Below are 114,361 nucleotides of genomic sequence, written 5' to 3'. Positions count from 1 at the left end.
GGACACCCTGATCCTGATTGTAATGATCAGACAGGGTAGAACCCACACGAACTTGAAATTGCCTGTCCGTTAAAAACTGTGAGATAAAAAGAGGCAAACGGCCTCTCAATCCAAAATCGTGTAAATCTCTTAAAATACCATGTTTCCATGTGGTGTCATATGCTTTTTCTAAATCGAAAAAGATCGACACTGCATGTTGTTTTTTAATAATGGCATTTTTAATAAAGGATTCTAAACGCACTAAATGATCGATAGTACTTCTGTTTTTACGGAAACCACATTGAATGTCTGTTATAAGGTTATTAGTTTCCAAGTACCACACAAGTCGATTATTTATCATGCGCTCCATGGTCTTGCAAACGCAGCTAGTTAATGAGATTGGTCGATAATTTGAAGGATCAGTATGATCACGTCCAGGTTTAGGGATGGGTACAATAATAGCATCGTGCCATGAAGAAGGAAATTGTCCAGAAGTCCAAATATCATCAAAAATGTTTAAAAGGGTTTCTAAGCATGAATCCGGTAAGTGTTTCAGGAGCTGATAATGTATGTTATCAGCACCTGTAGCCGTATCATGAGCTTGATCAAGAGCAGTATGAAGCTCATGAATAGAAAATAGTTCATTGTAATCTTCCCCATTATCTGAAATGAAATTAATAGTTTTCTTTTCCTGTTGTTTTTTATAATTTTGGAATTGAGGTAAATAATTCGATGAGGAAGAGTGTTTGGCCAAAGTCTCTCCAAGTTTATTTGCAATATCAGATTGACTAGTTAATAATTCGTCTCCATCTTTAAGATGCTTAATGCTACATTTAGAACCCTTACCTTTTATTTTCTGGATCATATTCCATACTTTTGATATCGGCGTTCGTGAATTTATTTTTGAGACATAAGTTCGCCAGGATTGACGTTTACTTTGCTTGAAGGTACGCCGTGCCTTAGCATTTAAAATTTTGAATTTATTCAAATTATGGACCATAGGATGGCGACGGAAATAATTCTCAGCTTTCTTCCGTGCCTTCCTAGCCTGTTTGCACTCATTGGTGAACCATGGTTTTCGTATGTGTGGAATTGCAGAGGATTTGGGGATACACTCATCAGCAATATTAATTAGTTCATCAGAGAAATCTTTTATAGGATCAGTACATTCTATAAAGAGTTCGGGTTTAAATCTGCTACAACACAGAGCTTGGTACAAAGGCCAGTTAGCTTTTAAAGTTCCATCTCGAATATGGTGTAATATCAGATGGGTTTACAGGTTTTAGTATAGTCGGGAAATGGTCACTTCCACATAGGTCATCATGGACTGACCATTCAAATTCATTTAGTAATTCTGAATTGGTGATGGATAAGTCGAGAGTAGAATAGGTTCCTGTACCAGGGTGTAAATACGTGTTGGAACCATCATTATAAATACATAAATCATTGTCTGAACAAAACTCCTCCAGTAGTTTACCTTTAGCGTTTGTATTTATGCTACCCCAGAGTGGGTTGTGGCCATTTAAGTCCCCCATAATAATACAGGGTTTAGGGAGTTGGTCATACAGAGTTTGAAGATCAGTCTTCTGAATGACTGAAGACGGTGAGATATACAAAGAGCATAATGTAAATGCAACGTGTAAAGTGAGTCGCACTGCAACTGCTTGAAGATTAGAAGTAAGTGTAATAGGGCTATGGATAACATTCTGTTTGACTAGGATTGAAGAACCTCCAGTGGCCCTGTCACCTGGAGGTGAGAAATAATGATAAGCATTGAAATGACGTAGGTCAAAAAGATCCGTCTGCTTTAAATAAGTCTCCTGCAGACAAAATGCTGACGGCATACAATCCTGGACTAATAACTGTAACTCATTGTAATTATGCCGTAGTCCTCTGCAATTCCACTGTACGATGGTGTTGGAATTAACTATCTTTTCGGGGGATTTACTGGGGATCTACCCCGCACTGTTTTGGAGGGCGACAAGCTTCGTGCCCTAGATTGGACGTTTTTTCGGACACGTCCATATCCTCAAGTGATCCGTATTTGTTGTAAAGTTTGATTTTATTTTGAGACCCCTTTGGAGCTCTGCCACTTTGTTTCTTGTTAGCATCAGGCTTAGGCTTACCTTTACTTTGAACAATTTGTTGATTGTCAGATGACGATTGAGTGAGTGAATGGCGTGATTGAGAGGAAGATTTATGATCTGAAGAAGATTTTGACGTACCAGGAAGTGATTCCTCAGTCTGAGACGATATCTCAGGTACAAATTCTGTGGAGAGTCCCCTTTGACCCAAGTCAAGGTTGTTTGGCAGCTAGTGGATGATTTTGTTATTTTAGAGCTAGACTGAGATGGTGATTTGGTTACTGCAGCATAACTCTCTGGAAGGTCGGATCTCTTTACCAGTTTTTGCCTCAGAAAAAGTGATATTTTGGGTAAATTTGATTTTGTTAATTGCCATTTGCTCTTTCCAAATGGGACACTCTTTAGAAAAGCTGAATGGTCGCCCGAGCAGTTGGTGCATTTTTAAAAGTACTGTTACAATCTTCTGTTTGTGTGTCTTTCACCACAGTGAGCACACACAACAGACAATGTACAAGTATTTACACCGTGTCCATATTTCTGGCATTTAAAACACCTGAGTGGGTTAGGGATGTAGATGTCAACGGAATGTTACAGTAACCTGCCTTCAGCGATTTGGGGAGCATTTGGGGATGAAAAGGAAAACAGATAGGTATTCGTTCTGAAAGTTTCATTGTTTTTCGGGTTGTAAAGCGCTTAACGTAAAGAACACCTTGATCTTTCATTTCTGATACTATGTCAAGTTCTGACATATCATCAAACAATCTGTCCCGGTCTCTGACGATTCCTTTACTTGTGTTCAAAGTTTTGTGAGCAGAGACCGAGACCTGAATGCCAACGAACAATTCTGTATTCATCAAGTTGGTTGATTGTGGTTTTCGCGCATTCAACTAGCAGCGCACCTGAACGGAGACGTTTAATGTTCTTTACATCCCCAGCAATACCTTGAATACCCTTAGATACTGCAAAAGGGTTCAACTTTAATGGACTTTTGTCTAGAGTCTCGATTACAAGGAAACGTGGCCAATACTCAATCGATTTAGGCAGTCTGTGGTCATCATCAACAGGGTCATTGTCAAGAGGACGTTTGGTTTTTTGTTGGTGTTTCGTAAGCCATGGTTATTGTATTAGATTTCATCATCCGAGCTCCCCACCCACCACGGAGTATCACAAGGACGATGCTAAAACAAGCGGATCTCCGACTTGCAGCACCAAGGATACCCGGATGACATACTCCAGCAGAAAATTAAAAAGATTAATGAATCCACCAGATTGGCCCATGAGCCACCGCCTTCTGGGCATACGACTCTAGGCAAAACATACATGAAATTGTGCAGTTGAAATTCAAAATTCAAAGTTCAAAAATTGCCAAGACTTAAAAATATCATATAATAATTCTCAAATTTTGTGAAAAATTTAATAGTTGTAGCACAGTGCTTGGCGTGACCAGCCGATTGATTGAACCGGGCCAGTTCAACCACCCGTCTAGGTGAAGTAAGGGGCGAAGTGGTGTGTTGGGCAAAGGAACACTGTTCCTGGAACCAATGCCCTCAACCACCAGCCTCCCGTCCTTCACCGACACAGGGGCGCAACCCACGGCAAACGGGTTGGTGGACCTAATATCCCCCCGGGTCCACAACGGGGGGTTGAAGGGCGCTTGGCGTGACCCAGCACCCACCACGAGGAGGTGGCCCTTCATGGGTGCCATAAAGCACGTGGAGGACGGTTTGGTGTACAGGAAGGAAATACAAACATTTATTTCATACACTTTGGCAGTATATGGGGTTTAACCAGAGCTTATATAAATATAATTTGCATATTCACTGGGTTATGTCAAGATATGTTTGCTCGTCAAACTGAAATTCCTGTATCCTATTTACATTCGTCGACAAGCACAACTGTATGAACTGTAATATTTAATTCTTATGAACCTGACGAACGTAAGCACGGACGTATATAGTGAGTTCCTCAGGTGCATTAGCATTACATATTGACATAAATTAAATGTATTGATATGTGGCAATGCTGAGGGCCCACTGTATGGTTAATAATTAATTACTCTCGTCACTGAAGTCTAACCAGATCACCGTACTTTCAATAAATCATTTTATTAAATAGGGGTGCTGGGGTAGCCTAGTGGTTAAAGCGTTCGGTCTCCATGCCGAATATCCAGGTTCGATTCCGCACATGGGCACAATGTTTGAAGCCCATTTCTGGTGTTCCCGCCTTGGTATTGCTGTAATATTGCTAAAAGCGGAGTAGACGTACCATATTCACTCACTCACTAAATAGGATATCTTTTACAGAAAATGAAATGGACACAGGCTTTTTTCATTCTGAGTCTGCCAGTAGCCGGTGTCTGCAGTAACGATGGTGTATACAGTGACACCACTGTGACGATCCACCCTCAATGGCTGGCACAGGGAGGAAGCGCTCGCTACGACTTTAATAGGTGGAACAAGCACAATAACTTGGATCAAACACGTCTCATTCCAAAATGTCGGAAGCTCCGGACTGACAGTGGACGCTGGGGCGACAGAGATTACAATGGTGATCTCTTCCTGGACGTGAGAACTTATGTTTGCTTATTTGTTTCCAGTATGCTGACATATCCCAGTTACATGACAGCGATGTATCAATAGTCCGGTGTAGACCATGTCATGTGATTGACATCATTTGCAATGATCTACGCGCTTGGGATATGATGACATGCATTACCCATGTCATCGGTCTTGACCATCCGATAGGGGTACACGCTTCTTCTGACAAGCATGTGTTGCTGTTGATGATATATTCAATGATCACCTGAGAGCTATTCAATTATACCTGCAAGGGATCACGACTGACTGACTGACTGAGTTTAAAAATACTAGATATTCCAGCAGTATCTTTACCTGCATTTGTGCCCAAGGGATGACGAGCCAACAAGGAATCACGAGTATTTTTCAAAGACATACCTGAACTTATCAAATTGAAAATGTAATAATATAGTATATCATTACTGAGTGAGTGAGTGAGTTTAGTTTTACGCCGCAGTCAGCAATATTCCAGCGGTGGTCTGTAAATAATCGAGTCTGAACCAGACAATCCAGTGATTAACAGCATGAGCATCGATCTGCGCAATGAAAAGAAATATTTAAAATGAGGAGATATGGTTTCGAACTATTCTCAGTAAAGTTTCAAACTTAAGTTATCGCACACAATTTCGGCAATATAAACAGAGTAAATGTTTGCGCTGAGGTGCAGTGTCGAATGTTTACAACATTGCATAAAGTTGGATACAAGTCCTTTAGGCTAAACAGCATATTACCTACAGTGCCATTAAGATCAAGAAAGGCACTCTTTCATGTCATGCTGTGTTGTCCTTTTAGGCTGGGAGTCGGTTATAAGCGGTAATAAACATGTTTACAATATTGCATGATGTTGATGTCGTATCAATTAATCTTATAAACATATCCATTGGAGTGGCCTGAAGATCCCAACCGTAGTGGCTACCCTGACCCCAACTATCTGAAGAACGTTACCAAGCAAGAAGAACTGTTCTCCAAGTACGTAGAGAACATCAACACTGGCTATGAGAACGGCATGATCATGATGGCAGAAGGTAAGAACGTTCGATATGATTGCTGAGTAGCCATGGAGGATAAGACCAAAACAAACATAATATCAATCACATCCATTGGTTTCCAAAAGTGCATCTTGAGGACATAGTCGGTTTATTGTCAGTGGTCAAGCAGACGCCAAACAGTGAACTAACGTTAAACAAACTGAAAAGCAAACAGTGTGCTTTTCTAACAAAGACATCAGAGTGACCTAAACCGTAATATTGCATCTCTTTCAACATACCACATTCTATTGCTCTATTTATATTACATCACTATTTCTTACACAATGTATGCTCTGTTATAGCATTATTCCTATCATATTGAAATTTAAACATTTCAAAGATTTTCAAAGCATTTCCTTTCCACTCATTTCTTACCAACAAATTAATTGGTGTATCTTTTACTCTTACCCTACTGACAGCTCTCTTCTTCCCGAGTTGGATAGACATGTCTGAACATGATGGTCATTTCCCAAACAATGTCGATGCTGCTGCAGAGTTCATGATGTTGATGGTGCAAGGAGTTTATGACTACACCAAAGGACGGATACCACCCTATTTTGAGCCCATCAATGAACCGAATTTTAAATGGCATATACTGAATTTCACAACAATTAATCTCTTTCACCAAATGAGTTGCGGAGAAACTCCATACCAAATTTAACATCAAGGTGGCTGGTCCTACACTTTCCAGTGAAATTAAGAACGCAGATTTAAATGACTTTTCGTTTTGGAAAGAAGTGGCTAATTTCATGGACATCAACTTAGGCTTCATAGATGTATTTTCATTTCATGCATACAATGACATCGTTGTTTCTGGAAGATCTTACAATTTTACTGGAGCAAATGAAGCCCGTCTGATAGCATTTATAGACCTGGTTGAAAACTACGCCACTCAGAAGACCGGAAAGAGTATTCCCCTTGTTATCAGTGAATATGGTCGCGGTGCAGCTATAGGACGTGACAAATATGCTCCATCACCTATAATGGAATTTTCAACAATCTACCAGGCTAATGGCCACAGATTTACCCAATTAAGTCTCAGGGAATACATTGACATAGCAGTGGCGTGGATTCTAGCCAATGAAGAGTGGCCAGGACGGTATAGTATCAACTATTCACTTTTCACTCTTGATGGGAAACCCACAAATATTGACAACATTTACGAGTTTTGGTACAAATTCGCGTCAGGCTTCTCCTTTATCAGAACTACCAGCCAATATGACGGAGAGGAACGAACAGTGTCTCCATTAGCAATGTCAAGTACATCGACGAACGAAACCGTCATTCTCTTGCACAGCTATTCTCGGAGGTCACAAGCAGTCAAGCTAGTCTTCCAAGAAGACTGGATCAAACCAACAACTGGCCAAGCTACTTGTACCACCATCAAGGACGACTGGTTCCCAGTCATCACCATCAACGAAACCATCGACATCCAGAAGACACAAGGAATTGTTGAACTTCCTCCTGAAGCATCATGTCACATTACATTCAACACCTCTTCAAACAAACTGCCGTCGGTCACTCTCAACGAAACCACATATTACGGAGCGGATACACTGATACCAATCAAGGGCAATGTTGTCTCGACAGTGATATCTCTACCAAATGGCCAGTATGACAGTGCAAGGCTGAGAGTTTCAACCAGTTGGCTGAACAATGAAACAAACAGTGTATCATATCTTACCTTTAACCTCCACCGCCTTGACTCTTTCTTTAAACTGTATGATTCTGACAAGTATGCCAGCGACACCTATTGGAATGTATGGGAGTTTGTAGTCCCGTCATCTGTGTTTGTCCCGGGTGCTAACCAGTTACAGGTTCATTTCTCTAACAACATAACAACAGGGTATGTTTCTTCTGTTGTCCTTGTTATAGCCAAGCTGGTACAAGCTGACTTCTGAGGTCATGGTAATGATACTAATTCTGACAAATGCCTCAAATTTCATCATTAAAGAAATTCCATCAATGTATTTTATGTAATAACTCGTATACGTTCAGGTCACTAGACCAAATTATGTTTCAACAACAGAAAAGGATGTGTTGAATATAAATAATACCACAACCGGCATGGAATTGCCCTTCTCACAGCAAAACCTGTCCTGTCTGATTTGAAGTGAGTGTAGTGCTAATTCTTCTCATTCCTCAGTTGTAATTGACATAATTAAACGAACAGGACAACCACTTTTTCAGTAACAAGCCTCCAACCCAAAATACATACACATAAATTGATGGATAACTAGAGCACATGCAATGTATTTCATTGTATTTCATTAAGATTGGTGTTTCTTATCAACATAGTATAAAAATAGACACATCCTTGATGATATAAATATTTTTACTCTGTAAGATAGGTATAAATAATTCATAGACATGTCACAGATCAGATATAAAATACATGCCATTCAGCTTCAACAACAAAAATACCATTTGATTTACAAAACAGGCAATGCCTTTCACTACATGCAACATTAATATGACTTTCAACTGCTAGTTTAAAATAACAACACCGAAATCGGGTACATAAATTCGTCGTCGTATTCCGTCTTAACACTGCAAATATAACATTCTAAAAGGTTGACAACCAATGGAATGAAACCAACAAACAACGCTATAAAATCTAATATCCGAAAAATAAGTTTGTTGAATTTATTTTGAATTATAAAATGGACATAGACAAGAGAATATAAATAACAAATTGTAAAAAAGGTGTTTATTAAGAGTGAGTGACTTTCGTTTTACGTCTCTATATTGCAGCGGTCTGTAGATAATTGAGTCTGGACCAGACAATCTAGTGATCAACAGCATGAGCATTGATCTACGCAATTCTGATAAGAAACGAATCCTAGAGCAATCGGACACACATTCTCCAAGCGGTACCAGATCCTTAGGCAGCTTCTCGAACTCTATTTGCTGTGCTTTCGCCAGTTCGTAGAAGACGGCAAAATAGTAGATATGATCTCCATATACCCACCACACTAATTTCGACCTGCTGCAGGCAAACTCCGAATCGTTCTCGCCGACTGCCTGGAAACAAAGGACAGACACAACCGATGTACCGACTGCCTTGCTGCTATACCGAAAGTACCTACCATGTTCGAACAAGACAAGTCTACTTGCAAGTGTAGCGCCATAGACCACTGCGTTGGCAGCAAGAAATGCGTTCTCTGAAAAAAACAAAGATACACTATATACACCCGAAGCGACTCCCACTAGAGGTTCCAGAAGGTACCAAATGATCAATGGTACTACGATTTTTCCTGAAACCACATTGAATATTTGTTATCAGGTTATTGGTTTCAAGATACCATGTTAACCTATTGTTTACCATTCGTTCCATGGTTTTACAGACACAACTCGTTAGGGAGATTGGTCTATAATTTGACGGATCAGTATGATCCCGACCAGGTTTTGGAATAGGGACTACAATAGCATTACGCCACGAAGTTGGGAAATTCCCTGAAGTCCATATTGTTTCAAAAAGAGTTAGAAGTGTTTCCAAACATGATTCTGGTAAATGCTTCAAGAGCTGATAGTGTATATTATCAGCTCCTGTTGCTGTGTCATGAGCTTGCTCAAGGGCAGTGTGGAGCTCATGTAATGAAAAAAATTCATTATAATCGTCGCCATTGTCTGAGTTAAAATATATTCTCTTCTTCTCCTGTTGTTTCTGGTATTGTTGAAATTTGACGAAGAAGAATGTTTGGCGAGTGTTTCACCAAGCTTATTGGTAATGTCAGACTTACCCGTTAATATATTGTCACCATCCTCCAGATGGCGAACAGTATATTTGGAACCTTTGCCCGTAATTCTTTGGATCATGTTCCATTCCTTCGAAATTGGTGTACGGGAATTTATCTTGGAAACATATTTCCTTTACGACTGACGCTTATTCTGCTTAAATGCGCGTCGAGCCTTGGCATTTAAAATTTTAACTTTATCTAAATTATGGACTGTCTGCTTTCTTCCTACTTTTTCTGGCCAGTTTACAGTCATTATTAAACCATGGTTTACGAATATGTGGAATTGCAGAGGAAAACAACTATAGGATCTTCGCTGTTCGCAAAAACATCATGTTTGTAGTGATCATTACATAGTGTTTTATATAATGACCAATCAGCCCTGGCAAAGTTCCTTCTGGATAAAGGTAGATCATCTCCAGGGCTTATTGTTTTGAGAATGGTGGGGAAGTGATCACTCCCACATAGGTCATCATGGACCATCCATTCAAATTCATTATATAAAATGGAGTCAACAAGTGATAGATCCAGGGAAGAATATGTTCCCATAGCTGGATGTAAATAAGTGGCGGAATCGTCATTGCAGATACATAAATTATTGTCAGAAATGAATTCCTCGATGATTTTACCTTTATTATTAGTATGGACACTTCCCCAAAGCGGGTTGTGTCCGTTCAGATCGCCCATGATAATGCATGGCTTTGGAAGCTGATCGTACAGATTCTGAAGATCTGATTTTCGAAGATTAGATGACGGAGGTATATACAAACTGCACAGAGTCAATGCAATGTGCAGAGTAAGATGAACAGCTATAGTTTGAAGATTCGTCGCAAGTGGGACAGGGCTATGTATGACACCCTGCCGCACCAAAATGGAAGCACCTCCCGTTGCTTTATCTCCTGGAGGAGAGAAGGAGTGGTAATCACTGTATCGTCTTTGATTAAAAATATCGGTATCTTTGAGATATGTCTCTTGAAAACATATTGCTGACGGTTGGAAATCTTGTAATAATAACTGTATCTCGTTGAAGTTATTTTTGAGTCCTCTGCAATTCCATTGCATTATAGTGGACAATTGAATCATTGTGCCTCAATAGGGGATCTTTCTCGGGAATGCGAGGAGGAGTAGCTCCTCCGCCTGTCCTGAGAGGACAGCGTGACCTCCATGTCCAGAGGTCCAAATTGGTTCTCTAAAGGAACCTGCAAAGGTTAAGGGACAATAGGAGGTTCGTCTTTGTTGATTTTCTTTCCTTTCTTTTATCTATGTCTGGTTGTGAAGCTGACGTTTCTGGTGTTGTTTCGGTCAGAATGTCTGTTTGGGATCCAGACGTAGAGTGTGTAAGTACCGGAGAAGATTCACGAGCTGAAGCTGAAGCTGTAAGGGTAGGTTGGGTTGATTTTATCCAAGTCAAGTCAGTTTGACATGAAATGGAAGACGTTGCAACTGGGCGACTGACCGCAGCAGCATAGCTGACATTTGACGGAGGTGAAGTTTCAGTTGTTAACAGTCTTTTGGCCTCAAGGTATGAAATATGTTTTTCACATTTTAGTTTCATAATTTTAGATTCTCGTTGAAAAACAGGGCAGGATCTTGATGAAGCAGGATGTGCACCATCACAGTTAGCACACTTGTAATTTTTGTCACAGTCAGAGCCGTCATGGTGATCACCACAACGGTGACATACAACGGTGTTATGGCATGATTGTGACCCGTGTCCAAATTGCTGACATTTGTAACACCGGAGTGGATTGAGGATATACACATCCACTCCGATGTTAAAAATCAAGTGATGAATGCTTTGCTCAGATATAATTGAAATATAGTTAAAAATAAATTCAATAGATTATCCTGAAATTAGAATCCAATAGCTGTGTTCAAGTACGGTGGAGATTTTGAAACAATGCTAACAATGAATAAAGCCTAACTACTACAGAAATTGTTTTATCATGTTTATCGCTAATCTTCACCATGTTCACTGGTGTGCCGATATCAGACGATAACATCAGTGGCATTCTACAGATGGTGACGCCTTGGGCTGCACCCTTTGTAAAGCCAAAAGTGTACTGTAAGTTTTGATGATTACTACAGTGAGAGGCCACTAATGTTTCGCGTGAAAGGTTTTTTACAGCATGTGTCCCCATTGAAGCAACACATTCTTTTTCCCTGAATCGATTCAAAACCCCTGCTCGTAATTTCGGTTTGCATGCATGTTAACTAAATTTGACAAAGAGAATAACAACAACAACGTTTCCTTCAAACTGTAAAAGATACGAAATACGTGGTACTTACCATAATTAGTTACAGTAACGAAATCGCTCTGTCAGAAGTGGACATGGCACACATTTCTGAGAGTGAGACCAGCAAGAGCTGACGGCTACCTCGTCATGCTTTTGTTTCATTCGTCGCTACTTCGAATGATGGTCAACCTCCATTTCAGCAAGTTTTGAACTCTCGGACACGTCGAACCTCTATTGCAGCATCCCGAGGCACGGCAGCACGTCTCAGGCATCGTAATATTGCTGCGCATTTGGAATCGACCGTGCAACAAACATTAAACGTCATTATGCCGGAAGTACACTCAGGACCGTAGTGATTGGCGCCATCTATTGGCGAAGCAGTAAAGGGCGATAACTGAGGAATGTTCCCCATTGCACATGCAAGAAAAATTCTTGTATCTTCCAGCAGCTAACTGGGAAAGCAGACCCACCACCCTGACGAGGAAACATTCGCGATGCCCCATTGCCAAACTACGGCGGACTGGATGAGGGGGAGGGGAGGGGGGACATCCACTGGGTTTTCTCCCCATTACCTATACTACTTTACGTTACATTATAAATGTAACCACCGGATAAATGACATTATCGATGGTAAGTGAAATGCAACTCATTAGACTGCAATGTTTTGATATCATAACATTTTTTGCCATTATCAAACCAACCACCCCAATGCCATATATAATATAACATTCATTGAACATTTCTACGAGAAACAAAGATACTGATGGAAACAAATAAGAGGACACATGAAAGTACGAGCGTTCCTTTGATTATTCCCGGATGTTTACCCATAGTGCAATACGAAGCATGCAAAGAAATCTGGAAAAGGATATAAGAACACTTGTGCTGTCATCTGTTCCCTTATTAGTTTCCATCAGTATATGTCTTTAACATGTAAGTACGAGCGTTGTACCCCGAAATGAACGTTGTTGTGGAATTTCCTTTGACAGAATGGTTCAATGTAACACATTGGCCATGTTCAAATTTAATTCATTTTAATTCGGTTGGTAATGCAATCTAGAAAATCCAAAGAGTCACGGACACCTTTGTAATGCAAGTAGAAGCATTATTCCAATTAACAGTTTTGTAATATCTAGCGGTTTGGCTTTAAGGCACAAGGATGTTTTATAGCTTCAAGCAGTGAAACAATACTACGTGATCACTAAATTATTTTTTAAACTTATTGTAAAATAGATCCCTTTTATTAGATCCGGTCGTCATGTCGTGCTCTGTCATGTTGGTATATCAGGGTCACGACTCTTGTACTGTACAGCCATGGTTATCCCATGGGAAAATATTCTCTAGATATTACATAGATATTTTACAATTATCAGTTTAGTCTTCCACGTGACAAGTGTATATCAAGAGCCTTTAAATAACGTCTTTGCTCGTAACAGCTGAACCCGTGAAGATCCGAGTTACAATTGATCTTCCGTAACCTATGCTTGCCGTAAGAGGCGACTAAGGGGATCGGGTTGTCAGGCTCGCTGACTTGGTTGACACGAGTCATCGTGTCCCAATCGCGTAGATCGATGCTTTTTCTGTTGATCACTAGATTGTCTGGTTCAGACTAGATTATTTGCAGACCGCCGCCCTATATAGCTGGAATATTGCTGAGTGCGGCGTAAAACACATCTCAGTCACACACACACTCACTCACTCACTCATAACATCTGAGTGACAGGGTAACATGCACTTATTTCAAGGCTACATTATCTCCACACCTACATTCCAGCGAATGGTCTTATCATGTACTAATACGTATGGAACGTTATGGATAATTCCCATGAATTCTGACCTAAAACCTGTGTGCTTGTGATGACACATCACATTCCCTTCACGATGAAATGGACACAGGTCTTTCTCACAGTGTGTCTGACAACGTGTGTAAACACTGACACAACTGTGACGATCTACCCTCAGTGGTTGGCACAGGGAGGTAATGTCCGCTATGAAAGTGACAGGTGGGACAAGCACAATGGTCTGGAGAAGGAATCCTTGATACCAAACTGTCGGAGCTTTCGGACTGACAGCGGGCGCTGGATTCACGAAGATTATTTTGAACGGCTCTTCCAGGATGTAAGATTTTTAAATACATGTATTTCTAATTCGATTCTTAAATATGTTCTCCAAACACTTTACGTATTAAATACCAAAGAAGAGTCAGGTTAGAATTGGTCTTTTGCAACCCATGCTGGTCGTAAGAGGCCACTAACGGGATCGGGTGGTCAGGTTCGCTGACTTGGTTGACACATGGCATCGTATCAATATTGTGTAGATCGATGCTCATGCTGTTGATCACTGGATCGTCTGGTCCAGACTCGATTATTTACAGGCCGCCGCCATATAGCTGGGAACATTATATCACATGTCAAAAGAAACTGTTGCTCTTTTGAAGTCCGTTTTGACGTATTGGAAACAGACATAGATCATCATCATTGTGGTAGTGATATTGCTCTGATGCATGGAGGCGATGAAACTGAATTTTGAGACCTGAGGCTGAAATGGTGAAGCCTACAAGTATACTTGTCCGTGACTAGGAGACTAGGAAATACTATTGACTGCACAATTACTGAATAAACCTTTTCATTTCTTATATAACGTGATCACAGTACAAAATCCGTTGGTGATCATGCATACTTTGGTGACATTTTTATGAAATTTTGTGTTCAATCTTCACTACAAAATGATCCCAAAATATTCAGCTAACCTTTCTTGTATCATACTGAGATCTATTTCCAAACGGTTTCATCATAAACATTACAAAATATTAATTTTCTTTTTGTAATTTTATACAAAACGCTTCGACTAACTGAACAGCATTTAGACGTATACGGTGAATGTATGTGATGATATGCATTGATGAATATTTACGAAACAGACCATGTATAATAACAATCTTCTAGTCAATCAAACATATTGATTGTAGTGGCCAGAGGACCCAAACCGTAGCGGCTACCCAGACCCCAGCCACCTGAAGAACGTTACCAAGCAACAGGAACTGTTCTCCCTGTACGTTGCTAACATCGACAGTGGTTACAAGAACGAAATGATCATGAACGCAAGAGGTGAGAATATTTAGAAACAAACGCTAGTCTATAGTGAGTGAGTTGAGTTTTACGCCGCTTTTAGTAATATTCCAGCATTGTCATAGCTAGGACACCAGAAATGGGTTTACACTTTATATCCATGTGGGGAATCGAACCCGGGTCTTGGGCGTGATGATCGAACGCTTTACGTACTAGGCTACCACACCGTCTCTGTCTGTTTCATAATCAAAACATTCGTACTTCTTTATCTTTATACAACAATAATAATGGCAGCAAAGGCCAAATGAAATGTTAGCAACAAAGTCGAAAATCCGATGTACTGCAAAGAAGCGGTGATAATCAACAGACAGGCAAGCCTGATTCAATACTTCCATTATATTCTCCGCTCAACATATTGAAGCTATATGGTTGCTCCACTATACATTGTTCTACAGGCACCCGTGAAGAGCCACCCCCTCGTGGTGGGTGCTGGGTAACGCTAAGCGCTCTTCAACCCCCTGTTGTGGACCCGGGGTATATTGGGTCTCCCAACCCGTTTGCCGTGGGTTGCGCCCCTGTGTCGGTGGAGGAAGGGAGTCTGGTGGTTGAGGGCACTGGTTCCAGGAACAGCGTTCCTTTGCCCAACACACCACTTTGCCCCTTACTTCACCTAGACGGGTGGTAGAACTGGCCCGGTTCTATCAATCGGCTGGTCACGCCATGCCCAGTGCATAATTATTTTTTTTGCACATTTCTCTTATTGGGTATTGGTAATTTTGATTTCCTGTGTACAAATTCTTGATTTATTAAATTGCCTAGATTTCTATGCCAGAAGGCGGTGGCTCATGGGCCAATCTGGTGGAAGAATTAACCTTTTAAGTTTTCTGCTTGAGTATATCATCCGAGTAAACTTGGTGCTGCAAGTCGGAAACCCACTTGCTTTTAGCATTGTCCTTGTGATACTCCGTGGTGTGTGGGGAGCTTGGATGATGAAACTTATACCCTAACTATGGAATACAAAACCCCCTAAACGAAACAAACCTCCACTTGACAACGATGATGATGACGAACGTCCTTCCAACTCAATCAAATATTGGCCTACGATTTCTGGTTATCGAGACTGTAGACAAGGCTCCACTGAAGCTGAACCCTTTTGCAATTTCCAAGGGTGTCCATATTATTGCAGGTGAGGTTAACAACATTAAAGGATTGCGTTCAGGCTCTCTGCTGGTTGAATGCAGTAGAAAACAGCAAGCAACTAACCTGATGTCAACAGAATTATTTGTTGGAATTCCAGTTTCTATCACTGCCCACAGAACTCTGAACACTAGTAAAGGCATAATCAGAGACAGAGATCGACTGTTGGCTGATATGTTAGTACTAGATATTGTTTCTGAGATGAAGGATCAGGGAGTGACAAATATTAAAAGATTCACAGACGGCAGAAACAACGAAACAATCAAAACAAATACTTATCTGTCATCTCCAAATCCTCCGAAGTCTGTCAAAGCAGGTTACTGCAATATTTCAGTTGACATCTACATTCCAAATCCTTTGAGATGTTTTAGATGTCACAAATATGGGCACGGAGTTAATACTTGTACAAAGTTCATTACATGTGCCCACTGTAGTGAGACTACTCATGTCACAGAAGACTGTACCAGTGACCTTAAAAAGTGTACAAATTGTTCAGGCAATCATTCTTCTTTCTCCAAAGACTGTCCAATCTGGAAGAAACAAATGGCAATCAATAAAATCAAATTCACCCAAAACATCAGTTTTGCTGATGCCAAAAGACTTGTGGCATCTGCAGCACCAACTGAATCATATGCATCAGTCGTCAGAGCTCATTCTAAAAACATATCAAAAGTAACCACCTCGTCGATACACTGCCAAACAGACTTGACGTGGGTTAAACAAATAATGCTAAGTTTGTTACACCTGAACAGTCTGCTCAGACCTCGACATCTTCTATCAACACTCACTCACTAAAGGTCCATCACAGCCCTGTAGTCAGATTTCATCTGTATCCGGAGAACAATTTTTGTCTCAGTCAACTCAAAATTCTCAATCAAAAACAAGCTCGAAGAATAATGTTCAAAGTAAAACCGACTCAAATCTTCAAAAAGGAGTGGCAGACCCCCGAAGGGTTCAGATAATCCAGTCAAATTGTACAATAAATACGGATCGCTTGAGGACATGGAAGTGTCAGAAAACTTCCATCCCAGGGCATATAGCTTGTCGCCCTCGAAAATGTGAGGGGTAGATCCCCTATTAACCCACCGAAAAGATAGTATTTTCTAAAAACATCGTGCAGTGGAACTGTAGAGGACTACAGACTAATTTCCATGAAATACATCTATTAGTCCAGGTTATAACACCATCAGTATTTTGTCTGCAGGAAACATACCTGAAACAGACAGACAATTTTACCTTACGTCAGTTCAAAGCCTATCATTGTTTTCTCCTCTGGGTGATCGAGCCACTGGAGGATCTTCTATCCTTGTGCGACAGGATATTATTCACAGCCCTGTTACACTCAAAACTAATCTTCAAGCTGTACCAATACGGCTTACTCTGGGTGTTGCTTCTACTTTATGTTCTCTATATATCCCGCCTTCATCAGCACTTCAGCAGGCTGATCTTCAGTCTCTCTGTGATCAACTACCGAAGCCCTGTACTATCATGGGCGACTTCAATGGCAACAACCCACTCTGGGGAGGTTCACACACTAACGCCAAAGGTAAAATACTTGAAGATTTTATCTCTAATAATGACCTGTGTATATTTAATGACGACTCAAGCACTTATCTGCATCCAGCGAGCAGCACATACTAATCTATTCAATGAATTTGAATGGGAAGTTCACAATGACCTTTGTGGAGGTGACCACTTCATAACTATTCTTTCAGAAATAACTCCATCTGATACTACATCGTATACAAGATGGAATTTTTAGAAGGCTAACTGGTCCTTATTATCAAACTATGTGTAAATCGAAACTACGACCTGAATGTTTCAGCGATATAACTGATCCCATTCAGACCTTTTCTGACGTTTTGAATGAAATAGCTGATGCGTGTATACCAAAGTCCTCTATGTCTCCACATGTACGGAAACCGTGGTTAATACAGATTGTAGGCAAGCCAGAAAAGCGAGGAAAAAGGCATAAAATTATTTCCGCCATTACCCCAACTGTCCATAACTTAAATAAATATAAAATACTCAATGCAAAGTCGAGTCGTATCTTCGAACAAAACAAACGGCAACCTTGGAGAAAATATGTCTCCAAAATTAATTCACGCACGCCAATGTCCAAGGTATGGAACATGGTTCAAAGAGTTAAAGGCAAAGGTCCAAACTCTGCTGTTCTGCTGTTAATTACTGACAAATCTAAAATTGCAAATAAAATTGGCGAAACTCTTGCCAAAAATTCATCATCGGCAAATTATTTCCCTGAGTTGCAGAGATATCAGAAACAACTGGAAAAGACAAAACTTAATTTCGAATCAAATAACGGTGAAGATTATAACGAAGTGTTTTCATTACATGAGCTACATACTGCTCTTGAGCATGCTCATGACATTGCAGCGGGTGATGATGATATACATTACCAGTTACTGAAACACTTACCTGAACCATGTCTGATGACACTTTTAGATATATTTGACAAATTATGGACGTCAGGAGAATTTCCTCCTACGTGGCGTAATGCCATTGTAGTCCCCATACCAAAACCTGGCCGGGATCATACAGATCCGTCGAATTACAGACCGATATCTCTAACTGTGTCTATAAAACCATGGAACGTGTGATGAATAATTGATTAACTTGGTATCTTGAAACCAATAACCTTATAACAAATATTCAATGTGGTTTCAGGAAAAATCGTAGTACCATTCATCATTTGGTACGTTTAGAATCCTTTGTTAAAAATGCTATAGTAAATAAACAACATGCAGTATCAATTTTCTTTGATCTTTAGAAAGCTTATGATACGACATGGAAGCATCAACAGTTTAACAAAAATTATAGCTTTTTCAAATTGTAATTATGCCAATTTTTTTAGCTTCTGGTCCTCCTTCCATACATTATTTGCCAAGAATTAAACTTTTATCAACAGATTTGTGTAACATGTAAACACTTTATATACATGCTTAGTTTGACCATTTTACATATTTGGGAATAGCATGATATGGGACAATATGATCAAGGAAACACTGTACTTGTGGACTATGAGGCTACCTGTACTGTACTACTGAGGTAAAATCTGTAAACATGTAACACTCATATACATGCTTAGTTTGACCATTTTACATATTTGGGAATAGCATGATATGGGACAATATGATCAAGGAAACACTGTACTTGTGTGCTATGAGGCTACCTGTACTGTACCGTACTGTACTACTGAGGTAAAATCTGTTAACATGTAACACTTCATATACATGCTTAGTTTGACCATTTTACATATTTATGTACTATGAGGCTACCTGTACTGTACTGTACTGTACTACTGAGATAAAGTCTGGAAACATGTAATACTTCACGTACATGCTTAGTTTGTCCATTTTGCATATTTGTGAACAGCATGATGTTAGAGTGAGTGACAAAGGAAACACTGAACTTGTGTACAACGAAACTGTTTGTACTGTACTGTGTACTACCGAGGTAAAATCTGTAAACATGTAACACTTCATATACATGCTTATTTTTGGACCGTTTTGTAGATATTTGTGAACAGCATGTTATTTGACAATGAGATCAAAGAAACACTGTACTTGCATACTAAGAAGCTACCTGTATTGTACTACTGAGGTAAAGTCTGTAAACATAATTCTGGGAATAAAAACATGAAAGAAAAAATATTGAACGGCTATTGCAGTTGTGTTTAAATAAAATAAATAGATGGTGTCTTGAAAACGGCTTTAAATTTTCCAAGTCTAAAACTAATTGTCTACACTTTTGTAGAAAAAATAAGCCGCATAAAGACCCGGAACTATCTCTAAGTGGCACTCCAGTCAAAGTTCTTGGGTCTAATTTTCGACTCTCATTTAACTTTTTTGCCGCATATTAAATCCCTTAAAGCTAAAAGCCTGAAGGCCCTTGATTTGTTGAAAGTTGTTTCCAGCTCAAAGTGGGGAGGGGATCAAGCTACCCTCCTCCACCTATATCGATCATTGGTCCGCTCGAAATTTGATCATGGCTCCATCGTATATGGTGGAGCCTGCAAAAGCAACCTAAAACTACTTGATTCTGTCCACCACCAAGGCCTAAGACTTTGTCTTGTGTCTTTTACAACCTCTCCTATTGATAGTCTCTATGTCGAGGCTGATGAGCCATCCCTTAACCAACGTCGTATCAAATTATTGTAGCAGCGTCAGGATGTAGTTATTGTTCTAACAAGAACCACAAAGCCACTGGGGTGTGAGGCGGATGGACTTTTATTACAACGAATGTAATAAACAAAAGCTTTAGCCTGAAACATGTTTAAATAACAATATAAGTTTACAATCAATAATTGACAGGAATCACATTACTACATAACAAGTCAATTAACTTATCCAAATACTTAATTAAACACACACGTACATGTATATACATAACTAATCATAACTACTCTTGCCAACACGTTACCGTGACAACTCCACAGATATATCAATGAATAATATCATGGTAATACACATGATTTGTTGATGCACATGAATGATACACATGTATTAATTATATTACATGGCTTTGATACTGTAAACATTTACACATATGATAGATGTTACATAATATACAATGATAAATATAATTGAAATAACAATGATAACATTTACGTTATCTGCAGGATGAATAAATACCATGTGGAAGGGATGGGTGACCGTGTTCGGCAGTTTGACTCCTGAGAGTTTCTAGGAATTGATTCCTGCCCCACAATGAAGCACATGTGACACATGTGGTCTCACCTTAGGCAAGTGAGTTTGTTCAAAATTGTCTCTGTTCACCCAGCAGGAAAATGGGTACCCGGTGGAAAACAGTCATATGACTATAACCTTCTAGCGCCTAACAGGCAGCTTAGGTTATCCGGGGTAATAATGACCTTGATTGTTAGCGCTATGAGCATACCTAGTGTGAAGTTTGGCGCTATATAAATGGACACATTATTATTACTATTACAACAAATGATTAAAAGAGTAACTACGGTAAAAGCTACATACAACCACATCTAACCACACATACGCACATACATCCACACACGCACTCCATGTTAGCTATAATAATGCAAATAGTAATAATGCTTTAATGTGATAGGAATATGGAAAATAAGATTATTGCTAAATATTATACTTGATGAAATATAATTAATGATTATAGGTAATGTTATAACTATATAATATAACACTTACACAACTCACTGTTCTGTGAGTCAAAACGTAACATTAACCTAACTCACCGTACTGTGAGCTAAACTTAAACTATAAAAACAGTATGATAACTCACTCTACACCGATAATGACACACAACTTTAAAAGATTCACATGTTTATTATGTTTACAACTATAACCAATATAAAGTTGAATCTGCCACATTATCTTTACAGTATATAACAAAACTCTATTCCAACGAGTCTAATCCTGCATTTAACTGTGTCTTCAATCCTCTTTATGAGGATTTAAACATTAAGTGTATTTATAAATCACCTTCTCTTGTTCCGCCTCTTGGGCTAAGAATTAAACTATTCATTTCTGCTGCCGGCATTGAGCTGGAAAATATATGTCCTCCCCGTCTTCTTTCTTCTCCTCCTTGGCAACTGGTGAGGCCTGAAGTTGACCTCTGACCAAGTTTAAGAAATCTGAAACTAATGAATAACAATATAAACAAGAATATAATCAATTAAAAAATAAATACAATACATACAAATCCTTATTTACAGATGAGTCCAAGGATGGTGGCATGGTGGAATGTGTCACTCTCATTTGATCCCGAATAATATCTTTTCGACTACCAAATAACAGCTCTATTTTCACAGCAGAAGCTAACGCCATATTATCAGCTCTTAAATATATTAATAAACACCGTAAATATAAACAATACATAATATTTTCCGATTCTCTTTCGTGTACTCACGCTATTAAAACTATTTCTTGTAAACATCCACTTTTATTAGAAATTATTGAATTGTGTAATGAGCTTGCTACTGGCCAATGCGACATCGTCTTTTGTTGGTTACCCAGCCACGTTGGCATTTCTGGGAATACAATGGCTGATCTTGCTGCCAAGGCAGCACTCAATAAATCTGTGACACCACTTCTTATTCCATACTCTGATTACAAAGCTAGCATTAGAACCTACATCCGTGATCTGATGCAAAAGAAGTGAGACACCCAAGTAGGTATTAACAAATTACATGAAAGAAAACCCTATATCGGTTACACCTACTTGGGTTGTCAGTCCAGATTTGAAGAGGTCATCATACGACGATGTCGTATTGGCCAAACTAGATATTCTCATGCATACCCATTGAAAAGGTGAGGATCCTCCGTTTTGCATCCTTTGTGATGAGAGAACCACGGTCAAGCATGTCCTGCTTGACTGTGTTGAATTCTCCATCATAAGGGATAAATATTTCAATATCAAAACAGTAAAGGACATATTAAATAAAGTCAATTATCACTTAATCATTGATTTTGTAAAAGAGACAGATTTGTTAAATGAATTTTGAAATATGTTTCGTAGAGAAAGTTTTATAATTGGTAGTTCAGATTATCAACTTAGATTGTTTGTGGCTGTATCCTCAAAAGGGGTTGAAGTAGCGTAAAATTATTGTCCTCCTGAGAGGGTACGTAATTTCCAAAAACTTTCAAAGTCAATTTTGATCAACCAGACTTTTTAATCGTAGTATGTTTGTTATTTTAAATTTCGGCTAAATCTTCCTGCAATCGCCAGGGGCTGAAGGGATGATGTAAATCCAACTGAGGTCCATGCAGGTAGCAAAGGTACTGTAAGTCCCCATGGACCCTAGTATGGTGATCTACCTTCAGTTATTGGCGATCTCTACCCCGTGTTTTATATTGTACTGTCTTCTTCAAGATTTACATTCTAGTTTTATATTCATATCTGTGATACTCTAGTATTTTTACTGTCCATCGTCGACAGGTTTAACTCTTCACAATGTTTTCATTTTTATATTGTATACATTGTTTTCGTCACGATATGGCTGAAATATTGCCGATGTGACGTTAAATATTAACTCACTCACTCACTGTTCTACATCCTAGTTGACATGCTTATGCTGTGACATGTTAGAAAAGAAGGGGAGGGAAGACGTGCAGATGAAATGAGCAAATATGAGGGTGTTTCTTTCGACAATACAGAGTAGGAAAAAGTCAAAAGATCATCACCTTGGGCTTTTCTCACACGCCAGCCTTACATGCCTTGATAATACCGAAATACTGTTGAAACAGAACCACAACCTGATACAGCATGTCCAAAACTGAACAACATTGGTTTACATTGTTTCATTAGGCGGGGACATGAATACATGGGCATCACCCATTGTGTATCGGACCCGATCCTTCAGTTTGATGAGCAAACATGCTATGCATTATCTGTCAAATTTTTTACCTCCTTATGCCATTAATTTTGATAAGGTGAGACGAGTCGGCTGATGATGTCTTTCGCAGCTCTTTCGCTTGGCAATCGGTAGAAGATAAGAACCAAAGGTCGAGCCGTATTGACCGGTGATTAAGCAGTTCCATAATGCCAAACTAAGATACTAAGCTCGACGTCTTGTTTCTACTCTAGAAACTTAAGTTTGTGTGTTCTTTTTGTTACTTCTTTGGTTGGCATTTACAACTTCTTTAATATTAATACTTGCTTGATAATGGTGTTAGTAGCTACACCGAAACGCCGCTCATGCTAATATTAAAGACTGACTGACTGAGTTGGTTTTACGCCGCTTTTAGCAATATTCCAGCAACATCAAGACGGGGGACACCAGAAATGGGCTTCACACATTGTACCCATGTGGGGAATCGAACCCGGGTCTTCGGCGTGACGAGCCAAAGCTTTAAGCATTAGGCTACCCCACCGCCACGTTAATATTAAAGAAGTTGTATATTACCCATAGAACTCTCCTCGTTGTTCTCTTTGTAGAGCAAGCATAGATGTGTTTCAATAGTTTCGGTGTCGTTTACATTTTAGCTCACAACTGGCCAAATTGGATAAATCAGTCTGAGCATGATGGTCAGTTCCCGAACAACATCGACGCAGCTGCGGAGTTTATATTATTGATGGTGCAAGGAGTGTATGACTACGCACATGGTCACATCCCGGCATATTTCGAGGTCGTCAATGAACCGGATGTTAAAGAGGAGATCTTTGATTTCAGCACGACTGTCGCCTTCTTCCACAAAGCCGTTGCTGAGAAACTCCATGCCAGGTTTAACATTAAAGTGGCTGGTCCAACAATTACAGGCTATAACACAGTGGTGGACAGGAATGACTTTTCTTTCTGGACAAAACTGGTGGACTTCTTTGACATAACTTTAGACCATTTAGACGTGTTTTCCTTTCATTCATACAACGCAGTAAATGTAACGGGACGATCCCACCAATTTAATGGGATAAATGAAGCACGTCTGGTAGCATTTGTTGACCTCATTGAAAATTATATCCATCAAAAGACAGGAAGGATTATGCCTCTTATTATCAGCGAATATGGTCGCGGGGGAGTGATGGGAATCAGTTCGACCGCTCCCTCTGGGATAGTTGAGTTTGCAACAATATACCAGTCTAATGCCCACAGATTCACCCAACTAGGTCTCAGAGAATACATTGATAGGACGGTGGTGTGGTTGGCAGCCAATGGACAATATCCAGGACATGAAAGCCTCAACTGGTCTTATTTCACCCTACAAGGAAACGCAACACCTATTACTGATGTCCTCAAATTTTGGTACAATTTCACATCAGAGTATTCCTTCATCAGAACAACCAGTCAGGTAGACGTTCATGAACGAACTGTGTCACCACTGGCAATGTCAAGTTCCTCGCGTAATGAAACCGTTGTTCTCTTACTCAGCTATTCTCAGCAGCCTCAGACCATCAGGTTAGTTTTCCAAAACGACTGGATCAAACCGACTACGGGAGAAGCGACTTGCATCACCATCAAGGACAACTGGAATCCTGTTATGACCTTCAACGAACCCATAGACATTGGTACAAGTGGTGGAGTTATTGTCTTACCGCCTGAAGCAACCTGTCGCTATACATTCAAGACCCCAGCGCACCAGTTACCTAAAGTCACACTCAATGAAACTACGTACTACGGGAGTGATGTCATTATACCCCTTAAGGACGGCACCGCTCAGACAACCATACCCATCCCTAATGATAAATTCGACAGCGCGAGATTACGAGTTTCAGTCAGTCTTCCCATGAATGAAACAAACAGTCTGGCATCTGTTACGTTCAACAACCAACATCTTGATGTCTTTACAAGCTGTTTGACTCCGACAAAACTAGCAGTAAAATCTTCAACTACATGGATGTTTGGGAGTTTGATGTTCCGTCAACCTTGTTGAAATCCACTTCTAACGTGGTCCGGGTTAACTTCTCTAACAAGGAGTCGAAAGGTCGTGTAACTTCGGCCACCCTTGTCACAGGCAAGCTTGTCCCTTCTGACATTCTGTGATAACGAGTATATACTGACTAATTATTTGTCTGAAACATTATTAAACATGATGAACGGTTTCGTATATTTTTGTTGTGTGACTATAGTACATAGTGGCAGGTATGCACAAGCTGGAAAACTGTGTAAAGATATATTATAACCTCTTGCTTGACGACGACTACGAAATATTCACAGCCAAGCTGGTTCAAGCTGACTTCTGAAGTCATAGTAATGATACTAATTCTGACAAATGCCTCAAATATAAATCATTACAGAAATTCCATCAATGCGTTTTATGTCATTACTGTTATACTTTCAGGTCATTAGACCAAATTAGGTCCCAACAACAGCGAGTATTGTATTGAATATAAATAATACCTTAACCGGCATGTAATTGCCCTTCTCACAGCAGAAAACCTGTCCTGTCTTTTTGAAGTGAGGGTAGTGCTAATTCTGACTTCTCATTCCTCAGTTGTAATTGACATAATTAAACGAACAGGACCGAATCTTAAATCCGTAACCGGTCTCCAGCTCAAAATACATATACATAAATTGATGGATAACTAGTACATAGGCAATGTATTTCATTAAGATTGGTATTTCTTATCAACATAGTATAAAAGTAGACAAACATCCTTGATGATATTAACATTTTTACTCTGTAAGATATAAAAGAAAATATTTTTATATGTACTTATTTCTAACATGAGAGTATGGAGAAGAGGCGGTGGTGGTTGGAGTTGGGGTTTTTCTGTTTTCCTTTTTGTGTGTGTTGTTTTGGGTTTCAATGTTTTCTTTAAGCTTTCATTTGTTTTGTTTTTTGTCTATGTTTCATTTGTCTAATGTTATTTAGAGCTATCGCATATTAAGGACAACATTGAGGACATAGTTTCACAAACTGAACATCGTCCAAGGCTTCATCGTCGTATTCCGTTTGAAAACTGCAAATTTAACATTCTAAAATCAAGTTTGACAACCAATGGAATAAAAATAACAAAAAACGATATAATAGACTATCCGGAAAAAGTTTGTTGGATTTATTTGGAATTATAAACTTGACATAGACAAGAGACAAATAGGCTTCTTGCGATAGCTTGGTTCCCGGCATTGTGGTTTGTTCTATATCCATACACCTGCACATCTCTAATTGGGGTGCACTTCCACCGGAGGCATATGTGTGTGTGTGGCTACTTTTGTGTTGGACTAGTTTTGTATTCCTGGACTTCATTTGTGCGTGTATACTACTTTTGTACTTTTGTGGAGGTTTTAGTGGGTTGTGGGAGCTGAATTGGGGCAAAATGAAAATGACTGGATGAGATGAGATGAGGGGAGGGGGGACATGAAAGTACAAGCGGTCTTTTCTTTATTCCCAGACCCCATATATTTACCCAAAATCAACACTGTTGTGCAATTGCAAAATTTAATTCATTTTAACTCGGTGTACACAAATGAGATTAGTAAATGTAAGGTTGGTAATAAAATCTAGATGACCCAAACAAAAACGCTCACCTTTGTAATGCAAGTAGAAACATTGATCAAATTAACATTAGTTTGGTACTATTTACCAGTTTGGTTTTAAGGCAAAGGGGTGTTTTATAGCTTCAAGCAGTGAAACAATACTACGTGATCACTAAATTATTTTTTAAACTTATTGTAAAATAGATCCCTTTTATTAAATCCGTCGTCATGTCGTGCTCTGTCATGTTGGTATATCAGGGTCACGACTCTAGTGCTGTACAGCCATGGTTATCCGATGGCAAAATATCCCTAGATATTACATAGATATTTTACAATTATCAGTTTAGTCTTCCACGTGACAAGTGTATATCAAGAGCCTTTAAATTACGTCTTTCCTCATAACAGCTGAACCCGTGAAGATCCGAGTTAGAATTGATCTTCCGTAACCTATGCTTGTCGTAAGAGGCGACCGACAGCATTGGGTTGTCAGGCTCGCTCACTTGGTTGACACGTGTCATCGTGTCCCAATCGCAGAGATCGATGCTCATGCTGTTGATCTCTTGATTGTCTGGTTCAGACTCGATTATTTGCAGACCGCCGCCATATAGCTGGAATATTGCTGAGTGCGGCGTAAAACTCATCTCAGTCACACACTCACTCACTCACTCATAACATCTGAGTGACAGGGTGACATGCACTTATTTCAAGGCTACATTATCTCCACACCTACATTCCAGCGAATGGTCTTATCATGTATTAACACGTATGGAACGTTATGGATAATTCCCATGAATTCTGACCTAAAACCTGTGTGCTTGTGATGGCACATCACATTCCCTTCACGATGAAATGGACACAGGTCTTTCTCACAGTGTGTCTGACAACGTGTGTCAACACTGACACAACTGTGACGATCTACCCTCAGTGGTTGGCACAGGGAGGTAATGTCCGCTATGAAAGTGACAGGTGGGACAAGCACAATGGTCTGGAGAAGGAATTCTTGATACCAAACTGTCGGAGCTTTCGGACTGACAGTGGGCGCTGGATTCACGAAGATTATTTTGAACGGCTCTTCCAGGATGTAAGATTTTTGCTTATATAACGTGATCACAGTAGAAAAACCCGTTGGTTATCATACATACTTTGGGGACATTTTTTTTGTTCAGTCTTCACTACAAATGATCCCAAAAATATTCAACTAACCTTTTTGATCACACTGAGATATATTTTCAAACATTGCAAAAGATTAATTTTCTTTTCGTAATTTTGCACAAAACGTAACTGTATTTAGACGTACAGTGAATGTGTGTGCCAATGGGGCTGAAATGGTGAAACCTACAAGTATACTTGTCCATGACTAGGAGACTAGGAAATACAATTGACTGCACAATTACTGAATTAACCTTTTCATTTCTTATATAACGTCATCACAGTACAAAATCCGTTGATGATCATGCATACTTTGGTGACATTTTTATGAAATTTTGTGTTCAATCTTGACTACAAAATGATCCCCAAAATATTCAGCTAACCTTTTTTAATCATACTGAGATCTATTTCCAAACGGTTTCATCATAAACATTGCAAAATATTAATTTTCTTTTTGTAATTTTATACAAAACGCTTCGACTAACTGAACAGCATTTAGACGTATACGGTGAATGTATGTGATGATATGCATTGATGAATATTCACGAAACAGACCAAATATAATAACAATCTTCTAGTCAATCAAACATATTGATTGTAGTGGCCAGAGGACGCACACCGTAGCGGCTACCCAGACCCCAACTACCTGAAGAACGTTACCAAGCAACAGGAACTATTCTCCACCTACCTTGCTAACATCGACAGTGGTTACAAGAACGAAATGATCATGATGGCGAGAGGTGAGAATATTTAGAAACAAACGCTAGTCTATAGTGGGTGAGTTGAGTTTTACGCCGCTTTTAGTAATATTCCTGCATTATCATAGCTGGGACACCAGAAATGGGTTTACACTTTATACCCATGTGGGGAATCAAACCCGGGTCTTGGGCGTGACCAGCCAATGCTTTAAGTACTAGGCTACCACACCGTCTCTGTCTGTTTCATAATCAAAACATTCGTACTTCTTTATCTTTATACCACAATAATAATGGCAGCAAAGGCCAAAAGAAAGTTAGCAACAAAGTCGAAAATCCGATATACTGCAAAGAACCGGTGATAATCAACAGACAGGCAAGCCTGATTCAATAATTCCATTTTATTCTGCACTCAATATATTGAAGCTATATGGTTGCTCCACTATGCGTTGTTCTACAGGCACCCGTGAACAGCCACCTCCTCGTGGTGGGTGCTGGGTAACGCTAAGCGCTCTTCAACCCCCAGTTGTGGACCCGGGGGTATATTTGGTCTCCCAGCCCGTTTGCCGTGGGTTGCGCCCCTGTGTCGGTGGAGGACGGGAGTCTGGTGGTTGAGGGCACTGGTTCCAGGAACAGCGTTCCTTTGCCCAACACGCCACTTCGCCCCTTACTTCACCTAGACGGGTGGTAGAACTGGCCCGGTTCTATCAATCGGCTGGTCACGCCATGCCCAGTGCATAAAAAATATTTTTGCACATTTCTCTTATTGGGTATCGGTAATTTTGATTTCCTGTGTACAAATTCCTTAATTTATTAAATTGCCTAGAGTCCTATGCCAGAAGGCGGTGGCTCATTGGCCAATCTGGTGGAAGAATTAACCTTTTAAGTTTTCTGCTGGAGTATATCATCCGAGTATCCTTGGTGCTGCAAGTCGGAAACCCACTTGCTTTTAGCATTGTCCTTGTGATACTCCGTGGTGTGTGGGGAGCTCGGTTGATGAAACTTATACACTAACTATGGAATACAAAACCCCCCTAAAACGAAACAAACGTCATCTTGACAACGATGATGATGACGAACGTCCTTCCAACTCAATCGAATATTGGCCACGATTTCTGCTTATCGAGACTGTAGACAAGGCTCCACAGAAACTGAACCCTTTTGCAATTTCCAAGGGTGTCAATAGCATTGCAGGTGAGGTTAACAACATTAAAGGATTGCGTTCAGGCTCTCTGCTGGTTGAATGCAGTAGAAAACAGCAAGCAACTAACCTGATGTCAACAGAATTATTTGTTGGAATTCCAGTTTCTATCACTGCCCACAGAACTCTGAACACTAGTAAAGGCATAATCAGAGACAGAGATCGACTGTTGGCTGATATGTCAGAACTAGATATTGTTTCTGAGATGAAGGATCAGGGAGTGACATATGTTAAAAGATTCACAACCCGCAGAAACAACGAAACAATCCAAACAAATACTTATCTGTTCTCATTCTCATCTCCAAATCCTCCGAAATCTGTCAAAGCAGGGCACCCGTGAAGAGCCACCTCCTCGTGTTGGGTGCTGGGTAACGCTAAGCGCTCTTCGACCCCCCGTTGTGGACCCGGGGTATATTTGGCGTGGGTTGCGCCCCTGTGTCGGTGGAGGAAGGTAGTCTGGTGGTTGAGGTCACTGGTTCCAGGAACAGTGTTCCTTTGCCCAACACACCACTTCGGCCCTAACTTCACCTAGACGGGTGGTTGAACTGGCCCGGTTCAATCAATCGGCTGGTCACGCCAAGCCCTGTGCATGGCGAATATATTTGCACATTTAAATTATAAATTGGTCTTGGATATTTTGATCAATTGTATATAATTTTGTGAACTCTGAATTTCAAATCCACAATTTCATGACTGTTTTTGCCTAGAGTCTTATGCCCAGAAGGCGGTGGCTCAATCTGGTGGAATAGTTACTTTTTGATTATTCTACTTGAGTATATCATCCGGGTATCCTTGGTGCTGCAAGTCGGAGATCCGCTTGTTTTTAGCATTGTCCTTGTGATACTCCGTGGTGTGTGGGGAGTTCGGATGACGAACCTTGAAAACTTAACCATGGCTTAGGAAACCCCCTTGAAAAAAAACAAACGTCCACTGGACACTGATCCAGTTGATAATGATCAACGACTGTCCACGTCTATTGAATACTGGCCACGATTCCTTGTAATTGAAACTGTTGACAAGACACCATTAAAGTTGAACCCTTTTGCCATATCTAAGGGTATTCAAGGCATTGCCGGTGAAGTTAAAAATATTAAACGTTTACGTTTCGGTGCTCTGCTGGTTGAGTGTGGAAAACGGCAACAAGACGCCAACCTTATGAGTACAGAATCGTTTGTTGGCGTTCCAGCCACAGTCACAGCTCATAAAACTTTAAACACAAGCAAAGGAATCATCAGACACCGATTGTTTGCAGATATGTCAGAACTTGACCTTGTCTCTGAGATGAAAGATCAAGGCGTACTCTATGTAAAACGTTTCACAACCCGGAAAAATGATGCTGTTTTAAAAACCAATACCTACTTGTTTTCATTTTCTTCACCAAATGCTCCAAAATCTCTTAAAGCTGGTTATTGTAACATCAATGTAGAAACGTACATTCCGAACCCTCTAAGGTGTTTTAAATGCCAAAAGTTCGGTCATGGCGTCAATACTTGCACATTGTCTGTTGTATGTGCTCACTGTGGTGAAAAGACACATACAACGATTCTAACGAGTCTAATCCTGCATTTCGCTGTGTCTTTAATCCTCTTTATGAGGATTTGTACAACAAAAAATCTTCTCTTGTTCCGCCTCTTGGGCTCAAAATTAAGCCATTTATTGCTGCTGCCGGCATTGAGCTGGACAATATAGCTCCTAACCGTCTTCTTTCTTCTCCTCCTTGGCAGTTAGTTCTACCAGAAGTTGACTTAACACTTACAACATTTAAAAAATCGGAAACAAATCAATTACAATATAAACAAGAATATAATCAATTTAAAAGTAAATATAATACATATAAATCATTATTTACAGATGGGTCCAAGGATGGTGGCGCAGTGGCTTGTGCCACTGTCATTGGGTCCAAAACAGTATCTTCCAGATTACCCAATGACAGTTCAATTTTCACAGCAGAAGCTAACGCCATATTAACAGCTCTTAAATATATTAATAAACACCCTAAATATAAACAATACATAATATTTTCCGATTCTCTTTCGTGTCTTCAGGCAATTAAAAATATTTCTTGTAAACATCCACTTTTATTAGAAATTATTGAATTGTATAATGAGCTTGCTACTGGCCAATGCGACATCCTCTTTTGTTGGTTACCCAGCCACGTTGGCATTTCTGGGAATACACTGGCTGATTTTGCTGTTAAGGCAGCACTCAACAAATCTGTGACACCACTTCTTATTTCTTACTCTGATTACAAAGCTAGCATTAGAACCTACATCCGTGATCTGTTGCAAAAGAAGTGGGACACACAAGTAGGTATTAACAAATTACATGAAAGAAAACCCTATATCGCTTACACTTATTTGGGTCCAGATTTGAAGAGATTATCATACGACGATGTCGTATTGGCCACACAAGATATGCTCATGCATACCTATTGAAAAGTGAGATCCTCCGTTTTGTATCCCTTGTGATGAGAGAGCCACGGTCAAGCATGTCCTGCTTGACTGTGTTGAATGTTCCATCATAAGGGATAAATATTTCAATATCAAAACAGTAAAGGACCTTTTTAATAAAGTCAATTATCATTTAAGCATAATTTTTTAAAAGAGATAGATTTGTTAAATGAATTTTGATATATGTTTTGTAAATAGAGAAAGTTTTATAATTGGTCGTTCAGATTATCAAGTTAGATTGTTTGTGGCTGTATCCTCAAAATAAAGGGGGTTGAAGTAGCGTAAAATTATTGTCGTAGTAATCGTAGTATGTTTGTTATTTTAAATTTCTGCTAAATCTTCCTGCAATCGCCAGGGTCTGAAGAGGTGGTGTAAATCCAACTAAGGTCCATGCAGGTAGCAAAGGTACTGTAAGTCCCCATGGACCCTAGTATGGTGATCTACCTTCAGTTGTTGGCGATCTCTACCCCGTGTTTTATATTGTACTGTCTTCTTCAATTAAAATGTTTTAGATTTACATTCTAGTTTTATATTCATATTTGTGATACTCTAGTATTTTTACTGTCCATCGTCGACAGGTTTAACTCTTCACAATGTTTTCATTTTTATATTGTATACATTGTTTTCGTCACGATATGGCTGAAGTATTGCCGATGTGACGTAAAATATTAACTCACTCACTCACTCACTCATTGTTCTACATCTTAGTTGACATTCTTACGCTGTGACATGTTATAAAAGAAAGAGAGAAGACGTGCAGATGAAATGATCAAATATGAGGTTGTTTCTTTCGACAATACATAGTAGGAAATAGCGAAAAGATCATCACCTTGGGCTTTTCTCACACGCCAGACTTACATGCCTTGATGAGCCAACATGCTATGCATTATCTGTCACATTTTTTGCCTCCTTATGCCATTAACTTTGATAAGGTGAGACGAGTCGGCTGATGACGTCTTTCGCAGCCCTTTCGCTTGGCAATCGGTAGAAGATAAGAACAAAAAGTCAAGCCGTATTGACCGGTAATTAAGCAGTTCCATAATGCCAAACTAAGGTACTCAGCTCGACGTCTTGTTTCTTCTCTAAAAAATTAAGTTTGTGTGTTCTTTTTGTAACTTCTTTGGTTGGCATTTAGAAGTTGGTGTGATGACCAACGAGGAGAGTTCTATGGATATACAGCTTCTTTAATATTAATACTTGCTTGATAATGGTGTTAGTAGCTACACCGAAACGTCGCTCATGTTAATATTAAAGACCGATTGACTGAGTTTTGTTTTACGCCGCTTTTAGCAATATTCCAGCAACATCACGGCGGGGGACACCAGAAATGGGCTTCACACATTGTACCCATGTGGGGATTCGAACCCGGGTCTTCGGCGTGACGAGCCAAAGCTTTAACCACTAGGCTACCCCACCGCCCCGTTAATATTAAAGAAGTTGCATATTACCCATAGAACTCTCCTCGTTTGTTCTCTTTGTAGAACAACCATAGGTGTGTTTCAATAGTTTCATTGTCGTTCTATTTTACATTTTAGCTCACAACTAGCCAAATTGGATAAATCAGTCTGAGCATGAGGGTCAGTTCCCGAACAACATCGACGCAGCTGCGGAGTTTATATTATTGATGGTGCAAGGAGTGTATGACTACGCACGAGGTCATATCCTGCCATATTTCGAGGTCGTCAATGAACCGGATGTGAAAGAGCAGATATTTGATTTCAGCACGACTGTCGCCTTCTTCCACAAAGCCGTTGCTGAGAAACTCCATGCCAGGTTTAACGTTAAAGTGGCTGGTCCAACAATTACAGGCTATAACACAGTGGTGGACAGGAATGACTTTTCTTTCTGGACAAAACTGGTGGACTTCATGGAAATCACTTTAGACCATTTAGACGTGTTTTCCTTTCATTCATACAACAGACTAAATGTCTCGGGAAGATCCCACCAATTTAATGGGATAAATGAAGCACGTCTGGTAGCTTTTGTTGACCTCATTGAAAACTATATCCATGGAAAGACAGGAAGGATAATGCCCCTTGTTATCAGCGAATATGGTCGCGGGGGAGTGATGGGAATCAGTTCGACCGCTCCCTCTGGGATAGTTGAGTTTGCAACAATATACCAGTCTAATGCCCACAGATTCACCCAACTAGGTCTCAGAGAATACATTGATAGGACGGTGGTATTTTTGTTATCCAGTGGACAATATCCAGGACATAATAGTCTCAACTGGTCTCTATTCACCCTCCAAGGAAACGCAACACCTATTGCCGATGTCTTCAAATTTTGGTACAATTTCACATCAGAGTATTCCTTCATCAGAACCACCAGCCAGGTAGACGTTCAGGAACGAACTGTGTCACCATTGGTAATGTCAAGTTCCTCGCGTAATGAAACCGTTATTCTCTTACTCAGCTATTCTCAGCAGCCTCAGACCATCAGGTTAGTTTTCCAAAACGACTGGATCAAACCGACTACGGGAGAAGCGACTTGCATCACCATCAAGGACAACTGGAATCCAGTCATGAACTTCAACGAACCCATAGACATCGGTAAAAGTGGTGGAGTTATTGTCTTACCGCCTGAAGCAACCTGTCGCTATACATTTGAGACCCCAGCGGACCAATTACCTAAAGTCACACTCAATGAAACTACGTACTACGGGAGTGATATCATTATACCCCTTAAGGACGGCACCGCTGAGACAACCATACCCATCCCTAATGATGAATTCGACAGCGCGAGATTACGAGTTTCAGTCAGTCTTCCCATGAATGAAACAAACAGTCTGGCATCTGTTACGTTCAACAACCAACATCTTGATGTCTTTTACAAGCTGTTTGACTCTGACAAAACTAGCAGTAAAATCTTCAACTACATGGATGTTTGGGAGTTTGATGTTCCGTCAACCTTGTTGAAATCCACTTCTAACGTGGTCCGCGTTAACTTCTCTAACAAGGAGTCGAAAGGTCGTGTAACTTCGGCCACCCTTGTCACAGGCAAGCTTGTCCCTTCTGACATTCTCCGATAACGAGTACATACTGACTAATTATTTGGCTGAAACATTATTAAACATGATGAACGGTTTCGTATATTTTTGTTGTGTTACTATAGTACATAGTGGCAGGTATGCACAAGCTGGAAAACTGTGTAAAGATATATTATAACCTCTTGCTTGACGACGACTACTAAATATTCACAGAACCAATTTACAACCACAACCAGATACAGCATGTCCTAAAAGGAACAAACACTGTTTACACTGTTCTATTAGGCGGGGGACATACAGACTCAAGGGGGTGTTTCGGACGAAGTAACTCATGTTCATTTAGTAAAGATTTGAATTGTGGGGTGGGGTGGGGAGAAGAGGCGGTGGTGGTTGGAGTTGGGTTTTTTCTGTTTTCCTTTTTGTGTGTGTTGTTTTGGATTTCAATGTTTTCTTTAAGCTTTCGTTTGTTTTGTTTTTTGTCTATGTTTTATTTGTCTAATGTTATTTAGAGCTATCGCATATTAGGGACAACATTGAGGACATAGTTTCACAAACTGAACATCGTCCAAGGCGTCATCGTCTGAACACTGCAAATTTAACATTCTAAAATCAAGTTTGACAACCAATGGAATAAATCATACAAAAAACGATATAATAGACTATCCGGAAAAAGTTGGTTGGATTTATTTGGAATTATAAACTTGACATAGACAAGAGAAAATAGGCTTTTCGCGATAGCTTGGTTCCTGGCATTGTGGTGTTGGTTTGTTCTATATCCATACACCTGCACATCTGTAATTGGGGAGCACTTCCACCGGTGGCATATGTGTGTGTGTGGCTACTTTTGTGTTGGACTACTTTTTGTATTCCTGGACTACATTTGTGCGTGTATACTACTTTTGTGGAGGTTTTAGTGGGCTGTGGGAGCTGAATTAGGGCAAAATGAAAATGACTGGATGAGATGAGAGGGGTGGGGGTGGTGGTGGGGGGAGGAAGGGTGATATGAAAGTACAAGCGGTCCTTTCTTTATTCCCAGATCCCATATATTTACCCAAAATCAACACTGTTGTGCAATTTCAAATTTAATTCATTTTAACTCGGTGTACACAAATGAGATTAGTAAATGTAAGGTTGGTAATAAAATCTAGATGACCTAAACAAAAACGATCACCTTTGCAATGCAAGTAGAAACATTGATCAAGTTAACATGAGTTTGGTACTATTTACCAGTTTGGTTTTTGGGCACAGGGGTGTTTTATAGCTTCAAGCAGTGAAACAATACTACGTGATGACTAAATTATGTTTTAAACTTATTGTAAAATAGATCCCTTTTATTAAATCCGTCGTCATGTCGTGCTCTGTCATGTTGGTATATAAGGGTCACGACTCTACTGCTGTACAGCCATGGTTATCCCATGGGAAAATATCCCTAGATATTACATAGATATTTTACAATTATCAGTTTAGCCTTTCACGCGACAAGTGTATATCAAGAGCCTTTAAATTACGTCTTTCCTCGTAACAGCTGAACCCGTGAAGATCCGAGTTAGAATTGATCTTCCGTAACCTATGCTTGTCGTAAGAGGCGACTAACGGCATTGGGTTGTCAGGCTCGCTGACTTGGTTCACACGTGTCATCGTGTCCCAATCGCAGAGATCGATGCTCATGCTGTTGATCACTGGATTGTCTGGTCCAGACTCGATTATTTGCAGACCGTCGCCATATAGTTGGAATATTGCTGAGTGCGGCGTAAAACTCATCTCAGTCACACACTCACTCATAACATCTGAGTGACAGGGTGACATGCACTTATTTCAAGGCTACATTATCTCCACACCTACATTCCAGCGAATGGTCTTATCATGTCTTATCACGTATGGAACGTTATGGATAATTCCCATGAATTCTGACTTAAAACCTGTGTGCTTGTGATGGCACATCACATTCCCTTCATGATGAAATGGACACAGGTCTTTCTCACAGTGTGTCTGACAACGTGTGTAAACACTGACACAACTGTGACGATCTACCCTCAGTGGTTGGCACAGGGAGGTAATGTCCGCTATGAAAGTGACAGGTGGGACAAGCACAATGGTCTGGAACAGGAATCCTTGATACCAAACTGTCGGAACTTCCGGACTGACAGCGGGCGCTGGATTCACGAAGATTATTTTGAACGGCTCTTCCAGGATGTAAGATTTTTAAATATTTCTAATTCGATTCTTAAATATGTTCTCTAAATACTTTACGTATTAAATAGCAAAGAATTAGGTTAGAATTGGTCTTTTGCAACCAATGCTGGTCGTAAGAGGCCACTAACGGGATCGGGTGGTCAGGTTCGCTGACTTGGTTGACACATGGCATCGTATCAATATTGTGTAGATCGATGCTCATGCTGTTGATCACTGGATCGTCTGGTCCAGAATCGATTATTTACAGACCGCCGCCATATAGCTGGGAACATTACATCACATGTCAAAAGAAACTGTTGCTCGTTTGAAGTCCGTTTTGACATATTGGAAACAGACATAGATAAACATCATTGTGGTAGTGATATTGCTCTGATGCATGGAGGCGATGAAACTGAATTTTGAGACCTGAGGCTGAAATGGTGAAGCCTACAAGTATACTTGTCCGTGACTAGGAGACTAGGAAATACTATTGACTGCACAATTACTGAATTAACCTTGTCATTTCTTATATAACGTGATCACAGTACAAAATTCGTTGGTGATCATGCATACTTTGGTGACATTTTTATGAAATTTTGTGTTCAATCTTCACTACAAAATGATCCCCAAAATATTCAGCTAACCTTTTTTTATCATACTGAGATCTATTTCCAAACGGTTTCATCATAAACATTACAAAATATTAATTTTCTTGTTGTATTTTTATACATAACGCTTCGACTAACTTAACAGCATTTAGACGTATATATACGGTGAATGTATGTGATGATATGCACTGATGAATATTCACGAAACAGACCATGTATAATAACAATCTTCTAGTCAATCAAGCATATTGATTGTAGTGGCCAGAGGACCCAAACCGTAGCGGCTACCCAGACCCCAGCCACCTGAAGAACGTTACCAAGCAGCAGGAACTGTTCTCCCTGTACGTTGCTAACATCGACAGTGGTTACAAGAACGAAATGATCATGAATGCGAGAGGTGAGAATATTTAGAAACAAACGCTAGTCTATAGTGAGTGAGTTGAGTTATACTCCGCTTTTAGAAATATTCCAGCATTATCATAGCGGGGACACCAGAAAAGGGGTTTACACTTCATACCCATGTGGGGAATCGAACCCGGGTCTTGGGCGTGATGAGCGAGCGCTTTAAGTACTAGGCTACCACACCGTCTGTCTGTTTCATAATCAAAACATTCGTACTTCTTTATCTTTATACCACAATAACAATGGCAGCAAAGGCCAAAAGAAATGTTAGCAACAGAGTCGAAAATCCGATATACTGCAAAGAAGTGGTGATAATCAACAGACAGGCAAGCCTGATTCAATACTTCCATTACATTCTGCGCTCAACAAATTGAAGCTATATGGTTGCTCCACTATGCATTTTTCTACAGGCACCCGTGAAGAGCCACCTCCTCGTGGTGGGTGCTGGGTAACGCTAAGCGCTCTTCAACCCCCCGTTGTGGACCCGGGGGTATATTGGGTCTCCAACCCGTTTGCCGTGGGTTGCGCCCCTGTGTCGGTGGAGGACGGGAGTCTGGTGGTTGAGGGCACTGGCTCCAGGAACAGCGTTCCTTTGCCCAACACACCACTTCGCCCCTTACTTCACCTAGACGGGTGGTAGAACTGGCCCGGTTCTATCAATCGGCTGGTCACGCCATGTCCAGTGCATAAAAAATATTTTCTTATTGGGTATTGGTAATTTTGATTTCCTGTGTACAAATTCTTGATTTATTAAATTGCCTAGAGTCCTATGCCAGAAGGCCCGTGGCTCATGGGCCAATCTGGTGGAAGAATAAATCTTTTAAGTTTTCTGCTGGAGTATATCATCCGAGTATCCTTGGTGCTGCAAGTCGGAAACCCACTTGCTTTTAGCATTGTCCTTGTGATACTCTGTGGTGGGTGCGGAGCACGGATGATGAAACTTATACACTAACTATGGAATACAAAACCCCCTAGAACGAAACAAACGTCAACTTGACAACGATGATGATGACGAACGTCCTTCCAACTCAATCGAATATTGGCCACGATTTCTGGTTATCGAGACTGTAGACAAGGCTCCACAGAAACTGAACCCTTTTGCAATTTCCAAGGGTGTACATAGCATTGCAGGTGAGGTTAAAAACATTAAACGCTTGCGTTCAGGCTCTCTGCTGGTTGAATGCAGTAGAAAACAGCAAGCAACTAACCTGATGTCAACAGAATTATTTGTTGGAATTCCAGTTTCTATCACTACCCACAGAACTCTGAACACTAGTAAAGGCAAAATCAGAGACAGAGATCGACTGTTGGCTGATATGTCAGAACTAGATATTGTTTCTGAGATGAAGGATAAGGGAGTGACATATGTTAAAAGATTCACAACCCGCAGAAACAACGAAACAATCCAAACAAATACTTATCTGTTCTCATTCTCATCTCCAAATCCTCCGAAGTCTGTCAAAGCACATTACTGCAATATTTCAGTTGACATTCCAAATCCTTTGAGATGTTTTAGATGTCAAAAATATGGGCATGGACTTAATACTTGTACAAAGCCCATAACATGTGCCCACTGTAGTGAGACTACTCATGTCACAGTAGACTGTACCAGTGACCTTAAAAAGTGTACAAATTGTTCAGGAAATCATTCTTCTTTCTCCAAAGACTGTCCAATCTGGAAGAAACAAATGGCAATCAATAAAATCAAATTCACCCAGAACATCAGCTTGGCTGATGCCCCAAAACTTGTGGAATCTGCAGCACCAACTGAATCATATGCATACGTCATCAGAACACATTCTGAAAACATGTCAAAATAACCACCTCGTCGATACATTGCCAAACAGACTTGACGTGGGTTAAACAAATAATGCTCAGTTTGTTACACCTGAATAGTCTACTCAGACCTCGACATCTTCTATCAACACTCACTCACTAAAGGTCCATCACAGCCCTGTAGTCAGATTTCATCTGTATCCGGAGAACAATCTTTGTCTCAGTCAACTCAAAATTCTCAATCAAAAACAAGCTCGAAGAATAATGTTCAAAGTAAAACCGACTCAAGAACAGAATCTTCAAAAAATAGTGGCAGACCCCCGAAGGGTTCAGATAATCCAGTCAATTGTACAATAAATATGGATCGCTTGAGGACATGGAAGTGTCAGAAAACTTCCATCCCAGGGCACATAGCTTGTCGCCCTCGAAAAAGGTGAGGGGTAGATCCCCTATTAACCCACCGAAAAGATAGTTTTTTCTAAAAACATCGTGCAGTGCAACTGTAGAGGACTAAGGACTAATTTCCATGAAATACAGCTATTAGCCCAGGATATAACACCATCAGTATTTTGTCTGCAGGAAACATACTTGAAACGGACAGACAATTTTAGCTTACGTCAGTTGTTTTTCTCCTCTGGGTGATCGAGCCACTGGAGGATCTTCTATCCTTGTGTGACAGGATATTATTCACAGCCCTGTTACACTCAAAACTAATCTTCAAGCTGTAGCAATACGGCTTACTCTGGGTGTTGCTTTTCCGCCTTCGTCAGCACTTCAGCAGGCTGATCTTCAGTCTCTCTATGATCAACTACCCAAGCCCTGTGTTATCATGGGTGACCTCAATGGCCACAACCCACTCTCGGGAGGTTCACACACTAACGTCAAAGGTAAAATACTTGAAGATTTTATCTCTAATAATGACCTGTGTATATTTAATGACAACTCAAGCACTTATCTGCATCCAGCAAGCGGCACATACTCTTCATTAGATATGTCTATTCAGACATTCTAATCTATTCAATAAATTTGAATGGGAAGTTCACAATGACCTTTGTGGAGGAGACCACTTCCAAACTGTTCTTTCAGAAATAACTCCATCTGATACTACATCGTATACAAGATGGAATTTTTAGAAGGCTAACTGGTCCTTATTTCAAACTATGTGTAAATCGAAACTACGACCTGAATGTTTCAGCGATATAACTGATCCCATTCAGACCTTTTCTGACGTTTAGAATGAAATAGCTGATGAGTGTATACCAAAGTCCTCTACGACTCCACATGTACGGAAACCGTGGTTAATACAGATTGTAGGCAAGCCAAGAAAAAGCGAGGAAAAAGGCAGAAAATTATTTCCGCCATCACCCAACTGTCCATAACTTAAAATACTCAATGCAAAGTCGCGTCTTACCTTTAAACAAAACAAACGGCAATCTTGGAGAAAATATGTCTCCAAAATTAATTCACGCACGCCAATGTCCAAGGTATGGAACATGGTTCAAAGAATTAAAGGCAAAGGTTCAAAATCTGCTGTTCACCATCTTAAAGATGGTGATAATTTAATTACTGACAAATCTAAAATTGCAAATAAAATTGGCGAAACTCTTGACAAAACTTCATCATGGCCAAATTATGTCCCTGAGTTTCAGAGATATCAGAAATAACTGGAAAAGACAAAAGTTAATTTCGAATCAAATAACGGTGAAAATTATAACGAAGTATTTGCATTACATGAGCTACATACTCCTCTTGAGCAAACTCATGGCATTGCAGCGGGTGATGATAATATACATTATCAGTTACTGAACCATGTCTGATGACACTTTTAGATATATTTGACCAATTATGGACGTCTGGAGAATTTCCTCCTTCGTGGCGTAATGCCATTGTAGTCCCAATACCAAAACCTGGCCGGGATCATACAGATTCGTCGAATTACAGACCGATATATCTAACTAGCTGTGTCTGTAAAACCATGGAACGTATGGTGAATAATAGATTAACTTGGTATCTTGAACCAATAACCTTATAACAAATATTCAATGTGGTTTCAGGAAAAATCATAGTACCATTGATCATTTGGTACGTTTAGAATCCGTTGTTAAGAATGCTATAGTAAATAAACAACATGCAGTATCAATTTTCTTTGATCTTGAGAAAGCTTATGATACGACCTGGAAGCATGGCATTTTGAAGGATTTACATGATTTTGGTTTGAGAGGCCGTTTGCCTCTTTTTATATCACAGTTTTTTAAAGACAGGCAATTTCAAGTTCGAGTGGGTTCAACCCTGTCTGATCATTATAATGAGGATCAGGGTGTCCCTCAAGGCAGTATTTTGTCGGTCACTTTATTTAGCATCAAGATCAACAGTTTATCCAAGGTTTTAAACGATTCAATCGTTGGATCAATTTTTGTGGATGATTTTAATATTTCTTGTCGTGGTAAAAATATGCATAATATTGAACGGCAATTGCAGTTGTGTTTAAATAAAATAAATAGATGGTGTCTTGAAAACGGCTTTAAATTTTCTAAGTCTGAAACTAATTGTCTACACTTTTGTAGAAAATATAAAGCCGCATAAAGACCCGGAACTATCTTTAAATGGCACTCCAATCAAAGTTGTCAAGGAGGCCAAGTTCTTGGGTCTAATTTTCGACCCAAAAAACTACTTGATTCTGTCCCACACCAAGCCCTAAGACTTTGTCTTGGGTCTTTTAGAACCTCTCCTATCGATAGTCTCTATGTCGAAGCAGATGAGCCATCCCTTAACCAACGTCGTATCAAATTATCTTTACAGTATATAACAAAACTCTATTCTAACGAGTCTAACCCTGCATTTAACTGTGTTTTCAATCCTCTTTATGAGGATTTATACATCAAAAAGCCTTCTCTTGTTCCGCCTCTTGGGCTAAGAATAAAACCATTCATTTCTGCTGCCGGCATTGAGCTGGAAATATATCTCCTTCCCGTTTTCTTTCTTCTCCTCCTTGGCAACTATTGAGGCCTGAAGTTGACCTAACTCTGACAAAGTTTAAGAAATCTGAAACTAATGAATTACAATATAAACAAGAATATAATCAATTAAAACATAAATATAATACATACAAATCCTTATTTACAGATGGGTCCAAGGATGGTGGCACGGTCGCATGTGCCACTGTCATTGGATCCCGAACAATATCTTCTAGACTACCAAATAACAGCTCTATTTTCACAGCAGAAGCTAACGCAATATTAACAGCTCTTAAATATATTAATAAACATCGTAAATATAAACAATAAATAATCTTTCTCTTTCTCTTTCGTGTCTTCAGGCTATTAAAAATATTTCTGGTAAACATCCACTTTTATTAGAAATTATTGAATTGTATAATGAGCTTGCTACTGGCCAATGCGACATCGTCTTTTGTTGGTTACCCAGCCACGTTGGCATTTCTGGGAATACAATGGCTGATCTTGCTGCCAAGGCAGCACTCAATAAATCTGTGACACCACTTCTTATTCCATACTCTGATTACAAAGCTAGCATTAGAACCTACATCTGTGATCTGATGCAAGAGAAGTGGAACACCCAAGTAGGTATTAACAAATTACATGAAATAAAACCCTATATCGGTTACACTTATTTGGGTTGTCAGTCCAGATTTGAAGAGGTCATTATACGACGATGTCGTATTGGCCACACCAGATATACTCATGCATACCTATTCAAAGGTGAGGATCCTCCGTTTTGTATCCCTTATGATGAGAGAACCACGGTCAAGCATGTCCCATCATAAATATTTCAATATCAAAACAGTAAAGGACCTTTTTAATAAAGTCAATTATCATTTAATCATTGATTTTTTTTGAAGAGATAGATTTGTTAAATGAATTTTGATATATGTTTTGTAAATAGAGAAATTTTTATAATTGGTAGTTCAGATTATCAACTTAGATTGTTTGTGGCTGTATCTTCAAAAGGGGTTGAAGTAGCGTAAAATTATTGTCCTCCTGAGAGGGTACGTAAGTCCCAAAAACTTTCAAAGTCAATTTTGATCAACCATACTTTTTAATCGTAGTATGTTTGTTATTTAAATTTCGGCTAAATCTTCCTGCAATCACCAGGGGCTGAAGGGATGGTGTAAATCCAACTAAGGTCCATGCAGGTAGCAAAGGTACTGTAAGTCCCCATGGACCCTAGTATGGTGATCTACCTTCAGTTGTTGGCGATCTATAGCCCGTGTTTTATATTGTAATGTCTTCTTCAATTAAAATGTTTTAGATTTACATTCTAGTTTTATATTCATATCTGTGATACTGTAGGATTTTTACTGTCCATCGTCGACAGGTTTAACTCTTCACAATTTTTTCATTTTTATATTGTATACATTGTTTTCGTCACGATATGGCTGAAGTATTGCCGATGTGACATTAAATATTAACTCACTCACTCACCCACTCATTGTTCTACATCTTAGTTGACATTCTTACGCTGTAACATGTTATAAAAGAAGGGAAGAGAAGACGTGCAGATGAAATGAGCAAAGATGAGGTTGTTTCTTTCGACAATACATAGTAGGAAATAGCCAAAAGATCATCACCTTGGGCTTTTCTCACACGCCAGCCTTACATGCCTTGATAATACCGAAATACTGTTGAAACAGAACCACAACCTGATACAGCATGTCCAAAAATTAACAACATTGGTTTACATTGTTTCATTAGGCGGGGACATGAATACATGGGCATCACTCATTGAATCCAGGGGTGTATCGGACCCGATCCTTCAGTTTGATGAGCCAACATGCTATGCATTATCTGTCACATTTTCTACCTCCTTATGCAATTAACTTTGATAAGGTGAGACGAGTCGGCTGATGACGTCTTTCGCAGCTCTTTTGCTTGGCAATCGGTAGAAGATATGAACCAAAAGTCCAGCCGTATTGACCGGTGATTAAGCAGTTCCATAATGCCAAACTAAGATACTGAGCTCGACGTCTTGTTTCTTCTCTAAAAAATTAAGTTTGTGTGTTCTTTTTGTAACTTCTTTGGTTGGCATTTAGAAGTTGGTGTGATGACCAACGAGGAGAGTTCTATGGATATACAACTTGTTTAATATAAATACTTGCTTGATAAAGGCTACACCGAAACGTCGCTCATGTTAATATAAAAGACTGACTGACTGAGTTTGGCTTTACGCCGGTTTTAGCAATATTCCAGCAACATCACGGCTGGGGACACCAGAAATGGGCTTCACACATTGTACCCATGTGGGGATTCGAACCCGGGTCTTCGGCATGACGAGCCAACGCTTTAACCACTAGGCTACCCCACCGCCCCGTTAATATTAAAGAAGTTGTATATTATCCATAGAACTCTCCTCGTTGTTCCCTTTGTAGAGCAAGCATAGATGTGTTTCAATAGTTTCGGTGTCGTTTACATTTTAGCTCACAACTGGCCAAATTGGATAAATCAGTCTGAGCACGATGGTCAGTTCCCGAACAACATCGACGCAGCTGCGGAGTTTATATTATTGATGGTGCAAGGAGTGTATGACTACGCACAAGGTCACATCCCGTCATATTTCGAGGTCGTCAATGAACCGGATGGTAAAGAGCAGATCTTTGACTTCAGCACGACTGTCGCCTTCTTCCACAAAGCCGTTGCTGAGAAACTCCATGCCACGTTTAACATTAAAGTGGCTGGTCCAACAATTACAGGCTATAACACAGTGGTGGACAGGAATGACTTTTCTTTCTGGACAAAACTGGTGGACTTCTTGGAAATCACTTTAGACCATTTAGACGTGTTTTCCTTTCATTCATACAACAGACTAAATGTCTCGGGAAGATCCCACCAATTTATTGGAATAAATGAAGCACGTCTGGTAGCTTTTGTTGACCTCATTGAAAACTATATTCATGGAAAGACAGGAAGGATTATGCCCCTTGTTATCAGCGAATATGGTCGCGGGGGAGTGATTGGAATCAGTTCGACCGCTCCCTCTGGGATAGTTGAGTTTGCAACAATATACCAGTCTAATGCCCACAGATTCACCCAACTAGGTCTCAGAGAATACATTGATAGGACGGTGGTGTGGTTGGCAGCCAATGGACAATATCCAGGACATGAAAGCCTCAACTGGTCTTTTTTCACCCTCAAAGGAAACGCAACACCTATTACTGATGTCCTCAAATTTTGGTACAATTTCACATCAGAGTATTCCTTCATCAGAACCACCAGCCAGGTAGACGTTCAGGAACGAACTGTGTCACCATTGGTAATGTCAAGTTCCTCGCGTAATGAAACCGTTATTCTCTTACTCAGCTATTCTCAGCAGCCTCAGACCATCAGGTTAGTTTTCCAAAACAAATGGATCAAACCGACTATGGGAGAAGCGACTTGCATCACCATCAAGGACAACTGGAATCCAGTCATGAACTTCAACGAACCCATAGACATCGGTAAAAGTGGTGGAGTTATTGTCTTACCGCCTGAAGCAACCTGTCGCTATACATTTAAGACCCCAGCGGACCAATTACCTAAAGTCACACTCAATGAAACTACGTACTACGGGAGTGATGTCATTATACCCCTTAAGGACGGCACCGCTCAGACAACCATACCCATCCCTAATGATAAATTCGACAGCGCGAGATTACGAGTATCAGTGAGTCTTCCCATGAATGAAACAAACAGTCTGGCATCTGTTACGTTCAACAACCAACATCTTGATGTCTTTTACAAGCTGTTTGACTCCGACAAAACTAGCAGTAAAATCTTCAACTACATGGATGTTTGGGAGTTTGATGTTCCGTCAACCTTGTTGAAATCCACTTCTAACGTGGTCCGGGTTAACTTCTCTAACAAGGAGTCGAAAGGTCGTGTAACTTCGGCCATCCTTGTCACAGGCAAGCTTGTCCCTTCTGACATTATGTGATAACGAGTACATACTGACTAATTATTTGGCTGAAACATTATTAAATATGATGAACGGTTTCGTATATTTTTGTTGTGTTACTATAGTACATAGTGGCAGGTATGCACAAGCTGGAAAACTGTGTAAAGATATATTATAACCTCTTGCTTGACGACGACTACTAAATATTCACGACTACTAAATATTCACAGAACCAGTTTACAACCACAACCAGATACAGCATGTCCTAAAAGGAACAAACACTGTTTACACTGTTCCATTAGGCGGGGGACATACAGACTCAAGGGGGGTGTATCGGACGAAGTAACTCATGTACATTTAGTGGTGGTTGGAGTTGTTTTTTTTCTGTTTTCCTTTTTGTGTGTGTTGTTTTGGATTTCAATGTTTTCTTTAAGCTTTCGTTTGTTTTGTTTTTTGTCTATGTTTTATTTGTCTAAAGTTATTTGGAGCTATCGCATATTAGGGACAACATTGAGGACATAGTTTCACAAACTGAACATCGTCCAAGGCGTCGTCGTCGTATTCCATTTGAACACTGCAAATTTAACATTCTAAAATCAAGTTTGACAACCAATGGAATAAAACAAACAAAAAACGATATAATAGACTATCCGGAAAAAGTACAAGCGGTCCTTTCTTTATTCCCAGATCCCATAAATTTGATTCAATTTAACTCGGTGTACACAAGTAAGATGCGTAAATGTAAGGTTGGTAATAAAATCTAGATGTCCCAAACAACAACGCACACCTTTGCAATGCAAGTAGAAACATTGATCAAATTAACATGAGTTTGGTACTATTTATCAGTTTGGTTTTCAGGCACGGGGATGTTTTATAGCTTCAAGCAGTGAAACAATACTACGTCATCACTAAATTATTTTTAAACTTATTGTAAAATAGATCCCTTTTATAAGACACGGTCGTCATGTGGTGCTCTGTCATGTTGGTATATAAGGGTCACGACTCTTGTGCTGTACAGCCATGGTTATCCCATAGGAAAATATCCCTAGATATTACATAGATATTTTACAATTATCAGTTTAGTGTTCCACTTGACAAGTGTATATCAAGAGCCTTTAAATTACGTCTTTCCTCGTAACAGCTGAACCCGTGAAGATCCGAGTTAGAATTGATCTTCCGTAACCTATGCTTGTCGTAAGGGGCGACTAACGGGATTGGGTTGTCAGGCTCGCTCACTTGATTGACACGAGTCATCGTGTCTCAATCGCAGAGATCGATGCTCATGCTGTTGATCACTAGATTGTCTGGTTCAGACTCGACTATTTGCAGACCGCCGCCATATAGCTGGACTATTGCTGAGTGCGGCGTAAAGCTCATCTCAGTCACACACTCACTCACTAACTCACTCACTCACTCACTCACTCACTCACTCACTCACTCACTCACTCACTCACTCACTCACTCACTCACTCACTCACTCACTCACTCACTCACTCACTCACTCATAACATCTGAGTGGCAGGGTGACATGCACTTATTTCAAGGCTACATTATCTCCACACCTACATTCCAGCGAATGGTCTTATCATGTATTAACACGTATGGAACGTTATGGATAATTCCCATGAATTCTGACCTAAAACCTGTGTGCTTGTGATGACTTATCACATTCCCTTCACGATGAAATGGACACAGGTCTTTCTCACAGTGTGTCTGACAACGTGTGTAAACACTGACACAACTGTGACGATCTACCCTCAGTGGTTGGCACAGGGAGGTAGTGTCCGCTATGAAAGTGACAGGTGGAACAAACACAATGGTCTAGAACAGGAATTCTTGATACCAAACTGTCGGAGCATTGGGACTGACAGCGGGCGCTGGATTCACGAAGATTATCAGCTCTTCCAGGGTGTAAGATTTATAAATATTTCTAATTCGATTCTTAAATATGTTCTCCAAGTATACTCTCCCAAAAAAGAAACGCATCATGAAAATAGCAATTTCATGTAGCAATGAATTAAAACGTGATTCAGTTTACAAAAGGTTTTGCTCTGTTTATGAGTCCTATGGTGTTTATGTTTTGAAGTATGACAACAAAACGCACCATCCGTAAAATACCCGTATTTAACAGCATGATTTTCAATTTCGGCGTGTAGTGTCACAGAATACACAATTCACATGCAATGCATGTGAAAGTTGGGGATCAGATAGTCTCAATGATGGGTATAAAAGGTTGATCGCTGTCTGTCGATTATTCACTGTATTTGGAATATTGTTGACAAACGCAAAATGCCACGTCTAAGTGAAGCCAACCGTCATATCGCCATTGGTTTGCTTGAAGCTGGCCAGTCTCAACGTGCAGTTGCCCGACCCATCAATGTTCCCCAAAGCACCATCTCACGGCTCTGGGAGAGATATCGCCGGAAGAATGCGGTAGCACATGCCCCTCGTAGTGGGCGACCTCGAGCGACCACTGCGGGTCAGGATCGCTACATCTGGGTACATCATCTGCGTCATCGAACAGCTACGGTGACCAGTACCGCTCGACAAATACCCGGATTGAGGAGGCTTTCTGCACAGACCGTCAGGAACAGGTTGAGAGAGGCTGGTTTACGTGCCAGAAGACCTTATTTTGGCCCTGTGCTTCGACAACAACATCGTCGACATCGAGTTCAATTGTGCACCAACGTTCAGGCCTGGAACCTACCGAATTGGCGTAGGATCTGGTTCAGTGATGAATCACGATTTCTATTGGAACGACGCGCCGGAAGAATGCGGGTGTACAGACGTCGACGTGAACGTTTCGCCGACGCCTGCGTTCCCCAGGTGGACAGATTCGGCCGGGTCAGTGTTATGATGTGGGGAGCGATCACCTGCCGTAGGAGAAGTGATTTCGTGATGATCCAGGGCATCCTGACAGCTCAACGGTACTGAGACGAAATCCTACGCCCACACCTTCTTCCAATCATTGATCGCCAGAGGGAGTTGTTTCAACAGGACAATGCTAGGCCCCACACAGCACGTCACACTAGAGACTTCCTCCAGAACCACAACATCAATGTGCTCCCCTGGCCCTCAAGATCACCGGACTTAAACCCGATCGAACATCCGTGGGATGCCCTGGACAGACGGGTGCGACGCCGTAACCCTAAGCCCCAGACACTTCAGCAACTCGCACAGGCACTGCAGGCAGAGTGGGCTGCGATTGGGCAACACGAGATTCTGAGACTTATTTGTTCGATGCCGAGGCGATGCCGTGCAGTTCTGGATGCACGCGGTGGTCACACGAGGTATTGAATTCAGCGCCACCACACGTCTCCATGTGACACTCAAACTGACTTTCCTCGAGTTGGTGCCAAAGACGGATAAATCTGCATTTCCAGTGTGCAATTTCGCTACATTTCATTGACTCATAAAGCCTACAAGATGTTTCAAAATAAACATAAAAATACAGTTGAAATTCTTATATGCGTTTCTTTTTTGGGAGAGTATACTTTACGTATTAAATACCAAAGAAGATACAGGTTAAAATTCGTCTTTAGCAACCATGCTCGTTGTAAGAGGCCACTAACGGGATCGGGTGGTCAGTTTCGCTGACTTCGTTGACACATGGCATCGTATCTATATGCTCATGCTGTTGATCACTGGATTGTCTGGTCCAGACTCGATTATTTACAGACCGCCGCCATATAGCTGGAATATTGCTGAGACCGGCGTTAAACACCAACCAACCATATCACATATCAAAAGAACAACAACTGTGTTGTTCATTTTAAGTCCGTTTTGACGTAATGTCATACATATTGGAAACAGGCATTGATAAACATCATTGTGGTAGTGATATTGCACTGATGCATGGAGGTGATGAAACTGAATTTTGAGACCGGAGGCTGAAATGGTGAAGCCTACAAGTATACTTGTCCGTGACTAGGTGACTAGGAAACACTATTGACTGCATAATTACTGAATTAACCTTTTCATTTCTTATATAACGTGATCACAGTACAAAAACCGTTGGTGATCATGCATACTTTGGGGACATTTTTTTGTTCAATCTTGACTACAAAATGATCCCCAAAATATTCAGCTAACCTTTTTTATCATACTGAGATCTATTTCCAAACGGTTTCATCATAAACATTACAAAACATTAATTTTCTTTTCGTAATTTTGCACAAAACGCCTCGGCTAAGTTAATTATATTAAGACGTACAGTGAATGTGTGTACTAATATGTGCTAATGTTCTCGAAACAGACCATGTAAAATAGCAATGTTATAGTCAATCAAACATATTGATTGTAGTGGCCAGAGGACCCAAACCGTAGCGGCTACCCAGACCCCAACTACCTGAAGAACGTTACCAAGCAACAGGAACTGTTCTCCACCTACCTTGCTAACATCGACAGTGGTTACAAGAACGAAATGATCATGATGGCGAGAGGTCAGAAATTATGAATATTTAGAAACAAAATCTGTCAATGTATAGCTTTCAAAATCAAAACATTCGTACTTCTTTATGTTTCTACCACAATAATAACAGCAGCAAAGGCCAAAAGTAATGTTAGCAACAAAGTCGAAAATCCGATATACTGCAAAGAAGCAGCGATAATCACACATCAGCCTTATACGCCTTGGTATAGCCGAAATACTGTGGAAACAGAACCAGTTTACAACCACAACCAGATACAGCATGTCCTAAAAGGTACAAACACTGTTTACACTGTTTCATGAGGCGGGGGACATACAGACTTAAGGGGGTGTATCGGCCCCGATCGTTTAGTTTGACGAGCCAACAGGCTATATAGTGACGTAATCAAGGCTACGTCATCACCACACCTTGTCACAGGCACAAGCTTATGCCATTAATTTTGATAAGGTGAGACGAGTCAGCTGACGACGTTAAATTTGCAGCTCCCTCTTTTGGCAACCGGTAGTAGATAATAAACCAAACGACATGGTGCAGATTGGTGACTTGAGGAGCTACTGCGTCTGTGATTAAAAGCAGTCACATAATGCCAAAATAAGATACTCAGCTTGAGGTCTTGATTGTAGAACAACCATAGGTGTGTTTCACTAGTTTCATTGTCGTTGCATTTTACATTTTAGCTCACAACTGGCCAAATTGGATAAATCAGTCTGAGCATGAGGGTCAGTTCCCGAACAACATCGACGCAGCTGCTGAGTTTATATCATTGATGGTGCAAGGAGTGTATGACTACGCACAAGGTCACATCCCGCCATATTTCGAGGTCGTCAATGAACCGGATGTTAAAGAGCAGATATTTGATTTCAGCACGACTGTCGCCTTCTTCCACAAAGCCGTTGCTGAGAAACTCCATGCCAGGTTTAACATTAAAGTGGCTGGTCCAACAATTACAGGCTATAACACAGTGGTGGACAGGAATGACTTTTCTTTCTGGACAAAACTGGTGGACTTCTTGGACATCACTTTAGACCATTTAGACGTGTTTTCCTTTCATTCGTACAACACACTAAATGTAACGGGAAGATCCCACCAATTTAATGGGATAAATGAAGCACGTCTGGTAGCATTTGTTGACCTCATTGAAAACTATATCCATCAAAAGACGGGAAGGATTATGCCCCTTTGTTATCAGCGAATATGGTCGCGGGGGAGTGATGGGAATCAGTTCGACCGCTCCCTCTGGGATAGTTGAGTTTGCAACAATATACCAGTCTAATGCCCACAGATTCACCCAACTAGGTCTCAGAGAATACATTGATAGGACGGTGGTATTTTTGTTATCCAATGAAAAATATCCAGGACATGATAGTCTCAACTGGTCTCTATTCACCCTCCAAGGAAACGCAACGCCTATTGCCGATGTCTTCAAATTATGGTACAATTTCACATCAGAGTATTCCTTCATCAGAACCACCAGCCAAGTAGACGTTCAGGAACGAACTGTGTCACCATTGGTAATGTCAAGTTCCTCGCGTAATGAAACCGTTATTCTCTTACTCAGCTATTCTCAGCAGCCTCAGACCATCAGGTTAGTTTTCCAAAACAAATGGATCAAACCGACTATGGGAGAAGCGACTTGCATCACCATCAAGGACAACTGGAATCCAGTCATGAACTTCAACGAACCCATAGACATCGGTAAAAGTGGTGGAGTTATTGTCTTACCGCCTGAAGCAACCTGTCGCTATACATTCAAGACCCCAGCGGACCAGTTTCCTAAAGTCACACTCAATGAAACTACGTACTACGGGAGTGATATCATTATACCCCTTAAGGACGGCACCGCTGAGACAACCATACCCATCCCTAATGATGAATTCGACAGCGCGAGATTACGAGTTTCAGTCAGTCTTCCCATGAATGAAACAAACAGTCTGGCATCTGTTACGTTCAACAACCAACATCTTGATGTCTTTTACAAGCTGTTTGACTCCGACAAAACTAGCAGTAAAATCTTCAACTACATGGATGTTTGGGAGTTTGATGTTCCGTCAACCTTGTTGAAATCCACTTCTAACGTGGTCCGGGTTAACTTCTCTAACAAGGAGTCGAAAGGTCGTGTAACTTCGGCCACCCTTGTCACAGGCAAGCTTGTCCCTTCTGACATTCTGTGATAACATTCTGACCAATAATTTGGCGGCGACCTTGACACAGCCAAGTTTGTCCCTTCCAACATTCACGAGTACATACTGACTAATTATTTGGCTGAAACATTATTAAACATGATGAACGGTTTCGTATTTTTGTTGTGTTGCTAAAGTGCATATACATAGTGGCAGGTACATTGTATGCAGAAGCTGGAAAACTGTATCTAAACATATAACCTCTTGCTTGACGACGACTACTAAATATTCTGTGTTGAAACCTACCTCTTGTGGTTAGAACTGGATCTGAATAGTGGACAGTTGTGTTTCCTTCAGAGGTGAGGTGAGGTGAAATTGGGTTTAACGTCGTGCTTGAGAATATTTCGCTCATATGACGACGTGCATTCGTGTGTATTTGTATGTGCGGCTGCTTGTACTAGCCCAGACTGAAGCTGGTTTTATAGTGCTAGCTGACGGAGATACCATGCCGCAGTGAAGTATGATTACCCCACTAGACACATTATAATGACTCCGAGCCGACCAGTCCTTGTTATAACCATTAATGCCGAGCGCCAGGCAGGGACCAACAAGTACCATATTTTAACGTTTTTTGGTATGACGCGGTCGGGGATCGAACCCGCTCTCCGGGCGGACGCTCTAACCACTACACCACGGATGCGGTCCGTTTCTTTCAGAACGAAGCAGGGATTTGGACAACTGTAAACATGTTTACACGTCTTCTATGTCTAAAGATTAGCACATGATGTTTGCGTAACATATAAGAATACAGTGTGTTAGTTCTGAATGACCACATGGGGAGACAACCTAGCTCGCTTTATCTTCAGTGAGTGAGTGAGCATGGTTTTACGCCACTTTTAGCACTAATTCAGCAACACCGGAAATGGGCTTCACACATTGTACCAACGTGGATGTACATGTATCTTCAGCATATTAATAATCACTTCATGACTCTTGTAATCAACATTAAATATCTAAAATTTAGCAAAACCAGAACGTCATTCAGTGATTTGGATGTATCAGCACAAAACATCATTTATACTTTTTATTTCAAAATCAAGTACAAGCACTGCTGTGTCGAACTATGATGTGAGAACGTGCCTTTGTCTCGAAGTAAACATTGGATGCCTGCGTATACCAGAGTTAGTCATCATTTAGTGGGTGTGCCGAACATCGGATAACTTGAAGTGTTTGCGTAGGTCCCTTCAACTTCGACAGAACGGTGTTTGACAGTATTGCCGAGTAGTTATCATGAAATAAGGGGCGGTGGGGTAGCCCAGTGGTTAAAGCGTTCTCTCGTCACACCGAAATTCGATTCCCCACATCGATACATTGTGTGAAGCCCATTTCTGGTGTCCCCCGCCGTGATATTGCTGGAATATTACTAAAAGCGGCGTAAAACTACACTCAATCATTTATGAAATGAGTTTCCCTGTTGTGTAACGTGAAACCCATTTCACTTCATCAAATCCTATGTTGGTTTGTATTTTTGTCAGACGTTATATCATTATCAGAGCACTTCACTTCTATTTTTAAAACCCAAATATTTATGCATTCATATTACACAAGAAGAAAACGGCAAAATATTATCACAGTATGAATTACAAGTAGTTATTTTTCAGACTAGTCTGCAATTATCTGAGGATTGTGATTTCTTGTTATACACCGAAATATCAAGAAAGAAGTGTGTTATGAAAAATGCTGAAGATCTTGATACTGAGGCCATGGTACTTTTGTTATTGATGTTGGCGTGATAATGAAACCTATCAAATCCTTGAGGACATGTTATGGTTTATTAGCTTGCTTCAGCACATGAGACGATTCTTGACTATTTTCAGTCCGTTTTACTCATTTCTTTGATCATTCCACAAATCCCTTTCACTGGACCTTCAGTTCATAGTTAAGGATATATCATGATCCTCACGTGTTGAAGGTTTGAAAAAGCTCTCAGCAGTTAATACCATCGATCAACACAATTTGGGTATGAAGACAAGCAACACAGCGAATCCAGCTAGTCACCTCTTAAAGCTTGGTGATGATCAAATCTGACCAAGATCTTCACGGATCACATTACATATGACAAGCATGTGTTGCTGATGAACAAGTCTAACCATCTTCACGGCCCACATAACATATGACAAGCACGTGTTGCTGATGATCAAGTCTTACCAAGATCGTCACGGCCCACATAACATATGACGAGCCTGGGTTGGTGATGATCAATCTAACCAAGTTCTTCACGGCCCACATAACATATGACAAGCACGTGTTGCTGATGATCAAGTCTAACCAAGATCTTCACGGCCCACATAACATATGACAAGCTTGGGTTGGTGATGATCAAGTCTAACCAAGATCTTCAGGCCCACATAACATATGACAAGCCTGGGTTGGTGATGAGCAATCTAACCAAGATCTTCACGGCCCACATAACATATGACAAGCCTGGGTTGGTGATGATCAATCTAACTAAGATCTTCACAGCCCACATAACATATGACAAGCTTGGGTTGGTGATGATCAATCTAACCAAGATCTTCACGGCCCACATAACATATGACAAGCCTGGGTTGGTGATGATCAAGTCTAACCAAGATCTTCACGGCCCACATAACATAATTATGACAAGCTTGGGTTGGTGATGATCAAATCTAACCAAGATCTTCAGGCCCACATAACATATGACAAGCCTGGGTTGGTGATGATCAAGTCTAACCAAGATCTTCACAGCCCACATAACATATGACAAGCCTGGGCTGGTGATGATCAAGTCTAACCAAGATCTTCACGGCCCACATAACATATGACAAGCTTGGGTCGGTGATGATCAATCTAACCAAGATCTTCACAGCCCACATAACATATGACAAGCCTGGGCTGGTGATGATCAAGTCTAACCAAGATCTTCATGGCTCACATTACATTTGAAGATAAACGAAAGGGCATGAATACATACTGAGTCAAAAAAGAAACTTCACATTCTTTCTTCAGGGCACTATACAAGAACAAGAGATGGTAAGATGGTTAAATTGTTATTATTTCATTGCTGAGATCCGTGTGATGTACTCGATACACTGACAGTGCCATAATCAGTTCCATTAGGCTACACCGCCGTTCCAAAACATGGGTATACAGAATGTCAAGTCACAATATGAACGTCGAGAATGGAGATTGGCAGCCCGCAACCGATTTCGAATGGTCTGTGAGGACAGTCGACCTCTAAACATCTCAGCCCTGGTTCGTGTAGCCGGCAGAAATCTGTCACGTAGGTGACGTAGGACGATTTGACGGTCTTCTGCTCGTGACGTCACACGTGGACGACCCGACCTTGGGCGATCAGAAGTGGTGCCAGTTTGTTGTAGAAGACCTCGTAAGTCATACACAGTACGACGGCTGCATCCCATTGCTCTTGCGACGTCAATAACTTATCTTCCCGCTTGCAAAATGCCAACGGCACGTTCACGTTGCACATTTGACAATCGTGGCATTTCAAGTACCGTTAGAACTGTGGTTTAAAAGTGTTTTTTTCAATTCTTGAGGCCAATGCAAACACGTGCATATGAAGAAAACCTGATTTGGCACTAACGTCATTTGCACGACGAATGGATGGGTTTGAGTGGGTTTTGCTAAAGTTTTTCTAGAGTCGAAAGATAGGGATCCCATTTCGGATACAAAGATGTATCATCAGAGAAAAATTATTCATTATTTTTCAAATTACATTTTGTGAAGTTTCTTTTTTGACTCAGCATATGTTTCGCTGCTGTGATAAGAGTTAAGGAGTCAAATTGAGGTCAAAATTTAACATAATTTACAAAGTATATGTATGCTGAGACGCACAAGTAACTACAAACAACTGAACATTCATCTCATTGTGAACCGAAATGTTGCTAAACGGCAGAAAAGGACTTTTATTATGACTGGTGTTTTTTTTGAAAATCTGAATCCAAATTATTCCATAAATAGGGTGGTGGAGTGAGTGAGTGAGTTATAATTTATCGTCACATCGGCAATATTTCAGCCATATCGTGCCGAGAACATTTCATTGTTATACATAGTAATTTATGGTAAATTATAAAAACCTGTATTCGAAGGACAGTAAAACCGACTAGAGTATCACAATATCAAGAAATAAAACTAGCATTTATCTCTAAAATAGGATTTCAGATTAGGACAATACAATATAAAAAAGGCTGAGGATCGCCAACAACTGAAGGCAGACCACCACAATAGGGACCATGGGGACTTACAGTACTTTGGCTACCTGCATGGACCCTAGCTGGATTTATACCATCCCTTCAGCAATCGGCGATTGTACTGATAGTTAGCCATAATAAAACAACAAATATTCTACAATTAAAAAAGTGTGTAGATCTGAATAGACTTTGAAAGTTTTGGGACTTACGTACCCTCTCACATCAGTGGTGGAAACAAGAATGTGAAGTGTTAGCTTCAATGGGCCAGTGGTTTCTTAGATGTTCACAGCTGCTTAAAACTGGACTCATCCACCCACTGTTGTGTTTTGAATGAGTACGGTTTTAAGCAGCTTTTAAATATATTCCAGCCATTTCATGGCGAACACACAACAGACAACAGAAAATCATGACCTAAGCTTATTGGACCTTCCACTGTGGCCTAACACACATTCATACAGCTACATATATATAACAAATTTCAAATACCTGTTCAGTTAAGTCTGTATGTGACATATCCATGAAGATCTGGGTTAGAATTGACCTTTAGTATCCCATGTTTGTCAAAAGAGGAAGCCCGATGCTCATGCTGTTGATCACTGGATTGTCTGGTCAAGACTCGAATATTTACAGACCGCCATCATATAGCTGGTGTAGGGCACAAAACTAAACTCACTCACTCACTGCATGTAGCGCCACTAAATGTCATCTGAACATTTTAGTTTTACATGTTTGCCAGAGCTGACCATGGAACCCTGGATATAGTTCATATCAGGACTATCACTTACACACAACCATTACAGGTTTCTTCACTCATATACCCGTGAAGATCCGGGTTAGAATTGGTCTTCAGTAACCCATGCTTGTCGTAAGAGGCGACTAACAGGATCAGGTGGTCAGGCTCGCTGACTTGGTTGACACATGTCATCGTATCCCAATTGCACAGATCGATGTTCATGCTGTTGATCACTGGATTGTCTGGTCCATACCCGATTATCTACAGACCAACGCCACATAGCTGGAATATTTCTGAGTGCAGAGTAAAACTAAACTCACTCACTCACTGTATGTAGCGCCACTAAATGTCATGTGAACATTTTAATTCACTCACTCACTTCTTCATTCATAACAAGAGATAAATGATATGAGATCGGGTGGACAGGCTTCTGACTTGATTAACATATGTCATCGTATCCCAGTTGCACTGTTTGATGCTCATGGTTTGAAACACAGGATTGTCTAGTCCAGACTCAATTATGTACACACAGCCATCATGTAGCAGGAAAATTGCTGTGTGGCGTTTAACAACAAACAAAGATAAATGACAAAAATCTTTATTTCTTCCATTCTTCATGATTATACAAAAATAATTTCTATCATCAACGTCTGTATTACTTCTATTGCACCACATATATGTACATACATAACAATAATAAAAGGCTTGAAGTCAACTATAAAACTCTACATTTCCTCACACAATGGAGGAAAACACATCATTTCAAAGTGTTCCACAGAATCAAACACAACATTGTGTTATACGACCATATTAGCTCCAAACCAATTATGAAAATTTAGTTTCAGGTGATGTTTCTAGTGCCAGTGTATAAACCTTAGTGCTGCAGCTGTTACACTCAGAACTCTTTGTACAATGGCTCCAGGAATACTTATTGGAGTTCCAATAAGGTCCAACTTTGATACTCATCCAACAAAATCCTTATGTGTGCTTTGGTCTAACATTGGCAAGTGCACTCCATTTGTCTCTGACTTGGGACAATTAAAAATATTTGATAATTTTAAAACCAATAGAGTTAACATATTTCTCTATGAGTTATCACAGACTGGTTTAAGCTGGCACACGAATATCATAACAGAATAACTATTGTGTTGACTTCAAATGAGACACAGTTGTATTGAATATCACAAAGAAAAATAAAAGAACTGTTTTCGATTTAAAATTTATTGACACTTGTGGAGACAGTTCATGGGTGTCACAGTAGGCTACTGATAAAATATGCCCAAACAATTCATCATATATATACATGGGTAATAACACATCTCTATATAATAGAAATGTATCCTATTAAGAAGATTTAAGAATATATACATTTACGAATATCAAAAGTGTAATTGTTAAAACTATGGCCCTTGGCTTCATTAAAAAGATCCACAGCATGTAAAACATCTTATAATCTTCTATAACTTATCATTGGAAACAGTTCACAACTCAAAAGTTGAGAGATGATTGTTTGTTGGTTGTTGTTTAACGCTGCACTTAGCAATATTCAAGCTATATGGCTGCGGTCTGTAAATAATCGAGTCTGGAACAGACAATCCAGTGATCAACAACATGGGCATCGATCTACGCAATTGGATACGATGACATGTGTCAAAGAGGTCAGCGAGCCTGACCACCCGATCCTGTTAGTCTCTTATGACAAGCATGGGTTACTGAAGATCACTTTTAACACGGATCTTCACAGGTTGAAGAGATGAAAGTTCTGATACAACCTGCTTACTCATATTGCCTATGTTTGAGTGAACAGTAACACAATTATGTTTTCAAATACATTTGATTAAAAACTTCTGTTCCTTGTTCGATATATTCAGAAAGTGTTTAAAATGTCTTTTTGTTTTTTTTCTTCACAATCAAAACAGAAAAAAACAATTTTCAATATTCCATATACAACTTTAAGTTTGATGTTTGCTGAAGGGCAGTCACTAAAACTATTAAAACGTAAGAAACACAATAATTTTATTATACAAACTAATACTGGTACATTATATGCATCTGACCTATTATAGAACTAATGATCAGCCTCTGAACACCAAGCTGCATTGATTCAATCACTCAGTCACACTGTTTTGTTAATGCTTCATTTGATTTCGTTGTATTTCATTCCAGCTTTTGTGACACATGAAGTGTAATGTGTCCAGCATATTCCTGGTAAAAAGTCACCAGTGTGGTGGTCCCCTGAGTCACATCAAACATGAACACTTTATGATAAATATTCCTCTCCAGTAACAGATAAACAGCAAATACAACCAATGCTCCCAGACACCCACTTTATCACCTATGCTTGAAGTATCACGCTTCCATCAGCTTATATACTGAGGGAAAAATATAAAGGAACATGTGAAAGTACAAGCGTTCCCTCATTCTTTTCCAGGTTTCATTGCAAGCTTTGTGTTGCATTGTGGGCGAAGCTCTAGTAAATATAAAGGAACATTGCCATGAAGTGTGTTCCCTTATTTGTTTCCTTCAGTATATTGCCTTACATTACTTCAAACATATACATCCATATACAGTTTTTAATGGTTTGAAGGGGTGCTCATGACTGAATGTATTTTTACCATTAAATTGGGAGGGATTTTTAATTTCAACCTCAGTCTTCCTGACAAGATATACAATAGTTCTCGGTCTAAGTAAACTTAGGTTCAATATTATTCGTTACACTGCTATACTGAGTCAAACAAACCCGAGTAGAAGGTTGTGTCAGCTAACCTTTGAGAAACCTATGACCGTCCAATCAAACGCGAGACATCCGAACGGATTTAACCAATCAGACAACGACTACTTGTTAGGGTTCGGCGGGACTTACAAAACGGTTTTTGGATTTTCTCTTCCCTGGTCACTGACACTGATCTATCAACAAAGAAAATCCGCATAAAACACAGATATTTGACCTGCAGTATATACGCTTATGGGTTTCTAATAACATGGTTACTATTTGCTTATATTTTCGCAAGATGTCATCCTTGAATACTGACAAAAAAGCTATTTTCAGCGACTGTTTACTCATTGGGTGTATCACTCGGAAGTGATCGTGCGGAAAATAGCATTTGGAATCGTTCGAGATTTTTAGGTAAAGCTTCAAAGGGTATATGCGAATGTTAACTTTCGCGATTTGGTAAGCTGTGTTCTGATTGGTCAGTCCAAAAGGTTAGCTGACGCGACCTTCTACTAGGTTTTGTTAGACTCAGTATAGCAGTGTAAGGAATAATACTGAGCCTAAGTTTACTTAGACTGCAATGATTCTATACCTTGTAAAGTGTGTTCTTTTCAAAAGGACCCCTCACACATCCACATACAACAATATTGACTGCTGTTCTTCTATGGAGATATGTACAGAGCGTCTTTGGAATCCTCAAATGTGTTCTCACAGGGAATATCACTAAAATATAATGCAACATTTAACATGAGGATTTGGTTTTACAGTATAACACAAGTTTCATAACTAAAATATCATGACTTCAAAAATGCATTTGAATTGAGCAGAAAGACATGGTAAAACCCACTAACCAAGAGATTCCTCATCTGCAAAACTTTACACATTATCAGACTATTTACAACAGTGGAAATAAAACACAAGGAAGACTTACACTGCTTAAACACCCCATCAACAGCGAGATCACAACTATAATCTTTACAGTTTTAATATGAAGACACCTCCATACAGGGTTGAGTCAGATGATTTTCATCTCAACCAATCTCCATCAATGCTCCTAAATTCTCTGTATGAGTAAGAGAAACATTAAGACTTGCACAACTGATTAATGTTTCACAAAAATGAAATAAATCGGCTTGTTCCAAATGTAAACATTAAAGGCCACAACAATGTTGAGGATATTTTATCCAGCTTGTTTCTCAACAAAGAGAGCATCATTAAAGGAATATTTATGTTTTGTAGCATTTTTCATTTATGATATCAAAATTTCCTGATTGAGATAATAAAATGATTCTGAATTGTTATAGAAAGTTGGCATCAGATTTCTGAAGAATCCATCCTTCCTTCTCATAGCTTGGTTGGTCAAAGTTCATTCAGGGTTCAGCTGACATAACCTGAGAGGGAGGCGTCTTCAGGTTTATGCAGAAGTATCATATTGGAGTAAACTATTTCATATTTCAATATTTCAATGATGTTGAATAATCTGTGTCCAAGGAAGAATACATCAATCAGAAGTAAATTTATACAAAGACACTCATAATCAATACTGGTATGCTTCTTCAACCTACAGTAAATCATTGTATGTTTGCTATGTGAATTGATGCGCATGATGTCAATCACTTGGCCGTCTTGTCCACAGTTATTTACAGACCACCACCATACGGCTTGAGTGCAGCATTATACAACAAACAAAACATGAAACCACCCTTTGTTTGAAGAAATGTGGGTTTCCATAGCAACACATTTAGATATATTCCGGCCAGTGAGGTTGCTACATACTCCTTTCACACTGTGCTGCACCTAGGAGTAGCATTCTCCTCATCTCCAGAGCTTTCTCCTCACTATCCCCCTGGAACTACTCCTGGGATACTGACAATCTTACTTATACATGCCATGATTTTCATAAACCAAATTGCTTAACTATACTACCTAGTTTAACATACAAACTGGAATGCGAGTTTCAATTTTTGGTTGGCGATATCAAGAACATGGTGACCAATAAGATTGATTATAAAAGATTTTGCTGGAATTTCAACATAAGAAAACTGACAAAAGAAAAACGTTTAGATGGGAAAGATATCTTCATGTTCATCAAAACTGGTTGTGGCTCGTCTTCCATTTTAAAACATTTTATTCACAATGTGAAAAGAATTGGGAACAAGCGCTCCAACATAGAACACCACTTCCCCTGTTAATTACAAACTTCATCAACAATATATACATCATGATTAAAAATTGATAGTACTTAGATAAGAAATCAGAGTGAGTCAGTGAGTTTAGTTTTACGCCATTTTTAGCAATATTCCAGCAATATCACGTCAGGGGACGCCAGAAACGGGTTTCACACATTGTACCCATGTGGGAATCGAACCCGGGCCTTCTGCATGACTAGTGAATGCTTCAACCACTGGGCTACCCCACTGCCCCTAAGAAATCAGAACAAAGATGAGGAAAGGGTGAACCCACTTTCATGAAAGCCACAGGAATGGATTGAGGTGTTAGTGTAATTATACCGAAACCATGGGATAGAGACAATGGTGATAAAGAGGATGAGAAGAAGTGATGCTCTTGACATGAAGTTAAGATCAGGTGCTCGACACACCTCATTAATCTCATAATAGGCTAATACTTGTTCTTTTATAAAAAAATATATAGAAATTTATTTCGGTGTAATTCTTTTTCAAATTAATATATAATAAAACCTTTGCGTAATTAAGTACTGTGAATATGCTGGTTTGGTGCCATTTTGAACAGAAGAACACAACATAGAAGCTAGGATTCTGAAACTACCATCAGGGTTCTGGTACAATTAAGGTGCAAACTCTGCCCAGCTGGACGACTGATTCATCCCAACACAATGTTACGGGGAAAGTCATACTTGAGATAGTGTAGGTTACCAGATTCTGTTTTCTCTCTCCCCAGTTTAGCCATGTAACATACACCATAAAACAAATATATACATTCTTTAAATTTGTAGAAGACTGAAATTGACTCCACAAGTAAAATTAGTAGTAAATGCCCCTAATGCAACTATAACAAGGGGAACAGACAATGTAAAGTGTGTGACCCAGTGGATTGTGCATGTTGTTACTCCTACAACTGTGATCATCCTTTTGTTCACAAACTGTGAACCGCTAAGCTGTCAGTATACTGGTCATAAATTGGACATAAATTTTATAAAACAGATAAGCTAGTTAAACATTTCTACTGCCTGAGGAGTTAAAACTCGTAAAAGTAAAGGGCAATGTTTGCTTCCATTTTATCCTGATATACAAATTCTCCTTCAAATACATATATATATATTGTAAGTTTTAAAGCTATTTTGTACATAAAAAGTATGTCTTAAGCCTCTGGGGTCAGGGTTAAAATTCAGGGTCAAGGTCAATGTGAGAGTAAAGGTCAGGGCTAGTTTGAGGGTTAGGGTCATGATCAATGTCAGCTGTTGGGTCAGGATCTAGGTTAAGTGTAGGGTCAGGGTCAAGGTCGAGGTTAGGATCTGGATTACAGATGATTCATTAATCGTGATTCAGCTGTATTATCGGGGGACTCAACTCCAAATATTATCTGAGCACATATAATTATATTATATAAAATTAAATCATAAGGATAAAATAGTTTTTTTCGGTCTTTAAAAGTCCTCACATCAGTGATAAAATATCCTCTGTAATTTAGACGTAAAATGACACAGTTGTAAGGTGCATGAAGCTTAAATCAAGGGTCAACAAATTATGACAAAAATGGAATAAAAGGAAAGAAATAAAACAAAAAGGCAACATAAAACATTTAACATTATGAATCTAATAAACATATTATAAGACAATGCAAGTGTTTTGAACACATGCACAAAGAATTTCTGTTACAACAAAATTAATATTGCACATTATTTCTGAATTTCCAATTTGTTAATGCATAACCAAGACAGATATCCTTACGGTGGGTATCTGTAGGGGGATCCACTGGGGTGGTCCACTCACTGTCAGATAGGCCTTGACTCTGATATATGACGTTGTGGTGATGTTCTGGGTGTTGGCGCTACTGCCGACATGCCTTCAGAAGCATCACCTGCTGGTTGTCATCTGTCCAGCTGGAGATATCTGTGAGAGGTCAGCTCCACAAGGAGTTCATTCTCAGCTGGTTCTTGTAGCAGACCACTGGAATAACAAACAAAACATATATACTGAGGGAAACAAATTAGGGAACACATGAAAGCACAAGCATTCCTTTATTCTTTTCCAGGTTTCGTCAAAAGCTTTGTATCGCACTGTGGGTGAAAATCTGAAACTAAATAAAGGAATACTGCGATGAAGTGGTGTTCCCTTATTTGTTTCCCTCAGTATGTATATATCATATTACACTAAATTCATGCCCCCGACCCTCAAGTAGAGCAGCCATCACAGATCCGCGTTAGAAATGATCTGCAGCTACCCATGCTTGTCGTAAGAGGCGACTCGTGGTCAGACTTGTTGACTTGATTGACACATGTCACCATATCCCAATTCTGCTGATCAACGCTCATGCTGGTGATCACTGGTTTGTCTGGTCAAAACTCGATTCATTACAGACCAACTCCATACAGCTGGAATATTGCTAAGTGCAGCGTTAAACAACAAATAAACAAACAAACAAAACACTGGTGTTGAAGGACCATATCCTCCTGTCTGTCTCACAGTCCCTGAACCATCTTATTTTCCCATCCGCCAAGCCCTGAATGAAATGATATTGTTCTAAATAAAACAGGTTTCAGGTTCCGAATCTCCTAACTTTCAGGCTTATTTTCAAATTAAATTGAATGGAATGTTTTTGTTTCCACAAAATTTTACAAATTCAGAGTCTAAGTATCAGTCTTCATATCCACCTGTTATTGTAACTCGTGTTCACATACAGAAAATCAGCTTAAACCCATGTCTCTGTAATAAGTAATTACAGATTCAATGGAGTGAGTGAGTGAGTGTAGTTTTATAGCAATATCATGGCGGGGGACACCAGAAATGGGCTGCACACATTGTTCCCATGTGGGGAATCGAACCCAGGTCTTCGGCGTGACAAGCAAACGCTTTAACCACTAGGCTACCCCACCGCCTCTGATTCAATGGAAGATTTTTAACATGTTCTGACTCCTCAGAACATTTCATGGGCAGAAATTGTCATCAGAACATTTGGGGCACAGACCGATTCATTGTGGAGAGAGAGAGATTCACCATAACAATGTACAAACAGACTAACCGGAATGTTTCATGTACATGCAGGCTCAGTGAAGCATTATGAGCACAGATACACTCAACAGAACATTTTATGTACAGCAGACTTACCGGAACATTTCGTGTACAGACATGAGGTGACTGGCCTCTTCAACTTGTCCGGATTCGGAGCGATCACGGGAGGTGTGCAGGATCTTGTCCCATTTCATGATGAAGTTCTGCAGCAGCGTTTCACAAACAATATTACTCTGTGTATCTCACAAACTCAACAACAATACAAATCTGAATTTTCAAACATTTTTGGCGGGGTACTATACACAATTTGTATAAGACAAAACAGGATGATAAAACATCATCTGAAAGGTCTCTTCTTTTTTCTGCAAAAGAAGCACCTTCCAACCAGAACAGAGTTACATGTGACATCACTGTTCTCACGGGGTCCTGATCAAACAGAAGTGACTGACCAAGTTTCGTTTCATACTGCTTTAGCATCATAAGTTATAACACAGAAGGGCTTCATACAGTCTGCCCACATGGGGAATCAACCCATGGCTTCAGCATAGCATGGCAATACCTCACCCACAAGGCCACCCAAACACCCAGTACATGTGAGACAGTGATGTGTTATGTAGTAGAAAGCAATAAGTCAGCTTGTCTTGGCTGTCTGTAAATGGTACCAGACACATCTGGGATGGACATGCCTCTGACAGACACACCACCATCAGATACAGCTGGGACAGGTATGAGTGACACAGACTCACCTGACAGACTCACCTGGCACAGACACACCTGACACAGACACACATGACACAGACACACCTGGCACAGACACACACCTGACACAGACACACCTGACACAGACACACCTGACACAGACACACCTGGCATTAGACACACCTGACACAGACACACCTGGCACAGACACCACCTGACACAGACACAGGTGCCCACAGACACACCTGGCACAGACACACCTGGCCAGACACACCTGGCACAGACACACGAGCTGGCCAGAGACACACCTGGCACAGACACACCTGACACAGACACACCTGGCACACAGACACACCTGGCACAGACACACCTGACACACCTGGCACAGACACACCTGATTAGAGACACACCTGGAACAGACACACCTGGCACAGACACACCTGACACAGACACACCTGACACAGACACACCTGGTCAGACACACCTGACACCTCCAGGTCAGACACACACAGGTTGACACAGACCACAGACAGACACACCAGGCCCCAGACACACCTGAACAGACACACCTGACCAGACACACCTGACACAGACACACCTGGCACAGACACACCTGACACAGACACACCTGACACAGACACACCTGGCACTGAGACACACCTGGCACAGACACACCTGACACAGACACACCTGACACAGACACACCTGGCACAGACACACCGTAGGACACCTGGAGACACACCTGACACAGACACACCTGGCCAGACACACTGACACACCACACTCCAGACACACCTGGAACAGACACACCTGACACAGACACACCTGTCAGCAGACACACCTGAACAGACACACCTGGTACAGACACACACTGACACAGACACACCTGACACAGACACACCTGACACAGACACACCTGACACAGACACACCTGATACAGACACACCATGTCACAGGTTGAGGTCAATGACCACACCTGACACAGACACCTGGTCAGACACACCTGAACAGAGTAGGACACACCTGGAGACACATCCATGTTTGACAGACAACCTGACACAGACACACTCCTGCACACACTCCTACAGACACACTGACTCACTCACCTCCAGGATTAGAGCTGTGAACAGGTTGAGAACAATGACCACGGTCAGCAGCCACCAGGCTATAAAGAACAGGTAGGCCCACCTGGAACACACCTGACACAGACACACCTGACACAGACACACCTGACACAGACACACTGACTCACTCACCTCCAGGATTAGAGCTGTGAACAGGTTGAGAACAATGACCACGGTCAGCAGCCACCAGGCTATAAAGAACAGGTAGGCCCACCTGGAACACACCTGACACAGACACACCTGACACAGACACACCTCCACAGACACACTGACTCACTCACCTCCAGGATTAGAGCTGTGAACAGGTTGAGAACAATGACCACGGTCAGCAGCCACCAGGCTATAAAGAATAGGTAGGCCCACCTGGAACACAGAGATTAGAAGTCTACCTTCTCCAGCTAACATCATTTAGGATTTATTGTCACAAACAGCAAAACTACCACATAAGCATTTTCCAGTGTTCTGAGTTTGGTTGCTAAACATATTTTTGTATGAAAACTTCATTTTGTGCCTACCAGTTTACAGTATCCAGTTATTGTAAACATATTTACCAGTGTGCAATATTCAGGTATTTATGCATTTTCTTTCATGTATTCTATATAAAAAATCACTCACTTTTGTCACTCTGAATCATCAATTTTCATCAATGAACTTACCCAACATGCCATTTTGCATAAACTGATGTGGATTAAAGGTGGGTTACACAAAAGATTATAAACAAATGCTGCAAGGAATACACATTTGAAAATTAGATTTCAGATAAACATGAGCCCTCAATTTTTGCTATCAAATTGATCATTTCCTTTCTTCTTAAACAATGAACTTTCAGGGCCGAACCTTTGATAATTATCAAAATCGTACAATGGCATGTAGTACTTACGCCAGATGTTGCTTGTTTGAATGCGACAAGGAACACCATCAGTTATTCACCACCATGATGTCCCACAACACCACCACAGGCGCCTGCAACATAACAGCAGCCATGTACTTCAAAATACCTTCCGGACAATTCCGGTCCCAACATTTCATCACTGTCCTCAAAGTCAGAGCAAATGTGACCAACAAAGTAATCAAACAATCGACAGTGCTGATATTACAAGCTTTAATAATCACTGACAAATCGTGACACATTCTTATTACACACATGATTGGTGGGTAGTGTAGTGGTTAAAGTGTTAAACTTGTCATGCTGAAGACACCTGGTTCGATTCCCCACAGTTAACTATTTATAGCTAAGTTACAGCAGGACTACAGCTGAACTAGAGCTGAACTACAGCAGGACTACAGCTGAACTGAAGCTAAACTACAGCAGGACTACAGCTCAACTACAGCTGGACTACAGCAGGACTACAGCTGAACTACAGCAGGACTACAGCTGAACTACAGCAGAACTACAGCAGGACTAAAGCAGGAATACAGCTGAACTACAGCAGGACTACAGCAGGACTACAGCTGGACTACAGCAGGACTACAGCAGGACTACAGCTGAACTACAGCAGGACTACAGCTGAACTACAGCAGAACTACAGCAGGACTAAAGCAGGAATACAGCTGAACTACAGCTGAACTACAGCAGGACTACAGCAGGACTACAGCAGAACTACAGCAGGACTACAGCAGGACTACAGCAGGACTACAGCTGAACTACAGCAGAACTACAGCAGGACTACAGCAGGACTACAGCAGGACTACAGCTGAACTACAGCAGGACTACAGCTGAACTACAGCAGAACTACAGCAGGACTAAAGCAGGAATACAGCTGAACTACAGCAGGACTACAGCTGAACTACAGCAGGACTACAGCAGGACTACAGCTGAACTACAGCTGAACTACAGCAGGACTACAGCAGGACTACAGCTGAACTACAGCAGGACTACAGCAGGACTACAGCTGAACTACAGCAGGACTACAGCAGGACTACAGCTGAACTACAGCAGGACTACAGCTGAACTACAGCAGGACTACAGCTGAACTACAGCAGGACTACAGCTGAACTACAGCTGAACTACAGGACAGCAGGACTACAGCAGGACTACACAGCAGGACTACAGCAGGACTACAGCTGAACTACAGCAGGGACTACACAGCTGGACTACAGCTGAACTACAGCAGGACTACAGCTGAACTACAGCAGGACTACATTGAACTACAGCAGGACTACAGCAGGACTACAGCTGAACTACACAGCAGGACTACACAGCTGAACCACAGCTGAACTACAGCAGGACTACAGCAGGACTACAGCTGAACTACAGCAGGACTACAGCAGGACTACAGCTGAACTACAGCAGGACTACAGCAGGACTACAGCTGAACTACAGCAGGACTACAGCTGAACTACAGCAGGACTACAGCTGAACTACAGCAGGACTACAGCTGAACTACAGCTGAACTACAGACAGGACTACAGCTGGACTACAGCCAACTACACACAGGGACTAGAGCTGAACTACAGCTGAACCAGCAGGACTACAGCTGAACTACAGCTGAACTACAGCAGGACTACAGCAGGACTACAGCTGAACTACAGCAGGACTACAGCAGGACTACAGCTGAACTACAGCAGGACTACAGCAGGACTACAGCTGAACTACAGCAGGACTACAGCAGGACTACAGCAGGACTACAGCTGAACTACAGCAGGACTACAGCTGAACTACAGCTGAACTACAGCAGGACTACAGCAGGACTACAGCAGGACTACAGCAGGACTAGAGCTGAACTACAGCTGAACTACAGCAGGACTACAGCTGAACTACAGCAGGACTACAGCTGAACTACAGCAGGACTACAGCTGAACTACAGCAGGACTAAAGCAGGACTACAGCTACTTGTCTACCAACAATGTTTGGTGCTTGTGGTAAATGTGTTGTGGCACATGACAGTACTGTATAAAACATACGGCAAAGTCATCGAAGTTGTTGGCCCAGTACTCCAGCTGCTGGTAGGAGCCACAATGAAAGCTGGAGCTGAAACAGAAGGGCTTCAGTGAAACAACAGAGTACAGGCCCTTTTCTCAGTACATCAAAGCTGTCTTGCATTTTTGGTGAGTAAAAAAATATATATGCCGTTCAATTCGAGGATATTCTGTGCATTATTTTACACAACATGAGACAGAATTTACAAAAAACACAGGTGTTTCATCTGATAATTGCAAAACTGCAGAATCTGGAAATACATGAGCATTAAACATAAAACATAAACATAACAAAAACAAATAAAGTCATGTAGGCTTTCCTACAGAATTACCTCACAACTTTGGAATCACAAAAATGTTCAAACAAGATCTTCATGAATTCTGGCAAATATTTCCACAAAGACTTACTGGATAATATTTTGGATGCTGAAAACTGAGAGTATATTTTTGCCCTCCTATCAATCATTTCATTGTATTAATCATCAAATATTATTTTTCTCAACATACACATCAATGGGATGAATTAAAGAAATGGCTAACAACGACTCTTCAAATTTGTCACGGCATGAAGACCAGATACAGATGGGTTATCAGACTCACATCTGTGTTTCTGTAACTATTCATGGATCATCGAACTGCAGACTCACCTGTTGGTGTCATTCTTGTTGGCACTCATTGGCTGGTACTTGATGACATCGTGGAACAGTTCCATGCCAACTATAAAGCGAAGAAGGAAGTAGTAGATCACCTGTATAAAACAGTCATATATTTTACTGGACAATGGATACAGTGGAACCCCTCTTATCCAGACCCACATACATGGAAGCATCTCCTGGTGAATGATATGCTCCATTTGTACAGAAATCCAGTTTCTGGTTCCAGACATTAAATTTCAATTACTAACAGCAGTGTGAAATAAGCCAAAAACACGGCCAGACATCCAGGCTGGTAACCTCAAATGTTACCAGCCCAAAATGGATTAACCAGACCAGACAATACATAGAAAATACTATTTTTTAGTTACAATGATTAATTTAATGAACCTAAGACATGTATTTACTCAGCGCTTCCGATAGATAAAGTCAACGCAGTGCTGAAAGCTTCGCGATCACGATAGTTTCACATTATTGTACCATGTGTGGAATCCTGAACCGGGCCTCTCTGCATGACTAGTGAATGCTTCAACCACTGGGCTGCCCACTGCCTCCTAAGAAATCAGAACAAAGATGAGGAAAGGGGTGAACCCACTTTCATGAAAGCCATACAGGAATGGATTGAGGTGTTAGTGTAATTATACGAAAACCATGGATAGAGACAATGGTGATAAAGAGGATGAGAAGAAGTGATGCTCTTGACATGAAGTTAAGATCAGGTGCTCGACACACCTCATTAATCCCATAATAGGCTAATACTTGTTCTTTTATAAAAATATATAGAAATTTATTTCGTGTAATTCCTTTTCAAATTAATATACACAAAACCTTTGCATAATTGGTACTGTGAATATGCTGGTTTGGTGCCATTTTGAACAGAAGAACACAACATAGAAGCTAGGATTCTGAAACTACCATCAGGGTTCTGGTACAACATAGGTGCAAACTCTGCCCAGCTTGGACCGACTGATCTCATCCCAACACAATATTACGGGAAAGTCATACTTGAGATAGTGTAGGTTACCAGATTCTGTTTTCTCTCTCCCAGTTTAGCCAAGTAACATACACCATAAAAACAAATATATACATTACTTTAAATTTGTAGAAAACTGAAATTGACTCCACAAGTAAAATTAGTAGTAAATGCCCTAATGCAACTATATAACAAGGGGAAACAGACAATGTAAAGTGTGTGACCCAGTGGATTGTGCATGTTGTTACTCCTACAACACTGATCATCCTTTTGTTCACAAACTGTGAACCTCTAAGCTGTCAGTATACTGGTCATAATTTGGACATAAATTTTATAAAACAGATAAGCTAGTTAAACATTTCTACTGCCTGAGGAGTTAAAAATCCTAAAAGTAAAGGGCAATGTTTGCTTCCATTTTATCCTGATATACAAATTCTCCTTCAAATATATATATATATATATAGTGTAAGTTTTAAAGCTATTTACACATAAAACTAATGTCTTAAGCCTCTGGGGTCAGGGTTAAAATTCAGGGTCAAGGTCCATGTGAGAATAAAGGTCAGGGCCAGTTTGAGGGTTAGTGTCATGATCAATGTCAGATGGATCTAGTTTAAGTGTAGGGTCAGGGTCAAGGTCGACGTTAGGATCTGGATTACAGATGATTCATTAATCGTGATTCAGCTGTATTATCGGGGGACTCAACTCCAAATATTATCTGAGCACATATAATTATATTACATAAAATTAAATCATAAGGATAAAATAGTTTTTTTTCGGTCTTTAAAGTCCTCCACATTAGTGATAAAATATCCTCTGTAATTCAGACGTGCGAATGACACAGTTGTAAGGCATGAAGCTTTAAATCAAGGGGTCAACAAATTATGACAAAATGGAATAAAAGGAAAGTAATAAAACAAAAAGGCAACATAAAACATTTAACATTATGAATCTAATAAACATATTATAAGACAATGCAAGTGTTTTGAACACATGCACAAAGAATTTCTGTTACAACAAAATTAATATTGCACATTATTTCTGAATTTCCAATTTGTTAATGCATAACCAAGACAGATATCCTTACGGGTGGGTATCTGTAGGGGATCCACTGTGGTCCACTCACTGTCAGATAGGCCTTGACTCTGATATATGACGCCAGGTGATGTTCTGGTGTTGGCTACTGCCTACATGCCTTCAGAAGCATCACCCGCTGGTTGTCATCTGTCCAGCTGGAGATATCTGTGAGAAGTCAGCTCTACAAGGAGTTCATTCTCAGCTGGTTCTTGTAGCAGACCACTGGAATAACAAACAAAACGATATATACTGAGGGAAACAAATTAGGGGAACACATGACAGCACAAGCATTCCTATATTCTTTTCCCAGGTTCTCGTCCAAAAGCTATGTATCACTGCTGTGGTGAAAATCTGAAACCAAATAAAAGAATTTTTGCGATGAAGTGGTGTTCCCTTATTTGTTTCCCCAGTATGGCTATATATCATCATATTACACTAAATTCAGGCCTCCACTCCTCAAGTAGAGCAGCCATCACAGATCCGTGTTAGAAATGATCTGCAGCTACCCATGCTTGTCGTAAGAGGCGACTCGTGGTCAGACTTGTTGACTTGATTGACACATGTCACCATATCCCAATTCTGCTGATCAACGCCATGCTGGTGATCACTGGTTTGTCTGGTTCAAAACTTCGATTCATTACAGACCACACTCCCTTATGTAGCTGGAATATTTCAAGTGCAGCATTAAACAACAAATAAACAAACAAACAAAACACTGGTGTTGAAGGACCATATCCTCCTGTCTGTCTCACAGTCCTCCTTGAACCATCTTATTTTCCCATCCGCCAAGCCCTGAATGAAATGATATTGTTCTAAATAAAACAGGTTTCAGGTTCCGAATCTCCTAACTTTCAGGCTTATTTTCAAATTAAATTGAATGGAATGTTTTGTTTCCACAAAATTTTACAAATTCAGAGTCTAAGTATCAGTCTTCATATCCACCTGTTATTGTAACTTTCGTGTTCACATACAGAAAATCAGCTTAACCCATGTCTCTGTAATAAGTAATTACAGATTCAATGGAGGAGTGAGTGAGTGTAGTTTTATAGCAATATCATGGCGGGGGACACCAGAAATGGGCTGCACATTGTTCCCATGTGGAATCGAACCCAGGTCTTCGTGACAAGTAAGCGCTTTAACCACTAGGGCTCACCCCACCGCCTCTGATTCAATGGAAGATTTTTAACATGTTCTGACTCCTCAGAACATTTCATGGGCAGAAATTGTCATCAGAACATTTGGGGGCACAGACCCCATTAAAGGACATTGTGGAGAGAGAGATTCACCATAACAATGTACAAACAGACTAACCGGAATGTTTCATGTACATGCAGGCTCAGTGAAGCATTATGAGCACAGATACACTCAACAGAACATTTTATGTACAGCAGACTTACCGGAACATTTCGTGTACAGACATGAGGTGACTGGCCTCTTCAACGTGTCCGGATTCGGAGCGATCACGGGAGGTGTGCAGGATCTTGTCCCACTTCATGATGAAGTTCTGCAGCAGTGTTTTACAAATATTACCCTGTGTATCTCACAAACTCAACAACAGTACAAATCTGAATTTTCAAACATTTTTGGCAGGGGTCTATACACAATTTGGATAAGACAAAACAGGGTGATCATCATCTGAAAAGTAGCACCTTCCAACCAGAACAGAGTTACATGTGACATCACTGTTCTCACCTGGTCCTGATCAAACAGAAGTGACTGACCAAGTTTCGTTTCATACGGCTTTAGCGTCATAAGTTATAACACAGAACGGCTTCATGCAGTCTGCCCACATGGGGAATCAACCCATGGCTTCAGCATAGCATGGCAATACCTCACCCACAAGGCCACCCAAACACCCAGTACATGTGAGACAGTGATGTGTTATGTTGTAGAAAGCAATAAGTCACCTTGTCTTGGCTGTCTGTAAATGGGACAAGACACATCTGGGTCGGACATGCCTGTGACAGACACACAACCAACAGATACAGCTGGGACAGATACGCCTGACACAGACTCACCTGGCACAGACTCACCTTGCCAGACACACCTGACACAGACACACCTGACACAGACACACCTTGCCAGACACACCTGACACAGACTCACATGGCACAGACACACCTGGACACAGACACACCTTGCCAGACACACCCCACAGACACACCTGGCACAGACACACCTGGCCTCAGACACACCTGACAACAGGTTGACAATAATGACTTTGTCAGCAGCACCTGGCATAAACACAGGTGGCTCCAGACACACCTGACACAGACACACCTGACACAGACACACCTGACACAGACACACCTGGCCAGGACACCTGTGAACAGGTTGGACAATGACTGCAGTCAGTCAGCAGACACCAGGCTATAAAGACAGGTAGGCCCTGACCTAGACACACCTGACACAGACACACCTATTGTTAGACAGACACACAGACACTTGACCTAGGATTAAGACCTGTATCACAGAACTGATGACAGGTCAGCAGCCACCGGCTATATAAAGAACAGGTACACCTGGAACACACAATTGCAACATCGACGACAGACCGGCCTGACAGACACACCTGGACACAGACACACCTGACACAGACACACTGACTCACTCACCTGGCACAGGATTAGAGCTGTGAGACAGGTTGAGAACAATGACACACCAGCAGCCACCAGGCTATAAAGATACAGGTAGGTCACCTGGCCACCGGACACAGACACACCTGACACAGATACAACAGACACACCGACAAGACACTAGATAACACTGGCCACCTGACACACCTGGGCCACAGACACACCAATCTATAAAAAGACACAGACACACCACCTGCACAGACACACCCACAGACACACTGACTGACACAGACACACCTGATAACAGGTTGAGAACATGACCTGGCCAGACACACCTGATAAAGAACAGGTAGGCCGGCCAGACACACCTGACATAGACACACCTGGTGCAGACACACCTGACACAGACACACCTGACACAGATTACACCTGGCACAGACACACCAATGACACAGACACACCTGGCACAGACACATCATGCACAAACACCTGACACAGACACACCTGGCACAGACACACCATGCACAAACTACTGGCACAGACACACCTGACACAGACACACCTGGTAAGACACATCTGGCACAGACACACCTGACACAGACACACCTGGCACAGACACACCTGGCACAGACTCACCTGTCACAGACACATCCATGTTTGACAGACAACCAGTGCCATCATGACTCACTCACCTCCAGGATTAGAGCTGTGAACAGGTTGAGAACGATGACCACGGTCAGCAGCCACCAGGCTATAAAGAACAGGTAGGCCCACCTGGAACACACCTGACACAGACACACCTGACACAGACACACTGACTCACTCACCTCCAGGATTAGAGCTGTGAACAGGTTGAGAACAATGACCACGGTCAGCAGCCACCAGGCTATAAAGAACAGGTAGGCCCACCTGGAACACAGAGATTAGAAGTCTACCTTCTCCAGCTAACATCATTTAGGATTTATTGTCACAAACAGCAAAACTACCACATAAGCATTTTCCAGTGTTCTGAGTTTGGTTGCTAAACATATTTTTGTATGAAAACTTCATTTTGTGCCTACCAGTTTACAGTATCCAGTTATTGTAAACATATTTACCAGTGTGCAATATTCAGGTATTTATGCATTTTCTTTCATGTATTCTATATAAAAATCACACTCACTTTGTCACTCTGAATCATCAATTTTCATCAATGAACTTACCCAACATGCCATTTTGCATAAACTGATGTGGATTAAAGGTGGGTTACACAAAAGATTATAAACAAATGCTGCAAGGAATACACATTTGAAAATTAGATTTCAGATAAACATGAGCCCTCAATTTTTGCTATCAAATTGATCATTTCCTTTCTTCTTAAACAATGAACTTTCAGGGCGAACCTTTGATAATTATCAAAAACGTACAATGGCATGTAGTACTTACGCAGATGTTGCTTGTTTGAATGCAGCAAGGAACACCATCCAGTTATTCACCACCATGATGTCCCACAACACCACCACAGACGCCTGCAACATAACAGCAGCCATGTACTTCAAAATACCTTCGGACAATTCCGGTCCCAAGATTTCATCACTGTCCTCAAGTCAAAGTACATGTGATTAACAAAGCAATCAAACAATCAACAGTGCTGATATTACAAGCTTTAATAATCACTGACAAATTGTGACACATTCTTATTACACACATGATTGGTGGGTAGTGTAGTGGTTAAAGTGTTCGCTTGTCATGCTGAAGACACCCGGGTTCGATTCCCCACATGGGTACAATGTGTGAAGCCCATTTTGGTGTTCTCCGCTGTGATATTGCTGGAATATTCCTAAAAGCGGCGTAAAACCAAACTCATTCACTCACTCGGATATCAAATGGATATCACAAACAGGTGAAACTGAAGCAGCAATACTGTTGACTCCTTATCCCTCCTCAACCTGGTATCGATCTATCTGCTTGACCAGCCATCTTACTATTGAGTAGAGTCCAGTTGGTTGACCTCCAGTGATTATTAAAGAATAACATGAAAGCTGTGAGGAACTGGAGATTATCTGTTCCAAGTTAACTATTTATAGCTAAGTTACAGCAGGACTACAGCTGAACTAGAGCTGAACTACAGCAGGACTACAGCTGAACTGAAGCTAAACTACAGCAGGACTACAGCTCAACTACAGCTGGACTACAGCAGGACTACAGCTGAACTACAGCAGGACTACAGCTGAACTACAGCAGAACTACAGCAGGACTAAAGCAGGAATACAGCTGAACTACAGCAGGACTACAGCAGGACTACAGCTGGACTACAGCAGGACTACAGCAGGACTACAGCTGAACTACAGCAGGACTACAGCTGAACTACAGCAGAACTACAGCAGGACTAAAGCAGGAATACAGCTGAACTACAGCTGAACTACAGCAGGACTACAGCAGGACTACAGCAGAACTACAGCAGGACTACAGCAGGACTACAGCAGGACTACAGCTGAACTACAGCAGAACTACAGCAGGACTACAGCAGGACTACAGCAGGACTACAGCTGAACTACAGCAGGACTACAGCTGAACTACAGCAGAACTACAGCAGGACTAAAGCAGGACTACAGCTGAACTACAGCAGGACTACAGCTGAACTACAGCAGGACTACAGCAGGACTACAGCAGAACTACAGCTGAACTACAGCAGGACTACAGCAGGACTACAGCTGAACTACAGCAGGACTACAGCAGGACTACAGCTGAACTACAGCAGGACTACAGCAGGACTAAGCAGAACTACAGCTGAACTACAGCTGGACTACAGGCTACAGCCGAACTACAGGACTACAGCCGAACTACAGCTGAACTACAGCAGGAACTACAGCAGGCGGACTACAGCAGGACTACAGCAGGACTACAGCAGGACTACAGCAGGACTACAGACTACAGCTGAACTACATGAGCTGAACTACAGCAGGACTACAGCTGAACTACAGCAGGAGCAGGACTACAGCTGAACTACCACAGCAGGACTACAGCTGGACTACAGCTGAACTACAGCAGGACTACAGCTGAACTACAGCAGGACTACAGCAGGACTACAGCTGAACTACAGCAGGACTACAGCAGGACTACAGCTGAACTACAGCAGGACTACAGCTGAACTACAGCAGGACTACAGCTGAACTACAGCAGGACTACAGCAGGACTACAGCTGAACTACAGCTGGACTACAGCAGGACTACAGCAGGACTACAGCAGGACTACAGCAGGACTACAGCAGGACTACAGCTGAACTACAGCAGGACTACAGCTGAACTACAGCTGAACTACAGCTGAACTACAGCAGGACTACAGCTGAACTACAGCAGGACTACAGCTGAAGCTACAGCTGAACTACAGCAGGACTACAGCAGGACTACAGCTGAACTACAGCAGACTAGCTTAACTACAGCAGGACTACAGCAGGACTACAGCTGAACTACAGCAGGACTACAGCAGAACTACAGCTGAACTACAGCTGAACTACAGCAGGACTACAGCTGAACTACAGCAGGACTACAGCAGGACTACAGCTGAACTACAGCAGGACTACAGCAGGACTACAGCTGGAACTACAGCAGGACTACAGCTGACTACAGCTCTACAGCTGAACTACATGTTTGCAGGACTACAGCTACTTGTCTACCAACAATGTTTGGTGCTTGTGGTAAATGTGTTGTGGCACATGACAGTACTGTATAAAACATACGGCAAAGTCATCGAAGTTGTTGGCCCAGTACTCCAGCTGCTGGTAGGAGCCACAATGAAAGCTGGAGCTGAAACAGAAGGGCTTCAGTGAAACAACAGAGTACAGGCCCTTTTCTCAGTACATCAAAGCTGTCTTGCATTTTTGGTGAGTAAAAAAATATATATGCCGTTCAATTCGAGGATATTCTGTGCATTATTTTACACAACATGAGACAGAATTTACAAAAAACACAGGTGTTTCATCTGATAATTGCAAAACTGCAGAATCTGGAAATACATGAGCATTAAACATAAAACATAAACATAACAAAAACAAATAAAGTCATATAGGCTTTCCTACAGAATTACCTCACAACTTTGGAATCACAAAAATGTTCAAACAAGATCTTCATGAATTCTGGCAAATATTTCCACAAAGACTTACTGGATAATATTTTGGATGCTGAAAACTGAGAGTATATTTTTGCCCTCCTATCAATCATTTCATTGTATTAATCATCAAATATTATTTTTCTCAACATACACATCAATGGGATGAATTAAAGAAATGGCTAACAACGACTCTTCAAATTTGTCACGGCATGAAGAAGACCAGATACAGATGGGTTATCAGACTCACATCTGTGTTTCTGTATATTCATGGATCATCGAACTGCGGACTCACCTGTTGGTGTCATTCTTGTTGGCACTCATTGGCTGGTACTTGATGACATCGTGGAACAGTTCCATGCCAACTATAGCGAAGGAGTAGTAGATCACCTGTATAAAACAGTCATATATTTTACTGGACAATGGATACAGTGGAACCCCTCTTATCCAGACCCCACATACATGGAAGCATCTCCTGGTGAATGATATGCTCCATTTGTACAGAAATCCAGTTTCTGGTTCCAGACATTAAATTTCAATTACTAACAGCAGTGTATGAAATAAGCCAAAAACACAGCCAGACATCCAGGCTGGTAACCTCAAAATGTTACCAGCCCAAAATGGATTTAACCAGACCAGACAATACATAGAAAATACTATTTTTTTTAGTTACAATGATTAATTTAATGAACCTAAGACATGTATTTACTCCGCGCATCGATAGTACGTCAACGCAGTGCTTTGAGCTTGCGATACGATAGTTCAAACAGTAATTGTCAAGTCTAAATGTAACGCTCAGTTTGAAAAATACATTTTAAGACATGGTGAATTTACTCAGATTTATGGAAAATGTTATCTAAACTTTTTACCAGACCATCGGGCTGGCTAACTGTATATTAAACCGTCCGACAGAAATCTAGCCCGTCTCGGGCGGTTGGACAGGCCTTCTTTCATACACTGCCAACAGTACCAACACTTTTGTGTCATCATAGGCTAGGAGTTTCTGAAGAGAGGTTGAAAATTAAGAAACCAGTGCTTACCACAAGGATACCGGCAAAGGCCTTGAGGTTCTTCACCAGGTCTATGAGGGTGCTTGCTATCACAGATGTGGCCTGCAGGACGTCAATGAGATACAGTATGACAAAGGGTGTTTAGTATTTCATGATACAGAAGATATAGGGCTCTTACACTCGACACGCCTTATCGGAGAAACAAACCATTTCACTACATGGATTCAATTCATTATTCATTGTTACTAGAATCGATTGTTTGCAATTTTTCTAAAAGAGCGTTTACTTGGAATGTGTTATTCATTAAAGAAAGATATGCAATCATGCAGTAATGTAACTTATGCCATTTACTAGTAGTCAATGCTATGACAGACTGGCATTGTGGTAATGCATTGCTTGAAGGCTTACAAAATATCATAAAATGTTTCAACCTGGGCAATTGCTTGATATTTTTGTTATCTCTATTCCTTGTCATTAAACAAAAGGTATTCATGAATAAATACTTGTATTACCCTATATTCCTGAAACATATCATATTCTCCTCATAGTGTTTTTGTTGCAGCCCGAGTAAGTTACCTAAGTGTTGCAAACACACGGAGGCTCCTCCACATGATGTGGACACTTGACTGCTTATCATGAGTGGCTTAACACTGCTTTGAACAGTAATCCAGTTAAATCACTGCTCATCAGCTTAATGTAGGAAGAAATCTCAAGGTGATACAGGTCTCAGACCTTCCCCACTTAGGTGAAATACAACAAACAGATCTAGAAACATAACTGGGCTGAACAGGGATTTGAACCCACAATGAGGCTTCTACCTTGCGCAAGGGAGGTAACTCTGCACAACGAATTGTGTTGCCTTGGTCAATAAAGGCAGTTTAATCTCTCACACTCACTAGCTTACTCACTCACACAACCACCCACTCACTCGCTCACTCACTCGATCATTCTCTCACTCGATCACTCACTCACTCACTCACTCACCCATCCACCCACCCACCCAACTGCGCAGATTGAATGCTCATGCTGTCGATCACTGGATTGTCTGGTTCAAACTCGATCATTTAAAGACTGCCGCCATATAGCTGGAATATTGCTGAGTGCGGCGTAAAACTAAACTCACTCACTCCCACTCACTCACTCACTCATCTGAACCCCACTGACCTTGATGTGGGGGATGATGCGGAAGAGCCTGACCATGATGAGGATGTTGATGAAGCGCACGGTGTTCCACAGCTTGGATGTGGTGGCATGTGTCGAGGTGCTACAAACAAAGAGTTCAGGTACACAAACCCCATGTCACAGCTTCACATAAATAAACTACAAAATGACAGCAGAAATACTACCGCATTTGTGCTCAACTGTAGTTATGTCAAAGACCTGTCTCACCCTTGATTTTTCAATTATCCACTGGTTCTAAATTTCTTGGTAGAACCAAAATTATGTTTCATTGTAATTAGTGTTACATGACAAGTAGTGGCTTTGACCATTTTCCAAACTAACTTCCTGGATGTTTCAAATGCTAGAATATCAGTGAATCGACTATAGTTACCTGAAGGAAAATTCACAGCACAAACTTAACATAGGATCAATATAATAATCATTAAGTTACCTTCATGAAAACATGTATGCATTTGTATGCTGTGAAAAGTCCAGAAGATTTTCATGCTATAAGATCAAAGTTTTTTAACCTATCAGATACCACACCATGCATCGTAATATATAGTGACCACAACATTTGTTGTGAGTTGTGATTCGAACCACAGAACCTCTGATCAAGGTTAAACACCTTGTCCATATGACCAAACAGCTTTAAAATAACCCCATCAGCAAACAAAAAGGATGTCTTCCATGTGTACAGTCCCTGCTACAATGAGATAAAATGTTACTTTTCCCATGTTGAATATTTTGACAGACACTCTGGGGCTCACCTGGACGAGTAGGGAAATCCATACTCTACTCCCGTAAATATCTCTCCTACCTGAAATATACAGACAACACTTGAAATCATGTACAGTCACTCTTCAGATGCTTTACTTCAACACTCTCAAACATGAAAATATTTGTTTCAAAGGAAGATATTCATGAGGTAGCAAGGATTCGTCGGACTTTCATTTTGACCAGGATTTAATATGAGTACGTGACGTAATATGAAGACCGTAATGGTATGCATTACACCCCGTCTCCATTAACCATTCGCCCTCTCCCATACAAGAGGTTTTTATGTATCAACATGGAGGCGAGACATTTCTTCACATGCCTCTGCAAAACCAGATGCTTTATAATCAAAACTGCTAGTTCTTCATTTGTTTAAAGTATAATCTAACAGTGTATTTTAGGCGACAGTCACTTTTAGTTTCTACAGTTTGAAGAATAATTATTTCTTACGCTTACTTTGAGACTATTTATGCTTAAGAAATACAGTTCGCTCTACCACCATGTATAGTGTAATAAAGCACACTCTCGCCCTGACGTATTATAGTTAAAGCACGAGGATGCTTGCATGGCGCGTGTCGCTGATTAATTGTGAGTCGAACTGAGACATTATATCCATTGAAAAATAAAAACGTAATGTGTCCACCAGTGATGTTAGCCAAATGAAGCAACTGCAAACCAAGAAACGTGGTGCTACGGAGTAGTTACCTGTTGGAGGCTGTACAAGGTGATGACAACTGACATGTACCAGAAGTACGTTTGATTACGAGGGTGCAGACTAGAATGGCGCAGTGACGCCAATGTGACATTGTGACATAAGACAATTTTTTCAAACAAAAAATACTCTCAGTTACCATATCTTACCCTTGGTTAAGCATACTATCAGCAAAAAAGAACATCGTCCAACACAGGGCATCTTAGTTTGAATTTCTCCACTCTTAAAAAGCCCTGAAAAAACATTCGTGTTAATGTTTGAGGGAACACAACTTCAAACAGACTATTAACTTCCAGCTTAAAACGCGAAATATCCTCAAGATTTCCGAGTGTACGAGTTTCAATGCTCGTCATTCTGACCATTAAATGAACCATCCTTCATCCTTTCACAACATAACAGAATACTGCCTCCACGGTGATGTCTCTGACTTCTAATGATACAACAGGTTTTTTATGTGATGACATTTCTACTGGCAAACAAGGATAAGTTGGACCGGTGCAGAGAACGCGTTTACGAGAAGTAGGTGGTGCACTGCCATGAGCAAACCCATTTGGTTTGTGAAAGATAGAGCAGATGTAGGCTAGTGCACGTGCAGTGCATGACAATGAAATTGATTCCGCGCATAGCTGCACATGCCTTGCTCATAAGACTTGACTCTCACGTGGTCGCTGTAGCACTACACTTGATCGCGGACAACCTGGGGTCCCTTCTCTCACAATGGCAAGCACCAGTGGGTGGCACTCATACATGCTAATACGGGTCAATAGTCAGGTCAGTGCTCAACTTATCCTTGTTTGCCAGTAAGTATAACACTGAAGCACACATCTTTTTACATCTTCTAATGTAAAGATAGGACCGAATAAAGAAAACATGTACAGAAACTTGATCTCATTGGAGAATCCCCACCACCACAAAGATGACAGAACAACCTACCACCAAAGCCAGGGTGATGAGGGCATCAAAGATATTGGTGTAGTAATATATGTAGCGCCGCGGACCCGTCGCCCACACTTTCAGAGTCTGTTCCACAAAGTAGTAGATGACAAATGTGAAGTTGGTCACCTGCAGGGATGAATCAAAGATGTGCTGGTAACTATCTTTGTAACATAATGTGAAACTATTCCATTAAAAATATAGAGAGAGGCTTATTACTATCTGTGTTTTATCATAGTTGTGTATCGAAACAAAATTGGAAACTTGAATATTTATGCATTGCAAATGAAGATCTGTGTTAGAATTGATCTTCAGCAACCCTTGCTTGTTATAAAGGCGATTAACGGGATATCGGATCTTCAGTCACCCTTGCTTGCTGACTTGGTTAACACACTTGGTTAACACATGTCATCGGTTCCCAATTGCATAGATCGATGCTCATGCTGTTGATCACTGGATTGTCTGGTCCTGACTCGATTATTTACAGACTGCTGCCATATAGCTGGAATATTGCTGAGTGCGGCATTATACAGCAACCCAACCAACCAACCAACATAATCAGTCATACAGAGATTCGAAGTAAAAGCTTCCACGAACCCTCAACAAGGAATGACTGGAGCTGATGGACTCAGCCATAGCGTGTGGCAAGCTGTATCTGCAAACACAGAAGGTGAAGGTCACTATAGTATCAGAGGATATTGGTAGGTTATCCTTTTCTACAGAAATCTAAACATAGCAAGATTCTTAAACAGTCACAGCAGGTGAATAATAATTCTTTTACTGTTGCAACAGCTTATCAAGGGAGGTAACCACTGTGAAAAAAGCCATAGCTATTGACAACCTTGGTTCACACCCACAAGCTGAGCTGGCAAGCCATGTATTGCAATCAGGGTGAATCTTTCACAATCACCATATCCTGGCAGGAACAAGGGAGGTAAATCTACACAGAGGCATGGTTAACCTTGCCTATAAACAGGTAATAATTATGTAATTTTTCAAGTAAAATTGATATATTTATACTTATCCTGACACATGATCTTTTGCTTATCTCCCTTTCCTTTTCGAATGGTAGTGGAACACTTGAATCCCTTGAAGTTCCCGAAGCGGATGTTAAAATACACTCACCCACGAGTTACCTCCCTTTTGCCCTTTTCCCGCGCAAACAGTCATGTGACCAGCTTTACTTGTCACTCTCTCCTGATTTTCTGCCCATGCACTTGGATCTGCTGTGAAATCCAAAGTGTCTCCAATGGGGAGGTTGGGAGGGCTCTCGTCATGAGTCAGGATAAGTATAAAAATATCAATTTTACTTTAAAAATTACATATTTTTTTTTATCCTGACTCATGATCTTTTGCTTATAGAATCCGACGGATTGGTGGTTGGTCAAGCCACTTCGTGGATTCATCAGCTGTCCTTAGATACGTCCTGTATCCCCCCCATGGGAACTGCGAAACGGCATTTCCATGATCCTATAGTTCCAACTTCCGTTATAACTCGGGGGAACCACTTTCTTGTCTTACTTCAGTCTCAGACAAGTTGAATCATGTTGATTCATGTGGCTACAGATAAACTAGTATCTTCTTATTACTAGATATCTCATAACAACCCATAGATTATGATAAGATCTTCATCATAAATGAGTTGCGACCCCTTCACATACAGGTAAGATCTTTACCCGTACAGGAACTTTAATCACTCATGCTAGCCAGTCCTAGACTGTGCGCATGGACTTTCAAACTAATACTTTTTCCTTAGTAAAAGTTATCAACAAGTCAACGTGATAAAGGGTGAGAATTTCCAACTCAGCGCTTTTGAGGAACTGTTAGTTGCTGTGCTACAACGACAGGCCCAAATTGGTGAATGCCTGAGATGTCTTCAGTGGCTATGTCTCGGAGGTAGTGGTTGGCAAACACCATGTCCGACTTCCAAAAGCAGCCCTCCATAATTGCTGGTATAGAGCAAATTGCAGAGCCAGTGTTGACACCAGTGCTCTGACTTTGTGTGGGTTGGAAGCTCTAGGAGGTTCTAGTCCTGCTGCTTTATAGGCTCTCAATATGACGGCTCTCATCCAGAACGATATGGTCGTTCTTGAGACTTCTGCTGATGTTTCTGTTGATAATGGGATGAACAGGCGCTTGAATTTTTGTCTCCTTGTCTCAGTCTTTTGAAGATATATCTTCAGGGCTCTGACCGGACACAAGGATAGGTCTTCTACATCCTCTGGGCCGAGGATTGTAGATAGCGCTGGTACGTGGAACTGTCTATCTGGCTGACCAGGTAGTTGGTTCTTGGCAATGAAGTCCCATCTAAGTCCTAGATGTACTGCAGCATGTTGCCGGGTGTCGAATCTGGTTCGACCAAAGTCCAGCGCATGTATCTCTGATAATCAAGCTGCCGTGGCTAGCGCAAGCAGGAACAGAGTCTTCTGTGTCAGCAGCTCGAAGGTAGTCTGATCTAGTGGTTCGTAGGCATCACTCGTAAGATGACGTAGAATTACATTCAGATCCCAGGCCGGAGCTCTGAACTTCTTTTGCTGGTCCTCCAGTTTAAAAGATCTCAGCAGAGCAAGTAATTCTGGTACTTTCGTCAACTTGATGCCTGTTTTCATGGTAATCACTGTACTGATGGCGGCGAGGTATGTAGATAATGTCGAACTCTTTAGATGTCTGGTCTGTCTAAGATGACACAGGTATTCCGCCACTTGAGGATGAGTAGCTTTCATCGCAATGAAGCCTTTCTGCCTTGCATAAGTCTCAAACTTCAGCCACTTGTCATCATAGAGGTTACGAGTAGATCTGCGTAACGCTAGCATTACTGCCTTGGCTGCCCTGGCAGAGTATCCTCTTTTCTTCAAACATGTTTTGATACGGTCCACATGTGTAGCTGGAACACTGTTGGGTTTCCGTGGGCTTGTTTGGTGTGCGGATGTATGAGTAGGTTCGGCCAGTCTGGTAACTTGATTGCTGGACTTCCAAGATCTTCTATTAAGTCTAGGAACCATACTCTCGCTGGCCAGTATGGCGCGACCAAAGTCAGTTGTAGCGCCTGTGTCTGTCTTCAACAGTACTTCCGGAAGTAATATCGGGGATGGAAACGCGTAAGTGTTTAGTCCTTCCCAAGATATGCTCAGTGCATCTGTTGCCCAGGCTTGAGGATCTGGAACTGGTGAGACAAACGTCTGTTGTTGTTTGTTGAACCTCATGGCAAACAGGTCTATGCAAGGGGATCCTATTTCCCTTATGATGAGCCAGAACGCTTCTGGATGGAGCATCAGTACCGTAGGTGACGGGTGCAGTGGTCGGGAGGGAGCGTCTGAAAGTGCGTTCTTGGCTCTGGGTATGTGACACGCCTTTATCCAGATGTTTGCTTCCTCTGTGATGTGGAACAACTGGAATGTGAGCTGTAGCAGGCTTGTGGATCCTTGCCAATTTATGGAGAATGCCACTGTAGAGTTGTCCGTGTGGACCATCAGCATTCTGTTGTTCAGCGAGCTCGACCATAGTTGTAAGGCGTTGATCACAGCTTTCATCTCCAGCAGATTGATGTGAAGATGTTTTGGACCACCTTCCTGACGCAACTTGATTGTTGAGATGCGCACCCCAGCCCTGCATCGAAGTGTCTACATAGAGATGTGTGTCGAAGGACGGCTTTTGTAAATAAGTCCCTCCGCAAACGTTCGACCTGTGCGTCCACCACAGTAGATACCTCTTGAGGTTGTCTGGCAGCAAGATAGGGTCAACGCTGTCTAGATGTTTTGTCAGGAACCGTTGCAGCAGTCTTAGTTGTAACCTTCCTGTGCGGTCAAGTCCTGCGCTGAGGTTAGTAGACTGAGTAGACCTTGCCATGATCGTAGTGTTAACGGAGAGATGACTGCTGGTGGAATCATGGCTTGTATCTTGACCCAACGTTCTTCTGGGATGACAATATGATTCTGTGTTGTGATAAACCTTATCCCCAGAAATTGCAGATCTTGTTTTGGTTCCAACTCTGACTTCATAAGGTTCACCAGCCATCCTAGTTGAGTTAGCAGTTTGATCGTGAAGTTCAGCTGTAGTCTGAGTTGACTGGCATCTTGGTGAACCTGAATTCCGTCGTCCAAGTAGAAGGCATTGCGTAGACCTCGATGATGTAGATATGTGACTATAGGTTTGGTTACTCGTGTGAATAGCCACGGAGCCGAAGATATTCCAAACGGTAGGACATTCCATTGGAAGTGCTGCCCTCTGAATAGGAATCGTAGATACTTTCTTGATTCCGGATGTATCGGGATGTGTAGATACGCATCCTGTAGGTCTATGCGGGCCATGTAATCTGCTGGATGGACAAGTAGTCTGAGTTGAGGTAGGTGGATCATTCTGAACCTCTCTGGTTTCAGTAGATAGTCTTTGTTGAATTTGCGCGCATGTTGTAAATCAGTCTGAACTTCTCCTTGGAGTTCTTCTTGGGTACTTCATGTGGAGGTAATATCTCTTCGTTGAAGGATTTCTGCTGCGTTGACTTACTAGCATGCGTAGATTTACCCTCCTATCTGGTAACAGATGCTTTCTTCTGCGATGTAGAAGAAGATGACGTCTTTTTCTTAGCCTGAGTCAGAGTCAACTGCCTTGTAGCCGATCTCTTCTTGGCCCCCGTACCAGCAGACTGCCCCTGCAACGCACTAAACATAGCACCAGTATTATGAACTTCGCAGTAGCAAGCAACATACGGTTTGAAGGCTGATCTCCTGTTTTATCAGCCCTGACTTGAGATGACTTCCTCACCCGATCCATGGCACATCTATAGATATAAGACAAATATTGATTAAATTGAAGATTTGATAAATCAACACAATATGTACAGCGCAAGCTGGAAGAACGTGGTTTTATGCACGAAGGGCACTGGGGGTGAGGATCAGCCAGATAACCTGTGCCTGCAAACACTGCAAGATTTCATGAAATGTAAACAAAGTTACATAACAATGAAATAAAGACACAAATACAAATATTTTTTTCAAAATCTTTACATATAATGCATAGTAGTTATTGCCAAATCCATATACAGTGTAATTTTGAAGAATAGGACCTAAATAAAAAGGATATAATGCCGTATATGGGACTCCAGTGCTCGCCCAACCATCCGCTTGGGCGAAAAGGGAGAGAGTGACAAGTAAGGCTGGTCACATGACTGTTTGCCCGGGAAAAGGGCAAAAGGGAGGTAACTCTTGGGTGAGGGTATTTTTACGTCCCCTCAGAACTTCAAGGGATTCAAGTGTTCCACTACCATTTGAAATGGGAAAGAGAGAAAAGCAAAAGATCATGAGTCAGGATAAGAAAAAATAATATGATATCATGAAAGCAAAAATTGCCACTACTGCTATAAAAGCTGGATTATGAAATCACCAGCTCCTGGAAATACCCAAGTGTTTGAAGACATATTACAAAATATACATGGATTTATGAGAAAATTTGAACATCCATGACATTTTCTAGGAAACTGGAGGTGATTACAACTCTACTCACAGAGATGACAATGACGTTAGCGACGGCGATGACACTTCCGAAGTAGGAGAAATAGTTGTGGACAAACACCCTCTGTATCCTTCTCAGTATTGGATTTTCATACCAGTGTACATCCGGCCTCTGTGAGACAGATCAACTTTTAATGCTATAAATCTATGATGATACAACTTTTTAAATATTCAAAGGCACTGCATAAAGATATAACATTGTTTTATTCAACATAAGGACTGACAGATTACAAAATCGGCTGATAGTTTGACAGATTCCGCAATTCCATGTCCAGTCTACCAGCTGAACCCATATCTAGTCCATCCGTTTGGCTCAAAAGCGGACCTATGAATTGGAATCTAACTCGAAAACTAATAAACATATCATTAGGACAAAATTCTGACTATAACAGTGGGTACCAGCTGAATTATGATCATCTAGTCCATCAGTATTTTATGTTTATTACACCAGTAAACCATACGAAGTCTACCAGCTGAACATTGGTCCGGGCTATCTAGTCCATCAGCTGAACCCCTAACACCAGCTCTACCAGCTGAACCTATATCTAGTCCATCAGTAGACCATAACACCGCTCTACCAGCTCTACCAGCTGAACCTATATCTAGTCCATCAGTAGACCATAACACCGCTCTACCAGCTGAACCTATATCTAGTCCATCAGTAGACCATAACACCTGCTTCTACCAGCTGAACCTATATCTAGTCCATCAGTAGACCATAACACCGCTTCTACCAGCTGAACCTATATCTAGTCCATCAGTAGACCATAACACCGCTCTACCAGCTGAACCTATATCTAGTCCATCAGTAGACCATAACACCGCTCTACCAGCTGAACCTATATCTAGTCCATCAGTAGACCATAACACCGCTCTACCAGCTGAACCTATATCTAGTCCATCAGTAGACCATAACACCGCTCTACCAGCTGAACCTATATCTAGTCCATCAGTAGACCATAACACCGCTCTACCAGCTGAACCTATATCTAGTCCATCAGTAGACCATAACACCGCTCTACCAGCTGAACCTATATCTAGTCCATCAGTAGACCATAACACCGCTCTACCAGCTGAACCTATATCTAGTCCATCAGTAGACCATAACACCGCTTTACCAGCTGAACCTATATCTAGTCCATCAGTAGACCATAACACCACTCTACCAGCTGAACCTATATCTAGTCCATCAGTAGACCATAACACCGCTCTACCAGCTGAACCTATATCTAGTCCATCAGTAGACCATAACACCGCTCTACCAGCTGAACCTATATCTAGTCCATCAGTAGACCATAACACCGCTCTACCAGCTGAACCTATATCTAGTCCATCAGTAGACCATAACACCGCTCTACCAGCTGAACCTATATCTAGTCCATCAGTAGACCATAACACCACTCTACCAGCTGAACCTATATCTAGTCCATCAGTAGACCATAACACTGCTCTACCAGCTGAACCTATATCTAGTCCATCAGTAGACCATAACACCGCTCTACCAGCTGAACCTATATCTAGTCCATCAGTAGACCATAACACACGCTCTACCAGCTGAACCTATATCTAGTCCATCAGTAGACCATAACACCAGTCTACCAGCTGAACCTATATCTAGTCCATCAGTAGACCATAACACCGCTCTACCAGCTGAACCTATATCTAGTCCATCAGTAGACCATAACACCGCTCTACCAGCTGAACCTATATCTAGTCCATCAGTAGACCATAACACCGCTCTACCAGCTGAACCTATATCTAGTCCATCAGTAGACCATAACACCGCTCTACCAGCTGAACCTATATCTAGTCCATCAGTAGACCATAACACCAGTCTACCAGCTGAACCTATGACCAGATGATGTAATGTTTCTGTATAATGCCTTCAACTTTAATATTAAGATAGATTCTTACTAGTGTCTCCATTGCCCTGAGTAAAATTTCAGTTAATCCAACATCCTGCATATACAAAAGTCTTCCTTCATTAACACATACCAGTACTGTCAGTGTCAGAGAGCATGATAATAATAATAATAATGTGTCCATTTATATAGCGCCAAACTCCACACTAGGTATGCTCATAGCGCTAACAATCAAGGCACAGCACATTATTACCCCGGATAACCCAAGCTGCCTGTTAGGCGCTAGAAGGTTATTGTCATATGACTTTTTTCCACCAGGTACCCATTTTCCTGCTGGGTGAACAGAGACAATTTTGAACAAACTCACTTGCCTAAGGTGAGACCACATGTGTCACATGTGCTTCGTTGTGGGGCAGGACTCAAGTCCTAGAAACTCTCAGGAGTCAAGCTGCCAAACACGGTCAGCCATCCAAGGACTCACCGAGCTCGACGCTGCTTAACTTCACCGATTTGTGACCTGAGCTTTGAGCACAGGACCACGCGCCAAGATACAAGATGTACTGTACCTTATCCTTCCTGTGCTCCCTCTCCAGCTCCTCAAACAGTGTCTGGAACTCGGTGGCGGAGTATGTACCCTGGGGGTTCTGCATCAGCTCCTGCAACATTGAATACATGACGCTGTAGCGGTAGTCTGTAACGATGCGGTAGTCTGTAACGAGGCGGTAGTCTGTAATGATGCAGTGGTAGTACACGCAAGGCAGAAGTAGTTCACACACCACTTCTGGTTCACATATCAGGATTCCTCTTCTGGTTTGTTTGTTTCTAACAGTATATATGTACAGGCCAAAATGAGTGAGTGAGTGAGTGAGTTTGGTTTTACGCTGCTTTTAGCAATATTCCAGCAATATCACGGCGAGGAACACCAGAAATGGGCTTAACACATTGTACCCATGTGGGGAATCAAACCCGGGTCTTCGAACGCCTTAACCACTAGGCTGCCCCACCAACCTGGGTTCAATTCCCCATATGGGTACAATGTGTGAAGCCCATATCTGGTGTCCCCTGTCTTGATACTGCTGGAATATTGCTAAAGCGGGCGTAAAACTAAAACTCACTCACTCAGAAAAATATGGGCCTTTGAAGCTGGAACTACAAATATATGATCCCTGTAATGTGTCTTTAACATGTGCTCTGAGATTTACAATATGAATTTAAATGTCAGCAGCCATATTGAATGTGTCAGTTTTTGACAAATACTCAAACATTATCTCAGTGTACTCAATAACTACTACAAATCTGAACATACAGAATTACAACCTTTTAAACAAAGACATAGGTTGTGCATTCTCTTCCCACAGAGGTTACTCCTGTCATATCTTCCTACGTAACCTCTGTTCTAATACGGCCCTTTCATGGTGTGAGCGTTCAAGACTCGTGATTGGAGGCAATCAGATTTAGTTGTGCAATCAGCGACGTTGTTTCAAAAGTGATCATTCGCAAGGCCTTGGTAATTTCCGTATACTTTGAGAAAACTAAACCTCTTCCCTGCGCGAATGCGCAAACGTTTCTTCTAGACAGAACTCAGTCATGTTATGGCAGATCAGTGGCGTCTCCATCGCCCTCGTTGACAACGGACAAGCTGGTCATTAAACGTCTTGTGTGTAACATCAACACAAGTCCCCGGCAGATGGGGGATATTTGTGGCCTCACATTTGCTTGTGTTAGTCAAGTTGAATCTAAGTCGATGTAACACGTGTTCTGATTGGATAGAAAGAAGGGAGATAATTCATGTTGCGATCTTTTGCCACTAGGGGATTTTACGAGAACCGGGAAATATGGCCGTATTAGAACAGAGGTTACGTAGGAAGATATGACAGGAGTAACCTCTGTGGGAAGAGAATGTAGGTTGTGATGAGAGAGTGTATACCACCTTACCTGAAGGAGAGCTTGTTTGACGGACTTGGACAGGAAGGCTCTCTGTACGACAGCTTTCACAACAGGTGCCCCCACCTCAATGCTGTCACAAACACATGATGGAATGTTTTTAAAACAACCAATCAAGTGAATCACATGCATACAAAGTTTAAAGGGTATTACATCACATGTTTTATATTGATTCAAAGTAAACCCAGTATGGTACTGACTGATGAGTTTGGTTTTATGTCGCTTTTAGCAATATTTCAGCAATATCACCGCGGGGGACACCAGAAATGGGCTTCACATATTGTATCCATGTGGGGAATCGGACCTGGGTATTCAGCGTGACGAGCGGACGCTTAAACCATTAGGCTACGCCGCGGCCCAAATTTCATGCTGAAGTTAAGTGAAATAACTGTGCTCTTCGATGAATAACTTGACAGAATGCTTGGAAATCTGTGACTGCATGCCCCTTTTTGAATAGGGGTGCCATTTTCACATTCTGCTGCCCTGCTCTTTTTTGATCCTTGGGAAACACTATGAATGCAATCATTTTCAACTTGTTTGGAGTGAGTGAGTAAGTTTAGTTTTACTCCTTCAGCTATATACCAGCTATATACCAGCTATATGGCGGCGGTCTGTAAAAAATCGAGTCTGGACCAAACAATCCAGTGATCAACAGCATGAGCATCAATCTACGCAATTGGGAACCGATGACATGTGTCAATCAAGTCAGCGAGCCTGACCACCCGATCCCGTTAGTCGCCTCTTACGACAAGCATAGTCGCCTTTTGTGGCAAGCATGGGTTGCTGAAGACCTATTCTACCCCGGATCTTCAACTTGTTTGGAAGACACTGGAAATTCAGCCGAACAAACAAAGTGCCGGTAAACTAAGGGACATAACTCAAAATCTCACTACAAACGCTGATATGGATTATAGTGGGGGTTGTAAAATGGGTTTGGTTAAAACCCCTCTGATATGACTGTATCTCTGATGACTCTCATTCAAACTGCCTCACGTCCCTGATAAGTAAATGATAAGAATATTCAAACCAAGTTAGTGCTACTGATATCCCCAGATACAACAAAATGCCTGCCTTTGTTTTACAACAGTAAGAGCTGATTGATTGTTGTTTTACGCCGCACTCTGCAATATTCCAGCAATATGGCCGCGGTCTGTAAATAATCGAGTCTAGACCAGACAATCCAGTGATCAACAACATGAGCAACAATCCACACAGTTTGGATACAATGGCATGAGTCAAACAAGTCAGCGAGCCTGAACACTTGATCCCGTCAGTTGCCTCTTACGGGGGTTACATGGGTCACTGGAGACCAGTTCTAACCTGGATCTTCACAGGTTATTAATATTATCTCTAAACACTACAAAATGTTCTGATGGTGTTGCGGTCACTTTTCCACAAGGGTGGAGCAATATCCTTTCAAGATGATTCTCACCCTACAGATGGGAGACAGGAATTGTGACGGAAACAGAGTTTTCGCCGTCTCAAGACTTCAAACGCAGCTCTCACTCCAAGCCGTCGTCGGAAAAAACTTGCTTGCATGGAATTCTGAAGAAAAGGAAAAGAATATCTTCAAGATAAATATCGGAATACATTAGCTTTGACAGCATCAGCTAGGGATTGTGCTCTGATAGTGTCCAACCATTCAGGTGATGAACATTAAACTAAAAAATGATAATGTGGTTATAATACTCAACAGGATATAGTATACTTTAAGCAAGGGGACTGCCTGCCTCCCTGGTGTTGTGGACGGAGCATCTGGCCAGATATCACAAGGTTGCTCATTTGATATCTGCACATGTCATAGCAAAAGATGTTATATGATGGTACTTTTTGTATCTCTACTTAGTAAAGGTGAGTGTGTTGGTGAGTGGTTGAGAGAGCTGGTGAGTGGTTGAGAGTTTGCTGGTGAGTGTTGATTATTTGACTGAGTGATTTAGTGAATGGTTGATTGAGAGGTTGAGTTACTTGGTGAGGATGTTAAGGAGTATGCTGTGAATGGTTGAGTGAGTGGTTGAGTGTCTTGTTGAGTGGTTCAGTGAGCTGGTGAGTGGTTGAGTATGTTGGTGTGCATGGTCTGCTGGGTTGGTGTATGGGTGAGTGTGCTACAAGGTGAGTGAGTGTGCTGATGGTTGTTTGGGTGGGACAGTGTTCTGGTTGAAGATGAAGGGTCAGAGTACTGGTGGGTGGATGTTTGGGTGGGACAGTGTTCTGGTTGAAGATGAAGGGTCAGAGTACTGGTGGGTGGATGTTTGGGTGGGACAGTGTTCTGGTTGAAGATGAAGGGTCAGAGTACTGGTGGGTGGATGTTTGGGTGGGACAGTGTTCTGGTTGAAGATGAAGGGTCAGAGTACTGATGGGTGGATGTTTGGGCAGGTAAGTGAGTTGATGTATGGGTGACTGTGTTGGTGAGTGTTTGGGTGGGTGAGTGCTCTCGGAGGAGGAGGAGAGTATTGCTGGGTGGTTGTTTTTGAGTGTGTTATCAGGTGGGTGAGTGATGGTGGGTTGTGTGGATGTGTGTTTGGCTAGCTGCCTGAGTGAGTGAGTATAATAGAGACATTCCTACCAGGAAGTAGCCACGGAACTGGTTGTAGATGACGGCTGTCAGCATGTTCATGAAGCAGTAGAGGCCTGGCAACACCCAGACAGGTCAGTCAGTCATACATGTTGGTCATACACAGTACGTCATATTCTATCAGTCATACACACAGTTAGTCAATCCTATCAAAGCCCATGAGAGATAGCTAACCAGATAACATTATGAAGACTTCATTGATCAAAAATCATGAAAATTCAGAAAAGATTTCACATCCACAATCAACAATCTGTATATAGGTGTGAAAAATATAAAAAGGTTTAACACCATGGCAACCAGGAACTATACAAGCGAGTCAAGTAATTCCACGCGTCCAGTATTTCTGCACAGCTGCAATAGCGTACTTCCGTATCGAGGTCAACATTGTCTGCTACCACATTTACGCTTGAAATCGGGACATTTCTACAAGGGACTGGCTTTTAATCACTAAAGGTAAGTAAATAACAGTAGTAACTGACAGATAAATTGACAGTTTTATGAAAATTTGTTTTCTTCAGACTTTTGAACCTTTTTCTTCATTATCCATAATTGGATTTAATATGAAACACTCTTCCTTACATTGATGAAGTGATTTTTGAAAATAATCTGGCCCTAATATGCTTCCATACTTCACCGGATCGGCATTGTAACCATACTTTCTTACTTTTGTTGCAATCAAGTCATCAACAATTATACAAGTTAAGTGAGTTCATACATGTATATTTTCTGACATAAAGAAATATTTATCCTGTCAGAGACAGGCTGGATCTTGAACTATTACAACTCTGACAATCATATCACACTGCAGGTATTGATGCAGGTTGCTATTTCAATTCAACAGAATCTGTCAGTATCTAAAATCATTAAGATATTCAGCACTAAATATCTTCAGACATCACATGTGTTGAAAACAAAATACAATCCATAATCAGGTCTCAAATAAAAGTTAAAAAATAATGTTGAAATATTTATCTTTGTTTCACTGTTTTGCGGTACTGAGATCTATTCCTGAGAAGTTCCAATAACAACTTGGAACACTGAAACAGAAACACTTACCGATCACCAGGAACAGGATGAAGAACAGCGAATACAGTCGGTTGTTCTGGTAGGCTGGCATCGTAACTATGACAACACAGAATCATGGATTTAGTACACAGTTCAAATAGAGGCAAAGTAAGTTCATGAAGTTCACGTAAGTACACACTACATAAGCATGATTAAATGCTAACAAACATGACCTGAAATCAAAGTGAATGCCTCTGCTACAATAACAAGACCAGTGATGACACCTGTGGCAGTGGGGTATACCCTTGTGGCTAAATCATTCCCTCACCATGGGGAAGGTCCCCTTCCTGAGGTCCGGGTTTGACCGAAGACCCGGGTTGATTCCCCACATGGGTACAATGTGCAAAGCCCATTGCTGGTGTCCTCCGCTGTGATATTGTTGGAATATTGCTAAAAAGCGGCATAAACCCAACTCACACACTAATTGTGGCAGTGTGGCAGTGTCGGAGACAGTTATACGAAGCTTGACACAGAATTGCACTACCAACAGAACTATCTGCATCATCAAAACTACAGATGCTGCACCCTTTACACACAAATATTTAAAATGGATGTAAAAATATCAGCTGAGTCTAATGCTATACAATAAGTATGTCTCTTTCAAACTCATTACAACCCGACTAACAGGATCGGTGGTCAGGCTTGCTGACTCGGGTGACACGTGTCATTGTATCCCAATTGTGCAGATCACTCAATGCTCATGATGTTGATCACTGGATTGTCGGTCCAGGATTATTTACAGACCGCCACCATATAGCTGGAATATTGCAGAGAGTAGCGTAAAACTAAACTCTCTCACTCAATCAAACTCATATGTTGCATGCATATTCTGTTTGCGAAATATATGATTTAGTCATCCCTAAAAGTTCCTAGCTTTAAAAACTGCAGTTTCAAATTCCACTTGTTTAAATATTGTAGGGGATTTTTTTCAGAAAAAGATTTCTGGAAGAACACAAAATTTCATAAACTATGCTATTTTAATCCAAGGTCAAGATAGTAGTCAAATCTTTGTAATGATCAGAAATTCTAAATCAGAATCTGGATTAAGTACTGACAGCAAATGGTCTGAAAGAGCTGTTCCAAAACAGCTACTATAAAGTTCCTCGTTAACATTAAAGTTCATCATTTATAACTCATCAAAACGTCCAGTCAAAAGCAGGGCTCACGACATTTAAAAATATTTCAGCTTGTACTAAATATTGGATCCTGCGGTGCGTGCGTGCGTGTGTATAGAAAAACAAAGGAGATAGGTCTACCGGAGGTGCGTGCTTGTACAGAAAAACAAAGGAGATAGGTCTACCGGAGGTGCGTGTGTGCGTGCATGCGTGCGTGCGTGCGTGCGTGCGTGCGTGCATAGAAAAACAAAGGAGATAGGTCTACCGGAGGAGCCTGCGTGCGTGTATAGAAAAACAAAGGAGATAGGTCTACTGGAGGTGCGTGTGTGCATGCGTGCGTGTATAGAAAAACAAAGGAGATAGGTCTACCGGAGGTATAACAAGATATATTTGGTATCATTGGAAAGCTTGGAATCTCTAGTTTTCAAAAACCAATAGTGCCAGGATTGATAAACGCTCCTGATTGTAATAAGGATGTTCACTAATCTTAGGGTGTACAATGTGTGGGGTAGCCTAGTGGTTAAAGCCTGTGTTAGTTGGCTCCATCACAGTAGCCAGAAGACCAGTAGCTGCATGGAAATACTCGACTCTTGTGTTCTGAATCCCCACATGGGTACAATGTGTGAAGCCTGTAAGCATTTCTGGTGTCCCCACCGTGATTTTGCTGGAATATTGCTAAAATTCAAACCAACTTAAATATAATGGAAATGATTTCATAAAACCAAACTCAGTCAGTCAGTCATTAATCGTATCCTGTGTTAGTACTCCAACTTCTAAATGCCTCTGAAAGACAATGTGAGTGTACTGACCATCTGGGTTGTTGGCTGTGGTCAGTAGAACCAGTAGACTCATGAAGGAATCCAGTAGCGTGCGGAAATACTTCGACTCTTGTGTTTTCTGAAAATGTTTGAACATGTTTATATTCTTACCACAATACACTTCATCATAACATCACTACTGTCTGTAAACAAAATCATTTATGCATTCAAGGAGAACCAAACACTATAAGCATGATTCAGAACGCTGAAAAGATTATTGTCCTGAGTTCAAAAATTGGCAAAATCCTAACAAAACTTTACACCAAAACGCAGCTGTTCACATGCACAATATTTGCACATGCTTTTCAGCCATTTGATGCATGATCTTCGTGCAATTCATGTGTATAAGATTTGCAGTTGGTTCCCCCAAGTCAGCAGAGAAATCAATCTTTGATGTAACCATAAATATACACATAACATATAGTGAGTGTTTTAAGTGAATATAAACTGTTGAAAAGAAGTATATATTACATTTGACCACTTTCTAAATCCAGCATATTAAGTACCCCATCTATTCCAACCTCCCGTAACCAACTTCTTGACCATTCTCTACTTATCTTTTATAAGCACTTGGTACCTTATTGACAAGACAATCCATACATTCTGTGCATAATACAGTTCTTTTTACAGCAAGCTCATCAGTGTGGAAACAGTACATGACTTGTAAAGTAAGGTTTTTGAAAATATACCGTCCCTTAACATGCCATATTTACCATAAGTGCCCTCAGTGCTAAGAAATTGACAAAGATGTGAAGCCATAGAGAACATGGTAAGTTATAACATCAATGAAACTGACAATTTGTACAGAGGATCAGCAGTGTTATATTTCGGGATGGACAGTGTCCCCAGCATATAGCTCACCTCAATTTTCGGAAACAGCAGCATCCCGAACAACGTGAACAGATAGATGTGGAGCCCAAGCAGAGCCAGTACACTGTCAGATACAAGAGTTATCATGACTTACAAGAGTCACAGTCACATACAAGAGTCACAGTCACATACAAGAGTCAGTCACACACAAGAGTCACAGTCACATACAAGAGTCACAGCCACATACAAGAGTCACAGTCACATACAAGAGTCACAGTCACATACAAGAGTCACAGATACAAGAGTACAGTCACATACAAGAGTCACAGTCACATACAAGAGTCACAGTCACATACAAGAGTCACAGTCACATACAAGAGTACAAGAGTCACAGTCACATACAAGAGTCACAGTCACATACAATCACATACAAGAGTCACAGACACATACAAGAGTCACAGTCACATACAAGAGTCACAGACACATACAAGAGTCACAGTCACATACAAGAGTCACAGTCACATACAAGAGTCACAGACACATACAAGAGTCACAGTCACATACAAGAGTCACAGTCACATACAAGTCACAGTCACATACAAGAGTCAAGAGAGTCACAGTCACATACAAGAGTCACAGTCACATACAAGAGTCACAGTCACATACAAGAGTCACAGTCACATACAAGAGTCACAGTCACATACAAGAGTCACAGATACAAAGAGTCACAGTCACATACAAGAGTCACAGACACATACAAGAGTCACAGTCACATACAAGAGTCACAGTCACAACAAGAGTCACAGTCACATACAAGAGTCACAGTCACATACAAGAGTCACAGTCACATACAAGAGTCACAGTCACATACAAGAGTCACAGTCACATACAAGAGTCACAGTCACATACAAGAGTCACAGTCACATACAAGAGTCACAGTCACATACAAGAGTCACAGATACAAGAGTCACAGTCACATACAAGAAGTCACAGAGTCACATACAAGAGTCACATGGTCACATACAAGAGTCACAGTCACATACAAGAGTCACAGTCACATACAAGAGTCACAGTCACATACAAGAGTCACAGTCACATACAAGAGTCACAGTCACATACAAGAGTCACAGATACAAGAGTCACAGTCACATACAAGAGTCACAGTCACATACAAGAGTCACGGTCACATACAAGAGTCAGTCATATACAAGAGTCACAGCAACAAATACCCAGAAGATTAGCAGATTGTTCAGCAACAAATACCCAGAAGATAACCAGAGATTCTTCAGCAAAAATACCAAGAAGATTATCAGAGATTCTTCAGCAACAAATACCCAGAAGATAATCAGAGCTTATTCAGCAACAAATACCAATAAGATAGCCAGATTGTTCAGCAACAAATACCCAGAAGATAATCAGAGATTATTTAGCAACAAATACAAGGAAGATAGCCAGATTGTTCAGCAACAAATACCCAGAGGATAATCAGAGATTATTCAGGAACAAATACCCAGAAGATAGACAGAATGTTCAGCAACAAACAACCCAGAGGATACCCAGAGGATATCAGAGATTATTCAGAAACAAATACCCAGAAGATAGCGAGATTGTTCAGAAACAAATACCCAGAGGATAATCAGAGATTCTTCAGCAATAAATACCCAGAAGATAATCAGAGACTATTTAGCATCAAATACAAAGAAGATAGCCAGAATGTTCAGCAACAAATACCCAGAGGATATCAGAGCTTATTCAGAAACAAATACCCAGAAGATAGCGAGATTGTTCAGAAACAAATACCCAGAGGATAATCAGAGATTCTTCAGCAACAAATACCCAGAAGATAGCGAGATTGTTCAGAAACAAATACCCCGAGGATATCAGAAATTATTCAGCAACAAATACCCAGAAGATAATCAGAGACTATTTAGCATCAAATACAAAGAAGATAGCCAGAATGTTCAGCAACAAATACCCAGAGGATATCAGAGCTTATTCAGAAACAAATACCCAGAAGATAACAAGATTGTTCAGAAACAAATACCCAGAGGATAATCAGAGATTCTTCAGCAACAAATACCCAGAAGATAGCGAGATTGTTCAGAAACAAATACCCAGAAGATAACGAGATTATTCAGCAACAAATACCCAGAAGATAGCAAGATTGTTCAGAAACAAATACCCAGAAGATAACAAGATTGTTCAGAAACAAATACCAGAAACAAATAAAAGATAACGAGATTGTTCAGAAACAAATACCCAGAAGATAATCAGAGATTGTTCAGAAACAAATACCCAGAAGATAACAGAGATTCTTCAGAAACAAATACCCAGAAGATAGCGAGTTGTTCAGAGATTGTTCAGAAACAAATACCCAGAAGATAACGAGATTGTTCAGAAACAAATACCCAGAAGATAACAAGATTGTTCAGAAACAAATACCCAGAAGATAACGAGATTGTTCAGAAACAAATACCTAAAAGATAACGAGATTGTTCAGAAACAAACACCCAGAAGATAACGAGATTGTTCAGAAACAAATACCCAGAAGATAGCGAGATTGTTCAGAAACAAATACCTAAAAGATCACCATAGAATATTCAGCAGCAAATGCCTCCAAGATGGCTAGAGAGAGTTGTTGCACCTAAGATTAATTATTTGAGGCATTATTCCTGCAGTTGGGTCAGCAGTCCATTCACCCCACCTGGCCACTTCTGGTAGGGTTCTCCTCAAACAGTTGACAGTCTTCTTCATGATGGTAGAGTTCTGCAGTAAGAAGAATGGTCGCAGTATTCTCCGGAACCGAATGTACTGAAACATCAAAATACAAGATCACATGCAGTTGCAACAAAAGAGCATCATTCAGAAATATTTCAACACATCACCAAAGCCAATTAACCAAATATTTCCTTATGCTTGGTCAGGATCGACACTGAATATACAGACACCAGTTACCCTTAGTATCAGCAGGACAACAGAAACATAGAATGCCTCTGGCATCAGATGTCTTGTGTTAACATGATTAATTTATGCTTCTATGAGGATAAAAGTCTATTCATAAACGACTCGTGAAGATCCGGGGTAGAATAGGTCTTCAGCAACCCATGCTTGCCACAAAAGGTGACTATTCTTGTTATAAGAGGCGACTAACGGGATCGGGTGGTCAGGCTCGCTGACCTGGTTGACACATGTCATCGAATCCCAATTGCATAGATCGATGTCAATGCTTTTGATCACTGGATTGTCTTGTCCAGACTCGATTATTTACAGACCGCCACCATACAGCTGGAATATTGCTGAGTGAGGCGTAAATCTAAACTCACTCACTCACCCCCTACCTCATGGCATCCAAGAGCTACGGACACGGACCAGTCCAAGAGGGATATCGCGATGATGATAGAGCCAGCCACTAGCCACTTGTGTCTCCAGAAGTAGTACTTGCCCATCACATAGCCCTGGAACAACAGTGACATAAACAAACAACTTCAGAAATAGGCTTCACATGTCATATGACACTGGATTAACAGGGACAATCTGGATTAACAGGGACAATCTGGAATAACATGGACAATCTGGATTAACATGGACAATCTGGATTAACATGGAATGGACAATCTGGATTAACATGGACAATCTGGATTAACATGGACAATCTGGATTAACATGGACAATCTGGATTAACATGGAATGGACAATCTGGATTAACATGGACAATCTGGATTAACATGGACATAAACAAACAACTTCAGAAACAAGCCACACAGACCTTGAGGGGTGGTGAGGTGGGTAGCCTTGTGGTTAAAGCGTTCGCTCGTCACGCCAAAGACCCGGGTTCGATTCCCCAAATGGGAACAATGTGTGAAGCCCATTTCTGGTGTCCCCCGCTGTGATATTGATGGAATATCACTTGAAGCAGCATTAAACCCAACTCACTCACCCAATAAAGACCTTGAATAACATGAATATCAACAAACAACTTCAGAGACACGCTTCGCACATCGCACAACACTGGACAAGCATTTCTGGTGTCCCCCGCCATGATATTGATGGAATATTGCTAAAAGCAGCATAAAACCCAACTCACTCACCCAATAAAGACCTTGAATAACATGAATATCAACAAACAACTTCAGAGACGTGCTTCGCACATCGCACAACACTGGACAAGCATTTCTGGTGTCCCCCGCCATGATATTGATGGAATATTGCTAAAAGCAGCGTAAAACCCAACTCACTCACCCAATAAAGACCTTGAATAACATGAATATCAACAAACAACTTCAGAGACATGCTTCGCACATCGCACAACACTGGACAAGCATTTCTGGTGTCCCCCGCTGTGATATTGATGGAATATTGCTAAAAGCAGCGTAAAACCCAACTCACTCACCCAATAAAGACCTTGAATAACATGAATATCAACAAACAACTTCAGAGACAGAGGACAAGCATTTCTGGTGTCCCCGCTGTGATATTGATGGAATATTGCTACAAGCGCGTACCCAACTCACTGGACAATATCAACATTTTCTGGTGTCCCCGGACAAGCATTTCTGATATTGATGGAATATTGCTAAAAGCAGCGTAAAACCCAACTCACTCACCCAATAAAGACCTTGAATAACATGAATATCAACAAACAACTTTCAGAGACGGTGCCGCGCGACAACACTGGACAAGCATTTCTGGTGTCCCCGCCAGATATTGATGGAATATTGCTAAAAGCAGCGTAAAACCCAACTCACTCACCCAATAAAGACCTTGAATAACATGAATATCAACAAACAACTTCAGAGACACGCTTCGCACATCGCACAACACTGGACAAGCATTTCTGGTGTCCCCCGCCATGATATTGATGGAATATCACTAAAAGCAGCGTAAAACCCAACTCACTCACCCCATAAAGACCTTGAATAACATGAATATCAACAAACAACTTCAGAGACACGCTTCGCACATCGCACAACACTGGACAAGCATTTCTGGTGTCCCCCGCCATGATATTGATGGAATATTGCTAAAAGCAGCGGAAAACCCAACTCACTCACCCAATAAAGACCTTGAATAACATGAATATCAACAAACAACTTCAGAGACAGGCTTCACACATCGCACAACACTGGACAAGCATTTCTGGTGTCCCCCGCCATGATATTGATGGAATATTGCTAAAAGCGGTGTAAAACCCAACTCACTCACTCACTCAACTTTTTATAAAACTCCTCAAGCACACTTTTAATTTATGTTTTGAACTGAAAGAGATGCAAGAAATGTGCATATATACTTTGATAAAGTGTCTATATGTAAACACAACCAACCCTCTCACTTAGCCATGCTTCTGGGAAGCATTGACCATGTTTGTATTTACACTGAATTATGAAATTACATTAAGGTTTGTGGTTTCTGGGTTAGAATTGGTCTTCAATAGCCCATGCTTGTCGTAAGAGGCCACTAACAGGATCGGATGGTCAGCCATGCTGACTTGTTGACACGTAATCGTACCACAATTGCGTAGACTGATGCTCATGCTGTTAATCACTGGATTGTCTGGTCGAGACTGGATTATTTATAGCCCACCACCACATCGCTGGAATATTGCAGAGTGTGTTGTTAAACAACAAACCAACCAACCAAACATTTAGGTTTGAATATATTTGATTCCACCCACCCTGATGATTGTGTCGGCCAACAGGAGCAGGAGGCACAGGACCTCAATGCCTTCCGTCAGCCAGCAGGGTACAGCAATACGGTTCCCTCGGAATCGGATATCAGAAGTCATAGTCAGTGAGGACGGATATTCAAATATCACCAGAATATGTAGTACAAATATCACAATATAGCGGAATCTGAAACAAGGAAAAGGGGTCAGCTATATTCACAATGTATACAAAAGACCTTGTAATACAACTCAGAGCAGCATCTGTTTAAAGTTCTTACCATGTAAATATACTGGGTTTTTCTGTCTGGCATGTGTTTTTCTTTAATGGCCCAATTTGTGACTGATCAGCTCACAAATTTGCCCTTTTTTCTATGGTAATTTGGTCCAGATACAATGTACAAGCAAGTTAAAATTCAGTTTATTCTTCAATATACTCAAAGATGTGGAAAGATAGATTCAAGGTTACTCTCCTCAAGATACTCACATCTTGGCAGGTGTGGAGAGATAAATTCAAGGTTACTCCCCTCAAGATACCCACATCTTGGCAGGTGTGGAGAGACAGATACAATGTTACTCCCCTCAAGATACTCACACGTCAACAGGTGTGGAGAGACAGATTCAATGTTACTCTCCTCAAGATACTCACATGATAACAGGTGTGGAGAGATATATCCAAGGTTACTCTCCTCAAGATACTCACATGATCAACAGGTGTGGAGAGATATATTCAAGGTTACTCTCCTCAAGATACTCACACGTCAACAGGCGTGGAGAGATAGATTCAAGGATACTCTCCTCAAGATACTCACACATCAACAGGTGTGGAGAGACAGATTCAATGTTACTCCCCTCAAGATACTCAAATGTCAACAGGTGTGGAGAGACAGATTCAAGGTTACTCTCCTCAAGATACTCACACGTCAACAGGTGTGGAGAGACAGATTCAAGGTTACTCTCCTCAAGATACTCACACATCAACAGGTGTGGAGAGACAGATTCAATGTTACTCCTCTCAAGATACTATTCAAGGTTACTCATATCTCAACAGGTGTGGAGAGACAGATTCAAGGTTACTTACATCTCGACAGGTGTGGAGAGATAACTTCGGTACAGGTGGAGAACAGGTATCTCCAACTTGTGGCATATTGAGCGGTACTGAAATCAGAGACACAGAAACCAGTCATGAAGTCACCTTAATTTCCATATCTAAGTAAAACATTCACATCCACAACGTATCACCTGATACAGTAAACAATAACAAACAGGGGTGGAAATACCCATTGCCCGAGGCCCGAGTCCAGTGTTTTTTTCTGTCGGGCAAGCAAATTTGTATATCACACTGTACCGGTGTCCAGTTGATATTCCAATGTTAATTATGTTGTTTATTTAAAAATCAACAAGAAAATGGCTGGTATAGTGGAAAAATTATCAGGGCAAGTGATTTTACATGTGCCACTGTACCAGAGTACACCAGCAATTTTAAAGTTATTTCCATCCCTGACAATTACAATTTTGCTGTGTTCTTGGTACATCCTGCATTGTTATGGGCTGAAATGATCATGTTTTATTGCAATCATATCAAAAGTGAATGTAAAAGATGTAATTTGTAAAACCGAGGTGGAGTACATTCCCCACTACCTCTATGCAGATTCATACATCTTGCACATCATTATTTATTCATACCTCGGTGAGCCACTGACAATAAATCTTCAAATCATTTATCCTATCAAATCATAAACATTGGATATAGTTGTCACTCCTAACATGCTTCAGTTTTGTTCTTCATTTCTTGTCGGTAAATAAAATGCACTATCAGTTTCAGGCTACAAGGCCTGGTGATCCTTTTCCATTCCAATTCTTTACAAAAATAAGATATCTGTTTTTGTACATTCCACAGAGAATATTTCCCACCAATCTTAAAGCCTTTCAGGGCTCGATTTAAGAGATGTTAACCTACTTGCACCAGGTGCAACCTAAGATAAAAACCTAGTTGCACCAGCCAAATTCCAGTTGCACTGCTTTTATTGCAATACTAGTATGTAATGTAAGAAATATGCTTTATTGAGAGTTTACCCACTCAAAAATTGAGTTGCACCAGGTGCAAGTTCAGCTAATAGCTAGATTGCACTTTGTAATATTGGGTTGCACCAGTGCAAGTAACAAAGTACTAAATTGAGCCCTGCCTTTGCATGCCAAACAACCACCAAGTATGTTTCAGATGTGCTCAGCTGTATATGTGTTGCATCATCTTTACAAAAAGACACATGAATTGTCATAAAACACTCAGATAGCCAGAGGTCATGTTGGAATAACCTGTTGTTTGTGCTACATGATATGCTTGCGCAAAAATGATGGTACCCACCTTGTAAGCATCTTCAATAAACACAACAGCTTGTAAAATAGTAGTGAGATCTGCAAAGTAAACATAACCATGCAATCATCAAAACATATTTAAAGCTGAGATAAGCCCTTTTGATATATCAGATATGAATACAGTGCACTCTGTCTAATTCGGACCAGCTTGGGACAGACTAAAAAGTCCGAATTATACAGTAGTCCGAAGTACACAGATTTTAATGGAGTTATCTGCCTATTATCAGCAGAATTAAAATTATAAACTATTTTTCGCAATGTTATTGAAAACAACGATTCTCGGACACCTGCTTCGGCAGGGGGTCCACAATAACATTGTCAAAGAGCAAGGCAACGATGTTTCGAGGAATTCATGAAATAAATTGAATAAACTAATGAATGAAATCAACTTCAACATTCATAAAAGTTGTCAAACGTACATATAAAATTACTATTTCCATCTGTTTGTGAGATCATGTAATGCAAGTCAAGTCACTGACAAGTGACATCTCGCTCTACTACCAATCTTCACGCCAATGATGTTCAATGCAAAATATATACATGAAGCATTTTGTCACAAATAATGCTCCATAATTTACGATATAGGTAGCAATTTCTTATTAAATATGTTCAGAATAGCATTATTTTACCCAAAACTTTTGTCTAAATCTAAAAGTTTTCGATTACAAGGACGGTATCCATTGCCGTAATATGATTGGCTGCCTTAGGTCATGTGTCTGATTTTGACCAATCACGACCCTTATTCCAGACTGTTGCGAAAAAGCGTCATTAGAAACCAATCTTTATCCAATAAAATAGCTTCTTACAACTGATTGATATCACACTGTGTCCAAGCGGACTTCCTGCTCAGTCCGAATTATATAGCAATGTTTTTACATGTAACTACCTTATGGGGCCGACACTTTGGTCCGAAATCCGAAATAATGAGAGTCCGAGATACAGAGCTTTTTAATTATGACAACAAAGAAGGATTACGTCGGGACCATGAGTTCAGTCCTGTTTATACAGCAATCCGAGAAAGACAGAGTCCGAATTTGACAGAGTGCACTGTAAAGTAGAGATAAGTTCTTATGAAATATTAGTACCTTATATGATGTGTGGGGATAAGTCCTATTGACAGATCTGTTCTGATAAGTCAGTGTAGTGGGATAAGTCCAACTGCTGTATCTGATAATATTGGTTAGTAGATATAAGATAAGTCCCAGGAATATATCAGATATTACTAGTTAAACAGAGTTATGATAACACCTACTCATATATCTGATAGTGACAATACTGGTTAGTAGACTGGAGATAAGTCTTTGGAATATATCTGATATTAATCAGTCAGAGACGTAACATCTCTTGTATCATCTCTTGTACGCAAAGCGGGTGCACTCCGTAGTATACTAAGTGAAGCGCTTGTTGGTAATGGTTAATGGTAAACACTGACTGACTGAGTTTGGTTTTACGCTGCTTTTAGCAATATTCCAGCAATATCATGGCGGGGGACACCAGAAATGGGCTTCACTCATTGTACCCATGAGGGGATTCGAACCCGGGTCTTCGGCGTGACGAGCCAACGCTTTAACCACTAGGCTACCCAACCTTAAAAGATAATGGTAAACAAAGTGATGATCATGATGATAAGTCCTATTGATATATATGATAATAATGGTCAGTAAAGAGGAGAGAAATCCAAATAATATATCTGATATTAGTGGTCAACAGTATGCAGATAAATCCTCACAATAAATCTGGTGACCCGTGAAGATCCGGGGTAGAATTGGTCATCAGCAACCCATGCTTGTCATAAAAGGCGACTAACGGGATCGGGTGGTCAGGCCCGCTGACTTGGTTGACACATGTCATCGTATCCCAAGTGCATAGATCGATGCTCATGCTGTTGATCACTGGATTGTCTGGTCTGAATTTGATTATTTACAGATAGCCGCCATATAGCTAAAATATTGCTGAGTGTGGCGTAAAAGCAAACTCACTCACTCACCGACAGATATTACTGGTCAATATTGTGGATATGAGTCCTTATGATATTTAGCATTACTGGTCAATAGAGTGCAGATTTTTCATAGAGACATCAATTTTGGCAAAATCTGATTCAAAAACTCTTTTTTTTTATGTCTGGTATGCATGACATACATGACCAATAGAGCAGAGAAAAACCCTGTGTCATGTTTACTACATATGTATATTGGAACCCACAAATGTAATAACTTTGCAATTCTCTATTTGACAGATGCCATCTGGTATGGATGATATACATAACCAATAGAGCAGAGAAAAATCTTTGTGTCATGTTTACAATGCATATATTGGAATTTTGCAATTCACTATTTGATAGAAATCATCAGTCATGTGGCTATAATTACACAAGAAATATATACATATTTGACTTTCCTCTTGATTCACATCCTTGTTCTATCTATGCATTCATAAATGAATGAGGGAGTATGTTTTAAGCCGCTTTTAGCAATATTTCAGCAATATTACGGTGGGGACACCAGAAATGGGCTTCACACATTGTGCCCATGTGGGGAATCGAACCCGGGTCTTCGGTATGGCGAGCCAATGCTTTAAGCACTAGGCTACCCCACTGCCCCAATTCATAAATGTAGTTCATCTGGTGCTGACAATGACTGTACTGTATATATGGCTCCTTGTCTGAAGTGATTACAGCAACAGTATCAACACTGAGACAAAGACATGCAGCTATAATTAAAACCTGTCTTTCACTTCCATAGAATCTCCACTTTGGACAAGTGTGCAGTTAATAGTTGGTCAAGAAGCTCATAATCTTCAATGACTGCTTCAATGATACAGCTTTTCTTACTAGTACACAACTCCCAACAACTCTACTTTAGAATGAATGCTTGTGAAAAGGGGTGTTGGTATAGTGAGTATGGAATCAGGGAATATTCTTCAATACGAAAGCAAGCCTTTGGGTAATGTTACTATCTCGTGTTTTAAAGTAGAATAGATACATTTTCGTACTTCATTATAACTGAAAGATTGAACGCGACGATCATCTGATTACAACTGAAAATACTGTCACTAGTGTGAGTCTAACCACTGACTCAATTCCGAACCTAGGGAAACTTACCTAACCCTGCAAACTGATCATGTGCTTCGTTGGCAGCAGAGTCCACCTCTGTGAGACTGGGTGCGATGTACCAAGTTGTCCCCCTCACAGACTCCGATGGCGAGTCCCCTCCCCTACCCTCCTCCGGCAGCGATTCCACCGCAGAAGAGGAGGCCGATCTGGATCCATCACCAAATTCTCCCGAGTTTAAACTCAGATTAACATGTTCTTCAAAATCAAATGTTTTTCTGTGATGTATATCCATTTAGTCACGCTGTCAGGAGCTACCACCACAAAGCATGACCGTCTCCCTCCCTCTCCCTTTAATGTCAACATCCGGTTTACTTCCGTAAAGGGAGACTATTCTGTTCGGTTTAACGAACGTCCAAGGGTCGGGTCTGTTCTTGAAAAGAAGAAATTAAAGGTGTACCGCCAGGGTGTCCGAGTATCGGTAGCTAATAGCTCTTGTAATTGTTTGATGTGATGAAAAATACTCCCGAAATACCTTTTCAATGTATCATGCGGAGTTTATTTAATAAGCAGACAGGGTTGGATGTCGTAAAAAAAATGTCGTTCAATATATAGAACGTCAGTATATATAGAATATCAGCAGTCTTAACTAACCCCCAAAACAAATTATTTCCGGTAAAATTAGATAAATAGTTTTTAAACCATATGAATGGTTCACCGAAAATTTATAATGACACCAGCTGTTCGCGAAACATGGTAGATCTATAGCCTTACAATAAAATATTCATGATAGGATGGTGAAATATATAATTAAGTTATGACTAGAAAAGGTTAGGTAGAGTTAAGATGAAATTATGTACGAATGAGTGAGAAATACATGTGCATGGATAGTAATACATATCATTTCTGGTGTTCCCCCGTCGTGATATTGCTGGAATATTGCTAAAAGCGGCGTAAAACTAAATTCACTCACTCACGTACAATATATGTATGTGCACGGTTTTGAAGTGACTGGATTAAGAATGTAAGACTTGGGTAATTGCTGTGGTTGCGTAACAATTACGTCTCACGGTAAAAGGGATGGGCAAGTGTGTCTATTGCGCGAAGTGCTCCAGTCAAAGATGACACAACACAAAAAGACAGTAATAATATGTATTAAAATAAAAGGTCTTGGTTACAGAGTTGCAAGTTCCGACTGCACAGTCCAGGTGAAACCTAAAAAACAAGTTGGCTTGTTGTCACCTCGACAGTGCAGGCAGAAAGAGCCATTGTACAGATACAATAATGAAAATACATAATAATCCGACTGATATGTAGGATGTGACGACAATACTTAATAGGGGCAACAATATTATTAAAGGACAAATAAATACAATATTGGTACGAAAGTATATGTTCATATATGAGCACACAATCCCAAAGAGTATTTACATAAATACCTTTAATTACATAACCCAAAAGAATCGTCACAACCCTCCTATCAGAAGATTTACATAGGGCCCCACCTGAGGTGAGGTGAAAGTCACATTAACTTTAAGGGCCAATGGGAAGTATAAAAATACATATATATATACACAAAGTGGGGCAATATCTATACCCAACACATTTGGAATATATGATACAGAAAACCGGTTGATTGATATACACAATAGCCACGACAGGACACCTGGCCTGTACGACACATGTGGCTAAGGGAAATGGGGTATGACTGCCTGTTGGATGATCATACTAGTCAATATGAGGCTAGCTCCAACAGAATGTCAATACACCCAGTAGGTACACCACTTGGGACTACCCGGAATGAACACCTAATTGTAGTAAATAAATTGATAATATGTAATAACGGATATTACATGATTTACATTACTACAATTTGCAGGTATATTATTGGCCATATAATATAATACATTATATTATTATTGAATAAACTGTGACTTCACTTTCACATCAAGTGGGGAAACATACTAAAATATGATTGATATAGTTGCATGGTACCGGTAGTCAATGCTATGTTAAGATAACCATGAAGCAGACGACGGACCCTAGTTTTGTTTACATCCGGTGCAGCCATTTTGTAATGGAGCCGGACGGGAGCCGGAGAATGCCGAGGAGAGCCGAAGACAGTCCAGGCTGTGTGCTGCTCAGTGGAGAGGTCAGCACTGGTCAGTGAGCATGACCGCCACTAATTGGTTCCAGCTGATACCGTGATTCTCTAACTGAGCACATGGTTTGGAAACCGGGACAGTGATACAGACACTTTTTAAATTTAGATTAAAATGGCAAAAAGAGTTC

At 40.8% G+C, this 114,361-nt stretch overlaps 3 protein-coding genes and 1 long non-coding RNA gene across 7 annotated transcripts; 2 read left to right on the top strand and 2 right to left on the bottom strand.

Annotated features, from left to right (window-relative positions):
* Positions 1–13,434: 13,434 nt before the first annotated feature.
* Positions 13,435–25,283, top strand: LOC124276393 (beta-porphyranase A-like). Its single transcript, XM_046712034.1, has 3 exons — positions 13,435–13,759; positions 14,610–14,748; positions 23,902–25,283. The coding sequence occupies exons 1-3, from the start codon at positions 13,499–13,501 to the stop codon at positions 25,281–25,283; spliced, it is 1,782 nt and encodes a 593-aa protein (XP_046567990.1). The 5' UTR covers positions 13,435–13,498.
* A 2,312-nt stretch (positions 25,284–27,595) lies between these two features.
* On the top strand, positions 27,596–53,880 carry LOC124276420. 4 transcript variants are annotated; one of them, XM_046712063.1, is made up of 3 exons: positions 27,596–27,911; positions 51,461–51,599; positions 52,265–53,880. In XM_046712063.1, exons 1-3 carry the CDS (start codon positions 27,651–27,653, stop codon positions 52,834–52,836), a joined length of 972 nt encoding a protein of 323 aa, XP_046568019.1. In that variant the 5' UTR covers positions 27,596–27,650; the 3' UTR covers positions 52,837–53,880. The 4 variants fall into 4 exon arrangements, with proteins under 4 accessions (XP_046568019.1, XP_046568018.1, XP_046568017.1 ...); XM_046712062.1 differs by lacking the exons at positions 51,461–51,599; positions 52,265–53,880 and adding exons at positions 38,353–38,491; positions 45,704–47,256 and having other exon boundaries at positions 27,597–27,911; XM_046712061.1 differs by lacking the exons at positions 51,461–51,599; positions 52,265–53,880 and adding exons at positions 28,581–28,719; positions 45,704–47,256 and having other exon boundaries at positions 27,597–27,911.
* An 11,125-nt stretch (positions 53,881–65,005) lies between these two features.
* LOC124276419 lies at positions 65,006–68,482 on the bottom strand. Its single transcript, XR_006898541.1, has 3 exons — positions 68,401–68,482; positions 66,692–66,798; positions 65,006–65,533 (listed from the first exon to the last, which is right to left on the bottom strand). It is a non-coding gene; the product is annotated as an uncharacterized LOC124276419 (long non-coding RNA).
* Positions 68,483–74,154: 5,672 nt separating this feature from the next.
* LOC124276418 (two pore channel protein 2-like) lies at positions 74,155–112,425 on the bottom strand. Its single transcript, XM_046712059.1, is given in 26 exon segments — positions 74,155–74,259; positions 75,435–75,541; positions 77,441–77,522; positions 78,039–78,121; positions 80,332–80,398; positions 80,995–81,089; positions 81,740–81,811; positions 82,874–82,973; positions 83,641–83,690; positions 85,293–85,421; positions 85,890–85,922; positions 85,924–85,947; positions 90,792–90,911; positions 93,228–93,317; positions 94,597–94,678; positions 96,038–96,150; positions 97,169–97,233; positions 98,234–98,299; positions 100,167–100,254; positions 100,968–101,109; positions 103,690–103,796; positions 104,324–104,440; positions 106,657–106,834; positions 107,726–107,802; positions 109,010–109,059; positions 112,121–112,425. Coding segments are annotated over 26 exon segments (2,460 nt in total). The 5' UTR covers positions 112,365–112,425; the 3' UTR covers positions 74,155–74,180.
* Positions 112,426–114,361: the final 1,936 nt, after the last annotated feature.

Source organism: Haliotis rubra, unplaced genomic scaffold, assembly GCF_003918875.1.
Source record: "Haliotis rubra isolate DU_JTF1 unplaced genomic scaffold, ASM391887v1 Scf209, whole genome shotgun sequence".
NCBI lineage: Eukaryota > Metazoa > Mollusca > Gastropoda > Lepetellida > Haliotidae > Haliotis > Haliotis rubra.
Note: the sequence above shows the minus strand (reverse complement) of the source record. Positions and strands in the feature narration are given on the sequence as shown.

Bases quoted from the DNA above. Each gene is read 5' to 3' on its own strand.
- LOC124276393 (XM_046712034.1), top strand. From the start codon at position 13,499: ATGACACATCACATTCCCTTCACGATGAAATGGACACAGGTCTTTCTC. The intron at 13,760-14,609 runs GTAAGATTTTTA...TATTGATTGTAG, and splicing joins TTGAACGGCTCTTCCAGGAT to TGGCCAGAGGACCCAAACCG. The intron at 14,749-23,901 runs GTGAGAATATTT...TTTACATTTTAG, and splicing joins AATGATCATGAACGCAAGAG to CTCACAACTGGCCAAATTGG.
- LOC124276420 (XM_046712062.1), top strand. From the start codon at position 27,651: ATGGCACATCACATTCCCTTCACGATGAAATGGACACAGGTCTTTCTC. The intron at 27,912-38,352 runs GTAAGATTTTTG...TATTGATTGTAG, and splicing joins TTGAACGGCTCTTCCAGGAT to TGGCCAGAGGACCCAAACCG. The intron at 38,492-45,703 runs GTGAGAATATTT...TTTACATTTTAG, and splicing joins AATGATCATGAATGCGAGAG to CTCACAACTGGCCAAATTGG.